Source organism: Cololabis saira, chromosome 22 (assembly GCF_033807715.1).
Source record: "Cololabis saira isolate AMF1-May2022 chromosome 22, fColSai1.1, whole genome shotgun sequence".
Classification (NCBI taxonomy): Eukaryota; Metazoa; Chordata; class Actinopteri; order Beloniformes; family Belonidae; genus Cololabis; species Cololabis saira.
This window is the reverse complement of record NC_084608.1, coordinates 7,153,104-7,297,282: the sequence shown is the minus strand read 5'-3', so window position 1 is coordinate 7,297,282 and position 144,179 is coordinate 7,153,104. Positions and strand designations below refer to the sequence as shown.

The 144,179-nt window shown below is 43.3% G+C and overlaps 1 protein-coding gene across 3 annotated transcripts; it reads left to right on the top strand.

Moving 5' to 3' along the window:
* Window positions 1-62,161: 62,161 nt before the first annotated feature.
* Window positions 62,162-139,022, top strand: nrp1a (neuropilin 1a). 3 transcript variants are annotated; one of them, XM_061713987.1, is made up of 18 exons: window positions 62,162-62,646; window positions 63,696-64,111; window positions 65,236-65,410; window positions 88,892-89,073; window positions 97,159-97,386; window positions 102,335-102,490; window positions 104,761-104,927; window positions 117,137-117,292; window positions 120,463-120,607; window positions 125,212-125,537; window positions 126,747-126,891; window positions 129,884-129,973; window positions 131,067-131,117; window positions 134,482-134,625; window positions 134,716-134,993; window positions 135,093-135,189; window positions 135,989-136,042; window positions 136,138-139,022. In XM_061713987.1, the coding sequence occupies exons 2-18, from the start codon at window positions 64,045-64,047 to the stop codon at window positions 136,422-136,424; spliced, it is 2,748 nt and encodes a 915-aa protein (XP_061569971.1). In that variant the 5' UTR covers window positions 62,162-62,646; window positions 63,696-64,044; the 3' UTR covers window positions 136,425-139,022. The 3 variants fall into 3 exon arrangements, with proteins under 3 accessions (XP_061569971.1, XP_061569969.1, XP_061569970.1); XM_061713985.1 differs by having other exon boundaries at window positions 129,884-129,994; XM_061713986.1 differs by lacking the exon at window positions 62,162-62,646 and having other exon boundaries at window positions 63,466-64,111; window positions 129,884-129,994.
* The last annotated feature ends 5,157 nt before the right edge of the window (window positions 139,023-144,179 follow it).

The following is a 144,179-nucleotide window of genomic DNA, read 5'->3' as shown; positions in this document are numbered from 1 at the left end:
CAACACTAAACAATCTTTGATCCATTTAATCACGTTTGTTGTTAGTTCACACTTCAGAGAGTTGATCCGTGAATGAGAAGCATAACTTCTACGTCAAACGTGATCAACAGTGGGTTTATCATCATTAGTGGTGGGTTATAAGTGATTCATATTGCGTAAAAAATGAAACAAATCGTAGAAATGGATAGATGTAACGAGATAAATGGCATCTCTGACAAAAAAAAGCAAAAACTTTGTGTAAATATCTCAAAAAATGGGATATAATTTCCTTTCCTAAAGAGCAGCAGGATGGGGCACAGTTATGCGTTCTGTAAGATTTGTAACTGTGATTTTACTGTAGTGTCTCTCATGGCAGCTAGTTTGTAAGTGGTTGACAGGTAGATATTTTAGATTTCGTGTAAATCTGTCTTAGAATGTAAGATACTGGACCTCGGCCGGGCTGGTGGGAAGGCTGGCAGCGACCGGCGGAAAATTTCCCTTGACCGGTAAGTACCCATCTCCAATGTGGTCCTTACTTGGTCTCAAAACTATATCTTAGTAAATATGTCATGTGAGATTGGGCCTTTTTTATTTAATGTTTATTTTTACAAATCTGAGCCAAAATTTAGTGCAAAGTGTGAAAGTGATTTACACTTTTTGCTTTCATCCGGAAAATCAGTCACAAATAATTCAATGCATGATAACATCATCCCACCCGTCTAACAAGTGCTGAAATCAACCTTGTGAAATGTGCCCATGTACCTAGTACATGGTTACTACGGAAGAGTATCAGGGCCACGCAGGAGAAAAAATATTTGAGAAGGGAAGATTTTTTTTTATTGTGCACTTCGAGAAAAAAGTCTTAATGTCGAGAAAAATGTCTAAATGTCGAGATTAATGTTGAAATACAAATTCAAGAATAAAGTCAAAATTTCGTGAATAAAGTCGAAATTTGGAAGAATAAAGTTGAAATACAACTTGGTGAATAAAGTGGAAATGTCTCCTCTCCATCAAATCCAGTTAGCAGAGCGACTGAGAGCTCTGCAGCAGCAGCCGTAACTAACTAACTAACTTACATCTTTGGAGTGGAACGTTAAGGGTACGTTTCTGAAGTTATGCAACTGCATATGTGTGATATGTGTTTCAAATCAATATCGCAAAGCAATTCTTGTATTCTGAACCTTGTTGTTCAACTATATTCACGAAATTTTGACTTGTTTCTCGACATTTCGACTTTTTTCTCAACATTTCTACTTTTTTCTCAAAGTGCATAATGAAAAAAAATCTTCCTCCTCTAAAATATTATTTTTATTTTTCTCCTGCCTGGCCCTAATACTCTTCCGTATGGTTACACTTGTACAGACGATGCACAAGTTATGTTTATGTACACACAGAGGGAAAAATGTGGGGGGAAAAAAGTCATAGCAATTTTTATCTCAAGAAGGGGTTTTATGCACAATCCCAGATGTAGAGGCCCACACCACCACGCCACAGGACACCCAGCGACTTTACAGCATTACTATCTTCATCTCTTTCTTGCTCTAACACAATGTATCTAACCCACTCTTAGAAGATAAAGAGAAAAGCACTGCATGAACACACACACACACACACACAGTGGCTCATATACCAACATACAGATAAATGTCACCCCAGTCCTTGTCCGCTCTTTTAGATAAAGGCAAGCACAGATGAAAGCCCCAAAGAAAATATAACGGGGGGGTGCATTTGTCGTGCTTGATAGCATCAGCGTGGAGAGGACAATACAGATGCACAAGGAGGCCTCAAGAGGAGCGCTCCCAACAAATGCATTAGTTCAGAAGGAGCACAAACACACCAATTGATTCATCACGGCCGCAGCGTTCCTGCTTCCAAACTCTTTAATCTGACGGAAAAGTGTAATCTTGCTGCAGATTGGATCGTGTTTGCATCATTGAGAAAACACTCAACCAACAGGGTAATGTGGAACAGTCGGAGCTAATCACAGAGTTTGCAGATCAAGAAGCTCTTTAAAGTCAGAACCCCGTTAGCGGTCTGAGAGGGCGGCGTTGGAGAGGCTGGTATCGGTTTGTCATTACTTTGTGTGCATTGTGGGCTGAAATGCTTGATTCAGCACATCGGTACAAATTCACCACACTGTTGGCCAGACAAACAATGATTTTCCAGTTTCTTTTTTGGAAATATCAGATTTATAAATAAATTGAATGATCCAATGAAGAATCCCATTCTCTGTTGTGCTGCCAGTGTTGGCAGGGACTTTTCATTGCTCTTAGTAGTTGGATGTGATATATTACTGCGATAGTGTTTGACAAAATAAACAAAAAGTAAATTTTCGGTAGAATCACTTAATTAATCAGAACGATGCCAAACCCACCTCAAGGTCCCCCACCCGGGTGAGTAGTTTATTGAGCGTGAAGTCATTACATGCAGTGGACACCTTGAAGGGCAATGTTTTTGCAACGCAGCCAAGTTGTTATCTTGTCGTGTGTGATTTGTGCGCATATGTCTGGAAGAAGCTAAATAAAAGCTGTGGAGACTTAATTAAAAGTGTGGGACAAAAAAACTGAACAGGTACAACAACTGTTTGAGAAAATGTAGATACCAGCCCTCGACCGGGACTGCGGTCACGTTGATCAATCACTGAGTTTGCTGCTGTGGATCCATTCTGAAGTGTTTACTTTAGTGAATTGATTTGAACTGATCTGACTTCCTCTATTGTCTCAACGAAGCACAACAACATTTAGGTGCAAGTCTCCAGATAAAAGACTTGAGTGTAAAATCCATAGAAGATTTAAGTATTATATTTTATTTATTCATGTACTTTATGAAATTGAACATTAAAAATGTGCAGTAAAAGTAGAGTAAACAAAACATACGGATGACTTCCATCTGCTTTAGAAAGGAGTGCATATGTTCCTCTTTTGTAAATCTTAAACATTGTGACATTTTATTTTAAAAAGCTTGATTTTGACTGTCCTTTATATCCACGAATGCCTGTGGATGTTCAATCATGTATTAAACAAACTAAAGCTCAGATTAAACACTAAACAGACACGAAAACAAAAGCAGCTGCAAAGAAAATAATGTTTTTATAAAAAGGAAAGACTGAGAAGGACGTCTGTTTTATTTGTTTTTCTCAGTTTGGGAATTAAAACCAGAACAGGAACTGTTGGAAGAAGGGGCAGAAGTGATCAACAATCAAAATTCGGAATAAAGGACCTTCGTATCGAAAGAAACCCCAATTCACACTGAAAAATGGGCTAAATCAGACAAACGTAAAGATAAATGATAATTTGGTGAAAAACAGACATTACTTTTGAATTGTGAGTCAACAAAATAATTTAAACTAATGAAACTGACGAGACAAAAATGACGGTACCCTTAATTTACTATTAAGCTTCACAACTTTTCGAGGTATTCCCTGCAATCAAGTGATGTATCTCCTGTCTTGTCATCCCATAAAGTTCTATGTAATGTTTCCAGTGAAAGATTGAATAAAACACTGTCTTTACAAAAAACCACATACCAGATGCAGCCAACCAGCTCAAAGCCATTTCAGTTTTCTTTCTATGATGGAAGAGTACCAACCAATTTGTCCACATCTGTATGAGTGCATGTTCATATGTTGATTAATAGTAGCTTGACCACTAAGTAAGGTTTTGAAACATCAGGAATAGTCATCCGTTGAACCTGTCTTAGTATATGATTATATTACTATCTGGGATGTGGTTGGTGGTTTTATCACCGAGTTACTAATTTGGGCATAATTAGAGGTCAGATATAAACAACCATATAGGTCCCACATTGTGACCCATATGGTTGTTTCCAATGTTTCTTGTTTGACAGGTTTATGTGTTAAATGTGGTGTTAATGTACATCTGAAGCTGGGTCTGGGTAGTTTGGTCATTTAATTCATTGTTCACATGCCAACACATACTTCACACAGAGGTTTTTTGGTGGGTATTTGAACTCATTCTTGATCTATTTTTGCTTTCTTTTTGCTCCTTTATTAATTATCTTGGTGATTAGCACTGCTGCCCTCACAGTTGGGAGGTCTGTATCCCACCAGGGGGCTTTCTGTGTGGATTTTGCATGTTTTCCCCTTGCCAGTGGGGATTTTCTTCAGATACCCCACCTTCTTCCCACAGTCTTCAAACATGCCTGTGAGGTTAAACAGGGTTTCTAACCTGATCAAAGGGTTGAGGGTTGGTGTTTTCCCTGTGATGGATGGGGACATGCAGGGTGTACATGGTTAATGAACCACATTTACTGCAGCCTATATGCTACTTTTCTACATTCATAGCACTTTTAAGGGTATAGAATGTTTCCATTTGTTCATTCATTCCTTTTTTGTCCATCATATCTGTCTTCATGTCTTGTCAAAGGACACTTGGTCATGTGGACTGCAGAGGCCAGAGATCAAACCTCTGACCTCCATGACCCTGAACAGAAGAAAGTACACTTTTTTAAGGATTATTTTCTCCTCCCCCCCTTTCAAGGTGCATTATTTTACTGCAGAAAAAGATACCAGTCTCAAACCAAACACATTAACCACATGTTCCATGCTCAGCACTGGATGACCAATACTTTGATGGCAACATCGTAGTTATCTCCATGACAACAGTGTACACTGTTTCCACTAATGGAGATTGTGAAGAGCAAACACTGAGCTGAAGAAACTGTTGACATTCAAGGAAACAAACCTGCTCACCCTTGCCAACTAGATTTAAATCAAAACTTCGCAACCTCCATCACGGCTCCGCTCACGTCACCACTGGTTACCTGGAAACCTTGTGATGACAGCACCACTCTTGGTTCTCATTGTTGCTGATTAAGAAGTATGACACATAGTCCTCAAAAACTAAAAAAGTAACAGTATTATTTTTCAATTGTAAGGGTTGGAAATGTTGCTAGGCAGGCTTTTGTTATTTCTGGCCAACGCCAGCAGAGAGGAGTCAGAAGAAAACAACTAGGAAAGAGTTTTGATCTGTTCGATCAGTCTCTCTGCCTGTACATTTAGCCTGAAAGAACCGATGACAGTCTCATTGTCTCATCTAATTCTCTGCAAAGAACACCAAGTGTTGCTTTGATCCACTGTGTCTCTAAATGTGTTTATCAGGGCCCTCATAAAAAAAAAAACAGAGTATAATGACATGGTTAAGGGTTAGGGGAAAAAAAAAAACGTGATAGATGTCATTCAGTAATAGTGGCCATGCTAAAAAGAAGATGATGAAACGAAATAATGCAATGAACGAGTATTCACTCCTGCATTGCACCAAATCCCTTACAGGTTTAGAAAACCTTTGACAAGTGAGACTACCTGTGATCTACTGTACCTGCTTCCCAAACCACAAACAAACAGTTTTCATCAGAACACCCCTGACTGTCTGATAGAACCCAGTAGATCGTATTCAACATGTGTAGCCTAGGACCTCTCGTTTTCAACACAAGATGACATTTTGTTGATGCTAAATATGAATATTATTATTTTTTAACTAATTCTGAGGTCAAAAATGACAAAAGTAACTATTCTGGATGTTGGACGTCTGACTTTACAAACTCAGAGGACCAACTGTATTTGAAAGCTGTGGTAAAATGTTTGGGAACTCATTTTCCTTTATTGACTTTGTTGTCTTTTTTTGTTAAAATTATTAAGCCACATACTGTACATGAAGTGCTGTTTTACTGTTGGTTATAGTTATGCTGGAATGGTATGCATAGCTCTCCATGAGAATACTACATAATTCAGAGTAGCTGTCCTGGATGTGTCTACCTTGTTTTCAGACTCTTTGTCATCGTGTGGCAAATTCAGTGCAGCCAGTCTGGTTTTTATTGGTTTTTATTATTGAGCCGTTTCTCAGAGTTCTGACTTCCAAGAGCAAATGGAACAACAGAGTTTGCACCGCTGAGGTTATTTACATGTGAAATGTAATCCCTGCTTTAAAAGTAATAATAATCATGGTATTGTTTGTTTACAGACAATATCTTCCTCTCCTTATTGAAAGTGTTGTGTTCTTTTCTTAGTAGTTCTCCGCTTTGATTCGTGGTTTGTAATTCAAAATTCAATCGATAATTCAAAAATACTTTACTTATTCCTGAGTGGAAATAATTGTTGCTGTGGTCGTGATTTAAGTGTCTCCAAAGTTTTGTGATAGAGGGTTATAGCTGTGGGCAGGAAGGTATACAAGCACTTGGTGCAAATGCTGAAGGACCTAAGCTTCAGCATTAGTGTTGTATCTCCAGTCCAGTCTGTTCTCCAGGTCAACACCGAGGTATTTATACTCCTCCACCACCTCCACCTCATCTCCTATGATGGAAAAACTATTCAACTTAGTCCTGGCTCTCCTAAAATTCACAATCATCTCCTTTGTCTTGTTCACATTCAAGATGAGATGATTGATTCCACATCATGCCACAAAACGGTCAACCAGTTCTCTGTTCCCCAACAGATGACTGGAGATGAGATAGAAACTCCCAACAACAGACTTATAGAAGAAGTTCAACATCTTCCTGCAAAACCTGAAGGACCTAATCTTCCTTAAGAAGTAAGGTCTGCTCTGTCCTTTCTTATAAACAGAACCAGTGTTGTATCTCCAGTCCAGTCTGGTGTCCAGGTGTACACTGAGGTATTTATGCTCCCTCAACACTTCCACTTTTTCCTCCACAATTAACAACTTAATCCTGGCTCTCCTAAAATTAACAATCATCTCCTTTGTCTTGTTTAAGATGAGATGATTGTTCCCACATCATGCCACGAAACAGACCACCATTTCTCTGTACTCAGTCTTTTGTCCATCACTGATACGTCCCACAACTGCAGTCATCTGAGTATTTCTGCAGATGCCAGGACTCCGACTTGTACTGGAGGTCTGAGGTGAACAGCATGAAGCAGAATTAGACCCTCCAGGAATCCGTGATTCCGTGATCGCGGAAATTTACGCGGATTTCACGGCTGTCCGTGGATTTACAGACCTTCCGTGGATTTCAATGTCTGGTGCAGAAAAATCACTTTTACTGGGGTTAATATTGCATATGTCCGCGCTGAATATGCGAATTATGCGGGGCTCGCTTGATTTCACCGCATCATCGCTGCACATTTTCGCATAAAGTTTGGAAAAAGGGGGAAGTGTTGTGAGTGACATGTCGGGACGCCCGGTCGCGACGTGCGGGACCCGCCCGGGGACCACCGCACCCCTCCCAGAAAACCGCCACCCCCCAAACAGCAGCTCTCACCCGCGGGGGTGAGAGGAAAAAGAGAGTGCCGCTTGCGCGGTGGGCGCGGCTGCCGGTGGACTCAGGAGCGCTGACCGCGCACCACTGCGCCTGCGGAGGCGGACTCACGTTCCCATCCACTTGGGGACCTTGGCGGCGGACACGTGGGGTGACGGAGGTCTGGCTCGTCCCCCCTCGTCGCGCCCGGCAAATCACCCGAGCACTGAGCCGGCTGGAGGGAGAGAGGCGGCCGGCCCCCGGGCTGCGACCGCCCCTCTCCACCTGCGCTCTCCTTTTTTTTTCTCCTACGAATTTAAGAGGGAAGAGCTCAGCGCCGAATCCGCAACTTCCTGCATATTTCGCATATTTTGCAACTTCCAGCATATTCCGCAATTTCACCGCATAAAAGCACATAAAAAACCTGCACATTTAATCGCATAATCAATGCGATCAATTTTAGCAATCAATTTTAGCCCGCAAAATCAATGATTTTAGCCCGCAGAATCAAGGATTTTTGCCCGCGTTTTTCTGGAGGGTCTACAGAATGGTGAGAGTACAGACCCCTGTGGTGCTCCGGTGCTGCTGACCACCTGGTCAGACACAACCATTCAGTCTCACAAACTGTGGTCTGTTTGTCAGGGAGTCAGTAACCCAGGTGATTGTGGAGACGTCCACCTGAGATAATCATGATCTTCGTCCAACAAGGTGTAACATGGGTTATTTTCCTACACACTGAAGAGATACTGATGTTTCTGAAGTTTCAGACTGACAGCAGTTTGAAGGGGGAGATGTGTTTTCACAGAAGGTGGGGCAATGCGGCAATAAAGGAGATAATTTGGCTACTCTGTTAACTAAAGTGAATAATCTCCCAGGAAAGTGGTGAAATGTGCAAAAAGTCTCTCAATAGAAAGTGGTCTTTATGCATACTAAACATGTCCATGCATTCAGATGCCTTTGTCGATCCTGCTCATACAATATGTAGAATGAAATTCTATGCAGCCTCTGTTTTATTCTTTCAGCCATAATTGTGAGCGTAAACATGGGAAATTGCGGTCATCAAAGTGTCCTTTGAATATTTTGTTCTTCGAAATCAGTCAACCTATCTCCTAGAATCCATCTCAGCCTGTTGAACGACAAACATCTTCAGAAAACACGCTCAGCAATCAGCTTTTTATGTGAGCTTGATATTTTAAATAGCCCGTTTGCTTGTTTGTTTTGGCTCTGCCATACGTCAACGGAGATAGGAGTGATCTTGCTTTTGCATATGGATCACCAACAGCAGTCAAAAGCACTTGACTGAGCATGATGAATCATGATATTATGCTCACATCCGCCATGAATAAACATCAGAATTAAATACAAAGAGGGTGGCCTTTCCTCTCCCTGGTTGTGCTTTGTATTTTTTTTAATTCTCTCTCATTAAAATGCATAATCTCTTTTACCTCTTCACAAACGGAGAACAATTGCAGGCTGAGAGCTGTGTATTGGATCAACAGTGTGATAGCACATAACAAAGGTCTAATTACTACCTGCTGGATATGATGAAGAATAATTAGCCTGATTGAGGAGAGCCATTGATGACAAGTTTGCATGGAGCCAACTCGTGCCCATTAATGAAGTGAATCCAGTATTATCTTAGATTTTTTTTTTTCGCATGAGTCGTCAGTGGGGTGTAATGAACGCAAATGTTATCAGTATGGTTTGTTTATTTGTCAGCCAGGTGTTGCACCTTTCAAACCAATTACAAGATTCTTATATCCATGGCTTGGTTGTTAGTGGAGAGAGATGAGTTACGGAGCAAGCAAGGACAGAAACAAAGTAAGGACTAGCTCGCAAAACACATTCAATGATTTTTAAAGCTTCCTACTTACAGTAAGCTCCTCTCAGACATGCTGTCCTCTCCATTAATCTGACAGCAAATGAACTTCCTGTCTTCCTGTCTTAATGAGTGCCCATAAAGGGCAGTAATGCCAATCATAACAGGGGGCACCAAGCAATATTTATGTAATGGTTTCAACACGACACAAGTCTGGACAGCAATCACATTAACAGCTTATAATGTGCATTTCAGAGGAACACAATATAGTGCACCATGTCATAAGTAAAAAGTGGACTGTAAGTTGTGTCCAGACTTTCTAACCATTTGGTTTTCTGTGTCTGGTTTATCAGTTGTAGGATATAAATACTTGTGGTTGGGTTTTAAGTTTGTACAATTTTTTCATACTTGGTTCTTTAGTTTTGGTGTATTAGTATATGGGTCCAGTTTAAAGTTGGTGTTCTTGGGTCTCTGTTTTCTTGCCTCTGACCTCTTCAGTTTGTGAACTTCACTTGCTGTTTTACTTTGAGGGTATGTCTTTGTCTTGTTGTTTCTTTGGCCTCGTCTCCTTGATTGTTTAGGTCTTTGTCTAGTCAGCTCTGTGAGTATAACTTGTCTTGTCTTTCCATTCCTCCCTGCTGTTCCGCACTGTGTTCCAACCCCTGGCTTTGAAGCCCCTGTGTCCCAACCTGCGTGGGTCCTGCTTCACCCACCTCACAACAATACTATAGAGTGTAATCAAATAAGAGTCACCATTTCATAAAAATATATATTTATTTTTTGGGCAGCACGGCGGCTTAGTGGTTAGCACTGTTGCCTCACAGCAAGAAGGTCCCCGGTTCAACTCCCAGGCCCAGCAGGGTCTTTCTGTGTGGAGTTTTTATGCTCTCCCCGTGCTTGCGTGGGTTTCCTCCGGGTACTCCGATTTCCTCCCACAGTCCAAAAAACATGCTAGTAGGTTAATTGATGATTCTAAATTGAGTTTGAGTGTGTCTGGTTGTCTGTTTATATGTGTCCCTGCGATGCACTGGCGACCTGTCCAGGGTGTAACCCCTGCCTCTCACCTGAAAATAGCTGGGATAGGCTCCAGCAGACCCCCGTGACCCTGCAAAGGATAAAGCGGGTATAGATGATGGATGGATATATTTTTTTTTTAAATGAATACTTGTCTGAAATGAGACCAGATGAAAACCCTTTGTCAGTCTTGGTTCTTTGTTTGGCATTTCTTTGAACTGAAACTATTTATTTAGTGATTCATCAAAAATTTCAGGATACTGTGACATCACAGACCCAGAAGGAAGTTCTCCATGTTTATCTCCAAACACGTCACTCCTTCTGCTGTACAGTATATCAGAAATCGGCCGTGTATAGTTGTAACATCAATGCCACAGGAACCCTCCCTTTTCAAAAGACGCCCTCACACTGCTGTCTTAAAACTCCCCTGAACTGAGCCTTAAAAGAGCATGAGGCAGGATTGAGGCAGGATTTATGAAAAAAATGTGTATACGTTTTAAGTTTTCTAGTAATAATATCAGATGAAGCGTTCCAAACCAAAAAGAATGAGCCCTCTAGTGTATCTCTCCGCTGCCTTGAACAGGATGTGTGCTGCAAAATGTGCTGCAATTGTGGGGCCGAATTTCCCGCGCTGTCCTGCGGATGTGACGTCACATGACGCTGCATGCGTGTTCTCCCCGTTCTCCCGTGCCGGCTTCACTGTTGGCTGCAGTACCCCCAACGGCCGTCGTGGCGAAGGGTGGCGCTAGAGAGTCTCATTTCTTAAAAGGAGCCTCATGCTCCTTTAAAGTATCACAGAGATTTGGTAAGGCCTCGGGAAACTGTGAACACTTAAAAAAAAGTCTCAATACATTACGTCTTCTTTAAACATCGGGAAAAGCAATATTTTGATAAACTAATAATATGTTTTACACCAGCACTGTGCACACGTTAGGCTAAAGTGAGTTATTATTTGAGCTGTCATGGCAGGAATTAAATGAATATCCATCTTAAAATCCAGGTTAAAGACATTTGCCCATCCCCCAGCTCAATTCTGTGACGTGCTTTGCACTGAGTCAATAAACTGTTATGAACGGCATCTTCACCTGCACGTTTAAACCTTTCAGAGCTCTGGCCCCAAGGTTAAAACATAATCCTTTGTAACACTCTGGTGTTAACGTCCCTCTCTGCCGGTCCTCTCAGGATGACCAAAGACCGTCTTGGACCATTACTGCTGAACAAAAGTAGCGGACAAAGAGATTGGGACAGAGTGGCGGCAGGTGCATTTATACAACTGTGGGTTGTGTATGCTTCTGTGCATTCATGCTTGTTCAGTCCCTGCAATACATCATTAAGGACTCCGACACACTGGTGTAGATGTACCGCCACTCTCCTGCCACAGTTTCTCTTCCCAGATTCTGTCATGTTTTCACAGCCATGTTTGATAAATGCTGTGCGGTTACATGTCAGTGTAGCCAAGTTTTTGTTTCCCCCACTGTTTATGTGTGTGGCCACAATGTCTTTTCTTTGTAAACCAAAACATTGCAGATAACTCTGTAATTCACCAAGGGCTTTAAATTTTTCTCTTTTCTTTCCCACATCGTAATTATATGCTAAAAGGCCCGCCTCTGTTTCTATCTGGAAGCGGTCATTATTTCACATGGATTGCCAAAATAAGTTATTGTAACTTATAACTTGCACATTACGGCAAGAAAAATAAGATGCTCAGCTGAATGGTGATGCGGGAGTATCATGCTTGTAGATGAAATATGTTAATAAGCTGCCAAAGCAGGAGCTCAACTTCTGGTTAATGACACAACACTGTAATTTAGCCCTCCAGAGAGAGAGATGAGCATCTTCATCACCGCAATACCCTGTCTAAGAGAAGGATTCAAGCAGACAGGCAGCATTAAGCCACCAATGAGAAACACAGAGAAAGGCTGCACATCCCCACCTCCCATGCACATTATCCTTTTAACCAGAGGGGAGGGAGTCAGGAAAGGGGGGATAATTTCCATGAAATGCAATAATAAAGAACGCATGAAAGCGGGGGAAAGAGAGAACTGTAACAAATCCCTGAGTCCCCCCCAAAAAGAAAAGAATGGATGAGCATCAGCCACGAAGCAGTGACAGAGTGAGAGATGCATAGCGTTGACATTAGCAGCATGGAGTTGGTGTTGAAGTGACACATCAACTCATCACAGGGCCCCCAGCCATCAGATCCGTCTCAGGGTTGCGTGTTGCATTACTCACACAAATCGTATGATCTTCATAGCCCATCAGCTGTTTGAAAATCCATCAGCCAACGCATTCCAAGTCACATTTCTTTTCAAGGCTCCTGCAAGGGTCCAGTTCAGGGGGGGTTGTGTTTTTGTCCTGAAGTTGTTTGAGAGGCCGCAACGAGAATCTGACATCAGTGTCCAAACATTGTTCTGCAGTGACATAAGTGGGTGGGCTGACTGGGCTGAGGAAAGGTGACGGGTTAAAGTAGGGTGACAATTACAGCTCTAAGAGCAATGCAAGTAAAAGGGATCAAGCTTTCATGGAGGGAGGCTTTACAGCCACCCAGAGTTGATTAAAACGAGGCATTTTGTTTTGGTTAGGGGTTCCTGCATATGAAGTATCATGAAGGTAAATTGAAGTCTGTGGATAGCTATCAGAGAGGGGGGCTGATGGGGGGGGAAAATGAAAGAAGAAACAAATTAACAATAATTTCCCTCTAAACATCTCAAAACAAGTGATTCGAGCGGCTGACTCGTCATTTCAAAGCTTCAATCTCTCCGAGTGGTGGGGAAAACATGAGTAACAACCACACTTCAAGCAAACTGATAATATTTCATATTGACGCACCAAGCCTCACAATTTAAGTATATTTGTATACACAGTAAATTAGTGCCCGTGTGTTTATGAGCCTTTAAAAATACCTAGAAGTTTATGTATCCATCCATCCATCCATCAATTTTCCACCGCTTATCCGGAACAGGGTGGCGGGGGCAGCAGTCTCAGCAGAGATGCCCAGACTTCCCTCACCCCGGACACTTCCTCCTGCTCTTCCTCCAGCTCTTCCTCCAGCTCTTCCTCCTCCTCTTCCTCCAGCTCTTCCGAGGGGAGTCCGAGGGGAGTCCGAGGCGTTCCCAGGCCAGCCGAGAGACATAGTCTCTCCAGCGTGTCCTGGGTCTTCCCCGGGGTCTCCTCCCGGAGGGACATGCCTGGAACACCTCCCTAGGGAGGAGGGACATGCCTGGAACACTTCCCTAGGGAGGAGGGACATGCCTGGAACACCTCCCTAGGGAGGAGGGACATGCCTGGAAAACCTCCCTAGGGAGGAGGGACATGCCTGGAACACCTCCCTAGGGAGGAGGGACATACCTGGAACACCTCCCTAGGGAGGCGTCCAGGAGGATCCGATACAGATGCCCAAACCACCTCAGCTGACTCCTCTCAATGTGAAGGAGCAGCTCTCGACTCCGAGCTCCTCCCAGGTGACCGAACTCCTCACCCTATCTCTAAGGGAGCGTCCAGCCAGCCTGCGGAGGAAACTCATCTCGGCCGCTTGTATCCGCAATCTTTTCCTTTCGGTCATTACCCAAAGTTCATGACCATAGGTGAGGGTAGGGGCGTAGATTGACCGGTAAATCAAGAGCTTCGCCTTTCCACTCAGCTCTGTATTCACCACGACAGTCCGGTACATCGACCGCATAACTGCGGACGCTGCACCGATCCATCTGTCAATCTCACGCTCCATCTTTCCCTCATTTGTGAACAAAACCCTGAGGTATTTGAACTCCTCCACTTGATGCAGGACTTTTCCACCCATCCGGAGAAGGCACGCCACCCTTTCCCGGTGGAGAACCATGGCCTCGGTTTTGGAGGTGCTGATTCTCATCCTTGCCGCTTTGCACTCGGCCTCAAACTGCCCCAGCCCATGCTGAATGTCCCGGTCCGATGAAGCCAACAGGACAACATCATCCGCAAAAAGCAGAGATGAAATCCTGTGGTTTTGACCGGGCCTGATTACCAACGAGCAGCAGGTGTGATGCTAACAGAGTTCCACAGACCCACCCAGCCTGAAACAGAAAGCACAACAGCTGGCAGCCAGGGACCAACAACCCAACAGAAAACATAACCACCACACAATTATTATTGCTCCACTAAGGAAACCAAAAGATTTCATCAGAATCTTTTTTCAATACAATCTCCCATCCAGAGTCAAAACCAGGCAACTGTGAAACAAAAAACTCCCCTTTGACAAAAAGAACCCGTTGGCAGAACCGTCCGTCTCGACCAGTTGGGGAAAGAGAAAGAGGAGAGAACAGAAACAATGAAAACATATCAAGAACACCTGCGGGGAAGAAGGAACAGGTTAATAACACCAACAAAAGTGTCAGTGGAAGAGAGTAGAAGAGGACAGAGTGTGGAGAGAGGTGCATCATGGGAGGCCCCCATCAGTCTTGGCCTATAGCAGCATAACTAAGGGTTCCTCCAGGGCACCTGAATCATCCCTAACTATGAAGATAAGCACGACTTCTTTAAATACTGCCTTTCCTTTGAGCAGATATAGATTGCATTGATGCTGCATGGTGGTGTTGTCTTCTCAAACGTGCAGCAATAAAGAAAAGGTATGTTCACCCATCCACAAATACATATAACTTACACTGCAAGATCTCAATTCTGAGACTAAAAGAAAGCTTTCTTTGCTTTTATTTAAAGAATTCTGGTCAAGAAAATTCTTCTTTGCCAATTTGCCAAAGACTTTTTGACTAGATTTATCAAATTATTAGGCTTATGTGTAAAGGAGCTGTTTTTGCAGTGCAGTTAGTATACACTGATATTGCTTCGTCAAACACACAATAAAGTCACCAACCCTGTGATTGACACATGGCCGACTTACATCCTGAAGCACTGCCTCTCTCTTACTTTGTTGCTTTTCTGTTGTAATGGTTTGTAATTTTAAAGTGACAAGAAGTTGTGTTTATTTCGGATTTTAGGTTATTATGACTCTTATGTACTACTTATACTCTAAACTACTACTTTTTTGGGGTGTTTCTTTTTGTCCTGCACTTAACCTTCTTCAACTGTTTTGTTCAAAGAGCAGTTTTGCTAATTTTATATAATAGTTAAAAAAAAGTTAAACAAATTGGACACAATGAATGACAACTTTTGCTGTGTCCATCTCCAACTGACATGCAGTGCACATTTCTGCACTTTGTTGACTTCACCCGCGTTCAGTGAAACCCTCAGGCCTCTGAGTACGTTATCTATTAGCATATGTCACAGGAGACCGCATGACAAAGAGGGTTACAAGACAGGGTTTATTTGAAGCAGGTGAGCAGTTCGTCGTCCCACTCCTCAAGATAGAGGAGGCATTCAGAGTGATGATACACATGGAAGATTACAATCACCCTGTGGATGCCTCTTTGTTCTTCCATGCTTGATTGATAAGGTACGTCGCTTGTGTGTGTTTGTGTGTGAGAGGGGGCTGAGATTGAAAGCCAAGGCAATAAACTTTTAGAGCACAGATTATACGGCAATTTAGCAGCTAGCTGCTCATAATTATGCTGCAAATGTGTTTTATGAAGTGAAGAGTTGGCATCATAGACAGAATTACCCTTTTGTTGCACTCGGGGGATAACGCACTCACTCATAAGCAAACATCACAATAACAATCAGTTTCCCAGGCTTTGCTGAAAGCTCGGACAAAGTTAAGCAAGATGTTTAAAACATCAGCACTTCTCTGCTTTTTAAAAGAAGAAAGGAATTGGTTTTCCTTGATAACATGTACGTGTTCTGCTACGGGGCACCCAGTCGGGAGAGATGAAGGCCGTGCTTAACCACAAAAGCCAGGGCTGACAAATCAAACGGTCGAGTCCTGCAGTCCTGGAGTTGGAACTGCATCGCGATGTTGCACTACTATGTAGCGGAGAAGTCTAATTACACCCTGAAGGGCTTAAAAAGGATCTTCCATCCTTCACCCCCACTCCCACAAACACAAATAAGCACAAACTTTTTTTTTCGGCTAACCGTCCCACAGACGTGCACTGGAAGAGTTCCAGCTTGTTTAGCATCAACAAGCCCTCTGACAGCTCCACTCCTAGCTCTTCACACAGGAGCCTGTTTGGCCAGTGAGGTCAGGTAACAGATAAGCGGGCGGGCTCTTCGCGTCCAGGCTCGTAAGGACGCTGACCTTTGTAAACAGATAGACAGTGACTCACTGAGCCCTGAGTCCCGGGACCTCTGTTGTTTGGGAAGGTTATCTCCAACTGAAAGTGGAGTCTGGACCCCGCAGGCATGTGAACAGGATGCCAAGCTTGTGTGACCTTGTTAGCCTCTGTGTATACAGAGACCTCAAAGCCGCACCTGGTTAAAGGTTAACACTCAGCATAATAAAGGGGGTTTTGTAGTTGTTGACCTTTGCAGGCATAAATCTCACCACCCGTGTAAGTGTACAAATATGCAAAGCTGTGAATTCTCTGTCAAGGCTATACATATTAACCTGAGCTGAAAGAAAATCTTTCCCTGTGCTTTATAATGGAAGCGGGGCTGTGAATGTTTAACTTATATATCTTCAGCCCTGGATTGTAATCAAGTAACGATTTATCTAACAGACACTAGGGGATGCATCCACAACTGTGTGTTGTGTTTACACTCAATAAAACTTCCATTTACATGCAAGAGATCATTAATCTGATCCTTTTTTTAAAATCCTGATCTAATTAAACTGTTTCTGCTGTGGTTTGAAGTTCCTCACACGGCCAAGTTTATTTCAAATAGACAGTTATAGGTCAACGTGATCATTCCTCCCGTTCATACCACACCCATTCAATGTCTGAGAAGGCAGGACAAACCGAGCGGCATTGTTCTGTAGTGCAGCTAAAGAATTAAACAAATGTGCTGAATTAATATCTGTAAGAGAAATGATTCGTCAGCCTTTCTGCCGATCAGCCGATCTCCTGTTTGCTTCCACGGCGGTTACGTGAACTCAACTCACCTACATCCAGCTTGTTAATGCCAAGAAGTTGCATCAGGGAAGTGGACGGGCTCAGTGGCTGAGAAGGACACGACAACCAACCGCTTGAAAAAGAAAGTCTGCTTTGGATTTCAAGTGAGAGCCAAAAACAGACCGGATGCCGCAAGAAGCAGATGGAGGGGTTATTATTGGTGTGATGCTTCTCAGTTTTGAGAATTGAGCATCAGGGACTGAAGCTGATGTCACAGCGAGTGGAGTATTGCACCAGAACATGATTTATGATGACGAAACACCAAATAATGAGACCAAATACACCAAAAACTACAAAAATAAAATCTAATTCAGTATGAAGCTGACATGAAGATGGGGATTGTGTGCTGTAAACTTTGACGAGGCAAAAAAAATAACTTTGACAGTGTTTTTATTATTATGACTCTTCACTTCAGTTTTTTTTCTTTCCACTCTTTGGTGCACAATCGCTGTCTGTCACTGAAAAGGAACAAACTCATACGGCTGACTGCAAATACAGAAACTAAACATTAAGAAAACAAATTTCATTCTGTTTAGTCACAATTACAAGAAACACACTGAGAACTTAACAGTGATGATTGATAATGTTTCAATAGCTAATGTTAAATCGACTTGTTTTCTTGGTGTGCTAATTGATGAAAACCTATCATGGAAACCTCATATTTCACTAATTTCATCTAAAATTGCAAAAAACATTGGAATTATTCGGGAAAATCCGTTATCTCCTCAACACAAACGTTTCAGTCAACCTTTATTACTCTATGATTTATCCCTTTATTAGTTACTGCAACATTGCTTGGAACTGTAGTCATCAAACAAAATTACAACCGATTCTTACGTTGCAAAAACGAGTGAGAATCATCGCCTCGTCGCCTCTAAGAAGTCACTCGTTACCTTTGTTTCGTAAATTTGGCATCCTTAATATCTATCAGATTAATAACCTCCAAATTGCTCAATTTGATATATGGTTCTTTAAATAAAACTCTTCCTAACTTTTTTCACAATTTCTTTTCCCCGAACAATGAATTTCATAATTATTCAACCCATAAAGCCTCCCAGCTTCGGCCCCCACAATCGCAAACTATTACATCTCAGTTTAAGAATCTCTTACAGACGTTCCAAGATATGGAATTCACTTCCTCCTCACCTTGTCAAACTTTCTCATGAATTATTAAAAAAATCTTTGAAACCTATTTTGCTATATCAATAGCTTAATATGATGTAAACTTCTACTTACTCACATTTGTCTTTTTTCCTAATTTTTATACAGTATTGTAGTTTTTTCTTTCTTTCCTTTGTCTTTTCTATTTTTTGGGGTTTGTACTTTTTTCTATTCTTTGTGTGTGCGTGCGAGTGTGCAGTGTGTGAGCGTGCTGTGCGCGGGGGTGTGTGTGCTTGTGTGTGTGCCACGTATGATATGCATTTATGTCCATGATTATGTCCATTTTAGGCTCATTTAAGGAAGTCCTCTTGTCAAGCCCCTAGAGGGTTTTTTGGACCTCCTTGGATATATGCTGTCTATTGTTTTGTTGTTGTTTTTTTATGGTAATTGTATTACTGACTTTTTAATATGTGCTAAATAAATAAACAAACAAACAAAGCATAAGTGTCCTGAATTTGAATTTCTCAGCCTCCATCAGCGATCCCCAATGCCGGGCCCTCCAAAGACTTCTTCAGGTTTGACAGTTTTTTCTGAAGCATCTGAATATCTGCTGTCCCACATGCCTGCGTAGCACTCTTTACAGAGCTTTGAGTGAAATCGGGGCACTCCAGATCCTATCTACTTGATTTCTCACAATCTTCATGTAACCTCATGCACGCGAACCTTTTTATTACCACTCAGGGAGACGAGCTTTATTTGCGAGCTGTTTGCGGTATGAAATCGTTATTGCTCCATGGCTTTTCAATTGAATGTGATATCAACGTATTGTATCATTCACTGGGCCCCAGACGTGACTCCAATAGAAAATAAGATATTGAAATTGGGTTTTTAATAAAAGAAGCAAAAGATATTATTCTAACTGATGAAAATAGGAAACATCCAGCAATAGTTTGATGAAAAATAGCTTTTCCATATTGATTATTTTTAGGTGTTTTAGATATCCTACATTTACAAAGCTTGCTCTTTTCAGAGTCTTGTTAAATCTTTTACAGTACTGTTATGTAGGAATATTTGACAATACTTTCATGTGCAGAGAAAATTTGATAAAGTGTATGCATGCAAATCTGAGCCTGGATATGCCAACGTGGAATCTTGCCTTGACTCCTCCAGCATCTTCCTGCTCATTTACAATCCTCCAGCGACCGCCGTGGAGGCTTTTGAAAGAAAGCAGTCAGCTCCATGCCACTGAGCCGAAGAGACATTGCCCTTTTTCAGGCATAACAACAATCTTTCCTGCAAATTCACCCAACTGAAAGTCTCATTTGCAGGCAAAAGGTAAGAACAGGAAGAAGGGAAAAACAAAACAAGGCAGCACCTCATGGCAACTGAGACGGGATCAGGGCACAGCATCACGACGGGGAATAGGGGCCCTGAGCAGAGCGGGGCATGGGGATCATTTAAGACCGCGTGGTTGTAAAACCTGAGAGCAGGAGCAATGAAAGCCGCACCTGGAGGCGGTGGACTGAGATGGAACTGACTTTCAATGATAAAACTGTGGGTGGATGCAGGAAAAAGTGCAGGAATAATTGGGAGTGAACAACAGGTCAAAGGATGACCATGTTTCTGAGTGTTACTCATATATGACACACTCCATAGCCCTGTCCACTTGTATAGCGGGGGTTTGGTAGTGTGAGGACGGCCTTGATGCACTTATTTATGTTTTGGAACTCTTATAGAAAGAATCAACCTAATCTCACAAAAATACGTGAAATGCCCACGACCTCTTACCAAAAGATTTTGTGGTGCAAAATTCAGTGTGTAAGATTCAGTGTGAGCACCACGGATATTGTACCTATGCAAAGTCAATGGGATCCATTGTCGTGTTGTGATATATACACAGATTTTGAAGTTCAATGGACGTTGTTTAATATTAGGTTGGAAAGAATAGATGGGAGGGGAAGCCTGGCTTTAAATCTTAGGTGCCAAAATGTGACAGATCCCATGATCTGTTGAATCTGCTTCCATGTTTCTATTTATCTATTTCATCTATTGTCTCTTTGCTTTGTTCTGCTCTTATACTTATTTTTATTTTTTCTATACAAATGTTTATGTACTATTCCATCAACCTGCCCAGGGACTACAGGTGGAAAACAGCAAACTGCTACAACCTGGCACAATGCATATTCTATTGTACAAGATTAATGTCTCATTGTGCCCTGTCCCTGTTTTGAAATAAATACATTACAATTACAATAAAAATCAATTCTGTCACTCCCTTCTATTTGTTTGGTAATGAGAGGTATGTAAAAAGAAATAAGCATAAAAGAAATTGGAGACAAACAAAACACATGACTCCTGTTCATACGGCATTTATGGGGCAGTTTACCCAGAAGGGGGTCTTCACAAGCCTGGGTGCCCACACTGTTCTGAGTCCAGCTAAAATGTTTAAACACTCTTCTTTTTCTTATCTGTTAACTGTTACAACTCGTTTTTAGCACCGAGCATGACAACACACATAAGCACACACCTCATCTCTGTAGTGGTATGTGGTTTTGAAGCTGCAACAAACTGTCCAGCCAGCAAAGGCAATCCATAGAGAGTGTTTATGTTATGTTGTTTGATGCTGTTTCAGTAATTAACTCAGGCAAAAGCTGCACCGGCTCCGCTCTGATGTGAACTCAACAAAGGCTCACGCAGACGGACACATCCCACATCTATCCTCGCTGATAACCTGGACACATGCAGGATTTGTGGACGGCATCCACAGCAGCAAGACCTGTGGTAAAAGTCCAAGGATGGCTCTATTAAAGGAGCATGAGGCTCCTTTTAAGAAATGAGGCTCTCTAGCGCCACCCTTCGCTACGACGGCCGTCGGGGGTACTGCAGCCAACAGTGATGCCGGCACGGGAGAACGGGGAGAATGCGTACGCAGCGTCATGTGACGTCACATCCGCAGCCCAGCGCGGGAAATTCGGCCCCACAATTGCAGCACATTTTGCAGCACACAGCCTGTTCAAGCCAATGGAGAGATACACTAGAGGGCTCATTCTTTTTGGTTTGGAACGCTTCATCTGACATTATTACTAGAAAACTTAAAACGTATACAAATTTTTTTCATAAATCCTGCTTCAATCCTGCCTCAAGCTCCTTTAAGAGAAAGTGAGGTTTTGATCCCTACAATAAAAGTTAGATAACATCCAGTTTTGAAGATGAGGAAATTATCTGAAGGAAAAAATAAGGTATTTTTGGTGGTAGCAGCAAAAAAAGCCACGGCACAGATGTGTTTACCCTTGGACAATAGTCCATATACATCTGGGAACTGAGAAGACCAGCTGCTGGAGTTTTGTGAGAGGAATGTCGTCAGATTCTTTCTTGATAAGGAGTTCAAGCTGCTCAATCTCTTACATTGTCTTTGTTGTTCTTGCGGCAAATGTTTTAGAGGCTGCAGGGGGGCTAAACCCAGACCTTTCTCCTGCAGAGCCGGGCCTCTTGTCAACGAGGTGGTGAGTACTTTAGTTTAGTCTAGTGGAAAGATGCAAGCCCTTCAAAGATGTCTGAATGGGAGCCTATCTCTGAAATCTATTTAAACCTTTCAGCATTGATGTTTTCCCTCCAGATGTAGAAGCAGCCCATTCCATAGGCAGCAATATAGTCCATACCATCAGAGATGCAGGCTTTGGATTGCTTCCTAGAGCTGATGAGAAGTTAAATGGTTTCTACACTCTTTAGAGAACACATGTATGGTTTGCAAAAGTAACTTAACATTTTGATCCATCTGATGGCGAGGTGGAGCTTCAACCTGCATTTGTGAAGGGGATGATGTACTGCAGCTGAAGAGGGGTTCAAAGTTTTACACTGTCAAACATCATTCTGAAGTTGCTTGGTGCTGTGGTAGAAATCTGAAAGTAAATATTGACAAAATAACCAAATGGTCTTTATGTCATTTAATGAAAACCTTGCAAGGGATTGGCATAAAATCACAACAAAGTATAACTGCACACTGATGGTTTGCTCCAAGGTGTAGGTGTGTTTTATAGACAAAGATTGTGTAAGTAAATGTATAGGTGTGGTGTAATGCCAAATGTCATCAAGTCTGTAAACAGTCAAGAAAGAAATTACAATGTCCAGGTGATCAGTGTTTCCTTCCTGGATTCAGATAAAGTTAAACAACAAACAAAGAGCATAAGATAAGATGATTGCATTTCCAAGACTCAGACAGTGAGTTTATTCAAAGTACAAGTCTGGAATCAAAGTGCATCATATAAAGTATTACCATGTATCGAATACATAATTATTTTTCCATTACAGTGCTCATGTCAACTTTTCTGCTATACAGTTCACAACGAGCAAGTGCAGAGAATTCATGGACCATCTTGTGGTATGTTGTGGGAACATTCATCTCATCTGTAAAGTGTCTGTTATGGACAGTTCAGTCTCATCTCCAGTCATCTGTTGGGGGAGCGGCACCACAGCCAGTCCTTGAACAAACCGCTACTAAGGCTGGCTCTGTTCTGAGGACTGCTCTGGAGCCTCTGGAGAAGATTGTCCAAAGGAGGATACTTTATAAAATAGACAACATCATGGACTACCCTGAACATCTTGACAACAGAGGGATTCAGCAAGAGAGTCTTCAGTCAGACGCTATGACACAGACGCTACACGATATCCTTCAGACCACTCCATGAAATCCTTCAGTTGTTACACAAGATCCTTCCTGCCCAAAGCAATAAACCTCTACTATGACTCTTAAGAGACAGAAATCGTGAAAACTATTTACTTGAACCTGTTGTGAGTTTTCGGACGATTTCTGCAGATGAATGTGTCCAAAGAAAATTACAGCATCACTCTTTGATCTCATCCGGCACCAGAAGTGTACCCACATGTGGAGTCCTGCAGTAACTTACAAAGTTGTTCTTTTCAAACTTCAAACCAGACTGCTGCAGTCTATTTATTGAAGTTTGTTCCTTCCTCTCGTTCTGAGGGATTTACATAAACAAGAGCTGTGTGTTTATATTTTGAAAATAGGTCTCCTTTGCAAATAAGTCTCTACACCTCTCGTCTGGTGGTACAGCATTTCAGGAAGATGAGCTTTGATTCCCGGTCTGTTTTAGCACAGTCCTTCTCTTATTTGACATTTTTGAACCCACATTTTATAGCTCAACATAAAATCTTTATATTAAAAGGCTCCTGACAAATCAGCCATCCTCTGTTTGCAATACACTTGTAGATGCTCAAACCTTGAAAATGTGTAACCTGAATGTCGGTAGAAGGAAGAGAGCCTGTTGAATCTGGTGTTGAGTAGTACTAAAGGCTCCAGGTACATGACTGTATCCACAAACACCTTTTTAAACATCCAATTTCCTTGCAGAACCCTCGAAACCCACCTCACGCTCTCAGCCGAGCTTCACATGTCCCTCAATCACAAAAACCTCATCTGCGCTGGAGACCCAAATAAATTCCAAGCGCTGCATTGTAAAGCCAAGTGAAACATTCCTCATGCAACGATATCAGAGGAGCTTTGGAGGGGCTGCGGGTTCAGACTGTCTGGGTCATTTCGAAAGCAGCTCCACAACCACATGAGGTCATTTTGTCGAATCACCTCCCAAGGCGAGGTGCCGGATGAGATTTTACAACTTTATCATAACATATATTAAAGCCGGGCTGCGGTCCTTTCCTTGTGTTTGTGGGAGGCTCGGAAACCTTCTCTGAGCCGCTGCTGTGCACTTCCTTCATTCTCTCCTAATTCATTTGACCCACAGTCATCGCTGGCTTGTTTTTTTTCTTTTTGTCTCTCCTCTTTGTTTCCCTGCCTGTCTTCATTAAACTTGTCAAGTTCCTGCTGCAGCTACACCAACCCTTTATTATGCTCTGCTGTTCTCGATGCCCTTCAGTTGCCTGGAAACTGAGCATGACAAAGACATTTGAAGAGGCAAAGAACACCTTCTGATGAAAAGTAAACATCAGACCTTGCTATATAAAGACTATGGAAAGTTTTAAAGAGGGGGTTAAAAGTAATGAGAGTGAATGAAATTTCACTCAATATACAACTATGTTTCTCCTCGTTTAGTGGCGTTTCTTCCATAAAATAAAAGAGTGAACAGTCATCTGCGATATGGGAGAGACATCAAGAATTAAGATTAAGAGCCACGCAAACCTATGGCCATGACGATTTAACCAGATTAGGTCAATTTAATTATTGGTAGGTTTTGCATAAGTTACAAATGGTGAAGTACCGTAAAACACCAAATAAAGGCCATGGCGTTTAGTTGCTTAAATCACTCAAATCAACAGGCGTTTATTTGGGACCTGCATTTATTAATTGTGTATCTCCATTCAACCCTCAATCTATCCAGCTAGCACCAAGGACGGATTATCATGACCACGGGCCCTGGACACAAACTCGCTATGGGCCCCTACCTACAATAATATCCTACGTGCACGAAGCATGCCCTCCCCAAGCACTCAGTTTGGTCACACAATGGCGCAGAGAATCGCGGAGCGTGGGTCTCAGTACAGAGGGGGCGGAGCATTCTCGATGGGCCCTTATGATAGTCATTTTAACGTTCAACAACACCTCATCCTACCCATCAAACAACATTTATTCTCACTTTTATTGAGCTAAGCAAGCTTATAGGCCTATGCTGCGGAAAGCAGAGTAAAGTCACAAACTTGTTCAGAAGAACACACACACACACACACACACACACACACACACACACACACACGCACACGCACACGCACACGCACACGCACACACACACACACACACATCGGCCTGACAGCTGTCAATCACACGGCGCTGAAAACTCAGTCACGGACTGACTCAGTTCCATCTTTGATACAGATTAAATACAAAAAAAAACATTACACAATCTATTTAGATAGATATAGACACAGCGGTCTATAACATAATTTCTGAGCTCTATAACAGAGAATAGACTCGGCGGTCTCGTTGACAACAACAAGCTCATTCAAATAGGCAGGTGGTCAAAGCTACCACAACATTCTGATAAAGAAATTATTTATGAAGGTTACACTGACTCACCAATGGTAGTTGACTCTTCCATAAAACTTTGTACATGCTTGGTCCTCTTTTAAAGTTTAGCGCCCATCTCCTTCATGGCTGCAAATTTGCCAAGTCGGCAAATTGGTTCTAACTGTTAAGGCTGATTTATGGTTCCGCGTTAAACCAACGCAGAGCCTACGGCGTAGGGTACGCGGCGATGCGCGGAGGCTCTGCGTCGATTTAACGCGGAACCATAAATCAGGCTTTCCAGCCAATCAACGTTGGCTCACGGCCCTGATGCGTTCAGGACAGTTGTAAAGTAGGAATTAGCCTACACTGGCCGCACAATGCACATTTTATCGTAATTATAGCCTACAATTTACGATTATATATGAACGTATCACACAAAACGGGGCCCTATCATTGGGCCCTATGAGTTTGTAAATGTATTTTAATTTACACATAAAAAAAAAAAAAAAATTTGAAAGCCGAGGGCCCCCATTGGCTCCAGGGCCCTGGGCACACGCCCACTTTGCCCATGCGGTAATCCGTCTATGGCTAGCACTAGCCAGCTAGCGCTAGCCAGCTCATGCTAGCCAGTTAGCGCTAGCCAGTGAGCGCCAGCTAGTGCTAGCTTCTCATTGTCAGCTATGGTCTGATACAACTCTTTTCCCATTACTCGTATAATCTCCCGCGAATCACGCTGGTGTCTGACTGGCACACTCGTGAAGTATCCAAGCTAAGGGAAAAGAGAAAAAAAAGGAGGAGCTCACCTCTTTTCCCCTCCTTTTTTTAGCCTTTCTCTGGATACACGAGCCGCTCAACTGTCATACACATTTCAATTCGTTCAAGGTTATTTGTTTGTGTTTAGGTAGGCTATATTTGCATATGGTAGAATATTTTTTTGGCCACCAGAAAAACAATGTTTGACCCTGCCTTTATTTGGGACAGGCGTTTAATATAAAAAATAATATTGCATATCATCTCAAGACTCTATGGTAAGATCCGAGACATGGAGAACCCAGCAAGGCTGAGACGAAAAGAGTTGTCTTTAAACATCAGCATCACCTTAGCACCATAGCTAGTACTGTAGCTTTTCATGCTTAAATAGGAGCTTCTGGCCTTCTTCATAGCCCACAGAGAACTCCATGGGAGAGTGGAGTTGGAAAAGAGTTGAGAGAAAAAGAGAGAGCGAGATAGAGAGGGGAACCGCAGTTGTAGCTGGGCCTGGGCTGCTTTAAATCAGCATGGACCCCTCCTGTGTTTTGGGGTCCATGCCCAATGAGGAGACTATTTCTTATCACAGAGGGCCATAAATGAAGCAAAGCCTGCTGGAGATTGGAGTCATTATGTAGGCTCCTTTGTTTCAAACCATGTGGTCAGCTGTAAGAAATTGAGGCTGGGCCTCAGATTTAGGCCTCAGAGCTAAAGGCCTCAGAATTAAAATGAAGTCTTCCCAATAGAATAGCGAGATTCAGCCGGATGCACAGTATTAGTAGGTGCTGGAACCTGCATCATCTCCATCAGAACGTGAGAGTGAGGGTGAGGGTGAGGGTGATGATGGATACTTGTTGCCAACAGACTTCTTGGCAGGGTATTTTGCATTTTGATGTTTGTACTGCGACTTCTGCAATGTCTGGTTCGACTACGAGTGGCAGCATTTTTATAGGATACAGCATCTGTGATGCACTGGCAGGCCTTAAAGGAGCTTGAGGCAGGATTGAGGCAGGATTTATGAAAAAAATTCGTATACGTTTTAAGTTTTCTAGTAATAATGTCAGATGAAGCGTTCCAAACCCAAAAGAATGAGCCCTCTAGTGTATCTCTCCGTTGCCTTGAACAGGCTGTGTGCTGCAAAATGTGCTGCAATTCGGGCCCAAATTTCCCGCGCTGGGCTGTGGATGTGACGTCACATGACGCTGCATGCACGTTCTCCCCGTTCTCCCGTGCCGGCTTCACTGTTGGCTGCAGTACCCCCGACGGCCGTCGTGGTGAATGGTGGCGCTAGAGAGTCTCATTTCTTAAAAGGAGCCTCATGCTCCTTTAAGGATAATTTAGACTATAGTTGGGAATAAAGTAAATGCTGGCAATTGCTATAAGTCTTCTTTATGGTATCGAAACATTCTATAAAAGTTAATAATCCCCCATCTGTATGTTAACGTATACATAAATAAATGGGCATATTCTTTGTTTATTACTAGTGTGCATTCATATTTCATATACAGCAGATATAAGGGCTTCATTATGATCATTATGATGTATTTATTTGTAATTACAGATGAAGGGCTCCTTTTTCACTGGGAGGATTACACTGACAGGCCCTATGGATAATTTAGACTATAGTTGGGCATAAAGTAAATGCTGGAAATTGGTATAAGTCTTCTTTATGGTATCTAAACATTCTATAAAAGTTAATAATCCCTCATCTGTATGTTAACGTATACGTCCAGTTTGTAAGGTAAACGCCCAAAATTGGCATAAGAAGCTGGCTTAATTGTTAACTGTCAAGGTGTGACAAGGTCTTTAAGTTGTTATCTATTTGAGTGAAAATGAAACAAGATAAAGCCTTATTGACTCTCAGTAATCTCATGTGACCCTGTTGAAGAGTGTGGCGGTATTTTGTGCAGAGGTACTGACCCCTGCCTGCATGCTCCCTGTTTATTCCTGTTTTTCTAGGTTCTGCTATTTTTGGGCTGCAGCCTTCGAGCAGCGGACGGACAGAAACCAGCCGAAGGCACACAACTCAGGGATTTAGTCCGTCTGGTGTCATTGCTGGAAGAGAGAAGGAAATGCCGCAATGTCACAGACCACTTCCTGAATTAGATTTCACTTTCATGACTTAATCCAAATCCTGCCAAATTTTTTGTTGCGCTCCTGTCAGACAGATGGTGGACACTGTTCATGACGCAGAAACACAAAGCTGCTTTCAGCATCCGTTGCTCATGGTGACCACATCCTAACTGTATTGTCGTTAAAGCTGCATTGTTTTATCTGTAAGAAGTCAGAGCACGCAGACTGATACAGAAGGCATGAATGACAAATCCAGGTTTACAAATCAGGGTTAATGTCTACAGACCCAAATTTGAAGTCTCGCCCAAGTCCGCGGACACATAGCTCAATGAAAAACGATAAAATGGAAAGTAAAAATGTGTGTCCACACACTTCCCCTACTGTCTTGTAATCGTGCTTTTGCTGTTCCTTCTGCCTGGTTATATAATTAGACACAAATAAAAAAGAGGAAACTTTATTCCCCATGTCAGAATGTTTAATGTTTAAATGTAGTGATAGATTTCTCACAGATCTAGGGGTTGAAGCTGAATCTTAGAGGGATGGACTGACTCCCGGATCTCCGGGCTCACGCACACTCACTCACATTCTGATTTGGTCGATATGGAGAGACATTATAATATTCAGAGATTTAGAAATCTGACAGTGAAACAAGTAGCTGTGGAATGTCATGAGTTTATCAAGATAAATAGGCATATTCTTTGTTTATTACTAGTGTGCGTTCATATTTCATATACAGCAGATATAAGGGCTTCATTATGATCTCTTGGATGTATTTATTTGTAATTACAGACGAAGGGCTCCTTTTTCACTGGGAGGATTTTACATTTGTTTATGTGTAATGAAGGGATCTGATGGTATCAAGAGATTCAGTAAGTTTTGCAATAGTGACCTTTTTTTACAAGAAAATACACTCTATGATCACCAAACATTAGCATCAATCAAGAATCAGGAATCTTTATTGTCATTGTGCTTCCACATTATAAAATGCAGACTGATGACTCCTGGCTTTAAATAATCAAAACAAAGGATGGCCCATAATGGACAATAGAGTTTAAGTTGTACAAAAATGAATAAGAAATGTAAAACTGTAGCAACAGCAGTAGGCAAAGTGAAATGCACTCTGTGTGGCAAGAGGCAGCATTTTTCCCAGAAAATGTGATTTTATTCTAACTTTAAAATCCTCATAACAATAACAAACTGAATGTGGAAAGGGACTTTTTGAGTTGCAGGGTTTATTAAAAAAAACTAAAACAAAACTATTGGAATCTGACTTTGGGTTGCAGAGAAACTTTGAATGGTTACTTTGATTCGCATAGTGCATAATGCATCACAAAAGCCAGTGAGATACTCTAAGATACTCTGCTGTGGAATCACACTGACACCGGAAGATGCTTTCATTTGGGCCAGCAGGACCCAAACTAAATATTTGCAAGTGAATTTCCAGGAACATTGTCCAGGACACTAATGCAGTTTGTCTTTGAGATGGATTGCCTGACATGAACAAACACTTTCATCCATCCGCTGCGCTGCAAAATGCTTGCAACAACGTGGATAAGGGGGAACAATAGATATGTGTGATGTAGCTGCAGAGGCAGAACTACAGCCGCTTACTGTCCACCTGACTGACTTTGTTTTGCTGCTTTTCTTTTCTAAAAAAAATGTTATGGATGTGTTAAAATGTAAAAATGTTTTAAAATGGACAAAAAAAAAAACATTACTTACTGCAGCTACTTATCGCTTGCAGTCACTTAAAATCAATTTCTTTGATAAAATGTTTTCTTAGGAGTCACTGAAGGGTCCGCCCACTCTTGCAGTTGACAACACAATAATCAGTCACTATGTCAGCGTCCAGCCCAGCGAAACGACAGATCCATACGTCTGCTGACGCTTAACAAACACTCCACTTTTCCAAACATCTTTTTTTCTTTCAGTAAAACTTAAAATATATTGTCTTGAGGAGCTTAGCCCATTGTGGAGGAAGGGCCCACCATTTCCTCCTTACGTTTTGTCTTCAAATCATTTTTTGAACTCTTTACAAAGTCTTTATGTTGTAACCACGCCACCTCACACGCCTTGGAGTTGATGTAACAGCTTTTGAGGTGCCCCAAACACACCAGAATGTGAGTTTCCGTGGCGATTAAGGCTGATTTTACTCCGCCAGCCACATTGTCCAGTTCCAATGAACGTCTGATCTGATTTGTTGGTTCACAACCACAAATGTGAACATGACAGCCCCCTGACAAACATCACATGTGTGCACCAGATACCGTTCAGCACGTGTCATTTGTCAAGACTTGCTCAGCTACAGCATGTGAACTACTTTCTTCCATCATTGCCGGTGGATTTTTGTTGCATTGCTGGTGCAGGTTGATGACAGTAATGGAGAACGCATACTGGTAAAAAGGCTTATGAGTTCTGATACGTTTGTTCTTATGTTGCATGGCCGCGAATTAGACGTCTATCTAATGCTAACATGACAGAATGCCAGTGCAAATCTGTGACCAGGCCTGTGTTACAGGCCTGAAAAAAGAATTACAAAAAATGTTATATAGACTGTTGTCATCACTGATAAATTATTTTGCTCAACGTCTAGATAATTTGGTTTAAATTTAAAACAGTCCTACATTGATCATTTGAATTGCGGAACAGTATCAGGGCCATGCAGGAGAAAGAATATTTGAGAGGGGAAGATTTTTTTTTGTGCACTTCGAGAAAAAAGTTTGAAATGTCGAGAAAAAAGTCGAAAGGTCGAGATTAATGTTGAAATACAATTTCAAGAATAAAGTCGAAATTTCAACTTTTTTCTCAACATTTCAACTTTATTCACGAAATTTTGACTTTTTTCTATACATTTCGACTTTTTTCTCAAAGTGCATAAAGAAAAAAAAATCCTCCTCCTCTAAAATATAATTTTTCTTTTTCTCCTGCCTGGCCCTAATACTCTTCTACATTTGAATATATGAATACCTTCAGCGTTGATAACCTTCGTATAGGAATTATATTTCTAAAACTCTTATTCCAACACTCACCACCAGAAATTGGCTTTTATAAATCAACATTCAATCAATCATCATGGAAAAAATGGGAAATAAGTTGGAACACCTTTTGTTGACAACTTTTAAGACTCCAGTCTAATTTATGGGTATATACGTTAGCGAACGTGTCAGATCTGAGCAGCAGAATTTCTTGCCCTTCATAAATTCAGACAGTCGTGCATGAGTTTATCATCACAGGCAGCCGCCCTCCCTCTCTCCCTCCCTTCCTCCCTCTCTCCATCCCTCCCTGATGTGACGTTTCATAGCGGTGAAGGATATCACACGTCCTGGTCATCACCCCTATTGCAGCAGTGTTTCGTTATCTCGTATATGACATTCTGTACATTAGGATGCAAAATAAGTTTTTCCAAAACCAGAACAAGGGCGGCCACTTCGTGCATCACTGCCGCGCAGCGGTTGACATGAAATCGATACGGGGGTGGGGGGGGGCATGTATTTTGTGGGCTGCTCTGTGGCTGTAGAGCTAATGACAAACAAGACAAATTAAGTGTCTGCTTAGGCGCACTTCCTCAGCCTGACAAGATGATGGGGAAGGCGTAATAGGAAAAGAGAGGACGAGTGGACTGGAAAACGGCGAGGCTGAGAAGGATTCTGTATTTCATATAGGCCTTGTTTCGGAGAGCTGCTCCATGTGTTGGAACAATGAGCTGTGATGCTGACTGCTAATGGCAAGACTCAGCAACGATAACCTCTGCACCGGTGTGTCGGGCGCATGTATGTGTGCCGCGCTTCTGAGGGCCCATTATGAGATAGGGAAGGTGCAGAGGTGGAGCGGCGCAGACCAGAGGCGTATCACCACATCAGCCACTGGCAGTGGGACAAATGGGGTCAGGGGTCAATGACGGCGGTGGCAGTGGCAGTCTGCTGCTGGTATGACTGCTAGCCTGGCTGATAACCAGAGTTGGGTAGTATCGAGTTACATTTACTCCGTTACATTTACTTGAGTAAGTTTTGGGAAATGTTGTACTTTTAGGAGTAGTTTTGAATCACTATACTTTTTACTTTTACTTGAGTAGATTTGTGAAAAAGAAACTGTTACTCTTACTCCGCTACATTAGGCTACGTTAAGCTGTTACTTTTCTTTTATCCCTTTTATCCGCGTACGCGTCAATCTCCACACATCACTGGGTGATTCTTTGGGAAAAATGTTTGTTTTTGCATGTTTTGTCACATATACACAGACTCAAACACACAGAGTTTCTATGAGTTCATGGGCTTGTTCTAGTTCTGCTGGTTAAAAAAGAAAAGTACAAAGGTTTGAAATTTTATTAATTTATTTTTTTATTCTGTTATTATTTTATTTATTTTATTATTTATTAAAGTACTTGAATTTACTTTAAGATTATTTTAATTTAAGCTATTTTTTATTTTTTATTAATTTTAATTTATTTTATTGATTTAATTTGCCTGAAGATGATTATTTTGTACTTTTGTCTGTTTGAATGGTTGTGTTAAAAAAAATAAATCAGACGTTACTCAACAGTTACTCAGTACTTCAGTAGTTTTTTCACCAAGTACTTTTTTACTTTTACTCAAGTAATTATTTGGATGACTACTTTTTACTTCTACTTGAGTCATATTATTCTGAAGTAACAGTACTTTTACTCGAGTACAATTTTTGGCTCCTCTACCCAGCTCTGCTGATAACCCAGCAGCACCAGCAGACACCGAGCAACAACTCACATTCTGGCTTCTCATTGATACCAGTGCCACCGAAGGCGAGAGGAGGCTGAAAAATCATCATGTGTCCAACACAGCAAATGAAAGTAACTGTTAACAAGAATGCAATGTGTCGAGTACAAGTGTGCCTTTTTTTGTGTTCTCGTGCCAGGCCCCAGTTTTTACAGTGTTTGCCGAAACCTTTTGGCGATTACATGTAGCCATATGTCTGCTCTGTGAACACTGTTGCTTCCCGGCAACCCAATCCAACTGGCCTTTAAAAAACAGCCTCTCATCAAGTGCTTTATAATTAACCATAAAAGCGAGGAACTATGGTGAGCTGTCACTTTTGTCTGCTGTCCAAGACCAAAAAAAAAAAGAAAAAATAAGCCAACCCTGGCTTCCTCGATGAGGATTACTTTACGAATCTTTTTGGAATATTTGAACAGAGCAGGGGGCCATGCTCAGCTCTGCAAGTGTTTTTATTTCCTCTAAGTCTAGCTATTGATCCGCCTACTTCTCTATAAACCTGAATATTACAATAACACCGTTCTGGGAGCATATGTACAGCCTCCTACTGAAACATATTAAATACGTAGGCTTGTGTTTGTTGTTTTTAGGCCGCGCCGGCCAACCGGTTCTATCGCTATCTCGAGAAAAGTGTGGGGAACAAAAACACTGTGAAACCTCTTACTTACTGAAGTGACATGTGTTGGAGGTTTGTAGCAACAAACACGTGCTTCTCCGGGCTCCGTGCCGCACAGCGCTGATGCTCGCCAGGGACAAAATTTGGCTTTCTTTTTGATAACACGTTTTTCTGTTTAGAAAGTCTTTGAATCTGTGGAACCAGTGGATACGATAATCAATGACCCGTTTACCCAACCGCTGTTATTCCCATCGAAAAAATGCAGTAAGGGAAGGCCTGTGCTTGTACAACCCACATTTTGAAACGGTTTTAACACATATGTTGTAGATACATCGTAGCAATGTTCCATAACAATGAAGGGACAAATGTTAAAATAAAGTCAGGACAGAGAAATAGTTTTCAATTATGCAGAATTCCTTGCTGTTTTGACACCCATCCATCTGCATCTGGGAACTGAAGACACCAGTGGCTGGAATTGTGGGAGAGGAATGTCGTCCTGTTCTTATCTGCTAAAATACACCCTTCAGTTTGGATGTTTTCTCTTCTATATTTACAGATTGGCATGGGTCTTCTCTGTTTTTTGTTGTAAAATGTGTCAGATGTTTTCCGTTGGTGAAAGTTCTCTGTTTGCTGGCAGGTCAGTTCAGCAGCAGCTCAGCTTCTACTGTTCAGCCACGCTTTTGTCATGGATGCAGTATCTGGATTAGGATGAAAGGCATTCCAGGAAAAAGGCGATGCCTGGGTGGTACCATATGTTGTTCTTAAAACCTTTATATACCTTTCAGCGTTGATGTTACTTTTCAGAAATGCAAGCTGCCCATTGCAAAAGCATTAACCCCCCCCCCGGATCATCAGAGATGCAGGATTTTAAACTGAGCTCTCAACCATTTGCTCCCCCTCCTCTTCATTCCAGAGGACTACGTGTCCATGAAGAATGTCAACTATTGATTCTGCTGACCAAAAGATAGTTTTCCGCTTTGTCCCAGTTTATCTTGAATGAGTTTTGACCCAGAAAAGACCAAAGAATTTCTGGATCATGATCATATTTGGATTCTTCTTTGCATGATGAAGCTTTAATCAGCATCACTGAGCACATGCAACTATTTTAATACAAGAAACATGGCTGTTTTTCATGCACACTGTGGGGTATCCAGTAATCATTTTTGGCTTCTCCCACATGCACAGAGATTTATCCATATTCTGTAAATGGTATGACGAAACTATGGCCAGTAAATGTGATATTCAAAGTCACTGACCGGATGCCAATTGACCTTACTCGGTCAGGTTAATTATTCCTCCAAATGTTTCTCTTTATTTTCTTTTTTTTTTAACTTTCTCGCACTTTCCTTCGTAAAAGTTTGTAAATCATTCTCTTCTCTGTTTATATACCAAATTAAAAAACATTATAAACCAAAATTGTTTGGAGTTGGGGTTTAAAAACCTAATTGTTCAATGTTCAAGGTTTGTTTATTTTGTTTATTTTATTAATAAATTAGCCTAGGAGGCACCTCATGCAAGCAACTAATTATTTAATCTAGTTTAATATTGCAACAGTACTGCAACTCAGAACCGAATACACAACGACCTTCATCACATCTGTTGTGCAACTCAGGTAGCTTGGCTGTCCAGTTATCGAAGGGTTATTAATAATTTTATTCAAGAATTATTAATAATTAATAAAGTCGACTATTTATCAAATTGAATGACCAATATGATAAATAAAATCCTCGGGGCACCACCCTGTTCCTTAAGCAGGGAAATGATAACTTTTACAGCAGAATATCAGTCTCAGAAATTAAGGTTTATGCCTAATACAGTAATTGAAGGGTGAGATTCGAGCACTAGGCTCTGTCAAACAAATCAATTGTGACCAAAATGCATGAAACAACAGAAACCACTCATTAAAAATCAATCAGAATTTATTTACATACAGGTGTCAAAAGATGATAAACGCAACACCCCAAATAATTCTGATGGCACACTACGTAAACAGGGACAGAAATTATACAATGCAAAAGTTCCAGTCATCTGTGTGGGGTGTGACTAGTGTGTGTGTGCGTGTGCGTGTGTGTGTGTGTGTGTGCGTGTCTGCATGTGTGTGTGTGTGTGTGTGTGAGTGTGTGTGTGTGTGTATGTGATCTCAGAATGGCTCGGGAATTTACGACCGAGGGGAGCGTCTGTGTGTGTGTGTGTGTGTGTGTGTGTGTGTGTGTGTGTGTGGGGGGTTAGTACGAGAGGAAGAGAGGGAGAGATGCAGAAGAAAAGTAAAATAATAGACACTCTTAAATAATTTCTCATTACCAGAAACCCAAGACCTTCTGATCTTTCCCACACAGAAATGCCCCACTGTGAAACTAAACTTCACACGTGCGCTCTGGTCATTCAACTGGGAAATTTAGAAGGGCCTTGTTTTCGGTTGTCGAGAAGCATGTCATAACGATCCAGCAATGTGGATGCAGCAGTAGACCAATAAGAAGATAAACAAAAACACTTAAGTTAATAAACACAACTATGACGGGATCAGCAGTCCAGCTCACAGCGTAAACTAACTTTTAAAGTGTATTTTAAAGTTTTCTCTGCCCAGACACCAAAAACAGCCTCTCACGTGAATCTTTGCAGTTGAAGGAAAAAAGGGTGGTCGGTCAGCGTTCCTCGGGGAACAGCTGGGTGTTTACGCTCAGCAGGGGATCCTGATAAAGCGGCTATCACTCCCTCCTGTGTCCTTGCTGCAGATGAGGGGATAGCAGCTGGGCACAGCACTTGGCTTCCTTCAACTTCGGATCGGCGTTGCGTTCACGTCGAGGCAATGCAGGGTCCCTAGTTCGGCTTTCTGGGCTCGGAACTGCGTGGGTCGCTCGTGCAGCGCTGCAAAACGGACGCTCCTTCGTTCACGAAGGAGAAAGCCGGCCCTTGGCTGGCTCCCGGGTGTTACAGAGACCTGTGGGTGAGAAGGAAGAAGCAGAAAAGAGAGAAGAGAGCGGAGAGAGGGGGGTCTCCTCTTTTATAGCTGCATACAGGAAGTTGATACCCCTTCCTGCAGCTTGGGGTCCTTGTCCAATCAAAGTGTGGTGCCTTATCACCAAGAGGGTCACATATGCAAATCCTGGTGTCCATGGGGTCTTTCCGTTCTCCAGACCACGCTGGAGGTGTCGTAAACTCACCATGAGGCAGGGATCATGAGACTTTAAGTCTTTAGGTTTACTGGTCCAAGAGAAATGTTCACCCACTCACATATGTCATGAATTCATAATCATATGGACGGTAGTCCAACATCCCCCCTTAGATTTGACGGCGGGATGCAGGGTCTGGTTGTCAAATCTACCAACGGTGCAACAGTCCATGTGATGCAGTCCTGGTTGGCAGAGGGGCACAGTACTTAAAAGTTCAGAGGTTAGCATAGCGCTGGAGGCTTTGTCTGGGCAGAGGTGAGGCACGTCTGGGCAGACGGAAATACGCTATGCTATATGAGACTAGGGTATAAAACATAATAATAAACATAAAACATAAAACATATAGAAACGATAAGGGATTCGATTATGCAGTTCAGTGTCATTACTAGTAGAATGAGGTAGATAAAGATAAAAAGAAGGGAGGTTAGTTAGGTTACGGACCCTCGATACGTAACTGCCAAAAGCAGACCAGGCTCAGTGGGTGTTCCCCACGTGTTAATCCCTTGGCAGAGCGGTGCTGAGGAAGGAAACGGATCGGAGGGGGTCCGTCCTGTAACAGAACCAACCTCGGGTAACGGAAGAAGAAAGTATTGTTCCCTAACAATTTAATCATTCTGCGATTAATTGTTAGACCCGGAAAAACAAAAACAGAACAAATGAAATAAAATTGTGAGTGTAGGTCTGGGTTTTACTTCCCTAACACTTCAAGATCCCTGCCCCCCCCTTTTTCAGGGGTGGGGGGATTTGCACTTCTGGGTCAGAAGTTGTCAGTCAGCTGCAGACGAGTCATGCAGCTCGTTCAGTGCTCTGGCCAACAGGGTGTATATGGCACCCCCCCGGCCTGCTGATCTACGACGTCTGCGCCGTCTCTTGGGCGGCGCCCTGGCGTCAGCACCGGGGTGGAACACCTCTCGGTCACTCTGTGGACCATTCTCAGAATCTACCGTGGGACGTCTCTGTGTTTCCCACGCCAGCTCAGCGTACCTGCGGATTCCCCGCATGTTGAGATCTCGCCTCCCGCTGCAGTAAAGAGTTACCTTACATCGCACGCTTTCATGGAGGTTATGTAGGAATAGAGACTTAAAATGACGATCATTCTCCAAACCGGGAGTGTTGCGTCCCTGGAAGAACGCAGCTCTCAGACGCCAGTAATAATCTTTGGGGGTTTCTGACTCCTGGTGCTTAATTGAAGAAGCAGCCAGAGTAGCTGAAGCCCAGTCGGTTTCAGAAAAATACTCCTCTAGCAAAGCCTGACGGAGTGCTTCATAGCAGTCTCTGGTTTTAGCTGGAAGGGATCTGATGAAAACACGAACGCTCCTGGCTGTGGTTTTCCAAAGAAGCTTTACCTTCTCGCTAGAGGATGCATGAGGTAAATCTCGGAGGCAATCCTGAACCTCATCGAGATAATTCTCAATATTTGACCCTGGATCATCCGGGTCAAAGTGTTCTATGTCATTGGCCAGGGACTCAAGGTCACGGAGACGCAAGCCTTGTCTATGTGGCGGGCCAGGGTCGTCTGGTCCACCAGAACGTTCCTGATACAACCGGTCCCTGTGCCGAGAAGAATAATTAGTTCTTGTCTGTTGTGGAACAGGTATGTCAAAGTGGGGGTTTAAACCACCTGACACAAGTTTTTGTCCATCAGGGAAATGTTCCCGGACATTTGGATTTACGGCCTTCAGATTATGAGGCTGGCCGCATTTCGGGCTCAGCACCTCATCTTGAACACGCGGAGCAGTGGGCCTGAGGGTGAACGGGGGGGCACGCTTTAAGTCTGACCCCCCTTTCCTCATTTTGCACCTCGGTGGCTGCACTTTCATTTCATCCCAGGTGATAAGGTCTGGAACGGTGTCAGTAGCGTTTGGGCTACTGGCTGTCCCCCTGGGCTCAGACAGGATAAGCAGGTTAACTGCTGGATCCTTTCTCTGGCCCCCTGCTGGCCGTGGGTCAGTGTGAGATTGGTCACGCCTTTCATCACACTGCTGCAAATTGTTAATGATCGGGACACTGGAGAGTTGATCTACTTTAATTTCTGATTCGAGCCTTGGCTCGCGGTTCACGTGCTTGTTTTCAACCCATCGCGGCTCCATTTTCTCTGAGCTTCGAGTGGACCCGTTACAGGAGTCCAGTGACTGCTGACGAAAGTCCAGCGACTGCTGGCGGAGACTAAGCGACTGCTCATAGAGGCTTACTGCCTTCTCCCGGAGGCAAAGTGCGTGCTCACGGAGCAGCCATGACTTTTCATGGCGTTCCTCCACGTGGCTGAACTTATGTGACTGGAGCTGGGTTTTGCAACTAAGCACATCAGAGAAGAATGCTTCTCTGGAAGAACTCTTAATTAAAGAGATCAACTCCTGTGTCCTATCACCAGCGTTACGTTCATAATTATGGGCGTTATTCACCTCCTCTGAGGAGCATCGACTAGTTTCTTGGATTCGTGCTTGAGCCTCTCTTAACAGGCTTTTCAAGCGTTCAATCTCTTCCTGCGCATCGCAGTGCGCCAACACTTCCCCCTCGTATTTTTGTCGCCACCTGTGTTTGTTTTCCCCAGCATGGAGTTCTGCCTTACGTTGCCATAGCAACGCCAGTTTACCCGGAACGTTGGCTACACGGGCTTTTTTATACGGTTTCTTGGCGAAGCTAGTGAGCTCTGCTATCCTCCCTTCGCAGGTCTGGAGGTCATAGTTATTTATTATGCTCAGCTCATCTCTGGGTATTTCCATAATACGTGCAATTACTTCTTGAGTGTCGGTAAAAGTGACGCTGGGGGAGGCCTCGGCCCCCCCTTCATGGTTACCTGGGCTAGTCATCGCGCGTCTGGCCAGGGGACCCGGGACGGAAGTGAACCTGGCGAAAAGCTTCCTATTCAAACGGAACTTGCCTGATGGTCCTTCTAGTCAACCTCTGGTCACCTCTGCTGGCTCTGCGTCCAAATGCGATGAGTTTCCTGCCCTGTGCACCACACGCAGTTCACGAACCGGACACCAGTGTTTCACTTGCGAACTCTCTGCCAAGAGATTAACACTCAGTAATGAAGTAGATTCAGGTTATCACCCAGATTAGGAGGAATGAGACAATAAATGAAGCATGAGAGACTCTGATATGTGCCTGAAAGCAGTTGGGTTCTTGGTTATCATAAAAGGAATCGAGATAACCTTGGAAGCAAAATAAAAATAAAAATAAAAGAATCAATAAAGTGGATTAAAATTTAAATGCCACCCAAATTAAAGATTCAATTTAAAAAACACAATAGAAATTAATCCGAAAGATTAAGAAACTCACATGGGGTAATCCCGACAAAATTCTATTAATAGAATTTAAAGAACTTGAAGCAAAACCAACCATTAACTTCAGTGAAGCAGTAGCATTAGCTTCAGTGAAGTAAGGTTGCAGAGGAAAATTAATCAAACAGATTAATAAAGGTAGTGATAAAAATAAAAGTTCAAGTTAATAAACTTAAAGAACTTAAAGCGACCAACCCTTAGTGAAGCGAGGTTGCCATTAACAGGTTTTAAAATAACCGTAGGAATCAGATAATGAGAGGGGAAGAAAAATAAAAATATTTTCTTTCCCGATCAAAATTAATGTTCTGTTATTTCATACAAATTCAGTCACAATGTCGTTATTAGAGCCCCACACGGGCGGACCATTTATGTTGTGCAACTCAGGTAGCTTGGCTGTCCAGTTATCGAAGGGTTATTAATAATTTTATTCAAGAATTATTAATAATTAATAAAGTCGACTATTTATCAAATTGAATGACCAATATGATAAATAAAATCCTCGGGGCACCACCCTGTTCCTTAAGCAGGGAAATGATAACTTTTACAGCAGAATATCAGTCTCAGAAATTAAGGTTTATGCCTAATACAGTAATTGAAGGGTGAGATTCGAGCACTAGGCTCTGTCAAACAAATCAATTGTGACCAAAATGCATGAAACAACAGAAACCACTCATTAAAAATCAATCAGAATTTATTTACATACAGGTGTCAAAAGATGATAAACGCAACACCCCAAATAATTCTGATGGCACACTACGTAAACAGGGACAGAAATTATACAATGCAAAAGTTCCAGTCATCTGTGTGGGGTGTGACTAGTGTGTGTGTGCGTGTGCGTGTGTGTGTGTGTGTGTGCGTGTCTGCATGTGTGTGTGTGTGTGTGTGTGAGTGTGTGTGTGTGTGTATGTGATCTCAGAATGGCTCGGGAATTTACGACCGAGGGGAGCGTCTGTGTGTGTGTGTGTGTGTGTGTGTGTGTGTGTGTGTGTGTGGGGGGTTAGTACGAGAGGAAGAGAGGGAGAGATGCAGAAGAAAAGTAAAATAATAGACACTCTTAAATAATTTCTCATTACCAGAAACCCAAGACCTTCTGATCTTTCCCACACAGAAATGCCCCACTGTGAAACTAAACTTCACACGTGCGCTCTGGTCATTCAACTGGGAAATTTAGAAGGGCCTTGTTTTCGGTTGTCGAGAAGCATGTCATAACGATCCAGCAATGTGGATGCAGCAGTAGACCAATAAGAAGATAAACAAAAACACTTAAGTTAATAAACACAACTATGACGGGATCAGCAGTCCAGCTCACAGCGTAAACTAACTTTTAAAGTGTATTTTAAAGTTTTCTCTGCCCAGACACCAAAAACAGCCTCTCACGTGAATCTTTGCAGTTGAAGGAAAAAAGGGTGGTCGGTCAGCGTTCCTCGGGGAACAGCTGGGTGTTTACGCTCAGCAGGGGATCCTGATAAAGCGGCTATCACTCCCTCCTGTGTCCTTGCTGCAGATGAGGGGATAGCAGCTGGGCACAGCACTTGGCTTCCTTCAACTTCGGATCGGCGTTGCGTTCACGTCGAGGCAATGCAGGGTCCCTAGTTCGGCTTTCTGGGCTCGGAACTGCGTGGGTCGCTCGTGCAGCGCTGCAAAACGGACGCTCCTTCGTTCACGAAGGAGAAAGCCGGCCCTTGGCTGGCTCCCGGGTGTTACAGAGACCTGTGGGTGAGAAGGAAGAAGCAGAAAAGAGAGAAGAGAGCGGAGAGAGGGGGGTCTCCTCTTTTATAGCTGCATACAGGAAGTTGATACCCCTTCCTGCAGCTTGGGGTCCTTGTCCAATCAAAGTGTGGTGCCTTATCACCAAGAGGGTCACATATGCAAATCCTGGTGTCCATGGGGTCTTTCCGTTCTCCAGACCACGCTGGAGGTGTCGTAAACTCACCATGAGGCAGGGATCATGAGACTTTAAGTCTTTAGGTTTACTGGTCCAAGAGAAATGTTCACCCACTCACATATGTCATGAATTCATAATCATATGGACGGTAGTCCAACACATCACTATTTGGTTTGCTGTGCGGAGTACTTCAGGGTTCTGTTATGGGCCCACTTTTGTTTCTATTATATGACCCCCCCGCCACACCTTTAGGTAAGAAAATCCAAGAGTTTTCTGATGTTTTGTACCATTTATTTGCTGACTGTACTGTTCTTTTAAGGCCTCTGAGATTCAGAAATTGAATGATGGAGTACCTTGTGCAGATTAAACAGTGGCTCGGAGCAAATTCTCTGCAGTTGAACTCTGATAAACCTGAGGTGCTGGTGATTTGCCCTGATGATGTCATTCCAGCTATCGGACAGTGTTTAGGTGATTTGAGTCTCCCATTTAATTCAAGCCTAAGAAATCTTGGTGTTGTCTCTGACAAAGACATGTCATTAGATCACCACTCCAAGCAGTTGACGAGGAACTGTTTTTACCAGTTGAGGAACATTTCCAAACTAATAACAGTTGTTTCAAGAAATGATCTTGAACTAATTATTCATACTTTAGTGTCATCTCGTTTGGACTACTGCAACAGTTTGTTTTCTTAATCAAGAAGGAAATGTCTTGTCTGCTGCAAGCCCAAAATTCTGCAGCAAGGCTGCTGACTAATAGAAGGGCTCACCTTTAGAGCTCTGCAAGGTCAGGCCTCCTCCTTTATCAGGGACCTACTATACTACGCCCCTACACTCCATCTCGGAGGCTGAGGTTATGTGACCAGAGCTTGCTGATGGTCCCTCATACCTGCTTTAAGAGATCGCTCCTTCCAGGCCGTCGCACCGAGGCTCTGGAATGATCTCCCGCTGTCTCTACGTTCGCTGGACTCCATCCATGCTTTTAAGAGCAAACTAAAAACCCACCTGTTCTCCAAACTTTGAAACATAAGTAGTGAGAGGGTTGTTTTATGACCATCATTTTGATTTTATGTACTTTTACTCCAGGAGATTTTTATCTGTATCGTCTCATTTTTATTGTATTTTTACATTTATTGTATTGTGTCTATTCTTTGTGACATTCCCTTGTCTGTGAAAGGTGTTTTGTAAATAAACTTTACTTACTTACTTACTTACTTACTTACTTACTTACTTACTTACTTACTTACTTACTTACTTACTTACTTACTTACTTACTTACTTACTTACTTACTTACTTACTTACTTACTTACTTACTTACTTACTTACTTACTTACTTACTTACTTACTTACTTACTTACTTACTTACTTACTTACTTACTTACTTACTTACTTACTTACTTACTTACTTACTTACTTACTTACTTACTTACTTACTTACTTACTTACTTACTTACTTACTTACTTACTTACTTACTTACTTACTTACTTACTTACTTACTTACTTACTTACTTACTTACTTACTTACTTACTTACTTACTTACTTACTTACTTACTTACTTACTTACTTACTTACTTACTTACTTACTTACTTACTTACTTACTTACTTACTTACTTACTTACTTACTTACTTACTTACTTACTTACTTACTTACTTACTTACTTACTTACTTACTTACTTACTTACTTACTTACTTACTTACTTACTTACTTACTTACTTACTTACTTACTTACTTACTTACTTACTTACTTACTTACTTACTTACTTACTTACTTACTTACTTACTTACTTACTTACTTACTTACTTACTTACTTACTTACTTACTTACTTACTTACTTACTTACTATTTAAAAAAGCAAGTTGAAAATCTGTTTTGGTCCAGCCTGGCCGGTGTGAAGCACATATGAAAGCTGGTTCACTTCTTGTGTGACTAAAATAGAATAATATTCAGCCATTTCAGACGACTGAAAAAAAAAACTCTCAGCTGCAGAAACTGCTGGCAAAATTCAGATTTTAGATTTTCAGTATAGATGAAAAATCTCTCATTGAAGCAGCGTAAAACGCTGTTAGATACTTGGCCAATCTTTCCCAGAGTATGTGACTACTCAGCCTCTTACTAAAATATCATTGTCTTCATTTTAAATATGGCCTTTTCATTGTCTAAAGTGGCTGAGAGCTGTAACTCAGACAGAACAACGGAGGGACTAGTTTTAGCCGTGGATTAATATACCGGTACACTTGGTGCTCTGGTGAGTATTTGGGGCACTCTGGAAGAGTGTTTGGGTGGGTACAAATTAGATTACTGTGTGTGAGAGTGTGTGAGTGGTAATTAAGGAACAGGCCATCACAGTGCAACAGTGTGGCTCATTGATGGTTTCAGGGCAATAATGGATTGCTAAAAAATAAGCTATTATTGTTGGATTTTGTCAAGAGCCCAAACAAAGACACAAATGGATAGAATATATCTTCACTGCTGTGTAGGTAACATTTGAAAGCATTGAATACCTCCGAGCAGATATTGTATAAAATTCACTTTCATTGTATTGATATAGAACCAATTTTCTTTATACTGTAAGTCATTTTCCACAAAAGAAACCCAACAATTGTCTTATGTTGTACAAAAACAAAGATGTGATTACAGAATATTCTCTGATTCACTTTCTTTTAGTCTTGCTTTATTTCAGAATCTGCGTGCAATTATGCTTTTTCCCTCTCCCTGTCACCATCCATTCTGTATCTATCACTGCTTTTTTTCAGCTAAGCTTTTTGCCCCCCCATGCTTCTTTACATCCAGCATCTTTTTTTCCACTCATGACTGTCTGTGTTTACTTCTCATTGGCTGACCCTTGCGCTGCAGCTGGTCCAAAATATTTATATTCCTGTCTCTGCGCCGTCCTGCCTCTATTTTTCAGGGCCCGTCTCCTCTCCGTCTTCAGTCGCCTGATGCACCTCTTTCTTCTGCTTTCTGTCTCTATTTTTCGCAGCGTTTTTCTCTGCAGGCTGTACTCTGACATGGTGAAATGGAGTTAGTTTGTTCCTGCACTGACGGCGGCGCTGCAAAGTCAGGATAACGACTCCAGATATTGACAGCGAGGAGGAAAAGGGCTACAGGGGGAGCCGAGAGCTGTCAGGAGAGAACGCCGGTTCTTTAAACTACTGCAGATATTAGCCAAAGGTGGCGTTAAGAAAACACAGGAGTACCTTGAGGAATGTCAGCTCGGAGATATTGGGCTGCTTGCTTGAGGGGATAGTTATATTTTCATATTTTATGCCAGTTACTGTATGATGATAAGTGTTCATGATCACGGCACATTAAAAAAACATGGTGACTTGGATATTCAAAGCTGTAGCACATCCAGAAAGCTCCAGCTGTGGTTCCAGGGATGCTTCTGTCTGGGACAGATGTTGTCGCCGTAGCTTTGTAGCTTTAGTCTCCGTCTTTCCTTGTTGTCAACTAAGTGATGCTGAGATCAGGGCGCTGTGGGGACCACCTTCTGTTGCTGAACCTTTTGTTTTTTTGTGTCATTGAGGATACTTCCTGGATTTGGCTCTATGTTGGAGCAGGTTATTGTGCAGCAGAGTGAATTTGGTACTTGACTTGAGCATCAAAGGTAATAAATCTGTTACTTTTGCAGTGCACCGCATCCTCCTGTGTAATAGAGTAAATGCTTATATCCAGATTTATGCCTTTTAAAAAACTGAAATAGTAGTCTTATAATATATAAAATCATGCGACTGTGCACCTCTGGAACACGACTAGTAAGCTTAGGTGCAGTGTGTTAATAATGTCTGTAGATTCTGTCAAAAGTCAACACAATTAAAAATGTTACGTGGGGGGAAAAAAAGGATTCATCCTTTAATTTTCAATAATTCCTGTTTTTAAAAATGTACTTTACTGGCGATTCTCTTATCGCTGCAGTCTTGAATCCACTGAAGCCGGGTTAAAAAGAGGACAACTCACAGGACAAGATCTGCGCTTCAGGACTGCAGTAGAAATGACAACCGGCGTCACCGTGGAAGCTGCAGCTCCAGATGTCTTCAGGAAGATCATCAGGAGACCTGACCCAATCAGAACTATTATCACAATATTTTTATGACTGGTTGTTAGTTTTTGGCCTTTTTGTTTGTTTGTTTGTTTGTTTGTTTGAGTGTGTGTGTGCATACAGTTTTTTTCACCATTAATAATATGTATATTAGGGGTTGGACGATACGGGTAACTCACGATTTAATACTGTGGCGATATGTGGCCCACGATAACGATAATATCAAGAGAAACGATATCTACGATATTCAATATATTGTTCAATATATTGTATAACGTCTCCTCTTTGGTCTAAATCAGTCTGCAGCTGAGAACCAACGAAAACCTTTCAGTGGAAACCTCTGAGTGAAAATCTCTGAGCGAACATACAGGCTCTGCTGCTGGCGCCTTCAAAATAAGAGACTAACATCAAGTCGAATTCTCACATTTATTTTAATTAATATTTCCTTTGGGATCAATTTATACTTAGTCTTCAAATATTATCCAGATAGTTTTGCAAATTTCAACCATCAAAGTTTACATTTACAAACTGCTTAAACTTTAATTGTTAATCTCTGCAGTGGTACATGTGGAATAGAGGTGGGACGATACGGGTAACTTAGGATTCAATACTGTGACGATATGTGGCCCACGATAACGATAATATCACGATACACGATATCTACGACATTCGATATATTGTACGAAATTTCATCAACGATATATCACGATATATGTGACTGAAAAAGAAAAGATACCCATAAAAAGGAAACGTCTGTAGTTATGCATTTATTCAATCCCAAAACTTCATACAATGTACAAAGAAAGTGCATTTGTATATATTTGCCTCACTGCCTCTTAGTCTTGTAAATGTAAACACTGTACAGCTGGACAAATTGAAGTGCATGAACAATAGTAAATAATAAAATATCGATATTTGCCGTCAGTTTATCGATTATTTATCGCATCAGAGAGCGCAACAATATATTGCAATATTGATTTTTTTCCCCACCACTAATGTATATATACACACAAATTGATTTATGGTTTTATATGTAATTGACAGGGCCGTCCCTGACCGAATTAGGGCCCTAAGCTAAATGTTATTTAGAGCTCCCCCCGCCCCCCCAACCCAAATGTATCATAGGTATAAAATGAATGTATAACAACACGCCATTTACCGTAACAACTTTTATCAATAATAACAAATGTACTTTAAGTATAGATGCAGTAGTCAAATAAAATAAAATAAAAATTCAACCTGAAATAAATAACTATTAAATAAACTTCAACCTGAAATGAATAATAAATAAACTTCAACCTGAAATGAATAATAAATAAACTTCAACCTGAAATAAATATATAAATATTAAATAAAGAATGTAAAACTGCAAAGAAAATAAACAAATCCGAGTTAGCCATCAATTACTCACCAAAAGAAAGTTACCTCCACCCCCTCAATCCCCCACAAAAAACTGAAAGCAGGTCCAGCAGGTCTGAAAGCAGAACTAAACGTGCATGTGTGCCTTTTACAGATGCACAAGTATCTATTTTCTCGATGCAAAGTCATCAATGAGGTTGAACACTTCTTAACAACATATATTGATATAAAAATATAGCCAATGTGTTATATATCTGCTAAAATGTGTAGCTTATATACGACCAACCGGTCATTTTACTACTGTTTATCCACAGAGGTAAATACAGAGGCCGTTAACAAGGCATTCAATAAATGTTTATCAGGAAAAACACAATTCTCCAGTCTAGACAGGGACTTGAGACAGAGATCCCTATCTAATGATCGCCAGCTCAGGTGTTTGAGCTACAAAGTTTTACTTTAACAACATACCACCTTCAAGTGAAGCACGAGTTTCCTCGTGTTTTGCCTTGTTTTCTTCTCTTGTTCGCTCCTGATTCCTGATGTCTTTTGGACGACCCGGGAGGGCCGACCCTGGTAATTGACTTTAATTGACTGCAATATTATGACTTCACATTGGTGTATTCACACATGTATCAGCATTTAATGATACATGTACGTTTATTTATATGTACAGGTTACTTTCATGTAATCGACATGCATCTATGCCCTCCCACACTAATTAATTAAACAGGGAATAATCCTCCCCTTGTCTGTATATAAACTTAACACAAAAAGAAGGGAAGTTTGTGTTCGATTGATCATTTCTTTGTTGTAACAATGCTCAAATGGCACCATTTAAAAGGGAAAAAGATGTATAAGATGTAGTATAATAAGCTGTTTTGACAAGAACCATTGTTACAACAAAGTAATAATCTGTCAAACACAAATGTCCTTACTTTTTGTGCTGAGTTTATGTCATGTTACACGCTCACTCCCACACACTGTAACACACCACACATTCACCAAGCTGGACCCATCACTGTCTTGTCTTCTTTTCTCTTCTTCTTCTTTGTCTTCTCAATAAAATATGGTAGAGTGTCAAGAGGGCTAGTGAAGGAAACACACTCCCAAAACAGAAAAGAAAAACAAGACTTGACCCAGTGAGAGTTAACTTTACAAGAACTTTGATTATTGGTGCAGTTGTGTTAGTAAGAATATTATGTGTGACATTTTCTAATGTTTAATGGTTGTTCTGACTTTTTCTTTTAATCATTTCTAACATCCCTGCCGTTTCTTTTAAAGGAGCATGAGGCAGGATTGAGGCAGGATTTATGAAAAAAAATCCGTATACGTTTTAAGTTTTCTAGTAATAATGTCAGATGAAGCGTTCCAAACCAAAACGAATGAGCCCTCTAGTGTATCTCTCTGTTGCCTTGAACAGGCTGTGTGCTGCAAAATGTGCTGCAATTCGGGCCCGAATTTCCCGCGCTGTCCTGCGGATGTGACGTCACATGACGCTGCATGCACGTTCTCCCCGTTCTCCCGTGCCGGCTTCACTGTTGGCTGCAGTACCCCCAACGACCGTCGTGGCGAAGGGTGGCGCTAGAGAGTCTCATTTCTTAAAAGGAGCCTCATGCTCCTTTAAAGGAGCTTGAGGCCGGATTGAGGCAGAATTTATGAAAAAAATTCGTATATGTTTTAAGTTTTCTAGTAATAATGTCAGATGAAGCGTTCCAAACCAAAAAGAATGAGCCCTCTAGCGTATCTCTCCGTTGCCTTGAACAGGCTGTGTGCTGCAAAATGTGCTGCAATTCGGGCCCAAATTTCCCGCACTGTCCTGCGGATGTGACGTCACATGACGCTGCATGCGCGTTCTCCCCGTTCTCCCCGTTCTCCCGTGCCGGCTTCGCTGTTGGCTGCAGTACCCCCAACAGCCGTCGTGGTGAAGGGTGGCGCTAGAGAGTCTCATTTCTTAAAAGGAGCCTCATGCTCCTTTAAGTAAATAAAGTTGGAAGATGTTATTTGCCAATTGTGAATTAAAAAAGTGACCAAACTGTAAAGCTGCAAGAGAATCATCCAAACCTGAAGCTGAACATAATGTTTACGTTCTGTTGCTTCTGTTGAACTGACTGGGGAGCCTTTTAGTTTTGGGGGTTTTGTTTGTTCGTGTAAGAGCCAGATGTGCATTAAAACATTTATTTTTAAAAGTTTTCTCTGTGCTCAGCCTGAGGTCTGTGATAAGATCTGGGCAGTATGTGTATGGGAAGAGATATTTCAGAAGTGGGGTGGTAAGGAGTTCAAGAGTTTGGGAGCAGAGCGGCTGAAAGCTCTGCTGCTCGTGGTGCTGAGGCGGGCAGAGGGGACAGGGAGGTGCGTGGAGGAGGAGGATCTGAGGGAGTGGGCTGGGTGTTAGGAAATGGTGATGGAGTCGGACCCAGATGTAGGAGAGAAGGAGTTCCAAAAAGCAGTGATTTATTGTACTTAACAAACAAAACCAAAGCGCTGCTTACCAGGATGGCAAAAACCCAGAACAAGAATCAGAACTACAAACCCTGGCATGGAAACACGAAGGTAGAAAACAGTACGGACCAGCAGAGAGCAAGGGAAATACAAGACCAGATATACACAAGGGTTAACGAGACACAGGTGCAGACGATTAGGGCAGATGGGAAACAGGAAGTTCAAAAGCTTCAAAATAAAACAGGAAACTACCAAAACCATAACACTGGGGTGGCGACGTGGAGGAGGTCAGACAGGTAAGGTGGGGTGAGGTTATGAATGGCCTTGAAGGTGAACAGGAGGACTTTTATTATTATATTATTTGGCAGATTGGGAGCCACTGGAGCTGCTGCACGATGGGGGTGATGTGGTGGAATGATGGGGTTCTTGTTATGATCCGGGCAGCAAAGTTGGAGTTTGTGGAGGGACTTCTGGGGGAAACCAAAGAGGAGCAGTAATTTTTTTTTTTTTTAATCCAGGCAGGAGGTGACGAGACAGTGGACAAGGATGGAGGCAGTGTGGACAGTCAGGGAGGGGCGGAGTCGGTTTATGTTACAAAAGTGGAAGCAAGCAGACCGGGTGTTGATATGGAGACATCCTAACCTGAGGGCAGAGGGAGATTAAGTACATCTCAGTGTTAAGGGAGAAGCTGTCAGCTTTGGATAATAATGATTTTGTGCCAATGGAGAGGAGATCAGCTTTTCCACTGTTTAATTTCAAGAAATTTTAGGTTATAAATACATCACCAGACATGCAATGGAGGATATTTTGCACTGGTAAAAGGATTGTTGTGTACAGGGCCATGTATGAGTGGAATTCATTTCCTAAACACATCACACAAACGAACAGCAAAAGAACATTCAAATTATTAGTTAAGCCACATCTTTTGAATCAGTATAAGTAACAATTATAGAACGTTGAAATAGAGATCAAACAAGCAGCTTGATGAGATTGATTGTCTGACATGCTGGAAATTTAAACATAGTTGGTTATGACTGTTGTTGAATGTATTTTTTTCTTTCTTTTTTCTGTATTAGATCAGTTGTGAAGTTCTAGACTACAAATTAAATGAAATTGTGGACTGCTTTCCAGACTTTTTGACGACCCCAGATGAACTCTTAACTGTGTGTTTTCGTTTTGTTTTGTTTTATGTTCTCATTTCGCTGTCTTCATTTTGTGGAATGTTTCTGCTTTTTTTTTTTGCAGAATATTTTTAATTTGATATTCTCTTTATCTAGTGGAAATTTATTTGGTTTGCTTTTATTATGTTATGTTTAGTACTGTATTATTTTAAAATGTTGGCGGACCCCAGGAAGAATAGCTGCACTCATGCTGTAGCTAATGGGGTTCCTAATTAAACAATTAAACATTACAATTAAACCAGGACTTGATTTCAGAAAATCAGCAGGTGAGGGAGGAGGGGGGGAGTATGGAGTCTGGTTTCCTGGAAAGGTAGAGCTGGGTGTCATCGATGAAGACGTGTAACTGAATATGAAATTTGCGAAAAATATTGCAGAGGGGGAAGGTGAGGTGATAAGGAGAAGGGGTCCCTGGACAGAGCCCTGGGGAACACCTGTGGTGACTGGGGAGGGATCAGATCTGAAAGATTTAAGATGTATGAACTGAGTGTGGCCTGGCTGTGAGATAAGAATGAACCCAGTGGAGGGGGGTGAGGGTGTTGCAAACGGATCAGTCTATTGAGGAGGATGGAATGTGAGATGGTGTTAAAGGCTGCACTGAGGTGATGGAGGATGAGGATGGAGAGAAGGCCAGAGTGAGCAGATCGTTGGTGGTTTGTAGGAGGAGGTTTCTGTGCTATGACGAGGTTGGAAACCACACTGGAATGGCTCATAAATGGAGTTCTGAGCTGGGTGAAAGTGTAATCAGGAGGTTTTTATCAAGGATTTGGAAGCTGAAGGGTAGGAGCAGAGGTGGGTAGAGTAGCCAAAAATTGTACTCAAGTAAAAGTACTGTTACTTGAGAATAATATGACTCAAGTAGAAGTAAAAAGTAGTCATCCAAATAATTACTTGAGTAAAAGTTAAAAAGTACTTGGTGAAAAAACTACTCAAGTATGATTTATTTTTTTAACACAACCATTCAAACAGACAAAAGTACAAAATAATCATCTTCAGGCAAATTAAATCAATAAAATAATAAAATAAATTAAAATGAATAAAAAATAGAAAATAGCTTAAATTAAAATTAAAATTAAAGTAAATTCAAGTACTTTAATAAATAATAAAATAAATAAAATAATAACAGAATTAAAAAAAAATAAATTAAACACAAGTAGCACAAAGTTTCAAGCCTTTGTACTTTTCTTTTTTAACCAGCAGAACTAGAACAAGCCCATGAACTCATAGAAACTCTGTTTGTGTTTGAGTCTGTGTAAATGTGACAAAACGTGCAAAAACAAACATTTTTCCCAAAGAATCACTCAGTGACGTCATGAGATTGACGCGTACGCGGATAAAAGGGATAAAAGAAAAGTAACAGCTCAACGTAGCCTAATGTAGCGGAGTAAGAGGAACAGTTTCTTCTTCACAAATCTACTCAAGTAAAAGTAAAAAGTATAGTGATTCAAAACTACTCCTAAAAGTACAAAATTTCCCAAAACGTACTCAAATAAATGTAACGGAGTAAATGTAACTCGTTACTACCACCTCTGTGCAGGAGGTTATTATAGTTGTTGGGATCTGAACCAGGTTTTTTCAATATTGGAGTGGCATCTTGAAAAGTGTAGTTTTATACCAGCCAAATAATTATCTGACTGGAAAAAAGACTGAAAATTCAACGTGACCCGTCTGATGTGTTGGTTTGCTTCCTGTGGGAAAAGCTTAATCACTCTCTACGGGAAACAGTGATAGTGTATCATGTCAAAATGTTCACCACAGGTGACCATCTTTGGTGTTTATTGGAGGTTAAGTCTTGTGATGTGTTTGCTGTCGTGAGATGACATAATGCAACCACGAAACCCCTGACTGATAAAAACGTCAGCTTTTCGTCTGTGATCTCGTGGTTCAGCCTGTTTAGTCACATCCTGTCTGTCTTTGGTAAATACTCCAAGACTAAATCATCACTCTTATCACACGGTAGCATGTTGTGTCAACAGCAGCTTCACAACGCTGACTTAGTGAAGAAGATGGAAAGACAAATATCACACACAGCAAGGGATGCAAAAAAAAGAAAGAAACAAAACCGGATGAGAGCCCTCATAATGTACAGGAGCCCAGAGTAATGCTGGGAGTGAAGGAAGAGCCTCCCAAGCCTCCAGCGCAATGCACGCACACACACCCACACACACACACACACACACACACACACACACACACACACATGCAATACAAAGGCAAGCTTCTCATCTTCCTCTGCTGCCCTTCTCACTGTTTCAGCTCATATTTACCATCACAGGCCAAGCAACCATTGTTGGAATTTCCTCCTCTTAATTATGAGGACGCTCAGCTTTGTTCTGATTGTGCTGCACTTTCAGGCTCCATTTCTGCCCCTGCTATGTGTTTTTAGCCCGCATGCGAGGCTGGAGGGCCGGAGGGCCGGCTCGGTTTACCGTCTGTTCAGGTGATTTCTCCCTGAACAAAGCTCGGGTGGCAGGGAGGGGCCCGCTCCCACTTGTCAGCACCTTTTTTTTTTTTGTTCCCAACCAAGAAATAAACGTATTATTTGTGATCTTTCTGAAGTGCTGGTAGTACCAACAAAAAAATATCTCTTGCAAAGTAAAAAATTTGGGTTAGTTTAGAAGAAAATAAAAAATGCTTGCGATGAGGGGCCATGTGTACGACAGAGTATTAGGGCCAAACTAAGACAAAATAAAATTGGAAATTACGAGAATAAAGTCATAATATTATGAGAATAAAGTCGTAAAATTACGAGAATAAAGTCATAATGTTGCAAGAATAAAGTCGTAATATTATGAGAATAAAGTCGTAATATTATGAGAATAAAGTCGTAATATTATGAGAATAAAGTCGTAAAATTACGAGAATAAAGTCATAATGTTGCAAGAATAAAGTCGTAATATTATGAGAATAAAGTCGTAATATTATGAGAATAAAGTCATAATTTATGAGAACTCTAAACTCTGTTAAAATGAGGAATATTGAGCATCTTGTGAAGTTATATTTTGGTATCGGTTTCACAAATAAGGAAATACTTAATAATCTTTTGGCACATCAGCATTGAATTATTATCTGTATAAGGACTTTAAAACGATTGTGCAAACGACTGCGTCTATTTAGAGGAAGGAACCACACAGACTTGGAAGAAATGCGTCTTTTGTGGAAGAAGAAAATCTTTATGATTGTCCTCATTGTTTCCTGAGAAACAACAAAACCTCTTTGAATGGAAGCAGATGGAACCACTGATAGCCCTGACCACTACTATACTATACTATAGTATACTATACTATACTATACTATACTATACTATACTATAGTTTACTATACTATACTATACTATACTTTACTATACTATACTACACTATACTTTACTATACTATACTATACTATACTATACTATACTTTACTATACTATACTATACTATACTTTACTTTACTATACTATACCAGACAGCTCCTCTTCCACAAAAGACGTATGTGCTCTTCCTGTTAGAGTTCTCATAAATAACAACTTTATTCTCATATTATTACGACTTTATTCTCATAATATTACAACTCTATTCTCATAATTCTCATTAATTTAATTATTTGTCTCAGTTTGGCTCTGATACTTGTGTGTCTACGTGTGTCTGATCTCTAAGTGGACATGTTTTATCTCTCTCTTGCGTTCATCTGCAGTTGTGTGCAGGGGTGAACCTGCACTTGGACTACAAACCACCTGCAGAGCTCCCTCACTCTCACGGCTGTGGTGGCTGTGTTTCCACTGCCAGCAGCTATATATTGATCCATGTTCTATAAGTTGTTATAAAAATGAACTATTTGCTGCTTTCCATTGTTTGTGGAAATCCCCAGCCTGTTTGTGTTATTAGCCTTCCATCCAGGGTGGTATGGGGTTGTGGTCAAGGTTTTGATATGCTGCACCACTTGTGGATTTATTAACCTGCTTCTTCTCCTTCTAGATCCATATGCTGCTATTTGGATGATTTCTTATCTGTTTTTTTAAGGATGACCTTTCCAATAAGTATTTCCAGTCTTTTTGTGTGTATGTGTGTTTGTGTGTAGATAGATACTGTTCAGCAGTCGCAGCCCTGTGCAAAATACCCTATTAATCCAAATCAGTCTCTCTGCCAACTAAATGAGGAGTAAAAGTGTGGGACACTACCATTTTTCCAAACTTTTTATAGAAAAACAAGTACCTTACCCTTGTCTCACCAACCCAAGTGGTGTTTTTCAAATCTTTTCTCTCTAAATAAAGTATTACATTTTACCACCTTAACTTTTTCTGCTCCCATCTCGTCTCTGTCGGGCTTGCATGGTTAAAGTTCACAAGTAGTTGCAAGGTGTGGTTTTTAACACATATCATCGATCAACCACATCCTGTAACAATGCATTGAGAAGTTTTGCACATTTCATTAATTTTTATCAAACCTAACCAAAAGAAATTTGAAGGCATGTACTGTAACTAGCTTTTTTCATGTTTTTCTTTTTTTCTTTCCCCTAATTTCCATGGTGAGAATTTACTATTTTGCATACAGTCATATCTAGTGTTTTATGTAGCAGGACATGATTCAAAATCATCTAGACCTTACAGAGTCTTAGAACAGCTTATTGCAACCTCAGATTGACAACACATGACACTGCACCACATTTGATTAACAAATACTGAGCCAAAAGTCCACTTTTACTGCCTCCTCAGAAATGAAGAGGGTGATTGGCAGCCAGGTCTTTCTAATCAAATGCATCTGATCGATTCATCATCAACACACAAGCAGCCTAATAAGAACAGACATTTAGGCAGTTTGTTGGTCTGTGTTCTAACACAAAGCCAAGGAAGAAAAATATCAGCAATCCCTGATGTCTTTATACGTAAATATATATATCTATATGTAGTATTTATTTATGTACTATTGCCTCTAAAGTTGGAATAGATAAATACATATTCTATATTATGATTAGAAAGAGGTTTTCGAAGGTTTCTGAAAATAAAAAGACAGTTATTATGGTTGTTTAACCAATATCACTTAATCACTACCCATAAATAAATGGCTGAATAAGCCAAACCGGACCTGCTGAGGAATATTGATACTAGAAAATGAATTTGTGCTCAGCGCTATGGTTTGCTGGTTTGGCGGTGTCTGGAGAGGTCCTTGTTTGAATCTGGGCTGCAGTCTTTGGTGGATTTTGTAGGTTCCTCTCACGCTCGTGTGGGTTAAGAGGAATAAGAATCTAATTTTGAGTTACACATTTAAGGCGATTCAGGTGTAAAAAATGCATGTACTGTACATACATGGGCATTTCAATGTCATTTCTGAAAACGTGAACTGCTGAGATTACAATTCAAAGTAGTGGTATAAGAATAAAGATATGTATTTGGATTGAACAAGTTGAGTTTTATGTTTTTTTGATCTTGTTCATGTGGAATATGTTGCTATGTCTTTTTAAAGTTGTATCAAAGCGTGCGTTTCACTACTCCCCTAGACTCCCATCCAAATTTTCTAGACAATATATCTTATTTAAATAACTATAAGTATATTAAGCATATAAGTACTGTTTATCAAAGCTGATGCACAAAACTATTGTCATTTAGTTCTTTACAAGAAACTAAAAAGCTGTACTTCCTTCAGAAATTATATTCCACAATTCTAAAAAAGGAGGTTTCTGCCCAAATCTAACCAAAACATGACATTTAAGTAGAAAAAAAAGCCGAGATTAAACCTCTCGTCTCATTCCACTGGTCCAATCACAAAATATGGAAGTGTGGAGCTGTTTGCTCGTTAATAATTCACACAGAAGTGCAACTACTGAGAGAGAAAACACTGACACAGTTTTCGTGGCATCAGGAGATGTAAAATGACGGCGGAGATGCGGCTCAGTCAGGACTTTAGTTAGACACCCTGTGAATTTCAGATGTCAGGATCTTCAGGCATAGATGGAGTTAACGTCTCCTCCTCCCACATCCCAGCTTCTAGTCTGAACGACGCGTCTTCACAGAGACCCGATGATTAGGATGCTTTGAAGAACTTGGATAGACTTAAAGTATATATTGCATAGATACCCCTCTGAGAGCAAGGGGTTTCTACAGCAGTCACCAAGGTGATTTTACGCCGGGTAATCACTCATAATTCAAGTCGGATAGATTCACCGGAAATCAAATCAGTTTCCAAGACTGTGAGCTGAGGAGGCAATATCCCACTGCAATTCTTCATTGACCTACATAGCGTTTCTCCCTGACAGTTCCCTCTCGGAGCTGCACCCCCCCCACCCCCCGCCATTGCCCTGATCTCTGGGGCTTCTGCCTGCGCGTTTGATGATGAGCAGCACAATATTCATCATCTCAGCCTCCAAAATGGAGAGGGGAGGAAAAAAAAAAAACAAGTGGAGAATGGAAAATTAACCCAGCTGATAAGAAAAAATATATATTCACAGGGAAAAATTGGAATTTGCCTGGCGGTTTTGCTCCTTGGCTTTCCAAAAATGTAATTAAGCATCAGAGACAATTGTGAATCTGTCTCCAAAAAAAAAAAAAAGAAAAAAAAAACGATTGCTTGATTAGGTATCTAGGATTGGGTAATTTCCATCAGTGATGATGTGAAATTGGGGCTGCAAGCGTGAGTTGGATGTGTGTTAGCATGTATGTGTGTGTGTGAACTTATGACTCTCTAACACACACACACACACACACACACACACACACACACAAACACACATTTCCCCATTTGCAGATAAACAGCGTCACATGCAGACACTCCTGCAGACCCATATGCAGACGGAGACAGACAGTAGGCTCCTTCATCATTAATTCAGGAGCCATCACTCTCACCCTCCTTCTGCCCCTGAGAAGCCCTCAGTGCTTCCCGGCAACATTATGCATATTTATTCATGCATCTTCCCCGCTTTACTAAATGTCACTATAAATGTTTCTACTTCTAATGAAGCCAATTCTTTATGTTTTTGTTCTTTTTCTCTCAATCCCACCTCTCGCTCTCACTCCTGCCCATCTCTCCTCGGTTTCCCCCATATACCTCCATCGGAAAAGAGGAATATCCCTGCAGACGATGCAGGTTTGTTGTTCTTTCTCCATTATCATCATTTCTACAAACTTCAGAGGCGCCTTTTTTTCAGCCCTCAGCTAATTCCACTCACACTTGGTTTCACCTCAGCTAAACGCCCTGAGCAGAAATGCAGCTTTGGTATAGCAATTACCCCAAACTCTGATCTGACTGCGGCGGCACCATCGCCAAGCTATGCTCCTCGATCCTTCGCAATCATAAGTAAGCTACCTCACCACAGCTTCTGTTTACCCCTGTTTCTTCTTTGTTTTTCAACTCCTTTAACCTCTCTCCTTCCCTCATGTCTCCCACAATCACGCAAATACCACATTCCTCCGAACACAAAAGCCCGGGATTACTGCACACTGACAGAATCGAGGGTGCGCCGTTTTGTGCCGGCAAAACTCTTTCAGGAGTCTGTGAAACACTCCTCGCCTAGCAATTATCACAACTGTGGAGCAGGTTTCAGCCACCTCTAAACTGCCAGAGCTATTCATGTACATGCTATCCTTCCAGCCTTTTTACAGTGGCTGTCATGGAGGAGAAACTGGAACACTGCGTGATTAGTAGCTAACAAGGTCTTCTAAAAATTTCACAGCCTGCACCCGCTAATCCATCCGTTTAAGTATTCCTGCCGCTGGAGGAAATATCATATCTAGTACTGAACTTAAAAAAAAAAATCCAGAGATTGTGCTGCAGTGATGCTCATGACTCACTCCCTGGAAGTAATAACTTGTTTTTACAGCCAAACTGCTGCCAAGATGGTAATGGTGTCGCATGTAGGAAATGCGGGGAATTTAAGGACATAAATTCAAAGGATTAAATGGTCCGTACGACGGCAGCAAGGAAGGCTTGGCGTCTGACAGAGATCAGCGTAACATATGTTGGATGAAATTACATCATGCCCCGGTGAAATGGTCTGCTCTCATATGGTGCCTTTTTAACCTTATGTAGGTTCTATAAAACACTTTGCAATGTGTTTCACTTTCACCCAAACACACACTCGTGCAGCTCCCTATACTCACGCCGGCATCCGGCACCGAGTCGTTTTGGGCAACGAGGCTGAAAATATCCGGCATCGCTGTGCAGCTGCAATCAGAGACTGGACGAGATGTGTGATCGTGTGGCCCAGATGATTCCCTGGAGGCTGTAAACTGCTTTCATTATCCATAACAGCATTTGGTTTTTTTATGTACTGTAAGCTCCCTGTTGTTCTGGTGGGAGGTCGTGAGCCTGAAGGTTGTTTTCGGTGAATGGGCTGTTGAACTTCTTGCATTTTACTTTTGGCTCAGCTTCACTCACGCACAAGACAAGAAAAAAAAAGATCCCACACTAAGTGAAAATGTCTTCTGTTGGTTAAAGACACCTGTGGCCGGCGTGTGGAAGTGAAAACAAGACAACAGTCATGAATGATGTCCTACTTGCCAAGGAGGCAGCAGACTGGTTCCAGTCCGAGCCAAGCCCTTGTTCATTTGGCTGCTAACAGCTAACAACTGCTCAACTCTCTTTGCTACATCACAAATGGAGTTGGGTTTTTTTTTTTTGTTCCAGCTCTGCAGCTCTTGGTTCCGACTGAGGCAGGTTTACATGCCCGCCACTAATGAGGTGGATTTCTGTGGCTCTGCAGGCCCAAACCCAAGCAAAACAGGCAACTGAGAAAACCAAACTGGCGCTCGGTTCAACCAAACTAATCGACACAGGTTTAAAGTGTGATTAGAGCAAAGCGTTGCAAAAAAAACAAAGAAAATCAAAATGGAATTGTGAATTAACTTGATTATGAATGAAGCAAGAAAGACTTGATCCCTTAAGTGGGGTGCTGAGATCAGAGCACTGAACGGGAAGCAAAGAAAACCAGATATTTTCAATATCACGGGTCTTAAAGGGGACCTATTATGAAAAACACGTTTTTTCTTGCTTTAACATATATAAAGTGGTCTCCCCTCAGCCTGCCAACTCAGAGAAGGAGGAAAGCAACCAAATTCTGCAGTGTCTGTACAGCCACCCGGATGAGCCGTCCAGTGTGATGTGGCTTCTACGAGCCGTTCAGATTCTGCGCCCGTCGTTACGTAACGACGGGCGCGATGCGTGAAACCACGCCCACAACTAACTCCGCCGGTCGGAGCTTCCGCCATTTTTTCGTAGCGGTGTATCGCGTCATTCAGGCAGCCAATCAGCACAGAGCCTCATTATCATAGCCCCGCCCACTCAGAATCCTGCATAGATAATGAGGTTAGAGACTGGGATGATAAAGACATGGCTCAGAGGCTGAATTTCTAATTTATTTAGCAAAAACAATCAAAAGCTTGTTTTTAAGACATTCAAAACCTGTTTAAAATAGGTATTAGATGCCATAATAGGTCCCCTTTAAAGATGCTCAACTGTTGCCATTTCACTTCTTTCTACATGTTTGTCTTTGGTGCTATAGACTCTGACCATAAACATGGACAAATAACATTCACTCATTCACAGAATTCATTACAACCAACTCCAAAGACACACTTTTTCAATCAGAAAATCCAACTTTCTGCCAGGTGTTTTAAGTCTGCACATTCCGGTTGGGCTCTTGGCTCTCCTGAGCGAAGGGCGGGCTAATGAAATCAAGTCCACTGCTCACAGGAGCCTTGAAATGTCTGCTTTTGTACTGAAGCTAATTATTCATCAGGCTGTACTAAAGATTACTCTGGATATATATGAAGAACCAAATCCTTTAAACGGTTCTTTTATTGTTCGTCTACACCCCCCCCCCCAAACCCACCACCCCACCTCATTTCAGATACGGCGCCGGCAGACACCCTTGTGAAATGACTGTAAGCCATTGTTCCTGCGTTATCCTGATGACACCAAAGGCTAGTTAGTGCTGCGTTTGATAGCGATGCCCGCCAAAATTTGAAACACAGGGTTGTTATCAGCAGGATGGAGAATTACTGAGGCTGGAATGGGAATAAAAACCACTTCATCTGCCGCCTCTGTTTAGGAAAAGAAAAAAGCAATAATGCTCACGGAGCGGCGGGGTTATCTTTCTCTATTGTGCCACAAAAAAAAAACATTTCAAACAGGAACATCTCAATATGGTGCACTCTGCATGACAAAGTGCTGCTTGCATTTCTCACAGGGTGACACAGTGATTTACTTCTTCTTTCTTTTTTTTTTTATAAACCTTTGTAATACAAAGTGCAGGATTGCTGTTTGAACATTCTGCAAAGAATAATGACAGGAAACTTTTATCAGCGCAGTCATTCATAACCTCAGCTGTGCATGCATACCCAGCCCGGTGGAGAGAGGCCTGTGTTGGGGCTGATTCAGCTCTGATGCCCCCTTCAGGACGCGAGGCTCCTCGCACCAGGGACCAGCAGAGACAGTGCAGGAGTCGGTGCAGGATCAGGCAGCATGTTAACCCCTTCCTGCAGGGTGGAGGGGTAGGGGACTGGGGTCAGGGAAGCTCCGCGAGGCTCAATCCTGTTTTAGTCTCGGTTCCTCCTATCACAGTTGCACAATAAGATGAATGGATGTTTTTGAGCAGAGCTGCCTCTTTCCACTGCTTTTAACAGTTTGTTCTTTGAAGCAAAAACTCTGTTATGAAATTTCCTCAGGCAACTGTTTTCAAAGGAGGATTTGTGAATGCACTACTTGAGAAGCTTTTTTTTTCCTTTCTTTCTTTCTCCAGCATATTTAAAAACGCTTGGGGGGTGGGGGTGGGGGGTCCTTCTTTCCAAATGGGGATTACCTGCAAAGTTACCTGTTTCAGGAGTTAAACGCTTTTCCCTGCAACTCTCCTGCTCATTTTAAACAGTTTGCTCGTGGAGCAAACCGGAGAAAAACTGTTGACGACCCATTTTACATGGTTGGAAAAGCTTGATTCCCCTGCTTGCTGGCACATCTCACACCTATGATCTCCCCGGATCGTGTTCAGAATGACGGATGGAGTCAATAGGCTGTATTTTCAGAAAAAAAGAAAAGAAAAGAAAAGAAAAGACGGACAGGTGTTTGTCCATCAACATAAAGCAGGTTCCCACGGAAAACAATAAATACATGAAAATGAAAAAACAGCGACACCCCAGGCCCCCCAGAACATCCCATAGGACCAGTCTATGATGTTAATATGATGTTACGTTTGTGGCACACTGCCCTTAACACACGTCTTAATATCCTTTATCTCTTGTGATAACAGTGCGCCTGGAGTTGGAGATGGAACCGTGATGTTTACGCACAATCCTTATAATAAAAGTATCCCTCTTGCAATCTTATTCATCATACGTGTATATCAAGTCAGATTGGCTGTGAGTGGTCCGAAATGAAAGATAGATCTTATTCTGGGATGACTCGCAGGCGCAGTTTCTGTTTTCGCGTGCAATAATAAAGCTGCAGCCCGACGGGACCGGGAAGGGGGGGGACCAATCTGCATATCGATTGCACAGGCGCACGCGCCTGGCACACGCACGGAGAGCACATCCCCTAGTAAAGGGGGCGTGTGGGACGGGCGAGCACTCAGACCCTCCGCGTTTGCATCAGTGGACCAGCCGGGGACAGCCAGTGGCGCACGGAGGAGACGGAACTTATTCCATTTGTATAAGGAATCTATGATAAGCAGTCTCTCTTCTTTCCTCCTTCCTTTCAGATGTGGCGGCTCTGAATGAGAGTCAGGCGCAGAGAGAGAGAGACAGAGAAGGACTGAGAGAAAGAGAGAGGGAGCCGGGGAGATCAGCGGGGACGGGACTTGTCTGTGCGCGGAGCGGAGAGCTCTTCTCCGGGCGTCGGCTGCGCTCGATCCGGCGGTGCTGCGCTCTGGTTCTTCGGTTATACGTGCCAAAAAGGGCACGTTTTTTGGAAAAGGGGGACATTAAAAGTTGCCTCGCTTTTTGAGGAGCTCTTTTGAAGATCTGCTGTCGTTTCAAGACCAAATCGCGGTGGTTACACAGAGATCCACGCATGTTGGAGGTGAAGAGAGGACCGCTGGATGCCCGCGGATTTGCGAGTCCTCAACACGCAGGTGAATGTAGATATGTTTTATTATTATTCATGTTATTTTACTCGTGGCAAACTTTGAATTAAATAATACATTTTTGAGTAATTTCTGATTATGTTTAATTGATTCCACGGATGTTTGTTTTTTTGCTGATACGACCCCAGTCACTGTTTTTAAAATCCCATCTTTTGTTTTGCGCAAAGTTGTAACAGATTTAAGACACTTACGCGCAACCACATTACCATGGAGTGTGTCTGTGTCAGAGCCTCGCAGATCCGCATGTAATGTACATTTCTGTCTGTCTTGGCGCATGGTTTCCCAGTAAACGAGACAAGGCAGCTCATTTACAGTGTAATTTATTTATTCTCAATTCTACAGTGTCAATTTAATAGTGTCACAGTTGCGGGACGAGCTTTCACGATGTGTCGCATCTGGATAGCTCCCGGTGCGTAAAAGAGAAATCACAACCAAAGGAAACACTTTCTTTTTATTTTTGTCCTGTGGCTCCCGGGTTTAAACAAGGGGCCCGTGATAAATAGAAGATAAGTGCAGTTCAGTGTTACATAGTGATCAGTCCAAGAGACAAGGGAAAGAGAATAAGTCTTGCATTTCATTTTTCTTGATCTGTTTTCAGAAAACGAATTTGGTGTATACAGGCAGTATCTCCAATGGGAGGGGGGGGTTGGTGTGTCACTACGTTTTCCATTAATGTCTGGCTGCTTGTCGTAAGAAAGCAAAGTTGGAAGGAGGGGGGGAGTGGGTGAGAGAGTGAAAGAAAGGAGTGAGAGAGTCGTGTCACTTAACGGACCGCTGGCGCTCCGCGGCTCAGTGTTCCTCTCCTCACAGATACAGATACAGACGCGGGCCTTTCTAACCCACGAGCTGGCTGTGATCACGGAAATCACCAGATTTTACTTTCATTGTACAGAAGAAAAAGCACGTGCCTTCATAGTTCCGTGTATGGGAAATGCCCAGAGCGCACGGCCGCGACGCGCATTTTTAGTCACTTCATCTCCTTTTTGTTTGTTTGTTTCCTCTTTATTTATCATATAATGATTTTATGTTCCTCTCAGCCAAGGACTACATCCCAGGCGGACATCATCTGAAGGAGTAAGGACGCACAAGTGGCTCGTTTCCGCGCGTCTCTTGCGCTTTTTGGAGAGGATATGGTTGGGTCGCTGAGAGAGCAGCCGGTACCGGCCAGAGGAGGCTGAAGGACAGGATGCCAACCTGAGCCCGATAACAAACCTTTTACAACTTTGCCAAAAGAGACACATTTGCTTTATTTTCCAAGAATTGAAAAAGGAAGGCTAAGAAAACTTAAAAGCCTTTGGAAGGAATTTCCTTTTTGGAGTTTCCCTCTTTATTTTTTATTTCCCTTTTTTGTATGCGTGATTCTATTTTTTGGGTGATAAAACAAGGATGCATTGTGGATTAGCTATTCTCCTGCTCATGGGAATCCTCCTGGTGGTCAAGGCTTCGAAAAGCGGTGAGTGTGACATCTGATATCTATATAAATACAGCTTTTATGTACTCGGGAAAGCCACTAATCCCAGTATTTTTTTTAAAGATTAGCCCCTGTGATCTCTGCTGATCTTCGGGCAAACTCTTGCGCTTATACCTGCCCAATCTGACAACGCCTAAAGAAAACCTTTGTGTTATTTTACTGCGTGTTGCCTGACAGTGGTTTTCCAGATTCTTCACTGTGGCCCAGTCAAACAAAGTTTTAATTATATTATTGTTTAACTTGCATTAAGAATTATCTATAAATGCAATATTTGTCTAATAATAAAAGATGAGTATTGCAGACCCAGCCGCACTTTTTGTGAGACTTCACCTTCTAATGAAACTGATTATTCAGTGCATTCATTTTTTAAGTTTAGTTGCAACTCATTAAAAAACGACAGTGTTTCTGAATTATGATTGAGTTCAAAAACTTCATCAAACTTTCCCGACTTCCTTTTGGTTTGTAAGTTTTGTCATTTTGGACATCAAGGAGCATAAGCAACTCGGAGCAGCAGGTTGCCGGCGCTTTATTTATATTAACAACAGTTTGTTGTGGGTTTTTTATTAAACCGGTGGGAAGGAAGCAGCTTCTGGAAGTCGATTACTCTGTTAATGATCGAACAAATTGCTTATAAGGGAGTTGCAGTTGCAGTCTGCATTTAAGCGCACAATGAAAACACAATATTACTCCCAAATTAGTCTTTCTGGGAATCATCCTAATTTAGAGGGTCTATCTTTTTTCATGGGGCTGATTTTCTTTTATCGCGTTTTTCAAGATGAAAATGACTAAATGTGCAAGCTCATAAATAATTCTGCATCTTTAGTCTTTTTGTTATTAAGATCCGCTGTTACACTAATCATGGGCGACTGTGCCATATATGCATTCAGGCTACACCACCGCAATGTTGTTTTTCTTGAAAGCAGACCGGGACATTAAAGTGTTATTTATGAATTTATGAGAAAGCGACGGCTGGATCCAGATGAGGGTGTTGTGTTCGGGCTTGTGCGCCACGGAGACCTGGTTTAGTCCATCTGTCCCCGGTCTGGACACACGTGTCCTTTGTTTTCCAGCCCTCACGACTCGCTCATCTCGCCTCTCCTCTGCAGATAAATGTGGAGGCAACGTCCGAATCTCGTCCGCCAGCTACCTCACGTCCCCCGGGTACCCCATGTCCTACTCCTCCTCTCAGAGATGCGCATGGGTCATCTCTGCACCCGGTCCGCACCAGAAGATCCTCATCAACTTTAACCCGCACTTCGACCTGGAGGACCGGGAATGCAAGTAAGTGTGATCTTTCAATTAGATTAGCTCGTCTCCAGAGCCCTAAAATCAAAGGAATCAAAGGGGCGGATTTGAAATCTTACTCTTGGAAAGGCTCCAACATGAGATGCTTTGCTGAAGATGCACATAAAACGCAACCCCCCTCGATTTCAAATTCTTGCCTATACTTGGAGGCATTAATGGTCTTGTATTTGCATGTGTGTGAGATTTGGATGTGTGTGTGAGAGAGAGAGAAACCACCTCCTCAGCCTTTCCCGTCTATTGCGCATGACACTGCGCCATCTAGCGGCTCCCTGGAGCTGAGCTGATGTCATACAGCTTTGGCAACACATAAAAAAGGTGAAGGAATTTGTCATGATGCATGCTATTCGGTTTTTTTGGGGATGTCGTTTATTTCCCTTCGTCTTGTGGAATGAAGTCATTGAGTCATAATTTTGATTTGAGTCAGTTGACTGTGGGAGAATATTTTGGGGGATTACCACAGCACCAGAATCACCCCCGAGGGGAATTTACACTCTCTGTGGAAGTGAAAATGTAAAATCTTACCAAAACAACAACAACAGAGTTTCAGATTAACTCTCAGTTGGTGGATCTGTATTGTGACACCAGAGCTGGAGCCAGGTGAAGCTATCTCACTCATTATAGATTTGAGCAAAAACCCAAACATCCCAAAGTAAAACTTGCAAGGATTCTTCTCACTTCTGCTGAAACGACAGTTGGGAGAAAATCCTCTTAAGGTGGACCTCTCGGTGACAGCTGGTAACTGATCTTTATTTGACTTGTGAGCCACGAGTCGCCGCATCAAGCCGGGGACTAAGCAGCTCTCCCCATTGTCAGGTAGTCAGAGCCGATGAAACCAGAGACAGACAGTAATGTGATGAGGCTGCGTCGGCCCGGGTGCCCTGAGGTGAGCTGTGCCTGGGCAGACTGCCTCGCTCTGATTGCCTGTCTGTCTGCCTGCGTGGGGTTGTGTGTGGGGTTGTGTGTGTGGGGTTGTGTGTGGGGTTGTGTGTGGGGTTGTGTGTGTGGGGTTGCGTCGGTGCCTGTGCTCGTCTCTGTTTTCTGCTGTTTGTTTACGCTGCAGGCCTCAGGAGAGACAGCACAGAGCGCTGCTGGATCCTGTTACTGTATCTCTGCTCCACCCACAATTGGGACCCTGCGCTTCTTTTGTACTCCTTAAATACCCCCCTACACTTGCAGCAGCCCCCACCCCCTCTTCTTTTTAATCCCACATTTAAATCCCACTTTAACCTTTACTCAGTGCTGTCGGAGATTTATGTCAGAGTGAATGGTGCTGTCTTTTAGCAGCTGGATGCTCTCTGACACTTCTCTGGGTCCGGTTTCAGCACCAGAGGGACAATTAAACTGTCGGAGGCCTTCAGCCTGCAACAAGGAACAGGCAGGAGGACGGACGGAGGGAAGGGCAGCAACAATGCTCGCTTTAATCAGATTAGTCAAAAATCATTTCCCTGTGATTGAACACACACAATACGAGGAGGCTTTATGTGAAGTTGGCTGGATGGTTTTTCTCCGAGCTCTGTGATCTCTTACTCTGAAAATCTGAAGTGCTTATTGGATGAGAAATGTTTATGTGAAATGGTTTGGGCTACCTCAGCGTTTTTGAGTAACCAGCATCACTTCCAACACCTCATCATATACACTCCAGCACTATTTTCTTCCCATAATGCGTCCCTTTAATACTAGAAAGGTATTTTTGGTATGATAAAATGTCAGATCTAATCACGTCCCATCAAAATGAGCAAGGCAATATTTCTTTTTTTTTTTAAACTTCTTGGTTCTAAAGCTGATTCTTTCCCCCTGAAATGCATCCAACTGGGATATTAGGGATGTACATTTGGATCCAACCATTTTGTACCGCCTTGAGGATGCATTAACAAACGAGCCGGACATATGGCTGGGAGACTCAAGTCGGAGCGTGATTCATGTGGGCTGAGGAGGGGTTTCACCCAGAAACGGGGTCATCCAGACACACTGCTATTTTTAACTCTGTGTGTCGTTGTATTTTTAATGCTGTTAATGGAGTGGTTTTCACGGGATTTTAGTTCCACTTCGGGATGTATTCTGACTCGTGCACCTTCGCTTGAGACAGCGGAGACGAGGCACAGAGTTATGTCTTCCTCATTTGGAATCATAGACTACGTTTACATGCAGTCAATAACCCTTTTCTAACCGGAATATTAGCAATAACCCGGTTGCACACGGCCACGTAAACACCAATAACCCCTTTGAATAACCGGAATCTGCTCATATTCCGGTTTTTAAAAACCCCAAAATGACCCCTGGGTTACTCCTTTTCTAAACGCAAGACTAGGAGGAGACTAATCACTTCATAAATGTAATGAAAGATATGAACATTTCTGCATTTGTAGACGGTAGAAAGTACCGGGATAGCCAGATTTACAAAAAGGTGAGCGAAAAGTTGCGCAAAGCAGCATTTGTAGGAACGCCAGACCAGATCAAGCTCCGCTGGAAGACTCTGAAAAAGGTGTATACAGGGCCAAGAAAAAAAACGGTACCAGTGGGTCCGATTATCCGCCGTGCTGCTGTTATTGTTGATGTTTTGGATTTGGATACAGGAAGAAGAAGTGGAAATGAGGGGAATTGCGTCATGACGTTCTCCGTGCGTCGCTGGTTTGATCCAGATATCCCAAAATATTACAATTACCATGTATACAGGGATAACCCTGTTTGCTCACACATGGAAACAGATTATTCCCAATGTTTCAGTAACCGGAATATTGACCTTAACCCGAATTTTGACTGCATGTAAACGTAGTCACTGTGTAACATGAGAGTGGATTATTGGGCAGACTGCTGGCAAGGCGTGTCATCGGTAGCTCCATTATGAGTCGGAAACAAGGATGTACCTGCTGTACGGTTGGTGCTGATTCGGGTGGAGCCATCAGACTCCCTGTCGCAGCTCCACTCACCAAATTAGCCCTTACATAATGGAAACTGATGAGGGCCAGAATGGCAGCCTTATCTGATGGACTGGCAGAAGAGGATGGAGGTGGAGGTGGAGGGGGGGGTTACAATGCATGCTTCAGTGCACCGCCTTTGCAATCTAATTAGAGGTAAATGGAACACACATGCACCACATGTTCCTCAACATGGCTCTTATCAGCAAAGCAAACAAGGAGCACTCAAAGTGGTGCTCGTGAAAAGAGAAACAGTCTTCGCTGAGTGGAGTCTGGCATGCTGAGGTGTTGTTGCACGTGTGCGCGCCCCTCCACAAGTTTGTTTGGGGAAGTGCAGGGGCCTGTATCCTGAGACCGGTAGGAGGAAAACACTTCATCACAGAGATAAGGGGACCCAGCGAGCCCTGCCATTCTGAATGCCCGACGTGTTTACCTTTCACGCACCGTTGTAGACTTTCACAGAGTGCAGCTTCGGGGGGGGCGCCGCCCTCGCCGCCGCTCGCGGCTAATGAGGTCTGAGGGAAAAGGCAAAGTCCGCTGCAAGGCAAATATTTGAAGTCAATTTGCTCTGAAAATTGGTGGAATAAGCAAACTAAGTTGAGGTGAAAGAACGCATGCTTTGGCTGCACTCCTCTCCCGAGCATCCGTCCTCCGCGCCTCTTAGATCTGATAAGTGCTGTCAGGCACATCTGTCGGCCGAGGCTCGGCCGTCTGAACGAGGAGTGGACGTTTTAGTGGATTTGAATCAAAACTAGTTTGTAAACAGGCTTATTGTAGACATAAGGGGGGGAGGGGTCATCTCAAGTTAGCTTTTGTCTTCAGATGTCGAAGGTAAATCTTGAGCTGCAGGATTTTCTCCCAATTTCATCGTCTCGCTGAATCCGAGAAGAATACAAAGCCTGTTTAGATAAAAATGCACTCTGGCAACATCATGAATGATTGATGGGATTGGGTTTGCTGACCAGGCCAGGGAAAAAATCTGTTCTGTGTTCAACACACTGGAATTCCTCAGAGTGACTCTGTCAGAGCGGGACTGTTTGTTTTGGTGGAGCAGAAGAAATTACTTAAAAAAAGGGAGGGAGAGAGAGAGAGGAGGCTCTCCTTTCCCAACGTTCCCTTGTGTCTTTGACTCTCCGTCCGTCTGGATGTGTTTTCATCGCCGTCTAGCAGAGATTCCAGTGTGACGGTGCAGTTGGACGGGAGCTCAGATCAGATGCTACGGGTTCTACGAAGCCGGGCAGCTATTTGAAGAATGCTGCTTGAGAGGGAGAGTCAGTGAACACCTCCCAGCTCAGCATGACCCCCCCCCCACCCGGGGCTGCAGATGCCTGCACCCCAGGAAGCAGAGTGGTAGCCCGTCAATCGGAAGTTGGTTCAATCCCCCCAACGTCCCCGGTTCAAATGTGTTTCCTGTGAGTGGTAGGCCTCAGTAAGTGGTTAGGACAGGTCACCGACACTTACTGGCCGACGCCCATCGTCATCTCCATCGCTCGCTTTCAAAGGGTTCAGCCGCAAGACCTCAGCGGTCAGCAGCGTGTTTATTTCTTCATCCTGCCGCACTAATGGGCCGGTAACTATTTAGTGCTGTGTTCGTAGGTCCACCTTATGGCGCTTTTCCGCTAGTACCTACTCGGCTCTACTCAACTTTTCCACTACAATTCAGCATCATCAGAAGTAGGAGGTTGGAGTGAAGCTGCTGTGACGTATTTGATTGTGTATCTAAACGAAGAAGACAACAACACTAAAGATGTAGAACCTGGAGGAGATGATAGATGTGCTGCTGGATCTGTGGCTTGTGTTCGATACCAAGTTAAAGAATGAGAGTGAGAGAAGCTTCAAGTGGCAACGCTTTTTTTAGTTTGTCTCTGCGCTGCTGAAAAGTTCGTTGGTAGCTTCGAGCAGTTATGAAGTGACAGAGCTCCTGGTAGATCTGGTCGTTCCTTATCGCCCGTCTAGATCCCTTTTTAATTCTCTCCTCAGCCACAGGTTTTATGAACATCTGCACTCAGAGTTGGATCATGAAACAGACTTTTGCTGCCATTGCCTGTTGAATAAAATGAACAAGAAGCCGTGAGTCTATCTTTCCCTGATGTCACATCCTGACTCAGACGTCTGACTCCAACCCCCCGACCAATCGGTGGCCTGTAGTGTGATGATGTCAGATACAGCCGACTCAGCCACTTACAGTAGAACCTTGGCAGAATAGTTACAGAAAAAGTATCTACTCGGTACGTTAGACCCCTGGTGGAAAAGTGCCAAACCGAGGCGAGTGGAGTCGAGCTGAGTAGGTACTAGTGGAAAAGTGCCAGGTTTGGTTCCCCAACAGAAGAGTTCCAAAACCATAGTGAAAGTGTTAAGTCCTGCTCAGTGCAAACATTTTTGCAACATGGCTGAAATGTTCTCCTGGCAGACGACCCCCAGACTGGCCCATCTGAGTGTCCCAGTCCCTGTCAGACCAGTACAGTTGTCTCCCTCACTTTGGATAATCGAGTCACCTCTGATAAACCAATGAAAGTCAAAGCTTGCAAAAGTGTTCCTTTCTTTTTCTGTTCTTCTCGCCCAACCCCGCCCCCCCCGTTGCTGTCCTCCGCCCTCCTGCCGGGCTGCTCCCGTGGAGCTGCTTGACCTGCTGTGAAGGCAAACACTCGCTGCTGCGCACCTTACACAATAGACATCCTGCCACGGCTGGTATTTGTGACCGGTGTGGTGGCGGGGAGGGGGGGGGGTAACTATAGTTGGACTCGTCTTTGTCGTGTGGAATTCCACTAACTTCACACATAAGGTCACAGCGCCCGACAAAGAGTGCCACCTGTTTCCAGGAAGTGAGGGAGGGAGACTCACTTGGCCACTTTTTCGAACCCTGTTGCTCGTCTTCTTGCAACCTCGTCACATGCAGCTCCTCGGTGATAAAGAGCAGTGAAGCCCCACAGCTGGAGAGAACAGAGCACTGACCCCCCCTGCACTCCCCTTTGCAAGGCATCCATGGGCAAATAAGGAGAAATGGGCTTTGTGGTTGTTTATTAGCTTCTGTCATGGAGGAGAGTAAATAGGACAGGAATGCAACAGGAACCTATGCTGCTGGCGGCTTTTAGAGAAGGTGGGGGTGACATGAGCGCTTGCACCATGACCCATAAGGAGAAATTTATTATTATTGGACATGGACATGGGTTTCAGGTTCCAGATCCAGCTTGCAGGGCAACGCCGCTTCATTCAACTACCAGCTTCATCAAAAGAGGCAGAAATTATGCACTTTTCTGCAGCAATAGGCCCCTACAGTTCATAGCAATGGCAATCAAATTACACTTTAAACTACATTGGAGCAGAGCCCCTTGAACAAAAAAAAAAAAGAAGAAGCGTGTCAGCAGCACCTGAAAGAGCAATCCACTTTGAATGTAACTCGTTTGCACTTAAAAGCAATTATACCCAACTGTATTTTGTCAGCACGGAAAAATGATGGGAAAAAGCACCCCGCGTCTTAAATTTCTGTTCCCAATGTGCCGTAATTGTCTCGGCGATGAGGCGGGCGAGGCTCTTAAAGAGAAAAGTCAAGAAAGAAGATAAGGAAAGCAGCGTTTTCAAGCGCTCACCTTCATAATTGAGCAAAGGGCAGAGCGGACGGGGCGGCGGAGGTGTTGCGTCAGAAATCCCTTCACTCTCATTACCTTTTGATTTTACTTCATCTCTTAGAGGGGGCTGCTCCCAGGCTCGGAAGCAGGATTAAAATAAGTCTGTGGACATGCGCTTGCTTGCATGCATGCAGTTTTGTGTGTGTGAGAGAGAGAGAGAGAGGGATCTTTTTTTTTTTTTTTCATCTGTTGGTGAAGTGTTTCACCTTGGCTGCGACTTGGAAGGGCAGCCTGATTGAAAAGCTTTCCGTCCGTGGCATCTGCCATCCCCCCCGCTGCTCTGTCACCGCTTTGATTCATGCACAGCCTGACCACAACTGGGAGGCGAGCCACTCCACCTCACGACGGGACGCGAGTTCACTTCGCAGCGGAGGAGCGAGAGCAGGAGGAAGGAGGAGAGCAGAAGTGAAACAGGCTCATAAATAACCCAACAAGATCTCAGGCCTTCGTTCGCATAGCTGCGGCGGCACAAAAAAGCGTGACAGTCTCACATGTCTGCGCGCTTTGTGTTTCACGTTGGAGTGAGCAACTTGTGTTTACCGGTGGACAAGTGTCCCCGAGCACTTTCTGGCAGCAGGCTGGTGAGCTGCTTTCTTCCCCTTTTCTTTCCTTTCCGCTCTCAAACCATCGCAAGGCTTCCCTATATGGAAGTTTCATGTGGACTGGAGCAGCAGCCCCCACCAGCTTAGAAATATCAGCCTGTGTTTTCTCTTGCTTTTTTTCAAATCCAAAACAGATTGCAGGGAAAAGGAAGGCCGTATGGAGAGACTCGTGATAAAAGCACAACATTTGCTAATCTCAGCTCTCTATCTGGACGGGCTGTAAGGAGATTCCTAGTCACGGTCCTCCCAGGGCCAAGAAAAAGATTCACACACTGCATTCGTAATTGAATTACGTGTTCTCTTTCAAAAGGACGGTTGCCGACTCGGTTTCCACCACTCTCTGAAATATATAATATAATTAGCAACAGGTTTTCCCTCCTTCCCTTTTTCTCTTCCCATCAAATGCTGATTTCACAGTTTCCAAGAAGAAGTGATAACCATGCTGAATGAAGGAGGAGGAATTTCAGCTCATGACGTGTGGGCGGCCGAGCAAACGTCTCACTTATCCTCCCGTCCAAGAGGAAAAATGGGGGGGAGAAGAGAGTATTTGGTTGAACTGATGAATGAGTTCTGGTCACTTTAATGTGGCGTTCCCGGGCCTGTCGTTCAGTGGTCCAACCTGGAGCAGGGCCTGTGATTTTGATTGATGTGGCCACAGTCCTGCGCAGCTTGTTTGTTGTCCTAACGCCCTGGTGCTTACTGGTGATGGCAGGTAGTGGTGATGATTGGGGGAGCTGGGGTACTGCAGGACTCTGGACCACATTGCACCGGTCATGAAATCACTACACTGGCTTCTAGTGAGTCAAAGGATATAGTTTAAAATCCTACTGCTGGTCTTCAAAGCACTGACATCGGTGGAATAAACCGATGGAACAAACTTCCTGTAGACCTGAGGTCTGTTCCAACTGTCAGCTCCTTTAAATCAGGTCAAAAAACATTACTGTTTACTGAAGCGTACCAATACTTACCTGCTGTACTCTACTGCCCTTACTTTTTAACAACTAATGTTGATGTAAAGCACTTTGAATAGAGGGAATGTGCATGACGTCACAGATGCAACTTCCCAGTAGGTTTCGCCCACTGAGTGTCAGAAAGACTGAGTGTCAGAAAGACTGAGTGGCAGCGTAAACTTTCAGTTTGAGCAACTGGAAAACATCTAAAATGGGAAAGAGCTGTTGTGGGATCGACTGTACTTATAGATTTAGCAAGAAATCGGAGTAATTTGTTTTACAGACTGCCGAAAAATAAGCTTAAGAGAGAAATAGATCGCTGCAATTCACAGAAACAACTGGATTCCAGGCACCGAAACGTGGATTTGCGGTTCCCATTTTGTATCAGGTAATGTTGGATTTTTGGCTAGCTAACGTTAAACGGTCAAATCATAAAGTTCGGTGTCCTCATCACTTTAATTTCTACAACAAATCCTGCCTTGAAGTCGGACCAAGCATCAAGACTTTTGTAAGCCTTCAAGCTTTGCTTCGTGTATTTCCCCGGCGTTGAAATTAAGTACATATAAATATCAGGAAACTGGATTCGTGGCCAAATATTGATGTCCATGGACCACTGGTTCTTGGTAACTTAACCCAATATTAATGTCCATGGACCACTGGTTCTTGGTAACTGTACCAAATATGAATGTCCATGGACCACTGGTTCTTGGGGTAGCTGTACCAAATATTAATATCCATGGACCACTGGTTCTTGGGGTAACTGTACGGGTCACTGTCAAGTCCAACTGCCTTTAATTTAAGCCGATAATCGGCTGTTATCCCGTCTTCTCCACTAGTTGCAGCCATGTTTGCCACCCAGTGGTCCAGTGGGAAAGTGACGTCAATGCAGACCCTCTATTACCTTGTGTTGAATTGTGCTATACAAATAAACTTGCCTTGCCTTGCCTGTATTCAGACCCAATCAAGCAAGTGCCCGGTGGAGCCCCGGGTCGGACCAGAGTTTGTTTGTAGAGGGTGGGAGAGGAGGTAGGTGGGCTCTCCTGCCCCGGCCCCAGATCCCTGGGGTCGTCCTCGGCCGCGGCGTTAGCACACAGCGGGCCGCCTGGTCGCGGGTGTTTCTTGACCACTCAGCCCTGCGTGATCCAGTCAAGGCAGCAAGCAGACAGTGATTGATGGCCGGCACCCCACTGCTCTCTGATTGAGTTAGAGCCACTCACAATCCTCTGCTCGGCTTGCTCCTCGCTCCCACTCCTCGCTCCCACTCCTCGCTTCAGCTCCTCTCCAGAAATAGCCAACATAAGTTGTGCACATTCTTTCCTTTCTTACTTTTTAAGCATTTCTCTTAGCAGATGCAGACATTGTGAACGTTCATGCAGCCCAATGGCATTTTTTTCTTTGGCATTATCTTAGCGTGGGTAAGTGCTGAAAGTATTATTAGCATCCGGCTCCTCTGGCGGCTGCCCAGCCCGTCCAGGATGACCTCTGCGTACGTGGGGATAAGTGGACGACGGCTTCCAATATGACAGGGAAGTGTGATTGTCAGGCCAGTAAGTGGAAGTGTCACATTGCCCTTCAAATGTTGGCAGAGGCGGCCCGACCATCAGCACCTAAATCAGCCCTGGGATGCCAACAACTCACCCTCTCCGCCTGACACGGCGGAGGAGAGGCGGCTCTTGGCGCGCCGCCCGCTCAGCTATGCCTCTCTGGCTCTCGGGCTGCTACATCGCTGGAAAATCTGAATCTTTGTGCACAGTCGAGAGAAAGGCAGCCGTAATGAGTGAGATAAAACAAAACATTTCAAACATTAGACACCACATCCTTCGCTGGATCTGAAATGAAAAGAATCTGCCAGAGTCTGAAGAAACAGCTGATTAACCGCTAACGGCTTCAGAGACCGCATCCTTGCTTTATTCTCCTCTTTTTCCCTCTTCAAGGGAAGAGTTTGAACGTTAATGTTGCACACACTGGGAGTGGAGGTCTTCGTCACCCTCGGCCCCCCCACGGTCCCCCGTCTTCCCAGCCAGGGTGGTGTATGTCCAGCCAGATGACCGGGTCATGAAACACAGTCAAGCCTGCTCTCCGACACCCCCATCCTTCATCCTCAATCCTTACCATGGGCTCCAGGGAGGTCATAGAAAAGAAAGAGGAGGGAGGGCGCCGGGGGGGACGGATGGGGTATTTAATTGAATAATTCCCAGTGCAGTCATTATTATTGTCGCCCTCGAGCTTCCAGACCATTGCGGGGTCTTTTTATAAGGATCTCAGTGTGCAGGAGCACATGTATCTGTCTGCTCCGTTCCTCCCACCATTTCTATCAGCTATCAGCAACATTTTTATCTTCCGCCACTGCCTGTATCAACAGCTTACATGTCGTTCCCTCTCTCTAGTTCCTTTAGCAGCTTCCTTTTAAAAACCACCAGTGCACCCATACCACACTCTTCCTCCCTTCCTGCCCATTGTGGAGAGACGAGAAGGCTCTGACCGGCACCCAAAGGCTTTACCTCTATCTGACCCCGGCCTCCCCTCCTTTCATCCTCCGCCCTCCTCGTCCTCCTCTCCGGGTTGCTTTGAGTGCGATGCACCCCGCACATAATCAGCTCATTTTTCCACAGGCAGCAGTGAAGCGATGGATCCTACACGTCAAGAACAGGATATACCGCAATAATTTGCCCCGAACAAGCACTCCTCTTCTGGGGCTTCCTCAAAGTAAAAGGGAAACCGTTGGTGGATCCTTTTGATCGCCGCCACGGGGATCTACAGTACGGCGAGGTGTCTGAGTCTTAGACTCGCTCTGAGGAACTGTTTGTGTCTGGTTGACGCAAGTAACCAGACACATACAGAATTAGATAAGAACTGGTATTTTTAACGTTAAAAGTGTCCTTGTAGCTTGCAGCTGCAACCACTTTTGAGCTTTGTTCTCTTTGCTGACTCACGGCAGACAATCTAATCATGGCCAAACCTCAATTTCACAGTACAGACTTGAAAATTGTTGCATATTTGTACATTAAGGTACCATGACATGCTGACGTTTCCAGTCACATGAAAGAATTCTGCAACTATTAATATCCACAAAAACAACCATGAGGCTGTTTCAGCAGTGCAACTAAGTAAGTTTTTAAAAACGCAGTACAGTTAAGTTTGAGGCCCCGTTTACACGTAGCAAACACGGTGGTGTTTTCATGCGTTTTGGCCATTTGTTTCTGTCAACTCCGGCCAAAGTGAAAATTTGCAAAAACTCACGTTTGTTTGTAAACGGAGGGAAACGGACATTTAGGCTTCAGAACGTCACATTATGCAACAAAAACGTCACCAGCGTCATGAGTGCCACCTGTGTTTACAATTTGTTTGGCCACCGTCAATATTTTCTTGTATTTTACTTGTTTTATATTCTAAAGTCACACTTAAAAGTAACTCCACTTCATACATACAAAGATGGTTATTATTATTATTATTATTATTAGTATTATTATTAGTATTATTATTAGTATTATTATTATTATTATGTATAGTATATTATATTATTATTAGTATAGGTATCGGATAGGTGAATGGATGAATGAATGGGATGCCTGGGTCTGGGGCCCTCCGTTGTCGGGCCTGCGCGGGTGTCGCCTTGTTGGGGGGTTCCCTCTCTCCGGGCCCGTCTCCGGTCCCCCCCGCTGCCTCTACGGCGGGGCGCCCCTCTGGTCTTGGAGGGCCACTTTCGTGGGGGACGGGTGCGCCTGCCCGCGTCGGCGGCCGGGGCGGCTCTGTCTCTCCGGGCGGGCTGGCCCCCTGCCGGGTGGGGGTCGCTGGCCTGAAGGGTGAGGGCCTCCTGGCCGCGTGTCCGGCCCGGACCGGGTGGCCGGGGATTGCCTGGGTCGCGGTCCGCCGCCGCGGGATCCCTGGCTGCTTCTTTCCGCGCCGTGGGGGCCCCGCCCGCGGGCCCCCTCGGCCGCCGCCGGGTGGGGGGGGGGGGCCTCGCAGGCGGTGGGTTGCCTCCCTCCTACTTCTCCCCTCTGTGGGGTTGCCGGTGGCCTGGGTTCCGGGCTCTTCCTTGTCGGCCTCTGGTCTCACGGGTGGCGGGGTTGCTCCCCCCCCTCCCCCACTATAGATACACTTCAGGTGGAGCTTTGTTTGGTTTATTACACACACACACACACACACACACACACACACACACACACACACACACACACACACACACACACACACACACACACACACACACACACACACACACACACATATAGTAATTTAGTCACACGCATACACACACACACACACACACACACACACACACACACACACATGCATGATCATATACATACACACACACACACATAGACATACACACTGGCTTGTTCACCTGCATGCTGGCTCTCTAGTTTTTGGGTTTAGGTAGCGGTAGCGATAGCTTAGCTCAGACTGCGATCAGATCTCAAGATTTAGGTCGATTGCTGTTCGTGTTTTGGATGGCTCCGTGCCGGTTTCGTGCTTTGTTTGTGGTTTTTTTTGTTGCAGATTTCCAGTGCTTGACGTGTGTCTCCGTGTGTTCCTGCTTCCTGGATTGGCAGTGGATGTCGTCACCACCCCCCCCCCACCCCCTCCCCCCCCAAAAAAAAAACAAAAAAACACTGGGTTTGTATGTGTATATTTATGTATGTGTACGCACATGTGTGCGTATATATATGTATATATTACATATAGTAATAATGCACATATATACACTTTTGGTTTCTACCGTCATGGTATCAATCAATAATATGTGTGCAGACAAGGTAAAAAAAAAAAAAAAAAAAAAAAAAAAAAAAAAAAAGTAACTCCACTTCTCTGTCACTCCAAACGAAAGATTCTCGTTCATCTTGGAAGTAACTGGAAGTTACTCGTGTCATTTGTTGATGTTTTTTTCCAGGATTCTGATTGGCTAGCATGACTTTATCTTTTCGTTACACTGCCCCCTGTAGGTTTGGCTGCTCATAGCACCTTAACAGCGTATTTATGCGGGTTCGTGTAAATTATGGTATTTTCCAAAACGTAGAGGGGGAAGTATCTGTTTCTGTAAATACCCGGCTATGTGTAAACGTGGCCTAAATTGTATGAGTTGGGTGGCACGGCCTAGGTTTTGCCCTTCTTTGGGAAAAATGGTAAAATATGCTACCTTCATTGCACTGGAATGCCTTAACCAGCATTTGTTGAGCTGAGCTGAGCATTAAGGGTCTTTGTGAATGTGAGGTTACCTGCCATCCCTCCCTCCATCCCAGCGGGGCATGCATGTATTCATGGCCGGAGTGAGCAACAAGAATAAAGCGGCGGGGTTAAAAAAATACAAATGTACAAGTCGGCCCCGCTGGGTCCCGCCGGCCCTCTCTCGCGGTGCCCTGTTATTTTTACCCTTGACTTCTCGTTCTTGTAACGGCAGCGTATCATTCGAGCCGTGCCACAGACCCCCGTGGAGGACTCTCTCCCGGCTCAACTCTGCCCCCCCTTCCTCTCTCCTGTGTAATCAGAGATCCTCTCAAATGTCAAGGTGGAACAAATGGGAGCTATTCCCTCCTGTAATGGCCCCCAGAAATGGTCCCGAGTGCTTCTCTCTCTCTCTCTTTGGGAGGATGCACAGCCCTTTCCATCCTCCATCCTCCATCCTCCATCCTCCATCCTCCATCCTCCCTGGCTTTTTCTTTCACCCCTTGAATTTTAAACTAGTGTTCCTGCTTTTATTTTTGACTCCTTTTGTAAATGGTATCCCAGACTTTCTAGCAGTGTTGTGTGAAAATGTTAAGCCTTTTCAGATGAGAGTGTATAATTGATATATTACACCGCCCTCAGTCAGAATGACTGCATAATAAGGCCATTACCGCGTCGCTGCTTTAATTATACGAAGCGTTTCTTCGAAAATTACCCAAAGGGCTGGTCGCGTCATTTGCGAAAGCATACAGTTGGCGTGTGAATATTCATGCCCGACACGTGAACATGCATGTGCTGTATGTGTCGTATGCAAAGCATTTTCCAAACTCTGAAGGTTCAGCCGGCGGGGAAAAAGTGCAAAAAAAGATGTATTTTCTTTTTACCGCAGGCAGTTTGCTAATTGACTGTACGTACTCGTTCTCACAACATTCACGATAACGAGATGTGCGAAAGAAACAGACCCTCGCCCCGTTCACAGCCTTAACACAAGTCTCCATAAAAAACCCTGTTATGCTTTGATTAAGTTTTTATCGCTTGTTATTCATAGTGTTTCAGAAAACTGTTATTATTAGTCATTTGTAGGGGTTTACAAATTTAATTTACTTAAGTTAGTCGTTTTTCCTCAGTTTTTTTTTCAGTCGAAGCTTTTTCTGAGCTCAGCAGAAATTTGTTCTTTCATGTTAAAAGTGAGAATTCCCACCAGAGCGAGCGTCAGATTCAGGATTCAGCTCCGTTTAAATCACTTTATTCTTATAGCGTCAATTCACAACAAAGTCATTCCAAAGCACTTTACCTAGAGGGCAAACGTAGCACCGTCCAATCATACGCAAGACCACAACAATCCGATTATGATCCAGTTATGTTCTGATAAAATCCAGCGCGGATGTTTGTTGATTATGCATCAAAAATCTGGACTCCTTGACAAAGTTTCCTTGACAAAAATCTGCAGAAAAGAACCGGTACAAACTTTTATTGCCACTACTGGACTGACCTATATTCACATTTCTACAATCACATTATCGTGGCCCTTTCGCTTCATTTTGTCACTTCTGGGAATAAAATAAAATTCCTCGGAGCAAGGTGACCCAAACCACGAATGTCTGCTTTGACCCCGTTCATGGGAATTGGAGGCAAATCAGCTGGACTCTGTCTGGCATCGTGGGGTTCAAAGCGCCGGCGACCCGACGCGTGAGGTGGGAACAGGCCGCCGAGGCAACAGTCAAATCTTTTGTGGTCACTTTTATTTCCCTTGTTATTAGCTTCACCCCCCCCATCCATCCGTCTAAGTTCTCAGCATTGTGAGCCCGCTCTGTGCAGAAACTGTGCAGAAACTCCCCCAATCCCCCCCGCCGTGGGCCAGAAATCTCCCCTATGTCAGTGTGTCAGTGTGTGCTCGTATTTCTGAATAAAGGATTATTGTGCATGTTGCAGAGGGAGAAGCAGGGGGGGGCGGGGGGTACGGTGATAGAGTCTAAACAGCCAAATTCATTAATTTGATTGTTGGCGACAGCAGATCTCTCAGCAGTGTAATTAGGGAAGCTAATGGATGTACGCATGCTAAATCCATCAGTGCTAATGGTAATTGTAGTGTAGGAATATGCTTTACCAACGTGTGGCCAAGGCCGCGACCAAACCAGCGGGAACGCCACCATCTAAAAATATAACAGCGCTGCTTTTTAAGCGTGCAGGGGTGACAGATATCATCCATCTTTTTTATCTGCATCCATGCATCTGGAAACATATACCGAGGTGTCCTTCACCAACAAGCGTACAGTATGAAGCCGTCAGCTCTGATTGGTCGAACCGATGCTTCAGCAGTTATTTTTCTGCAGAGTCACAACATTTGTGGGGACTTGGAGGACTTGAAATTAACGCGCTGGGGTTTTTGTCGAAGCTGCATGATCAAGCATACGTTTAAACGATTTTGTTCTTTCCCGTTTAATGAAAATCTTAATGCGCAAGTCAATTAGGGTTAATATTTTTTACTTGAGAACATTAAAGTGTACACCTGGTTTACTGCCCCCATTATTATTTTTTTCCTTATTTCCTCGTCTGTCCGAGCGAGCTCAGGCGAGGGTCATTAACGCTGGACCGCTGCCCAAGGAAAAAGGAAACCTGTTATTCTAGTCCGGGTTAATGAATGTCACATGCAATGGGGAGGCAGCGCGGGACGGAAAGTAGAGAAAGAGAAACCGCTTCATTTCAGCGAGGTATGTCCCCTCCAGGCTCTGAAAAAGTAACTTGGAGATTAGCTTGTCTTAGACCGCCCCCCCCCCAGAAATGTTAATGATGTTTTGCCTGAGACCCCAGCGACAGTTTGTGAGACGGGACTCATTAATACTTGAAGTCCCCAAGCTGGAGTTTTCTGACAACTTACAATGAGCTCTTTTTTAGGGTTTTGGTTTTTTTTTCTGCCAGGTCTCCCTGGACCTCATGGAGTTTCATTGTTTGGGGCATTTCCACTTGTGCTACCTGGAGACGTTTTGACATGTTGAGGGTGACGTGTTTTGCAGACTTGTACGCTGCTAGCTGCTGGGAAGAGAAACGCGAGGAAGAAGAGAAAAAAAAAAAGGGTCAGACATTTGCTCCGCATGCAGCTGAACCGAAAGGGCAGCGGGAAAGAAAGAGCTCTTGTTGTGGGACTTTCCGTGGAATGCCCGAGCTTATAAATGGTCTGATTAAGAAATCTAACCAATTGTATGAGGCTTACAGAGTCTGTCATAGCATTATTTCATTGCCTCAGATTGTATTGCTTTTGTAGGCCCATATCAAGCAGACATTTATAGAGGGAGGACAGATTATTTCCATGGGAAAGCTGCAGGCGATAGAACTGCTATATTGTTAGGCCGGTGGTTTGTAGCTTTCTCCTCAGCTTTGCAGGGAGGACTAATGTTCTCGTTTGACACGAGCGGATTGCTTTTTCTCTGTGCCTGAAGAAAGAAGGCAGGCTAATACATTTGAGTTGGTGAAGCGAAGGTCGTTGAGAATTACATCCCTCCCCTCCCCGCCCGCCTCCCATCTCCTTTCTCCCCTTTCTCCCCCCCTTTAATTTCCCCGCTGGATTGCCAAACCATTTTCACTATTAGCGCGGTGGTCGGCGGCCCGCTGCGTGCGTGTAATCATCTGTATGTGTGTTGTGGCGCGCCGGGCAGAGCCCGCCCAGACCCGGGAGACAGATAAATAGGTGCGTGGCTCAACTGGATTGTATTGACATGAGGAATAAGAGCAACAACAGCAGCAGTGATAAAACATAAACCTCACCTCGCAGCCTCCCGGGGAGACGACTCTGAGTTTAACCTGACAGGACGGGGAGGAAACAGAGCAGCAGGAAAAAAACCCAAAACTGCCAGAGTGTCTGGACTCTAGGGATGGGCGGTATGGACTAAAAAAGTGTATCACCATAATTTCTGGCATTTATCACGATAACGATAAAAATAACGATAAAAAAAATACCAATTCAACTCCATCTTTGTAACTATAAATCTATCACCACATTCAGTCTTTGGAGCCAAAACACTTTCTTTCTTTCTTTCTTTCTTTCTTTCTTTCTTTCTTTCTTTCTTTCTTTCTTTCTTTCTTTCTTTCTTTCTTTCTTTCTTTCTTTCTGGTTCATTTCTTTCTTTCTTTCTTTCTTTCTGGTTCATTTCTTTCTTTCTTTCTTTCTTTCTTTCTTTCTGGTTCATTTCTTTCTTTCTTTCTGGCTCATTTCTTTCTTTCTGTCTTTCTTTCTTTCTTTCTGGCTCATTTCTTTCTTTCTTTCTTTCTTTCTGGCTCATTTCTTTCTTTCTTTCTTTCTTTCTTTTTTTCTTTCTTTCTTTCTTTCTTTCTTTCTTTCTTTCTGGCTCATTTCTTTCTTTCTTTCTTTCTTTCTTTCTTTCTGGCTCATTTCTTTCTTTCTTTCTTTCTTTCTTTCTTTCTGACTCATTTCTTTCTTTCTTTCTTTCTTTCTGACTCATTTCGTTCTTTCTTTCTTTCTTTCTTTCTTTCTTTTTTTCTTTCTTTCTGGCTCATTTCTTTCTTTCTGACTCATTTCTTTCTTTCTTTCTTTCTTTCTGACTCATTTCTTTCTTTCTTTCTTTCTTTCTGGCTCATTTCTTTCTTTCTTTCTTTCTTTCTTTCTGACTCATTTCTTTCTTTCTTTCTTTCTTTCTGGCTCATTTCTTTCTTTCTTTCTTTCTTTCTTTCTTTCTTTCTTTCTTTCTTTCTTTCTTTCTTTCTTTCTTTCTTTCTTTCTTTCTTTCTTTCTTTCTTTCTATCATTTTTCCGTGAGATGACAAATTCTTACCATGGGGAATTTTTTGGACGGTATATCGTGAATGGTAAAATATCACCCATTCCTAGTGGACTCTCTAAGTAGGACACGTCCATGGACTTGTTTTACGAGCCTAGATAGAGGTTGTTAACTGCCCTCCATTGTCCCCGCAGACTTTGCACCGCAGAAGCAAGTGCCCACAGGTGTTTAAGGCGGGCGATTAGAGCTACATTTAGCACAGCGGGCGACCGGAGAGAGGTTGGAAGGCATCAGACTGCCCAGCCAAGCGGGTTCCCAGAACGCCTCTGCGATGATAAGTCCCTGAATAGGTCCGCCTGAGCGGAGCATGTGGACGCGCTGGCACAGAACCGTCTGACACACCGCTCATTTACGCACAAATAGAGACATTTTGCAGGAAAGGAGTTTTCTATCTTTTCCAGCGAGGACCCCCGGGGCGTTCTCTCTTTTCCATCTGCGTTCTGGGGCCCCCCTACCGCGGCTCCGTTACGGGGGCCATCCAAGCTGATGATGAGGCTGAATGAAGATGTAGTAAACAAGTGCAAGGAGTCTAAATAGAGGCAAAAAAACGAGGGTTTTTCTTCCTCTTTTGGAGTTTTGGAGTGATGCTGCTTTGCATTTCTCATGCATTTACAATGACTTCAATTCAGAGTGCAGAATATGCAAAATCCTGCTCATGTCCACGGTCTTGGTTGCATATACATTAGGCGCATTTATGTACCGCCCGAATGACACACGTCCCACTTGCTAAGCTCTCTCAGCCGGGCTGCAGCGTGCTGCTCTTCATCTCAGTGATGCATCTCAGCATCAATTTTTTAGACACCTAGCAATGCTCAGCTTTTGGCAGTTGCAATGCGGGGAGAGGGTAAGACAGCTGCAGAAGACGGAGGCTCCCAAAGTGAATTATAAGTCTGCTGATGGACCCGAGGAGGGCATCGGAAATATTGATGACTTGTTATGAGCCAAAAAGAGGAGAGAGGAGGAGAGGAGAGGATGATTTATCTACAGAAGAGAAAGAACTATGTTATATACTGTTTTATTTCCTCGTAACGCCAGCAAAAATGTAGACTTATATTAAAAAAACTGGCTATGCAAGCATTGTATAACTTCCCTTATGCAATAGAAGCAACCTTTATTTCCACCAGAATTTTATGACATAACCAAGACCCAGAACGTCAGGGGAGCCTGTTAAAATAAATAAGTTGCTTCATCGCTGTTCGGTCACAACACACACACACACACACAGGATGATAACATTGCAAACCATGTGGATTTCTTTTCTTTATTCTTTTACTGCGGCTGATAAAGTACCGGAGACAAACTGTGTACAAGCCAAGCAGAGCTGTTGCTACAGCTGCCGGCCTGATGAGAGATATAGGAAGAAGACCTGGTCTGAATTCACACCCTAATCACAAGAGAAATAAGGAGAAGCGAGAAAAAGACAAGGGAGTCCTGCACAGCAACGCTCATCAAGTTCCCGAAAGACTTCAAAATATATATAAACAGCAGAAAAGAGGCAGTTGTATACTGTATCTCTGCCACGCTTGTGCAGGGGTGGTCTCTAAAAGCAGCGGCCGGCCGCTCGGCTGCAGCGCGCGACAGGCAGCAGGTTGCCGTGGTAGCGAAACCCGAGGCACTTGATGCACCTTGACAGCTACATATCACCTCAAATCATCCATCTCCCGCAGCTCCTCTGGGAACCAATTTGGAGCCGTGCCACTTGTGCCCTGATCCACATCTAACTTCACTCCGTCATTCCTCTCCACTTACAGCAGTATTTACTGGGATATTTATCACCCGCTTTGCCCGCTCTCCTCAAATCATTTCTTTTTACAAATACATTTGCTGAGAGAAAAAAGCTTTTGTGTGAAAAGGTAGCCGAGGTTGCATGCTGGCACACGCCGACTGCTACCTCGGGATTAAGTTAAATTGCAGCATCAATCAAAGTAAATCACTTTTTACTGTGCAGAAAAGTGTTCTGCATCACAAAATAGACCTGATGATTTGACAGTAATTTGGGAATCAAGCAAAACTATGAAAATAGGCACCTTTGCCCAGAGGGTGCATATTTTCTCTGGAAGGCGCATGTGCATGTCTGAATGTGACCACACACCTGCTGCAGGCTCTGCTGGCATACGGCAGGATCAGTCGTTGTATCCACTTGCTTGAATTGAAGGTATTCATCTGGTTTCAGACGCTGCGCCGCAGGTTAGGACCACTCGGTGCAGAAATGTTCGATTTATAGCCAGCAGAGGTGAAAAACCTGGTGGGGATTTGCATTATGGGCAATTGGAAAGAGTTGAAAAGTGAACCAAAATCTGCTTTTGGAGTGGTATTCGCCCCTGTCGCTCATAAATGAAACGCGGCATCACACACACACACACACACGAGGGCAGGCCCCGGAGTGAAAACCACAACTCAAATGGGCTTTACTTTGAAAAGTGCCTGAAAACACATCTAGACACAGTGATAAGCGGAGGCTGCTGGGACCACCCTCGTTGGCCGGCCGCTCTCATGTCTGCTCTGAAAGCTCCAGTCGCACATGCAGGATTCCTTTTGTGTGTTTCCACAAAGCTGTGCACCTCTTCTCCTTCTCCTAAGCTCTGCCTTGGCTCCATGAAGTTTGCTTCTTTCACCAGCCACCGATCTAAGATTCCACTTTAATGCAATATTTGAGTGTGGGTGGACTTTTAATATCTTTAACACCTGTTCTCACATTCCAGTCCATATGAAGTATGGATACACCCATACCATAAGTGTTATTCTCTCATTAGCAGAAGAGAGACAGATATTCAGCTTCGTCTCCCTTTAATACAAATAAAGTTGCTACCTTTCTTCTTATGTCTGCAAGTCACATCATGATAAAAACTAGAGACATCAGTGCTGTGGATGTGGCCTTCTGTTTTGAATCTGCATTTAAACAGCCAAACCCAACAGGCGGCATGTACCGTGTTAAAATAGTTCTTGAAGAACGAGACCGGAGTGCTTGCAGGGTGGGGTTTCACTACTTTGCATGGGGACCCGTGAAACGAGAAGCATTAAGCTCTGAGAAGTTAGTGGAAGTTACTGAGAAGAGGCGGCAGAAAGAATGAGGAGAATATACTTCAGCAGCTTTGCTCTTGCAAAAGCAGACCTGACATGTTCATCGCTAACCCAAGGATGCTAATCTTTGACAGAAGCGGGTTCATTTGGAGCCATTAATCTGCTCCATCAAAAATATCGGAGGCGACACAACTTTGAAATCTTTATTTATTTATTTTGGCAGCTGTTTTGCAAATTCGACTCAAATACAGCTGGGTTTTGTGATGAAAGAAATTACAAAGTCTGATGATGTTCCAGCTAATTTAGAAACTGAGACAGAGCCGATATGGATGAGCATGTGTGGCGCCGCTCTGTCTTGATCTGCACTCCAGCTGTGGATCTCTCTGTGTACCAAGCTGCAGCTCTCCACGTCACCAGAACACACCTGGGTGGCACCGTCTGCATACCTGCACTGAAGGTGAATGAAATACCATTGGATACAGCTTCTTACTGGAAAAATGAGACCTGCTGGGGGAATTTTGCACTCTGCGTCCTCCAATGGGACGGGAATCGAGAACCGGTTCTTGTTCAGAAACAGTTCCCAGTGGTTCAATTCCTTGGAATTTGCAAACGATTCCCTTTTCGATTCCAGTGGGTGCAAATGATGTCATCAAACACATTGTGTAGCAACGTTTGGAAGCCCGCAGTCAATAGTAAACATGGCATCCAAGCGATACAAACACTGGAAAGTCTGGTTACATTTCAGTAAAAAAGACGACAACAGGGCAACTTTCAATAATTGCCAAGTGAAGATTTTGTTAAAGGGAGGAAATACCACAAACTACATTACTACATTTGTGCACACAGCATGAAATAACAATCAATGAATGTCATTGTTTTCGCTCCAGACCAACGTCACTAATTCTCAACCCAGCAGCAGCAGCAGCAACGTTAGCATGTCCTTGGCTAATAATACTGCAGGAAACTAGTTAACTAATGGAATTGGAATCTTTAAAATCCTATGAATTCCCATCTCTAGTCCTCCAGTTAGCTTGCCTGGTCATTACCAGCTGTCAGTTCTTTACAGTATAGTCTTACAAAGCGTCTTCCGGGCTGAGAGGGTTTTACCCAACATTAACACCACATTACCAGCTGTTAACGCTCTCAAGCTCTAATTATCCACAACTTGTGTTGTGTTTTCAATTTATCATTCATACTGAAATAAATAGAAAGGAGAGCTATTCCTGACTTGCATGCAGTCTTGTATAATTTTGTCCTCTTCTTGGAAATCAATCTGTGTTGCCAACATTTATATCTGAATTACACAAATATCAGAATGGGACATTGCAGTGTTAAAGAGTCACATGAGACAGAGATGTGTGGTGTCATGTTTATGTGCACGGGATCAGACTACATATGCACTGATCCACATTCACTTAACCAAGTGTGAGAAACAATCTGTATTTACGATTTTAAGGAACACAAATTAGTTTGAAATAACTAAAGGCATAAAACCTCAGTACTGATGGGAGAATAGAACCTCATTAAGTGTGTGTGTGTGTGTGTGTGTGATGTGGTGAAAGTGTATCGCCTCGCCTCCTGTTTTAACCCGAGACCTCATTAACAGTGTTCTATTTCTGCTACATTACCTGCACAATATGGTGGGTGGATTTTAGCGTTTTCGGCCCTCTGAGACTGAACTTTCGTGCGTATGCATGCGTGCTGCATCTCTTTACAGTTTAGCCCAGGGGTCGGCAACCCGCAGCTCTAGAGCCGCATGCAGCTCTTTAGCGCCGCCCTAGTGGCTCCTGGAGCTTTTTCAAAAATGTTTGACCTTCTTTTTCCTTTTTTTCTTCTTTTTTTCCTTTTTTCTTCCTTTTTTTCTTCTTTTTTTCTTCTTTTTTTCCTTTTTTTCTTTTTTTTCTTCCTTTTTCCTTTCCTTTTTAATCTCGACATTTTGACTTTTTTCTCGAAATTTTGACTTTTTTTCTCAAAATTTTTACTTTTTTCTCAACATTTCGACTTTTTTCTCAACATTTCAACTTTTTTCTCAAAATTGTACTTCAACATTAATCTTGACATTTCGACTTTTTTCTCGACATTTCGACTTTTTTCTCGAAGTGCATAATGAAAAAAAAAATCTTCCCCCAACTATAACTAATATAGAAACATGCAGCATGTGTTGTCTTCCTTCTAAGGCTTATACAAGATTTTTCATTTTTTGCAGCTCCAGACATTTTTGTTTTTTGTGTTTTTGGTCCAATATGGCTCTTTCAACATTTTGGGTTGCTGACCCCTGGTTTAGCCTGAACAGCAGTCACCAATTTATGGATAGTAAAAATCAGAGGCCCAAGCAGAGACCTGCTGCACCATGTGACCCAGACCTGCTCTTTCGTCCCTGTCCAGGTATGACTACGTGGAAGTGCGAGACGGCGTGGACGAGAGCGGCCAGCTGGTGGGGAAATACTGCGGGAAGATCGCTCCGTCTCCGGTCGTCTCCTCCGGGAACCAGCTCTTCATCAAGTTCGTTTCTGACTACGAGACCCACGGCGCAGGCTTCTCCATCCGATACGAGATATTTAAGACAGGTAAGGTGACAAAATTACTTGAAGAAAGGCACGTTCTTGCCTTTTATCACACACCGACACCATATCCTGACGTGTTAGTAAAATCTCTGGCATGTGTTGATCAAAATACCACTGAGGGAAGGTACACAGCCTCCCTGTGATGCCATGGCCTCACACATCCTTTCATAGAAGCTGGTTTTAAGGGATGGAGTCACTCCTTTTGCTGCTGGACACACCTCATTTGAAGTTACTGTCACATCTTTGCGTCATCCACTTCCAGGATTCAGCTCATGCAGTACATTGTAAAGTTTTATGGGGTTAAAATTGAGCAGGCCGTATAATTCTTCCCTGAGATGTGATGTCACATCAAACACGGCCAACAAAGTGGCAGGCTTGTTTTATGTCACAGTCTTTGAGTATGTAACCCCCTTCAGATGCTCAAACACATGCTCTCAGGCAGGAAACCTGCACCTGAGCTGCACTTTTACTGGCCCCCCCAGGTTTCACTTGACCTTTTATTAGCTTAACGTCGAGACGAACGCTTTTACAAGCGTTTGACTTATCTGACACTGAATCTTTCAAACATGCAGTATGAAAGCTGCAAGAAAAACTGTGATTATGAAGCAACGAAAGAGCTCCTCTGTCTAATTTTATGGTTTGTTTGTGCTTTAGTCAAAGCATCAGAGCATTGGATTATGCAAATGCAATATGGGAAGCAATATGCTTCATTCAAAGTCAATGAATCATAGCCCCATATGCTGTGTAATTGTAGCAGTTTTTGTCGCGGGTGAATTATTATGCAATGGGCAAAGGGGTGTAATTTGCTAAGCAGTGATTGAACAAATGTTGTTTCGAGTGTTGGTTTACCATCAGCTGGCAGTCCAGAGTGAGGGTCTGATCCGTCCATCGCCACCCTGACAAGCCGGTCGCTGAGAAAGCGTCTATTAAGCAGCGTTGACGTCAGCAAGAGCTTTCAGCACCGTGAGAAATGCAGCTTCGTTTCTTAATGTTGTACCTAAAAAACGCGACCTCTGGACAACATTTAGGTATGTTAAGGCACCAATGCTATCTTTGGCATCTCTATCTTATCAGAACGCAGCAGAAGTTCAGGGAGAATTTCCTGTTACTTTTGCTGCCTTCCTTTGTTTGGACTGGAAGAAAACGAGAGGAGGAGGAGGGAGACGGCTGCACCCGGAGAGAGTTGGCCACGAGACAGACAGGTGCTACAGACTCCACTTTCATTAATTAACCTCAGCAGCGGTCTATGGTGCAGCCCCCCATGACCTCGGAGACATGATGAATAGCTTGGCGAGGCACCTCCTTCCTCTTAATCTGGCGTTTTTTGTGCATCTGGCCCCCGTGCGTGTCGCCGCCGCAGCAGGGCAGCTGGTGGAGTGCGGGTCCATTTAAGAGATCAAAGTGACACTCCACCCCGACACGCGCAAAACTCATCTGCACAGACGGCCTCATTCCCCTCGATGCGCCGGTAAAAGCTCCAACATCCCTTCCATGATGAGCCTGGTGTTTCCCAGTCTCATTTATTAACCAGGGCTGATTATAAATGAACTGAGTTAAGGGCCCTTTGGCAACGGAGAAGGAGCCGCTGCGCACGATTGCTCGCCGCGGGAGCAGAGGAGGAAACACAGACCTTGCAAGAAATATTGCTGAAAGTGTGGACAGAGATGGAACTGGCGCTTGATGACAATATCTGCCTTCTTGTGCGATTGAATCCAAAGTGGAATCGGATCTGGAAGGAGGGGGGAGGGTGCAGGCAGAACTTCTTCACCCCCCTCCGTGCACCACGGGTGTTGCACGGCCCGGCTTAGTGGATCCAGGCCCGGCTCGGGCTTTGAATTGACTCTGTGTTTTGACTGACTGCTGAGGCGCCAGCTCCCGCCAAGAACGCGGCTCTGAGATCAATTAACGGCTCTGTTTGTGAGAGCGTGAGGGGGGAACCTAGCAGAAAGAGCGATACAAAGCCGGCTGATTAGAGCGGCTTATCAACAAACACGGTATTAGTTGGGAAAACATGCAGTTGGCTAACGCATGTAACGGTAATGACGGCGCACAGATGCTCTGATAACGGAGGAGAGGGAGGCTCGGGCTGGTGCACGCCGGTGCGAGGGAGTGCAAAGACTACTGGCTGTTTATTACTGAGATTACAGACCTGGATCACTGAACCGGGGAGGTCAACCACAAGCAAAGGTCAAATGGAATATAAATAAACTGAAAAAAGCAATAGCGTAAACACGTACGTCCCCCGCAGGGCTGGTATGCCAGCTTATACAAGCCCGGGAGCTGTAAACTATGTAAACACACTCACACATACATGTTTGCTGGCGTTCGTAGCTGTGTCTTTTATCAGCTGTGGTCTTCAGAAGTGTCTAATTGGAGGAGAACAGGTTGTTTTGCAGCTCTCTTTGGCTGCTTCTGCTCGGGTCTGCCCCCCCCCCTCTCTGCTCGTCACTCCCATCCAGCCATCTTAATTAGCATGGGCTATTTACTTTATAGCTTGCAAATTGGCAGCCACGCTCCGCCGGCTGAAGTGTGGCGAGAGCTGGCAGGGATGAGGGGGGACGGGGGGGATGGAGAGAAGGGAGGACTGTTTCACCTGGCGGGAGCAGATGAGCCAAATGATTGTGTTTCTCTGTGAAGAAAGCTTCAACTTCCAGACAATAGAGGGTCTGCATTGACGTCACTTTCCCACTGGAGTGGCAAAAATGGCTGCAACTAGTTAGGGAAACTGTGGAGAAGACGGGATAACAGCTGGTTATGGGCTTAAATTAGCGTCAGTTGGACTTGACAGTGACCTGTACAGTTACCAAGAACCAGTGGTCCATGGACATTAATATTTGGTACAGTTACCAAGAACCAGTGGTCCATGGACATTAATATTTGGCCACGAATCCAGTTTCCTGATAGTTATATGTACTTAATTTCTACGCCGGGGAAATACACGAAACAAAGCTTGAAGGCTTACAAAAGTCTTGACGCTTGGTCCGACTTCAAGGCAGGATTTGTTGTAGAAATTAAAGTGATGAGGACACCGAACTTTATGATTTGACCGTTTAACGTTAGCTACCCAAAAATCCAACATTACCTGATACAAAATGGGAACCGCAAATCCACGTTTCGGTGTCTGGAATCCAGTTGTTTCTGTGAATTGCAGTGATCCATTTGTCTCTCTTAAGCTTATTTTTCAGCAGTCTGTAAAACGATAACTCCGATTTCTTGCTAAATCTATGAGTACAGTCGATCGCACAACAGCTCTTTCCCATTTTAGATGTTTTAGAGTTGCTCAAACTGAAAGTTTACGCTGCCACTCAGTCTTTCTGCCACTCAGTCTTTCTGACACTCAGTCTTTCTGACACTCAGTCTTTCTGACACTCAGTGGGCATAACCCGCTGTGAAGTTGCATCTGTGACGTCATGTGCATTCCCTCTATAATGCAACCAAGAGCTTGAATAAAAGTCAGATGACTCCTCCTTTTAGAGGAAGCTATATTTATCCTGTTGTGTGCCGCGATACATATTAAAAAAAAAAGTTCAAAGGATTCTGGGAAGAACCGTTCTCTGGAGCATAAACTCATATGTGCCCAAGCTCGACATATGTTTCGTCTTAGCAGCTCTGCTTTAGCTTAAAGCCACATGAAGGCTGGCAGAGGGCCCTGCTGAGGGGCCGAGGAGACAGTGATAGTGCCACCCGCGGGTCCCGACCCCACCCTCCTCATTCACACACACCAGCCCATCTCTGCAGGAGCTGCTTTGCGGTAATTGTTGTAGGAGACCTGCTATAATTCACTCCGTTGTCATGATGCGGGTGGAGATGCACACCTGTGGAAACACTTCCAAGGTGTGTGTGTGTGTGTGTGTGTGTGTGTATGTGTGTTTTGCAGGGGACTAATTAAGCTTTTGTGGATAGATCAGCGTGATGGCAGAGGTCACATCTGGCCTGGAGAACCGGTGTCATCACACACACACAGCCCTCATGGAAATTTAAGATGGCAAGTTCCTTTAAGGGGAGTGGGGGTGAGGGGGGGACTCCTCCCACCTTCTGCACCCCATCCCACGCGGGGTGATGTCATGGGCACATTCTCCATGCTAAATAGCATGTGTGCACTGTGTGTGTGTGTGTGCGGGTAAATATAAACCTGCCTTTTCCATCTGTTTCAGTGTCTGGGCCTGCACTGTCTCCGGGTTAATGATTGATTTAGTGCCCAAAGAGTTAATTTTCCACTGACGATTAACTCTTCTGTCAGCGTGGCACAAGGGGAGGTGTGGGTGAAGGAGCTGAGGGCAGGAGAAGGCATGGGGGGGGGAGCAGGGCTAATGACCAGCCAGAGAGCAGCATGGTACATAAACAGTGCTGATTTCCTTAGCGGTCCAAAAGCAACACCTCCAGCTCCAACGGCTCCAACCGACCCAACTAGGGAGGGGACGGGGGGGTGTAAGGGGCTGTTTAAAAAGAAAAAAAAGAGAGAGGCTGTCACATTTCCTTGGCACAAAGTTCCAATCGATTAACGCAGATCTCTGCTCTGCTTCTCGGCTCTTATGGCGATGTTTAATAGAGACGTAGAGGAGCAGTCATCGGGGAGAGGAACAGCCCAACGGCACCACGCTCCCATAATGTGAGACTCATATTTATTGAAGATTCATTACAAATTTCAAGTGCTTACAAAGATTGAAATCAGATCTCCATTAAGCACAATTCCAGCCGTTACAGCATGTCCTGCCGAAAACAAATTAAAATCACTCACCAAGGAAGTTAACAATGGCATTTGTTTACTCCCCCATCCAGAGAGAAAGGACTCGATATAAACAAGAGTTATTAGAAGCCATTACAGCCGGCGGGGAGCGCCGGAGTGGCTGGTTGGAGGCTGGCGGTAAATGTGCGATCAAGGTCACGTCGCTTTTCCCTCCCCTTAATTTCCGGGCTGTAAATCCAGCTGTTTGTTAAAAAGCAACCCCCGACTATCATTTACATCCCACGTGAGATGGAGATGCACGCATCCTCCGTGAGTCATACGTCTCATATTTAGTGCTGAAATCATGCCGATGACTCTGGGAGGGAAAACGCCGGCCAGTGAGGCGATAAAACACCGGGGGGTGAGGCAGAGTCACGGGGCAGGGAGCTGCACCCCGCTCACACCTCCATATATCCGCTCCTTGGAGCTCCTTGTCAACTTATGGGACAAAACCTGACTGGCATCAATGATCGGCTCATACAGACATCAGCGTTTGTCTTTGACTTGGTCTCAGAGAAAATCAAATCAAATCAAAGTTTTTTTAGATGGGACAATACATATGAACACTACATTAAGCAGTGTAAATAGAGGGTCTGCATTGACGTCACTTCCCCACTGGACCAGCCCCCTTACTCTCAACACTCGCTTAAATTAAAGGCAGTTGGACTTGACAGTGACCCGTACAGTTACCCCAAGAACCAGTGGTCCATGGACATTAATATTTGGTACAGTTACCAAGAACCAGTGGTCCATGGACTTTAATATTTGGTACAGTTACCAAGAACCAGTGGTCCATGGACATTCATATTTGGCCACGAATCCAGTTTCCTGATATTTATATGTACTTAATTTCTACGCCGGGGAAATACACAAAGTAAAGCTTGAAGGCTTACAAATGTCTTGACGCTTGGTCCGACTTCAAGGCAGGATTTGTTGTAGAAATTAAAGTGATGAGGACACCAAACTTTATGATTTGACCGTTTAACGTTAGCTACCCAAAAATCCAACATTACCTGATACAAAATGGGAACCACAAATCCACGTTTCGGTGCCTGGAATCCAGTTGTTTCTGTGAATTGCAGCGATCCATTTGTCTCTCTTAAGCTTATTTTTCGGCATTCTGTAAAACGATAACTCTGATTTCTTGCTAAATCTATGAATACAGTCGATCCCACAACAGCTCAAGTTTACGCTGCCACTCAGTCTTTCTGCCACTCAGTTGGGGAAACCCGCTGTGAAGTCACATCTGTGACGTCATACACATTCCCTCTATACACCCGATTTTAGCAGAAATGCTAGTTTCCACCTGCCACATCAAACAACAGAAAGCCACAGAAAACATCAAACAATTCAGTCAAACAATAAAATCAAACAAGGGAACAAACATAAAACATACATACTGTAGTAGCAAAATAGATTTAGCAGCATTTAAAAGCCGTGTGGATTGTATCTTAAAGTGACTTGAGTTTAAAGTGACTTGAGCAAAAATTGCCTATTACAATAATGAAATACCAGCGATGGTAATATTATGGTACTGAGAGTATCCAAGTTGTGTAACATACAGTACAAAGTGCGTGTTGCATTGCACATTGCCCTAGTACGTACGAATTAAAACAGGATCAATGTGTTCGTGGTAAAAACAGGTGATTGATCGTAAGACCGGTAAGGCTGACAATGAATGAAAAAAGGGTTGTCATGTTTGACTGCACATATCCCGTGAAAATAAAGAGAGTAGATTCTTTTAGAAGGTTCTGTTATTGCACAGGCCTATGGGAACGTGTGAGTGCATGAGAGTTGTGTATGTAATGATAACGGAGGAGAGGCTGCTGGGACGGTGTCAGCTCCTCGACTGAACCGTACCCAAACACCTCATCTGTTCTGGTCAACTGCTGAGCCGAGATAAGGGAGGGACGGAGAGAGCAGCCCGGAGCCAACATCCAGAGGAAATTCAAACAGCTATCCGGAGCCCTCTCGCGCCACGCCAGCCTCATTTCAAGCCGGTGGCTTTCATGCATTGTGTTTTTCCGGTTGTTTTTTTGTGTCTGACATTCTCCTAAATGTGGCAAAGTGAAGTGTGAGAATGGCAGCAGCCTGCAAACCTCTCATACAAAATTTCCCAATTTTCTCCGGGTAAATAAGAGGGGGAAGCTGTGAAATTATTGCTGTCCACTGTGCTCAAGGCAACACTTTAGCTGCTGCACTAAATGTCAACTCTTTTTTTTTGAGTCGAATCGCTCGCTGCGGCTTTCAACTCGTGGAAAAACAAAATCAGAAACTGCTCTCCATCCCTTCACTCTCTCCACTGGACAGGCTCAAGTGGGCCTGACGGTCTTCAATTAGGGACCCGGCAAGATGCTTGAGTGATGCTGGAAAAAGCAGTTTGCCACATTCACCGTAGCCACCGTGTCTGCAGCGTGGCAGCCATTGTGGCTCTGTGCAGCAATAACGCGCTGCAGTTTGGCTTTTGATTGGCCCCATCTGCACCTATCGTGACAGCTCCCACACTAACATGAAAATGATGTTATCTAGGGTGCATTTCTGCCTCGAATGGCTCCAGATAATCGTTTTAAAGGACAGTACTTCTCCTTTTCCTGCTTTTCTAAGTGGGTGCAGAGCTTCGAGCGCTATTCGAGTCTGCAAATCTTAATGTCTCTTTCTCGTAAAATTCATCCAGCCGCTTTTATATTTTTTTTTATCAAGTCAGTCATTCTCATATCTCAAATAATCTTGTGCTCATGATGCTGCAGGAAGCAGGTGCCGTGGGGAAATGTATTAAAGCTCCTAATCAGCCAAAGACGGCTCTCTGGGGAGCTGTGAAGGAAAATTTGAAATTTCTTCTGTGTAAAATTGTGCCCGTGTGTCTGTGTTTAGTCACTGCTCCGGTCGTCTAAGCTGTCCTAAGCTGTAGTTTTGCTTGAGTGCCTCTCATATGTCTTGCAGACATGTCTTGATGAGGGCTTGTGTGTGTGTGTGTGCGAGGACAGATTGAGCTTTTTAGAGCGTGAATTAAACTGTTTTTTTTCCATCATTTCTCACCTCTGGTGATGGAAGCCTTTCGCTAATGTCTGCGGTGTCAATCCAGATGTTCAAGGAGCGGGAGATTTAACACACACACGGTGATGTGAGTGTGTTGTTTGTCCTAGTGACGCAGAGGAGGGCTGAGAAATCCAGATGTAGCTTCTTGGGAGTAGAATAGCCATCAAGGTGGTCCCTCAGCTGGGCCATAAACTGTCCTCACTCAACAGCTGGGGAGCAGAGCTTCTCAATGCCCATGATGTGTGAAAAAAAAACCAAGTTCAAACAAACACACCTTGTTCCCATGTCATCTCATCTTGTTATTTCTGTGTTATGTTTTTCCGCAGGTCCCGAATGCTCCAAAAACTTCACCTCCGGCAGCGGGGTTATAAAGTCCCCGGGGTTCCCGGAGAAGTACCCCAACAATCTGGACTGCACTTTCATGATCTTCGCTCCAAAGATGTCCGAAATCGTGTTGGAGTTCGAGAACTTTGAGCTGGAGCCCGACGCCACGCCCCCTGCTGGCGTGTTCTGTCGCTACGATCGGCTGGAGATCTGGGACGGCTTCCCCGGAGGTGAGCAAAACGGAAACGCTTGCAGGTCCAGATTTAAACAAATAAATAAAATACGATGCACTGTTTTAATCTTAGTTAATGCATCTTGTAGTGTTTGCTCATGTTTGCAATAGGGCTGGGGATCGATTCAAATGTCAAGAATCGGTTCGATTCCGATTCTTAAGATTCAGAATCAATTATCAAGATTTGATTCGATTCCGATATTGATTTGGGTTAGTGTTATTAAAACTGTTTTTTCAGCTGTTGCATGAATTATATGACTGTAGTTCTGCAACATATTAATACTAGTATTATGTTGAGATTCAACAGCAAGTATTGCAGCTAATGATGCTGTAAGGACCAATCAGCTCCCAGAATGCTGATAGAACTGCTTTCAGAAACATCATGTAGGGCGGAATTACTAAACAGATCCAGGGCAGCAAACAGAGGACGTATGAAATCTGTTTTATTCCAATAAAATTTTTTCCATTTTCGGTCTATTTTGGTTTTTAATTTTTGACAATTTGGTTTTTCAGCATTTTATGCAAATTTGACCCCAAGACAGTATATAAAGCAATGAAATATAGACAATTTAAGCAATTACAACTGAAAACTTGAAAAAATGTTTTCATACTTTTAAACCTATTTAAAGGCAAAAACATGGCACCGGTCATTCTTGTGTCCAACAAAACATTCCTTTTTTGGGCATAAACAAAAAAATACCAAAAGTTGGAATTTAATGATGAAAAAAAAATCGATCGACATACGAATCGATTTTTAGGAATTAATATGAGAATCAATTTAGAATTGGAAAATCGATTTTTTCCAACACAGGCCTAGTTTGCAAATGTATGCCATGTAGCCATCATCCTGACTCTTTTACTACTTGTTGTGCTTTACTTGATATTTCAACATCTTTGTTGCAAAAGTAAAGCCAAATTTGTTGTTATAAGGACCTATTTAGCAAAATAAAGACGTCCGTGATCTGACTTCTTAGAGACCTTTTGTTCTGAAGCGCGAGCTCAAACATTTGGCTCCAGCTTCACTCCTCACAACTGCTGCAGAGGGAACGAGCCAAGCCAGTGGGCTAACTGCTCCGGCCGGACTTGGCAGAGGTCTCGCAGCCGTCATGAGCGTGATGCTTAGTCATTCTTCAACGCCACACACATCCTGATCACAAGAGCCTCCCACTGTTCCCTGTTTCCAGTCACATGCCGCATCGTGTGCTTCATCAGCGGACATTGAAGACTTCAAGGTCTAATCTTAGATGTGACAATTAAGTTTGGTTTGACAGTCACATCTTGCAGGAAATGACTCAAAAAAGGAATTTCCTCTGCAAAGTTTGCTTGTGTTTCCCAGCAAAGAGGAGGAAAAAAAGAACATGTTTATACCACTTAGACTGAACTGCTGTGGATTCGCACATCTCCCGGCCTGCAGCGGCGGCGCAGCCTCACACACATCATCAAATACTGCCTTGAAACAGCATCCTCAAATCCATTAATCTTAAAAAATCAGCAGGTGATGGACAGGAGGGAGAGAGGGCGAGCCGTGTTCAAAGCTGTGCTCCCATAGCCCCAGATTAGGCTTTGAACTCAGCCAGTGAAATCACATCTCCAAGGTTTTTTTTTTCCTTTCACTCCCGGCTGTACAGGGTGCAGACGAGATGAAAGCTTTTTCTCACCCATCAGTGGTTGAAAATTGAATTTTATGTTGCCGCGTTCAACCTGGCGCGGATCAGTATTCACAGGTGATAAGGCCAAAGCGTTAATCACTGCACTTTTTCCAAGAGAGTTTACTCAAAGTTCTCTGAAGATGTTAACTTTGCAGGAATTGACCTTTGATTCCTTGAAGCGTCTCCCTCGCTCATTTCTCCGTTCCCCCCCTTGAAGTGGGGAGGCTTGTTCCATTTCCAAGATTTGTGTTGATTACGGAGACTCTCAGAGATCTGGAGAGATGAGAACATACCACATTATTATCACCTTTTGAAGGAGAGACTTTACAGAAGACCCCGGGTGTTTGGAAAAGTAACGTTTCCGGAGCTAGTTCTGGCTCATTTAAATTCAGAAATATGTGAGATATATAGCTCAGATATATCTCTGCAGAAAGAGAGTCAAAAGATTCGGAATGTCTGTTGGGAGCAGAAAGTGTACGGTAGCACTTTATGTGGCTTCACACCTTTGGAGCACGGCGTGCGACAGACGGGGATGTAGAAAACTCAGCCAAAGATGGAGAAATGTCTGCTTTTTCCAGACGGTCCCTGTTGTGCCTACTGATTCAGTAGTTTATAAGCACAGGAGGCTGATGCCGTTAATATGGGAGATGCCCGGGCAAAGCGGGGGGTCACACCTCCTCGGACCCCCTGCTTCTCAAGTCCACCTTGCTGGACCGGCACCGTGGAAAAATACCCCTCTCCCTGTTAGGCATGGGACGATATGAAAATTTCATATCACGATATTAGTGGACAAAAATATCACGATTACGATATTATCACGATATTAGCGTGTCGCTTATAAAATTCTTAAAATGCAAGGAAAAACAATAACCGTGGATCCACTGGTTCCTTCAGAACATTTATTCTCAAATCATTCTCAACACAGTGACACTTGAGGTAGAGAACAAATAGTGTACTGTAAATGTTATGCATTACAAAGTGTAAACTATAGTACCGGTACCGGTACTTATTTGAACTTTCTTTTTTTGTAAGAAAATACTTCCCTGAGAGTCGAAAGAAATAAGTGACAAATAGAAATAAAGTGACAAAGTAGAGCCAAATGCACACTGATTGTATTACTCTCTGAAACTTTAACAGTGGCTGGCTGCCTGCTACTTAGTACGGCTCTCTGGAAAAATAATAAAATAAAGGCACTGCTCTGTAGTATACAAAACAAAAGCTGCATGGCCAACACAAAGATTGAGTGAAAATAAAGTGCCACAGTAGTCAAATGCACACGGATTGCACTACTCTCTGAAAAAATATTAAATAAATAATAATAATAAATAATATTAATAAAATACAAGAAAAAAATAACACTGGCTTCTACCTGGCTGGTAGCCTTGTGTGACCAAAAAAAAAAAAAAAGAATCGGCGATAATTACAGTACCCCACGATAACGTTATCGCGGCCGTTTTTTATCGCGATATACGATAATATCGTATATCGCCCCATGCCTACTCCCTCTCCCCCGGAGGACCGGGGCAGTGCAGGCGGCGTGCAGAGTTCACAGCGAGGTTCTTTAAAATTTCATAGAGCTGGGGAGTCATGCAGATAATCCTGCAGATAGCATTTTTTTTTTTTTTTTTTTTTTGTCCAGCCCAAGTCTTACTGGGGTTTAAAAGTACACCGTATTCTCAGGGACGTACACCCGGCACCTGGTTTATGAAGATTAATCTGAGCCCCAGAAGTCCCCGCGGCCTGGCCTTTGCCTTTCAAGTCGGAGCCGGAGCTGGAAGTGGCAACGCTTCAGATGACAGGAGACCGCGGGGAGGCAGGACTGTCACTCGCCGCTGATCACAGCATTACTAATCACAGATAAGCTTGCAGGTCCCCACGTACCGACGGCAGCTCACACCCATATATGTGTCTGGATCACCGCACACATCAAAGAACGGAGAGGGCAAGGTCACCGGGCTCTATAGCTCGACATTGCTACCATCTTTCTGGTCCTCCCTCCTTCTCACCCATTATGTGTCCCCCATTCTTCTCAGTCTGCTTTAATCACCTCTTTACTTTTATTGCCCTGCCTTTTAATGTCCCCCTGTTATCTCCACCCAGTCTTTACTTCACAAAGCCCACTCAATCTGCCTCCAGCTGAGGGGAAAAAAAGAGCTTGGGTACGGGACGTACGGGAGGTATTTACAGCCAGAAAATAGTCTGAGAATGTGACCTGCCCCACACCGTAGGCAGCTCTTCCTTCTTTTTGTGTCTGGCAGGCAGCGCTGGGAGGCTGGGGGGGGTTTCGTTTCTCACGCATCTTTTTATGGGTTCCAGGGAGGGGATGATGTGATTGACTTCACCGACATACTAGTTTTCACACTTTTAACTTACCGTCTTGATCGTTTGACCCGTGAGTTTAACCCGAGGAAGGATGTCTGAGGCCCCGTTTACACGTAGCAAAAACGGTGGTGTTTTCATGCGTTTTGGCCGTTCGTTTACACGAAAACGAAGCTCAAAGTCACCAAAAACGGTCATCTCTGAAAACTCCGGCCAAAGTGGAGATTTGCAAAAACTCCGTCTTCACGTTTGCTTGTAAACAGAGGGAAACGGACATTTAGGCTTCAGAACGTCACATTATGAGACAGAAACGTCACCACACTGCAAAAACCCAAAATCTTAACAAGAATATTTGTCTTATTTCTAGTTAAAATGTTTCATTTTTTTAGTAAAAAAAAATCTCATTACACTTAAAACAAGACTCATCACTGGAAAAAAGTGAAAATTTACTTGAAACAGGTGAAAATTGTCAAATAACAAGTTATTTATCTGGTGATGACTCTTGTTTTAAGTGTAATGAGATGTTTTGGCTAAAAATTAGATATTTTAACTAGAAATAAGACAAATATTCCTGGTAAGATTTTGAGTTTTTGCAGTGCAGCGTCATGTGTGTGACCTGTGTTTACAATTTGTTTGGCCACCGTCAATATTTTCTTGTATTTAACCTGTTTTATATTCTAAAGTCACACTTAAACGTAACTCCACTTCTCTGTCACTCCAAACGAAAGACTTTCGTTCATCTTGGAAGTAACTGGAAGTTACTCATGTCATTTGTTGATGTTTTTTTCCAGGATTCTGATTGGCTAGCATGACTTTATCTTCTCGTTACACTGCCCCCTGTAGGTTTGGCTGCTCATAGCACCTTAACAGCGTATTTATGCGGGTTTGTGTAAATGATGGTATTTTTCAAAACGTAGATGGGGAAATATCTGTTTTTATAAACGTGGCCTGAGCTTGAGCCTGTCTTTCTCTCCCCAGTCGGGCCTTACGTCGGGCGGTACTGCGGACAGAACACCCCGGGCAGGATCATCTCCTACACGGGCATCCTGGCCCTGACAATCAACACAGACAGCGCCATCGCTAAGGAAGGCTTCTCTGCCAACTTCACCGTCATCGAAAGGACCGTTCCAGAAGGTAAGCTGGACCCATGATGTAGGAATCAAAATCTAAGCGTTATCCGAGCAGCTTTGGTCAGGGAAACGATGAAGAACTTCAATGCCTGCAAGAGAAAATGAGAGTGCAGGAAAACGACCCTTAGCACAAGCAGATGTTGTTATTATGACTAACTCCACTTGTTAAATAGGGTTTAGAGTTATTAAATAAACACCTCCAGCCTCTCTAGTTAGAGGATGTGTAACAGGACCAAGTCCGCCTCCTGGAGTTTACAAGAAGTTTTTCTGCACCGCAGACTCAGACCGGGCTCTGAAATGCTGCTTCCAGCGGCAGTAACCAGCCCGGACACACACACACACTCACACACTCACACACACACACACACTCACACAGCCCTCGGGGCTTTTACATGTGGAGTCGTTGTCATGGGGCTCGACCCCCGCGACCCCATTCTGCAAAACGCTCCATCTAAACATTTCATTAAGGAAGACGAGCTCTGGTAGGAGTCGTAAATCTGTCCGGCGGCGAGACCACCCCGTCCGCGCTCGTGTGCACACAGTTTCTCGGGGATGGCATTCAGCAAGGCCACTTATCATCTGCGAGAAGGATTTGGTCGCGCACAAAGGGAAGACGCGTGCATGCGAGTGCACGCATTCGCACACCCAGCAAGCGAGGCCATTCCTCAGAGTTAAACAGGAACCTTTAGATAAAATTAGACATATCTACTTTTCACATTCGCCAGTAAGAGGTGCAATGTTTATTTGTATGGCACAATTCAACACAAGGTGGTCAAAGTGCTTTACATCAACATTAAAAGCGGCAAGGCATAATTAAACAGTAAATAACAAATAAAATGAAATAAAATTATAAGAAAAGAGAGTTAAAATAATAAAAAGCACAAGTTGTTAAGAAGTAAGGGCAGTAGAGTACAGCAGGTACATCTCATTCTTACAATGGCAAAAATTACGTTTTTATACGGTCAAAACGTACAAAGACCGGGTCAAATACAGTATTACAAAAGTAATCTGTAACAATTCATATAGTGAATTAACCCAATTTGACAATTCTATTCCACAATGCCTGTTTCCAGGTCTTATTTCACACAACTGACGAGAATTACGTTTCTCTACAGTCAAAACATACAAAGACCGGGTCAAATACAGTATTACAAAAGTAATCTGTGTAAGAGTGAACTAATTGGTTTTACATCATCAAGATAGGAAAAAATGTAAATCCCCTCGCGCAAAAAAGACGGTGTGGATTCTGTTTGTTTAGGGAGGGAAGGACATGTTCTAGTCCAAAGCTGCCGATGCGGGTGATAAGGTCTTGAAAGGAGGTTTTGTTTTGTTTAGTTTTTTTTTTTTTTTGCGCCTCCCAGTTTCTCTTGGTTTCATTCCCTCCATTCACACTCTGCCTCTTCATTATCAGCTCCGCCATGCTCAGCAACCCACATGATCAGATATGATTAGCAGCACACAAGCAGCGTCTTTGTGCTTTTGTTGGTCGAGGTTTGTAATGCGGGTCCAGGGAATAACAGTTTGACACTAAACAGACAATTTTCCACAAAGAGGGCGTGGAGTTGTAGTGGAGAGGTGTGAGGCTCTGATGTACTTGTAGCTGCGCGCTGGCGCTGAAAACAAGCCAACACGCGCGTGATGAAGGCTGCGCTCGCGGCGCCAAATGGAGAGATCATCGGCGTTAGCTCCCGCCTGAAAGCCACACATCAACCCTGTCATCCCTGGACTGATTTCTGCAGAGCCTTTCGGCACAATTCCTCAAAACAGCAGCCCCATGTCATCAACAACAGGGGAAATCACTTCTCGGTGAGTGGTTTGGCTGGAGGGCTTGGATACGTAGCCTGCAAATACAGATAATAAACACACCTAAGCTACCCCGATTAAAAAAAAAAGAAGTTATTGTTTGCAAAAAGTCCTAAACTGCCCTCAGGGAGGTGAGCCGGGCAGATTCAGTGAGTGAAAAGAATAAGTGGAGTGAAAGTCCCTCTAACGCCGAATACCAGCATGAATCGTGCTGAATGTTTTATGAGGACATTTTTACGTCTTAATGCAAAACACTTTCACCCAGCTTCCATTAAAAACTACTGAGAGAGAAAACAGGAAGGATTTACTGAGGCATTGCTGATGTGCTGTTCTTTTCCGACCGCTGCCTGAGTGGCTGTCATGTGGCGGCGTCCCTCTCCAGAGATTAGCTCTAATTCGCCGGGGCGCTGACTACGTTTCTGGCTTCTCAAAATTCAGCCCCGAAACATCTTTTCCCCTTTCCCTTTTCAGACTTCGACTGCAGCGACCCTTTGGGAATGGAATCGGGGGAGATAACATCAGACCAAATCATGGCTTCATCCCAGTACAACCCCAGCTGGTCCCCGGAGCGCTCCAGACTCAATTACTACGAAAATGCGTGGACGCCGGCGGAGGACTCGAACAAGGAGTGGATTCAGGTGACGCCTCCGACGTCATATTATTGACACGTTCCCCAGAAAATTGCTTCCTGAAGGGGTAGCCTCAGCTAAACATCATCAGGAAAGTCAGCTACTTGGCTGCGGCCTGGTGTGTGTTTGTTGAGCTGAGTGAGGGTTTATACGGAGTAGGGCTGGGCGATATGGACCAAAAGTCATATCTGGATATTTTCTAGCTTAATGGCAATACTCGATATATATCTCGATATTTTTTCTGTGCCTTAATTGGGGTTTCCCCCAAAGCATTATAGCATAGCATCTCTGTTAGCTTCATTTTTTTCTGAGGCAAACCCTTAAAAAAACAGTCAGTTTTAATACAAAGCCTCGTGTCAAATGTCACACAGGGTCCTTTATTAACAGAGGTCTGCACAATATCAAGATGTATAAAACAAATGAAATAAAAATAAACTGCCTGCATATATAGAATAAAAATGCTTCTTGAATAAAATAAAACAAATATCCCTTTCCTGCATAACAATTAAATTAAAATACACTGTGCAATTAATACAATGTAGACAGTAACAGGCAGACTTTTCCACTGAGGTTGACAGTTGTGCAAATAACAAAACATTTGTGCAAATCTCAAATAAAACATTCAAGTCAATTTGTCACAAAATAAGCTATATCAAAATCATTAAAAAAAAAATTAAAAAAAAAAAAAAAAAAAAAAAAAAAAAATTTAAATCGATATAAACGATATTGTCTCGTACCATATCGTGTTTGAAAATATATCGATATATATTAAAATCTCGATATATCGCCCAGCCCTAATACGGAGCTTGAAGTGAAATCACAGGTGTCTCCATGTCTTAGTCTTTCATTGTTTCTCTGCGGCGGCTAACAGTTTCAATATGTCCACACATCACTAACACAACCTCTCACTCTGTCACCGCCTTCCCTGTCCTCCCGGTTTTACTGTCCCTCACCTCAGTTCCTTTGATAACTTTCCCCCCGTTTCTTGATTACAGATTACAGCCTCCGAGGGATGCTGGGAGTTAGTCCAGGCATCCTGCCGAGTTTCGCACACACACACACGCTCAAACACACAAACAGGCCCCGTCATATTTCTCTGTGTCTGCACGAAGCGATCATTACCCACCAAGGGACGTTTATGTGGGAAGATTAAGCATTTAGTTCCTTCATCGCTTGATGTGGATAGTACTCGCATCACAAAGCCCCCCAGTGACACACCCACCACATCACTGCCGCGATGCATCTGCAGCGCGTTTGATTTATTAACCCAAAGCCTCAGAGTCGTGTAAATGCCCAGACTGTTTTCCTTTTGCTGCTTTTTTCTTTTCTACATGCTCTACTTCCTTGCTTAAAGTTTGGCCCCATCCTTTTCCCTCAAGGGATGAATAATTGAGCTGACCCAAAGCCAAATATTTGCTTGGTGAGGGTCATAAGCAAGCTTTTGCTTTATTATTGCAATGAAAATATTGTCTTGGGGGGCCTCTCTTTTCTCCTCCGTACTAATTTAATCAGCGTTGCGAGCCCGTGTGTGCAGGTTTGTGTGCGTTCTCCCATGCTCTGATGTGTGCCTGTGTGTATTTGGGGTTCGGGGTGACTGGAAGGGTCTGGCAGCGTCCATATTGTCCTGCAGAGGAACCCAGCATGTGTGTGAGTGGATCAGGAAGAAACATGGCCTCTATTACCACTTCCTGCAGCAGCTGGATTTTCCTTTTTTTCCTCCTTGTCTGTCTGGCGAGGAAATCTCTTGCCTATCCACATGGGTGTGTTAAGGGTGATGGCACCGATTCCGTTTCTTTTTTTCTCCTCGTAAACTGAAATTACCAGCGATATCTCCAAGCCTTTGCTGCCATTCACGGCTCAGTATTGATCCTGTATTTGACTCGATGTTCAGGAGCGTAGGCTTTAATGGCGGTGCTGATTTTTTCAACTCTAATTAGGCGAAAACGCTGGATCCTTTCTCATTTCAAAAGGGAGCAAAAAGAGTCTCGGGTTGACCCATAATTTATGTTTTTCTAAGAAAATGCGATGCACTCATGCCAAGCAGTCTGAGCTCCAATTATCACAAGTGGTATTAAAAGAGCAGAATCTCTCATTCGTCTTTCATTAGGCCCGAGCCCGGTGTTTCAACAAGCCCAGGCACCCCTAACGGCATGTACAAATCATCTCACTGTGCACTCACATGCATAGTAATCAATCCATTATTTATTTCATGATCATTGCCTGACTGCAGTTTCAGCCAGACAATTGTATTATTCATGACAGGCGGCCTTTGATCCCCGGGTATTTTTTTCCCTCACCCTGCCTCTCTTCTTCTTTTCTCAACATAATCCAGATTTGTCATCCATTTTAATGCCGCCGCTCTCTGATGCTGGAGAGATGCAGAAGAAGATGCTGGAGCCCGTGTGCTCTTCAGCTCTAATTAGATCTGTGCGTGGTGGTTGAGCGTTGGAGTGCTAGGTTAGCCAGGTCATTAATCAGCCCTCTTGGTGGACGCAGAGATGGACAGATGTCCTTTGAGAGGGCTTTTGTGGCTGCAAAAGACAAAAACATTGAGGGAATAATCCCTCAACGCACGCCTCTTTTTGTAACTTTTCCAGAACTCTTTTTCACTTCCACATTTCAAATTTTCAGGTCGTAAATATTCGAAACGAAAAGGTTGTGTGCTCATTGTCTGCTCGTGGGAGCCACTGTTTTCTCCGGGGGCTCAACGGCATGAGCAGCAGCCAAAATAAATGAGGGTAAACCGGATGAGCCAGTCAATGACCCGTCTCTTGCTTTATGTACCCTGGTAGCTCCGGCAACGGAGAGAAAAACCTGCATCTGTGCAACACATTGGGCTCGGAGTATGGCATGCTTACAGGCTGACACAATTGTTCCTCGGGGACTAGGGGAAATAGCAGAATGCCTATGTCAAACATGTTTGAGGAAGGATGTGATGGCCACCAAGAGCCACTAGAGCATCCAAGGGATTGCATGAAACACTGACTTGCAGGACTGACTTTCCGTCAGGCAGCTGCCATTTATTACACATACACCATCAATAATTTACACTGAAACAACCCAACTATCAATACGTGAAAGCCTCTCTACTGAGCATCCCATAATGGGAATATACTGCGTGCCCCATCCCACACATAGCCATAATTTTGCTCCAGTGCCATTATCTGCAATCTTTTTTCCCAGGATGCATTCCCCCTCACTTCTTCACCAGCATTTATGCATTCATCAGCCCCTATGTGTTTTCTGATTGCTTAAATTGTTTAATCATAAAAGGAGATAACCCTGACATCCCTTTTGCTCATGTCACACGAGAAAGCCTTTAATCTCTCCTTCCTGACAGATGAAAGCAAATCACTAAAACCTAAGAAGCGTATCAGTGCTTGTTGACACAAAGTGCTCCCTTATCTCCTTCATGAGTGATTAATCTCGAGGTAACGTCAAATATTTATGACGGGACAAAAGATTTACATGGTGGTGCTGGGCCCCCGTGCAGGGGGGGGCCTGGGGGGGCCGGGGGCTCGCTTGACCCGTCCTGACCTTGTTTCCTCCAGCTCTGCAAAAGCAAACAAGCGCTGGGAATCCGGTGCCAGCTGATCAGCCAAACAGCCGTTAATTGCACACTTCCTTGACTAAAAAAATGCAGCTCTGGTGCCCACGCGGAGGCCGATGTGAGCCTGCCGAACCAGCAGCGCACTCTCCCATATCCTGTTTCCTTTCTCGTACAGAAAGTGTTTTCAATTACCGCAGGTCAAGTGATTGGGACCAAAAAGAAAACTTATTTTCATTGTCTCTCCCTCTTTTCACTCCTGTCCCTGTTCCAGGGCTCACCGCCCTGCTGGGGGATGAGTAACAAGAATACGGGCCGGTAATTAACAGCAGCTTCTCAGTTGATAAAGTCTAGCGGGCTCAGCGGAGCGGCGGCTGGCATGCGGCCGCCGGTGAGATCATCATCACGCTTTACAAATGGAAACAATGGATGCTGTCTGTGCCTCGCTGCTCCTGGGCCTCGCTCTCAGGCGGAGAATCAATGAGAGGATAGAGACCCGCACTCCGCTGGAGTATCCAGAAAAGTGGGACTTAGTGATGGCAACACCAGGGATGGCATGATGTCATGGAGTCGTGGAAATGGAGCAGGGGTTGCATAAGTACCAGGACAATCACCTTTGTTCTCAGTAAGAAAAAAAAGAGGTACTTAGTCAGAAGCAGAGGTGTCAAGTAACGAAGTACAAATACTTTGTCACCTTACTTAAGTAGAAATTTTGGTTATCTATACTTCACTGGAGTAATTATTTTTCAGACGACTTTTTACTTTTACTCCTTACATTTTCACGCAATTATTTGTACTTTTTACTCCTTACATTTTAAAAACAGCCTTGTTCCTCTATTTCATTTTGGCCTTTAAAAAAAAACTATCCAGTTAAATTGCTCCATCCGGAGAGAGTGAATTTGGTTGTGGTTGTTTCAGATGTTCTTGTCCAGTTTTGTTCTTACATCCGTTCCCTCAGATTCCTGCAACTAAACTTGGATGTACATTCCAATAAAGGTTAGGATAAATGATAACATGAACATGAAGTTTGACTTTTTGCACCATTACAATACTTACAGACAACTAGTCATCATATCTCCTGCTCTCTGAAACACATGTTAATGCTCAATAGTACACATATATGCTTCTTTAATATATTTGCATTATACTAAGATGCATTCATTTTCAATGACTTTTGTCCTTAATTGCTTTTTTCCCCTTTACATTACTTTTACTTTTATACTTTAAGTAGTTTTGAAACCAGTACTTTTATACTTTTACTTGAGTAAAAAACTTGAGTTGATACTTCAACTTCTACAGGAGTATTTTTAAGTAATGAATGTGAATACTTTTGACACCTCTGGTCAGAAGACATCACCAAACGGTCACGTGTGGCTGTGCATCCTGGGAAAGGGTTGTCATGCTTTCTAGTCATGACATGCCTTCAGCCGTCGCTGCTGTTTCCTGTGTGTGTAATCATTAGTCAGCGTATGATTCCAGACGGAAATGACCGTGGGATTCATGTCTAAAAGGTGATTCACCGGGAGAAAAGCCTCGTGGGCAGACAGCTGCTGGTCCTCTGGCTGCAGAGATGCAGCAGTTCAGACTTCCCCGTCACCGAGCACAAGCTCTCTTCTCCCACAGCGAGCAGGGACAGCCTTTTATTCCCCGATCGCTGCCACCTATACCCGCCCTGCGCGTCCCTCACCGTCACCGTAATAGGTGATCGGAGCACGGGAAAGACGTGCATAATTTAATGTCACCAAAGAGGCGCCGGCAAAGCTAAAAATAAACCGTAACTCTGTCAGGTGAACAATGTGATGAATGGAAGTTGAGAAGTGGAGCTCAGAGGTCCTGCAGCGTCTGAGTAATACAGTTTTCATGAAGGGAGGATTAATTACACTTTGAGGTAATGGAGCCGTTCCTAAAGGCTTCTTAAACCGCCAACAAAGTGACTGGAGGTGAAATGGTGAGCGGGCTCCGCCTCTGGGGGGAAGAAACGCATCCCTTTAGTCGGCAGCTATATGTCAGCTCGCTAAAACCTCGGCATCTCATTACCATACAGAGGCGATTATATCAGATTTTGTGTGGAAAAATAAAACAGTTTATCTGATTTACTTCCTGGGCCTGTAACTATATCATCCTTGGAGATTCCTGGAGCGTCCCTGGAGGCTGAGGCCTCCGTCTCCAGGTCCAGCAGCTGCTCTTTTAATCCCAAGCGCAAAGGAGCACCACCTTCTTCCTCACCTTCGGCATTCCTCTTGTTGTTTCTTCTGAGGACAACACAAAAAAATGCACATTAAATTTTCCCCAGAGGCCTCGGCTGCAGCAGCCCACACACACACACACACACACACACATACACTAGTTAAATACACACGGATCGGAAACTATTTTCCCTCTCTGCTGGGGAAGCAGAGGAGCGGATTTAAAAGAAGCACATTCAGTTTTTAGTCTGCTGGAGTTCACATCGCTCCATGCGACTCCTTGGCAACTCAATTATAAGCTAATCAAGCAGTGAGAGATGGAGTTCGGGGGCCTTCTATTGAACTGTCTCTGGAACCGCCCCTCGGCTTTATTTACTTGCAGCGCCCACGCCTCAGCCTCAAATACATATTGTGTGGCCTTTTATCTGAGTCACGGCGTATTTTTGAATAGTGCATAGATCCAATGATCCCCCTTCCTTCCACCATCGCTATCGCTGGATAATTAGAAAGTTTCCTTCCTGAAAACAATATATATATACACTTTGTTGTTATTCTATTCATGAAACAACCTCCCTGCCTCCGATCCGAGCGTCTGGTGATACAAGCCCGAGCACGACTAATTCTTTTAAGGCGTCATCATCGGTGTGTGAAGCCAGTCGAGTCGTGCATTCTGCTTGTTGTGAGACATAAGGATTTGAGTCATTATTTTGAGTCACGACAGGAAGCCAGAAAAGACCCAGAGCGCTCAGGACGGACAGAAGCACACATACGAGACGAGTCGAACACGTTTCGGAGCACGCCGGAGGATGAAAAAAACTCCCACGAGACAAGGACACACTGAAGTCGTGCCCACATATCAGCCTGCCGTTTGCTTTATGGGGGGATTCTGAGAAGCCCGGGTGATTTCTTACCCCACCTGGCACTTTTATGGCTCAGGTTGTGTGGTCCTCACAGATATGAGTTACTGCGCACCAGCGTTGCCCAGAAAGTGCAGAGTCGATTGTGTGTAGTTGGGCCCGACTCCAGACATTCTCACACTGAACAAAAAAAAAAAAAAAGAAAAAAGGACAATATGGCAGATGTGGAGCAGGCGCTGCACTCTGTTAGATCAGCAAAGTCTGCACAAGCAGCGATGCAAGATTAGGAGTTATAATTCACACGTTCTGCCTCCGAGTCCTTACGTCAGCCTCTAAGCATGAATCAGCCTTCCAGCTCGAGATGATAAACAGGGGCCGGATTCACCAATATGTTCTTAAGAACCATCTTAAGAAATGTCTTAAGATCTAAAATTAAGAAGTTCATAAGAAAGTTCTTAAGTGCAATTCCTCAATATTTTCTTAAGAACCGTCTTAAAGGAGATTGAGGCAGGATTTATGAAAAAAATTCGTATACATTTTAAGTTTTCTAGTAATAATGTCAGATGAAGCGTTCCAAACCAAAAAGAATGAGCCCTCTAGTGTATCTCTCCGTTGCCTTGAACAGGCTGTGTGCTGCAAAATGTGCTGCAATTCGGGCCCAAATTTCCCGCGCTGTCCTGCGGATGTGACGTCACATGACGCTGCATGCACGTTCTCCCCGTTCTCCCGTGCCGGCTTCACTGTTGGCTGCAGTACCCCCGACGGCCGTCGTGGTGAAGGGTGGCGGTAGAGAGTCTCATTTCTTAAAAGGATCCTCATGCTCCTTTAAATACTTCATAAAATATGTAATTGCATTGCACGCGCCAACAAACAACATTTATACAGGAAGTTTGCGTCTTAACCGTCAGTCGCTCACTAAACATGGAGAAGGAGAAAAAGAGATGCAGGAACTTTTCAAGGTTATGGTGGATGAGATTAATGTGCGAAAAAAAAATACTATTGGTGAAAATTAATAATAATTAACTACCATGCTAACTAACATGCTAACAAACAGTTAACAGGCTCTTTGTGTAATTATTTACAAAGTATATCCTCAAACTATTACCTACTAGTCTAAACTTGTCTAAAATGTGTTGAAAAAGGTGATATTAGAGTCTTACCTTTTCACAGAAGACATTTTAAGACAGGTCAAGGTTGTCTTAAAGTTGAGAAAAAAGTCAAGAACAAATTTGAGAACTTTTATTTCAAGAATACCATTTTTTCTTAAAGGAGCATGAGGCTCCTTTAAGAAATGAGACTCTCTAGCGCCACCCTTCACCACGACGGCCGTCGGGGGTACTGCAGCCAACAGTGAAGCCGGCACGGGAGAACGGGGAGAACGTACATGCAGCGTCATGTGACGTCACATCCGCAGGACAGCGCGGGAAAGTCGGGACCGAATTGCAGCACATTTTGCAGCACACAGCCTGTTCAAGGCAACGGAGAGATACACTAGAGGGCTCATTCTTTTGGGTTTGGAACGCTTCATCTGACATTATTACTAGAAAACTTAAAACGTATACGAATTTTTTTCATAAATCCTGCCTCAATCCTGCCTCATGCTCCTTTAAGTTTTTTCTTAAGAAACTTGAGAAAATACTTAAGAACTTTTTTGGTGAATATGACTTCTTCTCTTTTTTCTTCTTAAGACTGAACTTAAGAAAAAAATGACACTTAAGAAGATTTTTCTTCTTAAGGATGTTTTGTGAATCTGGCCCCAGGTTATCATGTGAGAGGGCTATATTTGCTGCAGATACTCCGCGGTCCCCTGGTGATCTGTAAACAGTGGTTGCTGGTGGGTGTATGTAGGTCAGTAAGTGCTGTCCCAGGCTTAACAGGGGGGGTCCCTCTAGTAATCATTATCTGGGCCTTGTTTGTTTTCACTGTGGTCTCTGTGGTTTCTGATGGACCGAGCTTCACATCCAAGCATCCTGGCTGACCGTCTTCTCTCACTCTCTCAGCGCAGCCTCGGCAACCACTCCTATACCTCTAACAAGCAGCCATTAATAAATCATGCTTTGCTCATTAGCCAGGGTTTCTGTTATCAGCTCCAGTCTCTGAAATTAATCCAGCCTGTGCTCGTCTCCACTGGGGACCCGATGCGTCTGTCCTTCATATCTTTGCTAGCACCGCTGTCAGAAGCGGTCTTCCTCTCTTTTCTCTTTTCTTTCTCCTCAGAGGACTGTGGATCTTTCCTCTTTCCTCCCCACATGCCACCCTTTCATCAGCCCTCCTCGTTGCATCCCATGGCAGCTTGCTGTGATGCCACTTTTAGGCTCCAGCTGCATGAGATTAAAACTTTTTGCACAAAAAAAAAACTTTCACAATGATTCAGTTTGCCGAGGAGATAAATTGCCATCTGAGGCAGCTGGATTCTCACAAGATTCCCGACATCATGTCCATGACAGAGTCCAGCAGGGGTTTACTTGTGTCCTGACTGGCTAAAAAACAAGTTTCGGTTACAGAAAAAGCTCAAAGTGCACATATGGGTTCATTTTAAAGATAAGAATATGCCTCACTCAGTCTTCCGTTGAGTCTTTTTTCTCCATTTTTCTCCTCTTTTCTCCTCTTTTACATTATTTTGAGCGCAGCTGCCATTTCACACCATGACTTTCTAACACGTTGACGACTTCAACGTGTTAGAAAATTAAACCGCGCACAACTTGTGGTTGGGAAACCTAAAAGAATATTACTCACAATAAGATGAAAGCATTCATTTACAACATGATTTAAGCCCTTTACTAGTACAGCTCTCTTGAGAGTAATTTGTCTTTGTACTAATGTACAGTCTGAACATCTGTCAGCATTCCCAAAATGCCCCACACTCCTTTTCATTACCAGACACTCGTGGTCTCCTGAGGAGAAGCCTTCAGAGGAAATACCACAAAACCAAGGCTGTTTTTGAAACAATGTACTCCATACTATCCATACTACACCGCAGCTTCGGCAGAATGTCCTGCATACTGCATACTGCATACTGCATACTGCATACTGCATACTGCATTCATCGTTACGATGCAGTATGCAGTATGCAGTATGCAGTATGCAGTATGCAGTATGGCTGGTGGGGTCATTTATTATACTTTTTTGAAAGTGTATGCTCCTTTCACCATTCTTGTGAACTAGGGCTGTGCGATTAATCGATTTTAAATCTAAAATGGATTTATTAATCAAGACGATGTTAAAAAAAGGAAAACCGGAAAATCGTTTTTTTTACTTTGTTTGGTCAAGAAGATTGTTAATGTTGTCACTTTACTAAACTCAAGGAGGATTTGCAGTATCTTTCAGTTGCACTTCATTCCCAATAGGGAAATGTGTTTATTTTTCTTTCAAAATAAAGATAAAATATTTGAAACAATTTATTCCATTGTCTTTTGTAGTTTTACCAAAAAAATTGAAATCGAAATCGAAAATCGGGTTTACAGGAAAAAAAATCGGGATTTTATTTTTGTCCAAAATCGCCCAGCCCTATTGTGAACACTGACCACTACGGTTGTGCATTGCATTATGGGATGCAACATATAAAGTACTCTGGACAGCTGCAGTACTGGAAACTTTTTTTTTTTTTCCGGTGCAATATCCGTATTTTTGGCATACTGTATATTTTGCAGTTATTTGCTTCATAATGAACCAGTTTGTATAAATTGTGGCTTCGATAGCGACCCAAGTCTTCCTCCTAAGGGAGTATTTCTGGCCAAGAATTCACAATAAGCTGTCTTGCCATTGGTCAAGGCCAGGTAAAGGTCAGGCGGGCTGTTTAGCTGCAGATATTAAAGACTTCTCCATCCTGCAGCAGCACACACCTCGCTGCCATCCATCGGTTTCTCCGTCCGGCCCTGCCACATGCAGCCATTAATCGACAGAAAAGAATTCAGTCCCTGCGTTGTTATTAAATGGGAACCGTCTGACGCTGGCAGGATTGGATTCTGTTCCTATTTGTGGATCCAAAAGAAGTCTGGGACTTACAGTAAAAGCTCCCTGATCCTGTTGACAGGAACAAAAGTATTCTGTGTCTGACTTTTTTTTTGTTAGTCTTCATCCATCTAAATCCTTTAAGTGGCCAAGAGAGAGTGAGTGAATAGTACGCTAGACTCTCGTTTTTTTTTTTTTGCTCACATCTGTTTATGTCTTTTTGGTTCTGGAGGAGAGCTTGAGGAGCAGGGATGGCTGTGGCGTGCACCTCCTCTCGCTCTGAATCATTAAGTGTGGTACAGTTCTGTATATAGAGTTGGCAGCCGAGCTCCGCTGGCTTGTATGGTTTTAACATACTGGAGCTCTGCTAATATGTTTGGTGACAGATGACCCTGTCTTTAATTATCAAAAATATGTGCACACACGCCACGTCTGTCTCCTCTGCTCGCACACAAAGGATTCCGCTGTTGTCGCTCTTCGTTCTACACCATTACATGCACGTGCAGATGATCTCCAGAGCGGATTCTGTAATCTAGTCAAGATTCCAGTCCCTCATCCATCAGAGCCCGCTCCCATCCCGCGCCGGCATCAAAGGCCCCGTCTCTCATCGCGATCTGGCCCAAACCTGCTCCACCAACGCCCCGGCTTCCTGCATCGCTCCAGCGTTTTTTGGTGGCGTCTGCACACAAACCCCATTACTCCTCATTACTGTCAGCCCGGCCTGTCAGAGGCGGCGCTAACGCTTGTTAAAATTAAGCGTGCTGCTTTTTACTCTGAGGAGTTGGGTTTCTTTTGATGGGTTTTCAGATGTGCGGCAACCTTTTTTTTCCCTCTCCTGTTAAGGATGAAGGGATTGGACGGTGAGTTGAGCGGCCTCCACCTCTGAATAATCATATGAGTCACAGAGAAAGTGATAGCTGCCCTCCAAAGCGTCAGTGAAGTTAGACAGAGGCATTTATGTGATAAAAGTACAGTTTGAAGACCACGGAAACAGAAACTAGGGGGTGCATCTGTTGGCAGGTTGTGATGGATTCTCCCCACCATCCACTGATGATTCTCTGACGGCTGCACACACGTATATGAGGAAGCAAACGCTGAGAAAGTCACCCATGTGCCTCTCTGACTCCACCGCCTCCGGCTGTTTCCTCGTGAAAGTATAATAGCCCTCCAGTAATGCACCGCCGTCTTAAGACACAATATTCCATATTCAGTCTGACTCCCTCTTTCCTCCTGGCCGATTCTGATAATGTGATTGCAGATCCTTTACTATTCAGCGTTCACTTTTATCCAATAAACTCTTGTCTCCCATCTCAGGAAATTAAGTTGTCATCCTCTGTCTTTTTCATTAATGTGAATATCATGTCATCGCTGTTTATTAAATTCCAGGTAGCAGCTGATGGGACTGCGACCAGAGGTGATTCTGATATAAGGGCTGCATTTTCTAATTCCCAAGCCCGTCCCTGTATTTTTTCATGCAGGTCTTTCATTGAGTGTCTTTTATTCAAAAGTTATGCACGTGCTCTAACAAGCAAAGTTCATTACTTGTATCTTTTTGATATCAGTCCCAGTTAATCAGCCTTCTTCTGACGGCTGCAGGAGAAGTAGCTCACGGAAACAGCTTGGACACCATTCAAGCAACTCTTTCTCACTCGTCTCTCCTCTCTTTGCCTCCTCCAGGTGGACCTTGGGTTTTTGAGGTTCGTGTCAGCCATTGGAACCCAGGGCGCCGTTTCCCAGGAGACCCAGAAGATCTACTACGTCAAGGCCTACAAAGTGGACGTCAGCTCTAATGGGGAGGACTGGATCACTCTGAAAGAAGGCAACAAGCAGAAGGTACAGTAGTCCTCCACATCTGTGTGATTTTGCTGCCCTTTGAGCTCATTAAAAAGGGAAATCCTTGTTTCCATGTACTCTGTTACTCTGTTTGCGGAGGCAAAACCGGTTCACGCCCCCGCATCGTCCATATATTTATGTTAATGTCACCTCGAAGGGCATTATCCAACTTATACCACGGTCACTTACCAAAAAACATAAATATTAAATCAGTTATTCATGCTTTAATGTGTTTTCAGGTGAAATCATTAGTTTTATAAGAAGCCACAGCTGAGCGGCTGAGCGACTATTTAATCTCTTGTCTGCAGCCGTTTTTTAACAAGCCATAACTCAGTTTCCTTGGTAACACCTGAGGGTCTGACTAATACCTGGAACCATCACTACCGTCCCATAAGGTCCTTAATGGACACAGTGTTGATTCTGCAGTAACTAGGACGGACCTGAGATACGACTTAGCAACGGGAGATATTCTAGTCCACTCAGCTCTGCTCACCTATTGTCTTTTCTCTCCTCTTCTGCATCCCAGTCATCAAAATTGTTAAATTCACCAAATAAATTAAAAGAAATGACAAAATCACTCATGTCTCCGTCCTGCCGTAGCCGGCTCTTCTTCTCTGAATCTCCGTTGCCGTGGTTACCACCTGGCAGTTGATCCAGCGCAATGATATTAAAGTTATCAGGCAATTTGACCGAACTTGTTTTCTAGGTGTAGGTTTGATTTGATTTTTTGATTTGTTTATTTGCACAACATAAAAAAAAACGGTACAAAAGTTTAAATGAACATAAAAGCATGAAAATATGTGCAGGTGAGAAAGGAAGCCCTAAATGGGCTTATTCAAAGTTCTCACCAAGAAGATACATTGTATTGAAAATACATTGTATTGAAGTAATAGCAAGAACAAAAAACAAAAAACAAAAAAAACAGCGTTCCAAAAAGATGGATATAAACAGACAATTTCTCGGTGTGCACGTGCAGAAGTGAGTCCACATTAAGTGGAAGCACTTCTAGACGCTTGATCAATGAGGCTGGTTTTCAATCTCTGTTTAAAACTACTAATAGACAGTGAAGATTTTGCAATAAGTATATGAGAGTTCCAGAGTGAGGCACCTCTGTCTTTGATGGAGAACTGACTGCTATTGGTACGACTGAATGAAGAATGGAGATCCTCAAATTGTCTGGTATTATAGTTATGAATTCACTTTTCAAGTTATCACTTTTAATGTACTCCTGCCAGCCAATCAGAATGGAGTATTCACACAGACCGTGGTATAATGTATAGTATTACACAGCACTTGAGTGGATGGTATTTACAGATAAAAACTGCTGTGAACTATCAGGGAGGATGGTTGTCAGAAGGTGGCCTCAGTTTTACTGTCAGGCTCCCGGCAAGTTGTTGTCAATAAAAAAAGCAGTGGTGACAAAAGAGTTGACAAACAAGAGTAAAGGGAGAATAGCAGAGGCGTGTGAGCAGCTGGCGGAGCTGCGTCCAGATGAAAGAGACAGGAAGAGGAAGGAGGCGAGGGATGGCGTGCTTGACCGGAGCGTGACAGGCCACGGCCATCGATCGCTGATCAACCTGTCAAAGAAATGAACCTTTGTCCATCCGGGGCCAGGCGCTGTCCCAGCTGTGAGCGTCTGGAGGGAGAAAGGAGGCATATGTGCCTGACAGGCCTTTACAATCGTAAATAAAATACGTCCTTCTCCATACGTGTGTCCTGGGCCCAGATTCTCTCCCGGTCTCTCCGGGATACGACTTACGAAGTGGCATTTTAAAAGTGTGTCCTGGCTTGGGTTTGTCCTGCATCTTAAGTGCATGTGTGTGGAAGGGGCGCTATTTGCTGCTCGCTGAGCCAGCAGTTTGGCATCTTAGCGCAGCTCTGGAAAAAGCCACTTCACGGTGAAGAAGCGGGGAGGAGAACCTGAACCTTTCAAGGAGGGATGTAGTTGGTTGGTGTTTCTCGAGGACTGTACGGCCCGATGGATCGGTGGTATTTGAGTTCATTCTAGGTTGGTTTAACAGCTATCTTGCCCCTCTCAGCTGGATCCCTCTCCGTCACACAACCACTCGGCGGGAGGTCAGGGGCCTCATGGTCACCTCGGGGATTCGGTTACGTAGAATGAGCCGTGACGGACGGTTGGGCTGTCGTTGGGTTGGGTGGCCGGCCCTCTTCGTATGGTGCTTGTAAACTGTCAACTGACCCCGGGGGGGGCCGCCCTGACATCCCTGACCTTTCAGCAAGACGCTGCAGTAAAACCAGAGGACTTGTCCTGCACTCTTGTCTTGTCAGTGTTACATATCCGGTCTCAGGTTTCAGGAGCGTTTCACGGGCCTGATCAGCTACATGTGGTGCAGGAGGAGGTTCAGGGCAATTACAGGGGTAATAGGTAGGGATGGGGATCGATTCAAATGTCAAGAATCCATTCGATTCCGATTCTTAAGATTTAGAATCGATTATCAAGATTTGATTTGATTCGATTTGATTCCTATATCGATTTGGGTTAATGTTATTAAAAATGTTTTTTCAGCTGTTGCATGAATTATATGACTGTAGTTATGCAACATATTAATATTATATTGAGATTCAACAGCCAGTATTGCAGCTAATGATGCTGTAAGGACCAATCAGCTCCCAGAATGCTGATAGAACTGCTTTCAGAAACATTGTGTGGCAGAATTATCAAACAGATCCAGGGCAGCAAAATCACTTTTGGTTTTTAGCATTTTTTTTTCAAATATAACCCCAAGACAGTATATAAAGCAAAGGAACATAGACAATTTATGCAATTATAACTGAAAACTTTAATATTTTCATACCCTTAAACATATTTAAAGGCAAAAACATGGCACTAGTTATTCTTGTGTCCAACAAAACATTCCTTTTTTGGGCTTAAACAAAAGAATACCAAACGTTGTAATGTAATGATGAAAAAAAAAATCCATCTCTAGACATACGAATCAATTTTTAGGAATTAATATGAGAATGGAAATTGGAAAATAGATTTTTTTCAACACAGGCCTAGTAATAGGGAGGCTTTTTATTGGTTACAGTCGCAGATCTTTTAAACAATTTTATGTGGCTGTGGTCCGGCACGGTGAAACACCATGAAGTGAGGACTGCATGTCCCCGACAAATCCACTTAACCTGATCCTCTCCTGATGCTTTCGTAGGTTTTCCAAGGCAACACTAACCCAACAGACGTTGCCAAGACGATGCTGCCCAAACCCACGCTGACGCGCTTCATCCGGGTCCGTCCCGTTTCCTGGGAGGCGGGGATCGCTCTGCGCTTCGAGGTGTACGGCTGTAAGATATCAGGTGAGTTACCGCTGTCCGTCCTCATGCATGCACTCATGAACCTCAGCTGCTACTGGAAACACTGGATTCTTTACAGCAGTTTACAGCACAATAATGAGCTGCTGCTGCTTCATGAATGTTTCACATCTTGGTTTAGCTGTCTTCGTAAACTTATTCTTTTTCCATTGCAAGGCCCAGTTGTTCAAACACCTTTCATTTGCCAAGAGAGTGAAATGAAGCTGTTGCTGCGAGACTCTCCCGCCAAGGTTAAAACTCACTTCTGCATAATGGAAAAGAAGCTCATGAATGACATTTACCGATTCATGATGCCACATGTTTAGATGTACCTCATTCAATATAAATGCAGTAAACAGCTGGCGGGCAGAGGGACCTGAGGCTGGGTGGGCTGTATCTGTATCTGGTCCCGTCCCGCAACTGATACGTCTCAGCGTCCTCTTTAGCCAGTCTTGTCTTTGCTTTTACAGCTTTGATTTCTGCAACGCTTTTCTCATCTTACCTTCTGTTGATGATATCTTGAAGTGTTGTGTGTGTAAGAGGCTCCCTCTTGTAGGGTTTTAGCACATCTGTCCTCATCTCCGTGGTATTATGAACATGTGTGTTGAATTGTAATTAATGCTTGGCTTGGGTGCTTTGTTCTTATGCATTAAGAAGTTAAAAGATAAAAGTAACCCCCTTGTGTCGGCGTTGTTTGCTCATGATTGAGCCTCGGGTTAGAGCTATGATTACTGTATGGAAATTGTGAAGTGTCATATATAGTCCACACGCATGGCGGTTGGTGTAAAGTTCCTCACATGGTTTCCTCGAGTGTGCACCAGCTGAGGCTCTGCAGACACGCGTGTGGTTGTCTTCGTAGTTGGAGTTTTCCATGCGCAGGACTCGGCCTAATCGGTCTAAGAATGATAGCATTACAATATTACTGTAGACGACTGGACACGAGACAGACGGGTCTCCGGCGTGGTTTCCACACAAAGAACGCATTGTTATCTTGCTCTTTTTCTCTCTGGTGTGAGTTTGTTTTTTTCCTGAATAGAAGATTGAGCCGTCTGACAGTTTTTTTGGGCCGAGTGCAGTCAGCCACAGAGACTAAGCAGAGCCCCGGCCGCCTGGTCCGGGTGACAAAACGCACGTCACACGGGCCGCAGCATCGATGAGCGGCCTGTAATAGCGGAGGGCGCTGCGGGTGCAGCGGGGTTACAGCTGGGACGCGGGTTATAGGGGAGCGCGCGCAGACCGCTGCTCGGCGCATAAACACATCACAGAATCAAAGTCACCACACGGCCACATGGCCCCCGGGGGTGACGTCAGCGCCCCCGGGTGCTCTGAACACGCTGCCAGCTCCGTCGCATGCCACCAGCACTGCCGCAGTGAGGGGGTTGAGCCATGCACAAACTCTGTGACTTACTGTTTTTCTATATTTAGTTGTGAATCCTTGATAACAAAACGTACATTTAGAATCATAAACTTATAAAGAGCTGCTTCTCCTGAAATGTGCTTAGGGTTCCCAACCGTCCCTTGAAAAACTGAATCATCCCATATTTATAAACTAAAGTATGCATCGCATATTGAGCTGAAAAGGGACACACTTTGTCCCGTATTACTGTGAGAGTCAAAAAATAGTCATAAAATGCCAATGGAAAATGGCATTGAGCTGTTGAGTTCATAAGTTATTTTTTTTATGTTTTACTACAACTGTAGCTACAGTCATGGCCCTTGAGGCACAAATATATTTACAAGTTTTCTACAGACTTTCTGTTTGCACTTTTGTTATTGCAGTAAAAATGTGCACTGAATGGATTTTCTGCTTTCTTTCTATTGTTTTATATTCATTTATACCATTTTAAGTTAAGCAGGACAGGTTTCTGTTTAAGAAAGATACTTATTTTACTCAGTTCACTTTGTTATTTTGTATTAAAGTGAATTGATGAATAATAATTTGTTTTCCATGTGTTCATGGCATTCAAAAATATGCATCTAATTCAATTCAGGTTCGAGTCAAATAGTTAAAAAATCATTTCACTCACAAAAAAAGAAGCTAAAAAAATTGACCACGTCAGGAAAGGTGAAGGCAATCAGGTTGGCCGGCCCTGCCGATTAGAGGTCCCTTATTTATTTTTCAGGGAGTTGGCAACCCCAAGTGCTGCTGTCCAATATTTGGCGCAGACCAAGGAGTTGGAGCATTTTAAGAGATCCGCTTCCAGTACTGAGGTCTAAACCATCATGAAACGGAAGAAATAGAACCCCAGATGTCACATATTGAACCCCAACAAATCATTACTGCCACGCGCTATTGCTAATACGAAGAGCTACTCATTAATGAAAAGATCCACCGCCCCGTTGTTTATAAATATCTCTGATAAACCGCCGATGCTCCACCCAAACTGTGCATGTGGCTCACATGGCCCTACATCGTGCTTTTTTTCTCTTTTTTTTTTGTAACCATCCAAAAGCATAAACACCAGCTCTGGTTCCACTGGGTGTGTCACGGCCTGCGTACCATCCCCAGAGCTCCAGATGATCCGGGGAGTTCACCCGACCGTCTGAACTCAGATCAGTCTCTTGTCGTTCCTGCACACAACACATGCTCCCAATCACACGCATGTACCTTTTCTCTCGCATCCTCCTGCTTCAAAGCGGTGCAGGGCCTCGGCTTCTGCCAGAGGCTAAGAGGCTAGCGCCTCTGATCGCCCTCAAAAAAGACTTTGGCCCGAGAAGAAAGAATGTCGGAGAGAAAATTCCCAAAAAGAGCCTTCTGCACTGCCAGCATTTGTTGCTTTTCTTGGAAGTAGCACCAGGGATTCATCATACGGGCTTGTCTACAAGCTGCTTTAGATAACTCAGAAGAGATTGTCTGAATGGAGCCTTGTTCTGCAAGCCTTTACTCATTTTCTTATTTGCAGCCATTTTTATTGAGTTCTGCAGCAGCACAAAGTCCACATTGTCTCATACACATACTGGACATGTAATAACCAGTATTATCCCTTTGTAGAGGACGGATAATAAAGCTGTGCATGCATGATCATGTTTATGCATATGGAGGCAAGTGTAAAACATTTAGTGGTTACAACAAGCAAAACTCTCCAACTGGAGTGTTTTCTTTGCAGTTAGTTGATGCATCCACTTTCTGAAGTCACTTTATGGTCTCCGTGCAACAAAGTGTGGTCCCGCAGATGTTGTCAACTGTGGAGCAGAAGGTAGATTAGAGCAGCGGCAGCATATAAAACACAATGTGTTTTCTGTGTGTGAGTATCTGTGCATCTGTGCGGAGAGCGGTTGGAGACATGAAAAGAAAAAGGGGGCTCCTGTAATGCGCGAGGTGGAGGCGCCGACCGAGAGGAGGGTTTTAATTGGCTGCCTGGAGACAACAGCTCCAGGCAGAATACGTGATTTCTGCAGACTGAGAAAGAGAGAGCCGCGGGGGGGGAGTGTAACATCATCAAACGGTTTGGGGCACAGTCCTATCCACTTGACTGTAACTATCCCTATTGCGCCTTTATGAGCTTCACATTCACCAAACCAGACTGTTAGCACCAGTGGGGAACCTTCAGGGCCTAAAAAATAAATGTAATAATGATAATAATGATAATAATTAAAGCTGCAAGCAGCGATGAACGGGCACTCGCACTAATGGCCTCTAAAATTACACGATTAATTCAAAATGGCCGACTTCCTGTTCAGTTTCGGCCATGGCTCCAAGAGACTTTTCTTTAAGTTGCGACATGATACAGGTGTGTACCGATTTTCGTGCATGTACGTCAAACCGTATTGTGGGGCTTGAGGCGCAAAGATTTCTAGGGGGCGCTGTCGAGCCATTTTGCCACGCCCATTAATGCAAACCATTAAATATCAAATTTTTTGCCAGGCCTGGCTTGCATGCAAAATGTGGTGACTTTTGGGGCACGTTTAGGGGGGCAAAAAGGCCCTCATTTCATCGGAAAAATAAAAACGAGGATAAAAATAAAAACGAGAACTCCTACAGATACAATAGGGCCTTCGCACTGTCAGTGCTCGGGCCCTAATAATAATAAAGTATTCAATAAAAAAATAGATATATTTCTATCTCATTTAATTTAATACAATATATTTAACAGATTTTCTCTCATCTATGTTCTAAAATTAAGTTTACTGTCAAGTTCATGTCCTGAAAATCTGTTATCCAATCAGAATCGTCCGTCTCTATTAAGGCCCGGTTAGCTGCTCATTCATTGGTTAGGACTTGGCTAAGCTATGTGTTTTGGTGTGGAGAGTGACGGGCAAATAGACCAATCACGGTTTGATTTCAAGTGGGCGGGAATAAAACAAAAGATGGTAGGCCTTCATGAAGTCTCAACATCAAATCTCTGCAGAGTGTAATCTTTGCATTTGTTAAACCCTTTCAATTCATTGTACTGTTGCTTTTTTCCGCAATGATTTATTTTCTCTGTGATGAGGTGAAGGCCCAGCGGTCATGCTCACGTTTCACCACTGGTTAGCATAGTCGGTGTTGCTGAACACCAAGCCTTTGTATGCAGATCAGGTTCTTTTTGCTCCTTCCCAGTTTATGTGCACGTTTGTATCTGTTTACATCCAAGAGTTCAGCACTGTTCCCTGTCTCTTGTGTCTCTCAGAGTACCCGTGCTCAGGCATGCTGGGTATGGTCTCAGGCCTGATCACGGACAACCAGATCACGGCATCCTCCCACACGGACCGGAACTGGGTCCCGGAGAACGCCCGGCTGCTGACCAGCCGGACGGGCTGGACGCTGCTGCCGCAGCCCTTCGTGGACGAGTGGCTGCAGGTGGATCTGGGGGAGGAGAAGCTGGTGAAGGGCTTGATCATCCAGGGCGGGAACTACCGCGAGAACAAGGTGTTCATGAAGAAGTTCCGCCTGGGCTACAGCAACAACGGCTCCGACTGGAGGACGGTGCTGGACGCCAGCGAGACCAAGCCAAAGGTGAGTTGTTCCCTCGTCCAAGTCTTGCTGAAACAACTTCAGAGACCAGCCTTGGCGACACGTTAGGGTCTTTAAGCCTCGCACAAAGAGCCTTTGTTCATTCCATCCTCTATTTGCATCCTCTTGTTGAGGGAAATAATTGGAATTGATTGTTTGATTTCCGACACAAACAGAAGATGGGTTCTACCTCGTGTCGTCCAAAATTGTCTCTTAGATACGTCAGAATGTCACTTCTGATTATGACTATTCTGGCTGGAGCATTGTGCTGCGGCGCTTGGTGGTTGTGAGTCATTCAGCAGTCATCACGAGTCAATTTCAGCGGTGCTTTGAATCCCATTAGGATAAGCATCTCAAGTCTCTCAAAGTCCTTTACCCAGCTCTCTCTTTCTGCTTTGTATTCCTCACACATCCCCTGTCAATGGATAGTGAAACCTCTCTGGAGAGGAAGGAGGGGTTGGGGAGAGAGTTGGGAGGGGAAAACAGGAGAGGAGAGACAAGGACGAGAGAGAAAATATTACGCAAATTAGAGGAGTGACCAAAGATATATCTGCCAGAATCACTGCTTGGACAGAAGATACACTCAACAAACTTTGCATGCACGGAGAATAAATACTCCCATACCCTGCTACACATCCGTCCAAGAGGGGGCTGCAACAGCCAGTTCCCAATTACAAGCGTCCCTGACGGGGCATAAATCTGAGACAGATGGGCTGATGGCTGATTCATACCGGCAGAGAGGAGGATCCATATCCCGCCTGTCCGAGTTAGCCACCTCTCTCCCTTCACCTAAGTGTGTCCCAGCATCTGAAGCTCAGCAGGCTCCTTCGTATAATCGCACCCATTAATCCACCTCTATCAATCTCTGCTCGCTTCTCGCTCACATTTACCTTTGTTCCCCTTGTTTCAAAAGAGTCTGAGGAAGAGTTAAAGGAACTGAGAGTTCTGGCAGAGGTGTGTGATGTAGTTTTCATGTCCAGCTTTGAGCTCCTAAGCTTGAGTTTAGCTGTAATCTGGTTACAGAGATCTGGTCATTTTCTCATCTTCGCTGTCATTTTTTTTTTTTGCTGCTTTCCTCCCAACCCATCACTCACCTCCCCCATTTGTCACACGAGGTGTTCCGAAAGCTGAAATGAATGTGTTTCCGAGGGTGTTTGGAGAGCTATATCTGAAGTGTGGCATTTTGTGCTGCTTGTCTTGTTTCCCTGTCAGATATTCGAAGGTAACAGCAATTACGACACTCCTGAGCTGAGGGTAGTGGAGCCCCTGCTGACCCGTTTCATCAGGATTTACCCAGAGAGGGCCACCCTCGCCGGCTTGGGCCTGCGACTCGAAATCCTGGGCTGTGAGATTGAAGGTAAGCCGGGAAAAAAATGAGTCGCATTGTTGTGATCTTTCTTTATCTGATCCGGGCAGAATGTTCCGACGCAGCGTTGTGTGGAAGTCATTTCTATTTCGGTGACATTTCTGCCTTCGGTTGGGAATTTTTACTTGCAGCAGAAACTTTGTTCTCAGTAGCAGCAGCAACCGTTCTACCCCGAGTGAATCCTTTAATCCAATGCTGTTGACCTTTTCAGCTGTAGAAACACTTTTACCCAACGCAACGAGATCCTCTCTCATAGTGTTAATGTGAAAGCTGTCTGTGGACTGGACACTTTCTGTCAGGGATGACCTTCGTAGGCACACCTAGGCTTCGGTACTGTCAGTACTCTGACTGTGTGGGCTGTATTCACATCGGACGTGTCGTAGCTCACGCAGGTGAGCGATCTATCATCCTAATGACTGGGCTGGATTTAGCCTGCACGTCATGTCTGAATCTCAGCCCCGGTTATTTAAAGATGTGCGTGAAAGCTCCCTGTGTTGAGCAGCACAGCTGTCCAGCTCATGCTCTTTATCCCTACAAGGTATATTTGTCTGGCCTCCCCATTACATCAAAGCTGCCCCCATCGCAAAGCGCTTGTAGAGAGGATCAGATGAAAGCCCACCTGGCTTGCTTGATTTGTTACAACCTGGCCCTCCATCAAACTCTCCACGAGGTTGTCTTTCGTCTTTGAGAGGACTCCACACTTTGCTATGTTTGAAAGTAAAGTACCCCTATTTTATGGAGCTGGCTCTGTCTGAGCTTATGTTGTGCAAGAAACAGCTTAGAGATGTATGTGTGGAACGTTCTCGTCCTAAGTGGATTTACATATTGAATTTCAGGGTGGCCCGTTCTCGTGTAAGCCTCGTGCGCTCCCACCGGGAGCTTTAGACGAACGATAATGCTTGTTTTCAGTGATGAATCCAAACGAACGCATATGTAAGAGCGTATGCACTTAGAGCAACCACAATCACCGTGCCAAACTTTTTTTTTTGCAGTCAAACATAGATACAAGCTTGCAGCTGATGTGATGCATGTAGAGTTTATAGCTAGTGCTAACTCCTTAACTCCAGTCCCCAGTTGGGCTCTTCCACAACATTGCATACAATAGAAAATTAATATACATCAATTAAAAAAGACCATACAATTCAATAATACAATAATGCAATATTGCATTTACATGATATAGAACCTTCCCTCACTCACTCTCCCACACAAATATACACACTATTTACAGATGAGTACAGTTTAGATTTTTCTTTAACCAGGTTTTAGTTTTGGTGATGAACATGTTAAACTCTGAGATGGATTTAACTTCTGATGGCAGTGAGTTCCAGAGTTTAGAGCTCTTATAGGAGAAAGCTGACTGTCCCAAAGTTGTCTTGCAGAACGGGATTTTGCAATTGTGGTTTGAGGCGGTTCTGGTGACTCTGTTGCTGTTTTGTCTCTCAACAAATCAACAAAGTGGCTCAGGTGCTAAGTTGTTTATACACATAAAAACAGAGGTGTATAATCCAGGTGCCATAAAGTATAAATCCTGTCCAGCAGTTGTTCCAACAAATCACTAAACCAGCTCCTCTGCAGGGAGATGGTAGGTCGTTAGTGAAAACCCTGATCTAAATGTACAGGCTGATCCAGAAACATGGCAGCGTTTTTACTTTATGGCACCTGGATTATACACCTCTGGAATGTTTTTTTTTTACAAAATCAAAAATAGTTTTGAATCAATCTTAAATTAAGACCAATTTTGAAATGGGGTCAGTCTCAAAGCACCATTAGTCAAATAATTTTCTTTACATTAAGCTGATATTTGCTCATTAAAACATATACCTATGGATCAGCCAGAACATTTAAAACAGAGGTTTTCACTAACAACCTACAGTACCATCTACCTGCAGAGGAACTGGTTTAGTGATGGTTGGAACAACTGCTGGACTGGATTTTTACTTTATTGCACCTGGTTTATACACCTCTGCTTGAAAATTAATTTAAGAAAACATAAATCACTAAAGCTTTCAAAGCGTAGTAAGTTATATTTTTTGAGGATGTGGCTAGAGGAGGTATAGGAATTGCATGCATGCAGGTGTCTGTCTGTGTCTGTGTGCACAGATAGCAGGCCTTAGCGGGAGGGCTGAGCCTCATTTCTGTGAGAGGCTCCCCTGACGCAGCGCTGACCCCATCCCCGACCTCTCCCAGCCTGAATCAGACAGGAGCTGATCTGCCTCATATTTCATCTAGCGGAGGGCAAGAGCCGGAGCCCCGGCTCGCTCACGCGCACGTCCGCCTACGATCGCACATGCAGATGGCCATTTCTCAGGCAGCTCGCCCCCATCTGCCCCATGCCCGCTCTTACTCTGCGTCTGTCCTCGTTTCTTTTTCCTCCGTCTGCACGGGGGGAAAGCCCGATCGTTACTTAGCCGGTGTGAGCCCTCAGAAAGGCCCGCACCGCAGGACGGCTGTGTGGCAGCGGAGCATGCTGCACATCTCGGTCCAGGCCCACATCCAAGTGAGGCAGAGCCCGTAATGATAGGCCGGACTGACCCTGCCTGCAGCCAGTCCCCAATCTGTTTTCTTTTTTTCTTTTTTATAGCATCTTGGTGTTTCAACCACCCGAGCCCTGAAGCACCATACATTAGCCTCAAGCCTCTATTTATACACCCACACTTCCACGGCTTGATAAAGAGATGGATGCTAATAGCTCGGCCCTACATCGAAACCCAAGCTACAATTATATACTTCTATGACTTGTGTGCTTGTGTTGTCATCGTGCAGACTTTCCTTAAGACAGTTTGTGTTTTTAGAGCCTGAACAAGCTTATCCTTGCTTATCCTGTCTAGTTTGAATGCATTTATTGCAAATGCCTGACGTAATGCACGTTAACGAGTATCATCCTCTGTTGTAAATGATTTTAAATTGATGTTTTAAAACAGGCAGACTATAAAAATCTAACCCATGATATCTGCTGTCTCTCTGCTTGTTCTTCCTCCAGCTCCGACGTTCCCCCCGACCACGCTGGCCCCGAGCACAACCCCGTCAGACGAGTGCGACGACGACCAGGCGAGCTGCCACAGCGGCACAGGTGATGACTACGATGTGACAGGTGCTAACATCGCCTTCATGAGACTGCGACCAACCTCCCTCCCTCCCTCCGTCCCCCGTCTCTCCCTCCCTCTGCTGAGGCTCAGTCTTTCTCCCTCCTACGAAACACACTGCAAAAACTCAAAATCTTAACAAGAATATTTGTCTTATTTCTAGTTAAAATGTCTCATTTTTAGTCAAAGGAAATCTCATTACACTTAAAACAAGAAAAAACAACAATCTTCACCTAGTTCAAGTAGATTTTCACTTAAAATAAGTAGAAAAATCTGCCAGTGGAACAAGATTTTTTTGCTTGTAATAAGAAGATAAATCTTGTCCCACTGGCAGATTTTTCTACTTATTTCAAGTGAAAATTTACTTGAAACAGGTGAAAATTGTCAAATAACAAGTTATTTTTTCTGGTAATGATTCTTGTTTTAATTGTAATGAGATTTTTTTACCAAAAATTTGAAATTTTAACTAGAAATAAGACAAATATTCCTGGTAAGATTTTGAGTTTTTGCAGTGCACCACCACCACTAATATTCCAGCTAGTCTTCCGTCGCTCGCGCGCACTCTCAAGCATGCACGCGCACATCCACATGTGTGCTGGCTTCATTACAGCTTTAATTAGCTGCACCTGTAGCCTCCCACCTCCCGCCTCAATCTGTCTCTTCTTGCCCCCATCTCTGGGAACTCACAGGAGAGGGGTTATTGCACTTTCACCAGAAAATGATCCACAGACACCTGCTTCCCAACCTGCCCATAGCCAGCTTTGCACCTTCATTTGCACTCTTGCCCCCCCCACCCCCCTCCCCATTTAGTCCCCCTGGCCTCATTTCCCAGCTACTCCCTGAGCCTGCACTGATGCCTTTACTCCCCATTAACCAGCAGTCTCCCATGATGAGCATGGCACCATCTCAGCCGGGTATACAGTGTATATTTATACGGATTAGCTGAAAGTGGCATGTATTGATTGACTAGCTAGCTAGAAGTTAGCTAGAATGTACAAAGCAGGAGCATGAGTGTAGTTATTGGAGGAGAAGGTTTTCTGTATACAAGACGAGGCTAAATATCCTAATGTGTTGTGACAGGCGGTACCATGATGCCAGATACGACTACGGCCGAAGGGAATACCATCCCAGGTAAGAGAAGCATATTTTTTCTTTCTTTAAATAGAGGGTATGCATTGACATCACTTCCCCACTGGACCACAACCCTTTACTCGCACTGAGTGACAAAACATCAGCAAAAATGGCTGCAACTAGTAGGGAAAACTGTGGAAAAGACGGGATAATAGCCGATTATGGGCTTAAATTAGCGTCAGTTGGACTTGACAGTGACCCGTACAGTTACCCCAAGAACCAGTGGTCCATGGACATTAATATTTGGTACAGTTACCAAGAACCAGTGGTTCATGGACATTAATATTTGGTACAGTTACCAAGAACCAGTGGTCCATGGACATTAATATTTGGTACAGTTACCAAGAACCAGTGGTTCATGGACATTAATATTTGGTACAGTTACCAAGAACCAGTGGTCCATGGACATTAATATTTGGTACAGTTACCAAGAACCAGTGGTTCATGGACATTAATATTTGGTACAGTTACCAAGAACCAGTGGTTCATGGACATTAATATTTGGTACAGTTACCAAGAACCAGTGGTCCATGGACATTAATATTTGGTACAGTTACCAAGAACCAGTGGTCCATGGACATTAATATTTGGTACAGTTACCAAGAACCAGTGGTCCATGGACATTAATATTTGGTACAGTTACCAAGAACCAGTGGTTCATGGACATTAATATTTGGCCACAAATCCAGTTTCCTGATATTTATATGTACTTAATTTCTACGCCGGGGAAATACACAAAGCAAAGCTTGAAGGAATACAAAAGTCTTGACACTTGGTCCGACTTCAAGACAGGATTTGTTGTAGAAATTAAAGTGATGAGGACACCGAACTTTATGATTTCACCGTTTAACGTTAGCTACCCAAAAATCCAACATTACCTGATACAAAATGGGAACCACAAATCCACGTTTCGGTGCCTGGAATCCAGTTGTTTCTGTGAATTGCAGTGATCCATTTGTCTCTCTTAAGCTTATTTTTTCGGCAGTCTGTAAAACGATAACTCAGATTTCTTGCTAAATCTATGAGTACAGTCGATCGCACAACAACTTTTTCCCATTTTAGATGTTTTCGAGTTGCTTAAACTGGAAGTTTACGCTGCCACTCAGTCTTTCTGACACTCAGTGGGCGAAACTCATTGTGAAGTCGCATCTGTGACGTCATGCACATTCCCTCTATTACCAGCGTGCTGAAATATTGACTGAGTAGCCAACGTCTTCCAGCTTCCTCAGAATTGATATCCATTCATTTCTGAGGAAGAGCATCTTTAGCGGTTAAGCGCTACCATAAGGCAGGTTCTCCTGTGATGAGTATCTGTCGTTAAAGCTGATGACGGGGCCCTGAGGGGCCCCTGCAAACAGGGTGAGGAAGGCAGAGCCGGCTGGTGATTAGCACCAGTGCTCTGCTGCTGCCTCCTCAGCAGAATCACTAATCACTCCAGCACAGTAAAGCTGGAGGCCAGAACGCGCCATGCAGATGACCGGAGGAAAGTAGGTGCACTCTGGAGCCCCGTGCACGGAGAAACGCGCACAGCAATGTCTCCTTGAGCCGGTTGACGAGGCAGCAGTCAGCTGAGAGACGGCACCCCGGTCTGACCTTGGCTAATGGGCCGTAGGCTCCGCCCAGCCCCGTTCATCCAGTCAGCTGGATCTGCAGTCTTCCAGGACAGCAGCAGCTAATATAATAGACGAGAGCCACGTTGTGTGTGTGTGTGTGTGTGTGTTTGCATGGAAGTGTCTCTGATTCAAGACTCATGTCGTTTCAAGAGCTTCAAATCATGCATGGTAATAAGCTCTATGCGTGTGTGTGTGTCTGACATGCGGCCTAATCCTTGAGGACATAGTTTCCATTGGCATTCAGCAAGAAAAGTCTCTTTTCCTTATTATGGAATGGCCAAGTGAATCGTGTAGCTTCTCATCCCATCCAGGGCATGCTGGTTGCCTCAGTGAAAGCCTCCCAATAATGGAACAGAAAAGAAAAGCCAAAGCCATTTTAATTGGGAACGTGGAAAAAAGAGGCTTTGAGTCTGAAATGTGGTTCCACATGGGAATTCCATCCATTGTGCTTTACGGGTAAATAGAGACATTGCCTACAGAAGCTAGTTCAAGCCTTCCCATCATTAAAGGGAATATTAGCTCATATATTTGGTCACTTGGAAAAGAGACGTATTGTATCTCTTAAGGCATCTCAGGGGTAACCTCCCAAATATTTCCCTTGTTTTTTACACGCTAAAGCTACCTCACATTTTCCGTTCTCTGTGGAGGCTTCTTAACATGTCATGTGTCCGTGGGGGGGGTTCATTGTTGAAAAGCGACCCCAGACCTGCTACCATATCCGTCTTCACATCTCAAGTCAGAGCTCTCATTAAAACGCTCAGCTCTCAGTGGGACATCATGAAGGACTCATTCTTGAGTGGACACCCTGTCCAAACCCTGTCTCCCCGTCCTCTCTGCTGCGCTTGTCTCAGTGTGGCTCTCCATCAGTCCCTAGCAAACCTTATTACTTTCATTAATAGGGATCATTAAATGCAGCCACCATGTAACAACTGCATGAGGTCTGCATTGTCAATTCTCTGTCTCTGTCTCATGCACAGCCATATTTTGTTTTCTCTCTCAAAACGATTCCCCCTTCAGAGTTAGCAAATTGAACTCCATGTTTGTTCCACAGTGCTTTGCTGCCCTCTAGTGTTTGATTTTATTAGAATCAGTGAGGCGGCATTAAGGTGGAGCTACAATCGTACCATGTAAGGCCTTTTTGGTCATGTTCAGGGGCATCTCTAATCACACGTGTTTCCTCCTGTATGACCTGTATGACCTCCTGTAAGGCAAGGCAAGTTTATTTGTATAGCACAATTCAACACAAGGTCATTCAAAGTGCTTTACATCCACATTAAAATTGGCAAGACACAATTAAACAGTAAATAACAAATAAAATGAAATAAAATGATAAGAAAAGAGGTCAAATAATAAAAAGCACCAGTTGTTAAAAAGTAAGGGCAGTAGAGTACAGCAGGTACATCTCATTCTTACAATGGCAAGAATTACGTTTTTATACAGTCAAAACGTACAAAGAACGGGTCAAATACAGTATTACAAAAGAAATCAGTAACAATTCGTACAGTGAATTAAACCAATTTGACAATTCTATGCCACAATGCCAGTTTCCAGGTCTTATTTCACACAAATGACGAGAATTACGTTTCTATACGGTCAAAACGTGCAAAGACCGGGTCAAATACAGTATTATAAAAGTAATCTGTAACAATTGTACGGTGACTTAAACCAATTAAACTGTATGAACTCCCGTATGAACTCCTGTATGACCTCCTGTGACACGTGATTGTGACACATCTTCAACCCTTTTGCAGCTTTCCAGTGGTTTGCCTGTGACTTCGGTTGGGCCAATAATCCCTCGTTCTGCAGCTGGACATCAGAGGACACAGGCTCCCGGTGGCAGATCCAGTCCAGCGGGACCCCCACCCTCAACACTGGACCCAACATGGACCACACAGGTCAGTGTGCTCATGGAAAAAGCCTGGTGTTTTTTGTTTCAGCTCCAAAGCTTTTAGTTGATGCTAATCCAAGGTGATTTATCCAAACAGGTGGATCGGGGAACTTCATCTACACCTTAGCAACTGGTCTCCAGGAGAACGAGGTGGCTCGGCTGGTGAGTCCTGTGGTCAACTCCCCAGAGACGGAGCTCTGCGTGTCCTTTTGGTACCACATGTTTGGGTCGCACATCGGCACGCTGCACATCAAACAGCGCAAACAGACCCTGGACGGACCCGCCGACATCCTGCTGTGGACAGTTAGTGGCCACCAGGGCAACCGGTGGAGGGAAGGCCGCGTCTTAGTGCCGCGCACCAACATACCTTATCAGGTAAGTCCGTCCTGGGTGGATTTATCTGTTTTTTCCTGGGTAAAACTCAGTTGGAGCCGCTAAATGTAGCCCAAAAGTCACTGAGTTCTTTTTGTTCAGGTGGTGATTGAAGGTCTTGTGGAGAGAAAGAGCTGGGGAGACATCGCTGTGGACGACATTAAGGTTCTCCAAGGGGTCAACATGCAAGACTGCAAAGGTAAGGCTTCTAGTATTTACACTGCAAAAACTCAAAATCTTACCAGAAATATTTGTCTTATTTCTAGTTAAAATATCTCATTTTTAGTCAAAAAATCTCATTACACATCTGTAATGTTTATTTGTATGTTTTTATTTATTTATTTTATTATTTTATTTTATTTATTTGTATGTTTTTATTTATTTATTTAAATTTTTTTTTAACTTTATTGTCTTTATTTTTATCTCTGAATGGTACAATAATTTAGTTGTAGGGATGGGGCTCCGTTGGAGCAAGACATGTGGGGGTTATAGGTGTTTATCATATTTACTATGTTAATTCTAATTCTCTTGTATGTAATTATTCTGTGAAAATTGAAAAAAAAAAAAAAAACAATAAAAAGGCCTTTGAATAAAAAAATAAAAAAATCTCATTACACTTAAAACAAGAAAAATAACTTGTTATTTGAAAATTTTCACCTTTTTCAAGTAAATTTTCACTTGAAATAAGTAGAAAAATCTGCCAGTGGGACAAGATTTATCTTCTCATTACAAGCAAAAAAAATCTTGTTCCACTGGCAGATTTTTCTACTTATTTTAAGTGAAAATCTACTTGAAAAAGGTAAAAATAGTTTTTTTTCCAGTGACGAGTCTTGTTTTAAGTGTAATGAGATTTTCATTTAACTAAAAATGAGACATTTTAACTAAAAATAAGACAAATATTCTTTTTAATATTTTGAGTTTTTGCAGTGTATAATTACAATCCTTACCAGAGTTTATGTTCATGGAACAGTGAATTTAATTAGTATTTCTGTTCAAAGATCCCGATGTGCCCACTGAACCGATGCTACCTGAGGATGGCTTCAATGAAATCAGTAAGTCGCTCTACGTGTGAAAGATGAGGAAACATCTTTTTGTTGTAGTCTGTATCACAGCGTTCCTTATCTCTGCTTCTGTTTCTCCCCACCAGTCAATGAAAACACAGAATATCCAGACTTTGTGGAGACCAACCAGATCAGCGGAGCGGGAAACATGCTGAAGACGCTGGACCCCATCCTCATCACCATCATCGCCATGTCCGCCCTGGGGGTCTTCCTGGGGGCCATCTGCGGCGTGGTCTTGTACTGCGCCTGCTCGCACGGAGCCATGTCCGAGAGGAACTTATCCGCCCTGGAGAACTATAACTTTGAACTAGTGGACGGCGTCAAGCTAAAGAAAGACAAACTCAATGTACAAAGCTCTTACTCCGAGGCATGAGACGGGACCGATGGGATTCATGTGACTGAAAGACGGGCAGGGGCTCGAACAGGACTGGCCTCTCGGCGTATCCTATTGTATATCTGCGAGTAGGCAGGCTCAACGGGACTGCCAACACCCTCAACTCACTGGATGAGGGACAGGTTCAGGAACCAGTGGGAGGTTTGGACTGATCCACGCTTTTCTCAGGAGCTGCAGTTAAAAGAACCCACCAGTAGGGGACACTGTGTACAAAAAGAAAAAAAAATACAGGAAAAAATTATGTAAAGATGATTTAGATTATATTTTAATTTTGTATTTTGATTTTCATTGATTTTTTAAAATCGAATGCTGGTGTTGAGACCAATTTATGAATAATGTTAAAAGTATTTATCATTTTTCTGGGAAAGAAATGTGTTTTTAGCATCAGTTCATGAAGGCCGATGTTTCTCAAGTTTTGAAAGAGACGTATCAAAACCATTAATGAACCATATCCGGCAAAACTGTAGATTTGCCCCATGATGTGGCATAAAGAGTGTGCCCTTAACCCGTGACCCTGAAACATGTGCCCCCCCCCCCGACCCCATTCACTCTAAAGTGAGGGTCCCATTCATGGTAATGTATGGTTCTGACAGTGCCTTTAGTACCTTTTTTGGTTGGCCTCATTGTTGATTCTGGGTGTTTTTTTTTTTTGTTTGTTCGTTTTTTTAGTTATGATGACAGGAAACAGGGCACATGAGCTTCTAAAAGAAAAAAAAAACCCTGCAAAACAGGATTTTACTTCATCACAGTGCTTTTTTGTTTTGTTTTCTGTCCAAAAAAAACCACACACTGTAAATAAGTTTTAATATATTTTATTGCCCTTTTTAAAGAAAGTAAAAAGAAACAAAACAAACAAAAAAAAAGCTGCAGTATCCTTTTTTTTCATGGGTTCGTGTGTGTGTGTAAATACAATCTTCGGACTGTTTTGTGGAAGTGTTGAGTTTTAGTTGCTCAGGCAAGCAAGACATAGCGCAACAGCAGACGTTGCAGTGTTTTTCAATGTGCATTCAAGCCATCTGTCACTCAAACACCCACTTTAGGGGGAAAAAAACACACCAAAGGATGGAGGAATCAAAAGGTACCATGCACACACAAAAAAACCTAAAGAAATGGACTCCACACGAGCAATCACTGATAACACCTTTTTTTTAAGTTTGACTGAATGATCTGATAAGCTAAGATATGTCCAAGGGAAATCAATAAATACAAAAAATACTAAAAAAAACTCAAATCATTACCGATTTGCTTTAGTCGGGAAGTAGCTCATCATTTCCAACATCACTGTGGATCATTCACTGAAGGACTATCTGGACAATGCAGCTTGAATGCACTTTGCTTTCTGACTCCCTCGTAGATCTGTTAAAAGAGGGGTGAACCCACTAAATGAAGAAAATGGTGCTATCAGTCCCTTAGCAAGACGCGTGTCTCGCCATAGACCTGGTTTGTATTGTCCACATGCTCTAGTGTAGCTAAAAGGCCCCTTTTTTTCGGCCTCAAAGAGTTTTACGTGTTTCACATGTAGCAGCCATAATGTTGTGATGTCAGAGCCGATGTCATTAGGATGGGACGCTGGAGCGGTGGGGGATGGAGCGGCATCGCCTGAATCAGGTCTCCTGGCCTCACCCTGTGGATCTACCAAAGGACGGTTGCCCCCTGCCTGGTCTGCTGAGGGGTTTCTCACCATCACACGATAATACTACAGGAACACAGCTCATCAGCAGTCACCGCTCACTACAGAACTGTCACAGACCCCTAAGGAGGCCACAAGGGAGGATACTAGGACTCCTTGTGCAGCGGTCTGTTTTTCTATACTTTTTCTTAAGCCTAAAAAGTGCAAACACTACCATGAGGGGATCTCCACGAGTCTGTGGAGACTCTGCTTTGCAGATGGATGGATGAAGCTTCGCTGGAAGGGGAAGTGGCTCTGCGTGAGCGCCGGGCGAGGAGGACAGTGTAAGAACACGAGGAACCCCCTCGGTCCCGGGACTCCTGTGGGTTTTCCACAACCACGATCAAACAATCACAGACTTGATCTTGAGGAGGGTGGCATCTTTTATATCCGTGTGCTTTGTATGTTGTGCCGTGGTGAACGCATTCTCAGACTTATTCATTTCAGATTCAGACGGCCGTGGCTGCAGCAGCCAGAGAAACGGGATACTGTAGCGAGGACTTAAAAAACAATGTTGCACTGAGAATTATATTAAAGAGGTTTATGTGTTTGTTGTGTTCATTTGCGGAAAAAAAAAGTCAAAACACAAAAAACACATGCTCATTTTCTTTCAACTTTTATATATATATATAGTTTCAGATTATTACATATAATTCTGAAATGTAAAAATATTGAGATGTTTTCATTATTGAAAAGACAATAGATTCTCAACAGTAATGTCCTCCTCGTTTCATTTACATGCCATATTAACGCTTCGTTTTGTACCGTCATTCAAATTTTGTGCTTTTTTTTCTTCTTTTTTTTTGTTTTTTACAAAACCGAGAAAATGAAGCTTTTATTTTCAATACTGCTTCTGTAATTTGCTGTTGTAGGAAAAAAGGAACAATAAACAGCAAAGGCCTTAAATAGCACTGAGTGTAATTGTGTTCTGATTGACTTGTGACTTGCTTTCTTCTCCTGATCCATCGAAGACTCGGTTCATACAGCCTTAATTGTCCAAAAAAAATGTTTTTGCCATTACAATATGCATTTTAATCTTGCAGCAGTTGTTAGTTTTGTGCATGGGTGTGTGAGTGAATGTGTCTTCCATCAGTCCTCTTGTCAGACTGATCAAACTTACTTTATTAACACATAAAACCCTGGTTCTGCCGGAGAGGACTGAACCCCCCACTACAGAAATGAGACAAGACAGTGATGAGTGCAGGTTGTGCAGTGTGACGAGTTGTGATGTAAGTGAATGTGAAGTAGATTATTAAAGACATGCAACATGAAACACGAAAAATGTCAGCTCAGGACTTGACCTCCTGCCCATCAAACACATTGATCTGCAATCCATTGGTTCATTTTTAACTGACGCTGGGCTGCTCCAATCAGATTAAACCAGTTTGGCTGCTCTTTGCTGGTGGAAGTAGGTTTTTATTAATAATAAAATCGAGAGAAAACGGAAAGGTGGCGCGGAGAAAATACACAAGAGAAAGAAAAAGACTCCATGCAGACGCTGCCAAAAGTGCAAAAGTAACTGACCTGTTCGCTGCTTTCACAACACTGGAACACATTAAACCCAGTCATTTGAGCTGTACAAGACAGTTTGTGATAAACTATTCACAAAGTGTTGTGATTAGATAAGACGCAAATAAACTACTGTTTGATAGTTTGCCTCATTATATAACTGAACTCAACTTATCTCACATTTTTTCAAGGATTTATTTAAAGTGAAGCTGCATCATTTTTGACTGGGTAAGTACTACTTTGTCTGGAGACAGAAGAATAACCATTTTTCATGGTTATACTTTCTCATTTCCTTCTCTTTTTAAACACAGAGCAACACTTTGGAGGATTTGAGTCATTACTTTGGTGGATTGATGACACTTCATGGTAGCATCAACTGTGTCCACTTCCTTCATTCCTTCATTTATTGAAATTAGTGTGTATGTACATGTGTGTGTGTGTGTGTGTGTGTGTGTGTGTGTGTGTGTGTGTGCGTGCGTGCGTGCGTGCGTGCGTGCGTGCGTGCGTGCGTGCGTGCGTGCGTGCGTGCGTGCGTGCGTGCGTGCGTACACATGTGCATGTAGGGGGAGGGGAGGGACATTTGACAGACACATAATTAACAAAAATATTACAAATACAGGTAGTGATACATGTAGGGATGCACGCACACATGGAAGTACATATACTTAAGGAGCACACATAAGATACCTAACAAATATATACGACTACTTATACTCACTAATATTAATTCCAATAAATAAGTAAACAAATAAATAGGGGACATACATACACATGTACCCATGTGAACGCACACACACACACACACACACACACACACATATATATATATATATATATATATATATATATATATATATTAATAAGTATTAATGTATGCAAAGTGTATATGTTTGTATATATTTCTATTAAATGTTTGTATGAACACATATTTCCAAGTTTACCAGGCTAAAATGGTACAAATATAATGATATTCACAGTAAACAACAACAGACTCATTACTCCGGCACTTTAGAACCAATTGTTGTACATTTTTTCCTTTAATATTATTTGCTCTTTTGTATTGCACCAATCAACACAACAAGTTCCTTGTGTTTGGTAAACTACTTGGCAATAAACTTCTTCCTGATTCTGATTCTGATTCTGAACAAAACATAACAATGTAACATTAACAATAATGACCACAATACTGGTAGTAACAACATTGATAATAATAATCCTAACAAAAACCATTGTAGTCACCATCCCATGCACAAAAAAAAAAACAAGAACATTGCTCTCTCCTTCTCTACAAAAATACAAAAAAAAAAAAAAACATTGTCGTAGATCACTTACTGGGTCATTATCTTTTCGAGTGGAAGTGAATAACAACTTTCTGCATTCAATATCTGGTTAGGAGCCCTATGTGAGCCCATTCAGTCTGGTGCTATTTAGTAGAAGGTAAATATTTCTGCTCAGATCTCAGAATAGCTGGAAACAACTCCGGTGTAACCACATCACAGGAGTGGTACACAGCAGAAAAAGTAATGGCAGAGAGAAGAGGGAACATACTGACCACTAATGATAAACTGATGTGAGCTGCAGCCACTCGGCTGTTTTCTGGGTGTGTGTGATGGTCTAGCGCTAAACGATATTAAACAGAGTTTTCAACTGGAACTTTCATATAATTTTCGTCATCTTCCTATTTTCAACAAGGCCAGATCTTGAATTGTTTACATATTAAATTCGGCTGGGTGCTGACGGGAAATGAGCCAGAATAAATGACAGGAACAATAATGTGTTTTTTTTATCGCTTAATTTACAGTCAAACACACAATGTGAGATGAAAGGCCTGACTCTGAGCAAATATTTGTCGCGACTAAAGTCTTCAGACATTTGCACATCTTTAGTGCATCGCACTGCTTCTTCAACCACATCGTCATAAACACGCAATTTAGACCCCTTAACATCATTTTGCTATTACTGTCTACACACGATTAACCACAAGAGGCTGGGAAATGAGCAACCCATTTAGATCCTCTTGCTAACTCTTCTAAAGCTGCTCCAACCCATAATCTTGCAGAGCCGTAATTATAATTAATTCTTTAATCAGTCAAGGGAACAAGTTACGGAGTGTCATCAATCATTTATTTGCGAGATTCTTAAATTGCTTCACTTAAATTGGTACACAAAACAATCAAAAAGGAAGTGGATGGAAAATATTTTATTGAAGCAGCATCCCCCCAGAGACACACTTTAATACATAGTTCAAATGGTAAACATGCTAATTCTGTTTTTTTATGTTAAAGATTTGGTTTAGTCCTAAATTGTAGAAAATTTGATTTTTAGGAAGTGTTAAAATGTGTATCCTTTCATTTTCCATTTTAGCAGTCAAAAGTGTCTAATAGTCAAATAAATGTGCATAAACATTTATGTAGAGACATGATTGGAACCCGTTCTAATATTGCATGGTGCAGCGGTTTTCTAAGGGTTTGGGGTGATCCTGGTCTCCATGTAGCACCTGTCCCAGATGGAGCCTGTCCAGATTAAAGCAGGTTCATCTATAAGGAGTTTTAAAAGGAGACTGACGTCTGCAGCCGTTCAGTCCATGCATGTGCAATGTCTGGTATTGCCTTTCCTTCATGAGGTAGTCCAGGTTCTTCCCATTAGTGGCTCCTCGATTATGAAACAAACTGCAGCATCACTCTCTTCTGTCAGGCATATGTCAGAAATCTCTTTAGATGACACCTCATATCCAGATACTGCAGAATGACTAAATGTAAATGAAACCTACATTTTAAGACTACCCAGCTGGCCTTCAGCAGGAGGGTCCCCCTCATGATCCAGGTCCTGCTCAAGGTTTCTTCAACCCTAAAGGGAGGTTTTCCTTGCCACTGATATGCTTAAAGTCTTTCCTCCTTATGGAACAACCCAGGCATCCTGAAAAATGATAAAAAGATGGTAAATTTTGCTCAATGGAGAGACCAAGGAATACAGTATCTGCAGCATGTAATCATAGGTGGACAGTTTGTACCTTTTAATACACTCACTGTTCAATATGGAATTAGCAGTAACACATTTTTAGAATACCAACAACTTAAGGCCATAATAAATAAAAAATATGAACTAAAGTACATATTTGCTACATAAAAAACACAACTCGAAAGGGTAGTTGCAAGCCAGTTATGTGACCATTTGTATAGAATGATCTGTTTGAAGTTTTTCAGTCAAGGTTCAGAATGCATCATAGCACAGAGACAGCACTGGTTCGAGTCACGAATAACCTTCTTACTGTCCATACGGGTTCTACTGGACCTCAGTGCTGCTTTTGACACTGTAGATCATGACATTTTACTGCACAGGTTAGAGCATGTTGTTGGGATTAAAGGGACAGCTCTACGTTGGTTTAAATCATATCTATCTGACAGGTTCCAGTTTGTTCATGTACATGAGGTTTCTTCAGAACAGTCAAGGGTCTGTTATGGTGTTCCGCAGAGTTCAGTGCTAGGGCCAATCTTGTTTAGTTTATACATGCAGCCATTGGGAAGTATAATCCAGAATCACGGCATACATTTTCATTGCTATGCTGATGATACGCAGCTCTATTTGTCTATGAAGCCGGATGAAACAGAACCGTTAGTTAAACTTCAGGATTGTCTGAGGGACATCAAGGACTGGATGTCCACTAACTTTTTTGTTTTAAATTCAGATAAAACAGAGGTTATCATTCTTGGTCCAGAGCATCTTAGGAAGGGATTAGATGGTGTTGCGATAGCTTCCAGTGCAACTGTGAGAAACCTTGGTGTTGTTTTCGATCAGGATTTGTCGTTTAAACCATATATTAATCAGGTTTGTAAAATAGTGTTTTTCCATCTCTGTAATATCACAGATCAAGATTAGGAAAATCCTCTTGCAGAGTGATGCTGAAAAACTAGTTCATGCGTTTGTATCTTCTAGACTAGATTACTGTAATGTGTTATTAGCAGGATGTCCAAGTAATGCTCTGAATATCCTCCAGCTGATCCAAAATGCAGCAGCGCGAGTGCTGACAGGAATCAGCAGGAGAGACCACGTCTCTCCAGTGTTAGTGTCGCTCCATTGGCTCCCCATAAAATTCTGAATCTAATTCAAAATGTTATTACTTGCGTATAAAGCCCAATACAGCTTAGCTCTGAGATATTTGCAAGACCTGATAGTGCCTTATGTTCCTAACAGAGCTCTCTGTTCTCAGAGGGCAGGTTTACTCGTAGTTCCTAGAGTATAGAATAGAATAGAAGACTTTATTGATCTCCCAGAGGAGAAATTCAATCGTGCAGCAGCCAAACATACACACGCTCAACGGTTTATACAAAAAATTAAAATAGAAATAACCAATAACGTGTAGATTTAGTGTAGATAGTATCCAAATGTAGATTTGGATACTCTGGTATCAGGAACCATTACTATGGAACCAACTTCCAATCTGGGTTAAGGAGGCTGACACCACCTCCACCTATAAAACTAAACGTAAAACCTTTCTGTTTAGTAAAGCCTATAGCTAGTGTTAGTAAACCTGTAGTTAGTGTTAGTAAACCTCTAGT

Excerpts from the sequence above, each read along its gene's own strand:
- nrp1a (XM_061713985.1), top strand. The coding sequence starts at position 64,045 with ATGCATTGTGGATTAGCTATTCTCCTGCTCATGGGAATCCTCCTGGTG. Across the intron at positions 89,074-97,158 it reads ATACGAGATATTTAAGACAG|GTCCCGAATGCTCCAAAAAC; the intron begins GTAAGGTGACAA and ends GTTTTTCCGCAG. Across the intron at positions 134,626-134,715 it reads ACCCAACATGGACCACACAG|GTGGATCGGGGAACTTCATC; the intron begins GTCAGTGTGCTC and ends TTATCCAAACAG.